General features: G+C 43.2%; 7 protein-coding genes and 1 non-coding gene across 21 annotated transcripts in view; 5 read left to right on the forward strand and 3 right to left on the reverse strand.

Moving 5' to 3' along the window:
* Positions 1–2004: 2004 nt before the first annotated feature.
* LOC100566130 (zinc finger protein 391) lies at positions 2005–15388 on the reverse strand. 3 transcript variants are annotated; one of them, XM_062973457.1, is made up of 7 exons: positions 14760–15388; positions 12024–12613; positions 10364–10422; positions 8992–9053; positions 8390–8472; positions 4978–5104; positions 2005–3878 (listed from the first exon to the last, which is right to left on the reverse strand). In XM_062973457.1, the coding sequence occupies exons 2-7, from the start codon at positions 12492–12494 to the stop codon at positions 2917–2919; spliced, it is 1764 nt and encodes a 587-aa protein (XP_062829527.1). In that variant the 5' UTR covers positions 12495–12613; positions 14760–15388; the 3' UTR covers positions 2005–2916. The 3 variants fall into 3 exon arrangements, with proteins under 3 accessions (XP_062829527.1, XP_062829526.1, XP_062829525.1); XM_062973456.1 differs by lacking the exon at positions 14760–15388 and adding an exon at positions 14118–14678; XM_062973455.1 differs by lacking the exon at positions 14760–15388 and adding an exon at positions 13903–14678.
* A 2839-nt stretch (positions 15389–18227) lies between these two features.
* Positions 18228–84755, forward strand: LOC100566328 (uncharacterized). The gene is made up of 20 exons (XM_062969297.1): positions 18228–18288; positions 20053–20573; positions 21829–21925; positions 23372–23448; positions 25076–25202; positions 27391–28241; positions 30993–31100; positions 33247–33394; positions 34150–34245; positions 35970–36898; positions 42229–42522; positions 45975–46235; positions 64098–64176; positions 65368–65411; positions 65566–66183; positions 66736–66856; positions 68215–68375; positions 77720–78502; positions 79072–79198; positions 83102–84755. Exons 2-20 carry the CDS (start codon positions 20157–20159, stop codon positions 84061–84063), a joined length of 6300 nt encoding a protein of 2099 aa, XP_062825367.1. The 5' UTR covers positions 18228–18288; positions 20053–20156; the 3' UTR covers positions 84064–84755.
* LOC103280951 (zinc finger protein 501) lies at positions 29426–36940 on the forward strand. Of its 3 annotated transcripts, XM_062973500.1 has the most exons (5): positions 29426–30287; positions 30993–31100; positions 33247–33394; positions 34150–34245; positions 35970–36940. In XM_062973500.1, exons 2-5 carry the CDS (start codon positions 31017–31019, stop codon positions 36917–36919), a joined length of 1278 nt encoding a protein of 425 aa, XP_062829570.1. In that variant the 5' UTR covers positions 29426–30287; positions 30993–31016; the 3' UTR covers positions 36920–36940. The 3 variants fall into 3 exon arrangements, with proteins under 3 accessions (XP_062829570.1, XP_062829572.1, XP_016853202.2); XM_062973502.1 differs by lacking the exon at positions 33247–33394 and having other exon boundaries at positions 29426–30588; XM_016997713.2 differs by lacking the exons at positions 29426–30287; positions 34150–34245 and having other exon boundaries at positions 30897–31100.
* LOC103280950 (zinc finger and SCAN domain-containing protein 31) lies at positions 40991–50730 on the reverse strand. Of its 5 annotated transcripts, none has more exons than XM_008121393.3 (4): positions 48720–50730; positions 45936–46717; positions 44528–44654; positions 40991–43112 (listed from the first exon to the last, which is right to left on the reverse strand). In XM_008121393.3, the coding sequence occupies exons 2-4, from the start codon at positions 46704–46706 to the stop codon at positions 42118–42120; spliced, it is 1893 nt and encodes a 630-aa protein (XP_008119600.2). In that variant the 5' UTR covers positions 46707–46717; positions 48720–50730; the 3' UTR covers positions 40991–42117. The 5 variants fall into 5 exon arrangements, with proteins under 5 accessions (XP_008119600.2, XP_008119602.2, XP_008119601.2 ...); XM_008121395.3 differs by having other exon boundaries at positions 48623–50730; XM_008121394.3 differs by having other exon boundaries at positions 48604–50730.
* On the forward strand, positions 61635–69742 carry LOC107983584 (zinc finger and SCAN domain-containing protein 22). Of its 3 annotated transcripts, none has more exons than XM_062973402.1 (4): positions 61635–61656; positions 65368–66183; positions 66736–66856; positions 68215–69742. In XM_062973402.1, exons 2-4 carry the CDS (start codon positions 65458–65460, stop codon positions 69354–69356), a joined length of 1989 nt encoding a protein of 662 aa, XP_062829472.1. In that variant the 5' UTR covers positions 61635–61656; positions 65368–65457; the 3' UTR covers positions 69357–69742. The 3 variants fall into 3 exon arrangements, with proteins under 3 accessions (XP_062829472.1, XP_016853198.2, XP_016853199.2); XM_016997709.2 differs by lacking the exon at positions 61635–61656 and adding an exon at positions 64023–64176; XM_016997710.2 differs by lacking the exon at positions 61635–61656 and adding an exon at positions 64554–65269.
* Positions 84756–89815: 5060 nt separating the features above from the next.
* LOC103280953 (zinc finger and SCAN domain-containing protein 20) lies at positions 89816–105994 on the reverse strand. 4 transcript variants are annotated; one of them, XM_008121403.3, is made up of 5 exons: positions 105860–105994; positions 96783–97691; positions 95630–95747; positions 93761–94189; positions 89816–90977 (listed from the first exon to the last, which is right to left on the reverse strand). In XM_008121403.3, the coding sequence occupies exons 2-5, from the start codon at positions 97476–97478 to the stop codon at positions 90358–90360; spliced, it is 1863 nt and encodes a 620-aa protein (XP_008119610.2). In that variant the 5' UTR covers positions 97479–97691; positions 105860–105994; the 3' UTR covers positions 89816–90357. The 4 variants fall into 4 exon arrangements, with proteins under 4 accessions (XP_008119610.2, XP_008119611.2, XP_008119612.2 ...); XM_008121404.3 differs by having other exon boundaries at positions 105911–105960; XM_008121405.3 differs by having other exon boundaries at positions 96783–97508; positions 105860–105947.
* Positions 105995–112302: 6308 nt separating this feature from the next.
* Positions 112303–142870, forward strand: part of LOC100566517 (uncharacterized) — a 39305-nt gene continuing 8737 nt past the window's right edge. The window contains exons 1-5 of the mRNA XM_062969298.1: positions 112303–112806; positions 121132–122034; positions 123605–123710; positions 126776–128900; positions 135706–135869. Of these exons, the coding sequence (XP_062825368.1) occupies positions 121276–122034; positions 123605–123710; positions 126776–128900; positions 135706–135869 (3154 nt within the window). The 5' untranslated portion in view covers positions 112303–112806; positions 121132–121275. The remainder of the gene's footprint in view (positions 112807–121131; positions 122035–123604; positions 123711–126775; positions 128901–135705; positions 135870–142870) is intronic.
* On the forward strand, positions 135992–136081 carry mir5408b (microRNA mir-5408b). The gene has a single exon (NR_130624.1). It is a non-coding gene; the product is annotated as a microRNA mir-5408b (primary transcript).

Here is a 142870-nt window from a genome sequence, read left to right on the forward strand (position 1 = left end):
CTCGCCTCTTCTCGCGTCTCGGAGCGTTCCTCCTCCCGTCTCCATCATGAATGACAGCGACGCCTCCCACGCCCTGTGTGCGCCGGCTCGTAATTCCTCCTTCCTTGTCAATCTCTCCAGACTTGGCAATTACCAGGGCAACCAAAGGCAGCGTCTCCAAGGTCAAGTCTTTGTGTCCTTATAGCGCCATTTCCCCCCTCTTCTTCCCTCTGAGGGGTTCTCCTTTTTCCCTCCTGTTTGGTTTTGGCCTTTATTATTATTATTATTTAGAAGGGGGAAAGCTTGAACTTAAAATTAGACCCAAGCCTTCGCCCTATCTATTTAGATGTTGTATATATATTGTTGTTTGCTTGCTTCCCTCTTAGTTCCGATTTTCTGGAAACAGAGGTTGATCTTAACCAAATCTAAGGCAAAGAAAAGTCAAATGAAGCACTCTTACCGCCTTCGCAGTTCCCTCTCTTGAGAGCCGTCTTGTACTTATAGTAAATTCTTGTGCTTTTTAAAAATGTGTGCGGCCGGAGAAGATGTCGGGACAAGTCCCGTCCGCCTAATCGCGACTCGCCCTACCCTATGGCACATTTCCCAGACCTTTTTAGGGGTCCCCCCTTGAGGAGGGGACCTCTCTATAGGCCGTCGGGTGGCGCCTTGGGTTACACTGTCTCCCCGCTTCTGTCCGCGGAGGAGAGGGAGCTACAGCTCTACCCAGTCGCGTAGAAGGCTGATCCGCTGGCGGAGCTTCAGCAGGTATGACTCACCGCCATCAAGCACACACCGGAAGTCAGGTCGTCCTGCCATCTTTAACTGATATTCCACTGACCGGTGAGTGGGCGGGAGCCAGCCAACCAGCCAGGCCTTCTCCAACAGCCCCTGACAGGCCCTCCCGCCATCTTTAACTGACATTCCATTGACCAGTGAGTGGGAGGGAACCAGTGTGCCAACTAGGCCTTCTCCAACAGCCCCTGACAGGCCCTCCTGCCATCTTTAACTGATATTCCACTGACCGGTGAGTGGGCGGGAGCCACTCAACCAACCAGGCCTTCTCCAACGGCCACTGAGAGGCCCTCCCACCATCTTTCAGGCTGTGATAAGGCTTTTTATCACTTTCACAGAAAACTGAAAACATGTTCTCATTTGTGAACAAAGATCAATCATTCCATTGGTCTAAGCTGGTTTTCATTGGCTGTCTCTGTCTCTAACAACCAGGAAGACAAACGTGGTATCAAATAAAGGCACAATTATGCTTTCATGTCTCTGACCCTGACTGTCTTTTTTGGGTTGTCTTATCTGCTTTTCTGTTTCAAGTACAGACTTCAAGTGGTTGGGAAACTAGGGAGTGCTAGCTAGCCAATTACACTCTGAAGAGTTTTATCCTTGAAAGTAATCACCTCTCTGTGGCAACTCTTTCTCCAAACATCAGTATTTTTCTCAAATAAAGGTCTCTGCAAATAGGACATATGGCAGTAAATCGGGATATATGGGACTTCCAGTCATTGAAAAGCATCACAAAAAATTACCTTTTAAAAGTTGGTCTCCCTCAGTCCCAAACACCTGGAGGGAGGGCCAAAGTTAGCCCATGCCTGATCTACACAGTAGAAATGATGCAGTTCAACATCAAGGTAATTGCCATGTCTTATGTACAGTGTTCACATAATAATACCTTGCTATTTGTCTCATTTGAGAGAACTTATCCCCCAGATTTCACTGTGGATACTTTGGGGGAAAAAACCAGTTCGTTGCCAGGATAATTTTTTAAAAAATGGAACATACACAATTTGCAGGCAGGCTGCTCCCAAGTGGTGGATTGTAAGCCTTAAAATGCTGTGAATCTTACACAATCAACCAAAGTGCCTTCATTTTTTATGTCTCAGTTCTTTTGTATCATACCTTTCCATTGAACTCTGCACATAAAAAACCAAATAAGGGCTGGTTCTTAATTAATGAGGAAATTTCATTCTAATCCATCAACCAAATTACTAAATAAAAGGAAAAAAAATACGCCAACACTGAATTAGAAAGTATTTAATATGCATCACATCACACAGTGACAGGAATGTATGAACGGAAGCTATTTCCATCTGATATATACATGCTTTTCTTAAAAAGGTTTTTCTATTATTCTTTTTATGAGTCAACGTCACAGAACAGAAAGAGAAATGCAATCTGTGTCCATCTAATAGCTGTGGTAGAAGAGCTGTATAATTATTCCTCCACATTTGAGGCTTTGACTTTTGTGGATTAGATTGTTTATGGGTTTGATTAACAATATTCCCTTTAGGAATCTCTAGATCTTCTAATGCACTGCCTCTTAAACTCTGGGTCCCTTTATCTCAATTTTGGAGTGACAAAAATTAGCAACAGCAAAATGTTTCTCAACACTATCCATTTATACGCATCTGTTAGCAACATGGTGCAGTGTTTACAGCGGACTCTGCAGAAAATGCTTCAGCTGTACTTCATAAAAAGGAAATCAGCCTGTTTAGCAAGCCTTGCAAATGCTGATTTATTATCAGTAAATGTTTGAATTTTATGCCTATATATATTTGGGGTCATATAAAAATTTCTCAGGTAGAAAGGGATTGTGAGTGGAAAAAATGTTTAAGAAGCCCTGCTCTAGTGTGACTTTATGGTCAGCTTCCATCAAAGGACCTAGAGATTCCTAGATATGACATTTCTTTAGACATGTGTGGGTCTTCCAATGTAATTTTAAGGTCAGGTTCAGGTAGAAATTATTCACAGTCACACCATTCCTAATAGCCTCAGCCTCAGCCACTTAAGCGGGGGAAAGGATAGGGCCTGAGGCTGTTAGGAATTGCGGGAGTTGAACTCCAAAACACCTGGAGGGCCAAAGTTTGCCCATGCCTATTCTAACCCCAGCGAATGTGGAAGGTGATTGTATTTCATCCAAAATCATCAGATTTAACAATTCACTTCTTGCTTAATCTCTGATATTATACACTGATTCTCCTGTGACAAGTCCTTTATGGGGCACAAGAGAGACACACCGTCCGAAGCCATTTCGACACTCCATGAAAGTATAGGCTTTTCAACTCCAGTGTGGATTCTCAGGTGCCGGTTGAGATCCGCTTTCCTGTAAAAGCTCTTCCCGCACTCGGGGCACCGGTAGGGTCTCTCTCCTGTGTGGACCCTCTGATGTGAGGTCAGAGTCGCCCGCTGCCTGAAATGCTTCCCGCACTCCTGGCATTTGTAGGGTTTCTCTCCTGTGTGGATTCTTTGGTGCCGGAGAAGGTTCTGCTTGTCACAAAAGCTCTTCCCACAGTCCGAGCAGTTGTAGGGCTTCTCTCCCGTGTGGATCCTTTGGTGGGAGGTGAGGTTCACCTTGTGGCTGAAGTTCTTTCCACATTCCAGGCACTTGTACGGTTTCTCCCCGGTGTGAGTTCTCTGGTGGCTAATAAGATGCGACCGGTCGTAAAAACGCTTGCCGCACTCGGAGCAACTGTACGGCTTCTCTCCTTTGTGCATCCTTTGGTGGGCCGTGAGGATGAAGCTGCGGTGGAAGCTTTTCCCACAGATCGAGCACTTGTACGGCTTCTCCCCGGTGTGAATTCTCTGATGGAGCCGGAGGTGAGGGATCTGGCTGAAGTTCTTTCCACATTCAAGGCATTTATATGGTTTCTCATCGATGTGTGCTCTCCAGTTAAGGTCTGATCTGTGGCTGAAGCTTTTCCCAAACCCTGGGCAGACATTCCTCCTTCTTACCCTCTGTTTTTCTGGCTGGATTGGGGTTTCACCCTGGGAATGGACTGATTTATTTCTCAACCTCTCTGTTTGGTTTCCTTCTTTCTCTTTTGGTCCCTTTTGGTTTATGAGAGTTTCTTCATTCTCCTGATGTGTGTTTTCCCCAGGTGATGTAACATCATCTATTCAATTGAAATAGAAAAATAAAACATTCAATGAGCCCAAATAATGAAATTAATAACACTTGCCAACACACATTTTGGTGTCTCAAATGTTAGCCCTGTTTCTAGGTATATTTGACCTGCTGATTTCAAAAATGGGACCAGTTTCCCTCTATTAGTTCTAGTTTTTGAGATATAATAATAATAATAATAATAATAATAATAATAATAATAATAATAATAATAATTTTTTATTTCTACCCCGCCACCATCTCCCCAAAGGGGCTCAGGGCAGCCAACAAAATATAGCAAAGTGCTGCACATAGATACAGTAGAGTCTCACTTATCCAACACTCGCTTATCCAACATTCTGGATTATCCAACACATTTTTGTAGTCAATGTTTTCAATATACCGTGATATTTTGGTGCTAAATTCATAAATACAGTAATTACTACATAGCATTACTGCGTGTTGAACTACTTTTTCTGCCAAATTTGTTGTTTAACATGGTGTCTTGGTGCTTCATTTGTAAAATCATAATCTAATTCGATGTTTAATAGGCTTTTCCTTAATGCCTCCTTATTATCCAACATATTTGCTTATCCAACATGCTGCCAGCCCGTTTATGTTGGATAAGTGAGACTCTACTGTAATACATAAATCTGAAACAATAAAAACCACAGAATTACAACCACACACATACATACATACATACATACATACATACAGAACATATGCCATCTACCAGTCGCCATCTGCTTGCCCATAGAAAACCATGATAACCATGGCTAAGAAACTAGAGCTGATACGGTCTATCCAATGCAATTTTCTAAATCAGTGCCCAAATAACCCCAGGAACAGGCCTGAAAACCAAGACATCAACAATTTTTGTTGAGCTGTGTAATAATTGTTGTTTATTTCTTTTCAGCTGCCCCCAAAGACTTGAAGTTGGGTACAGCAGGTATGGGCAAACTTCAGCCCTCCAGGTGTTTTGGACTTCAACTCCCACAATTCCTGGTGTCAGGCCTTAAGCAACTTGCATGGACACTGTACATGCTGTAAATTATGTTAGAAAGTTGCTTTATAGCAACCCATCAAAATGTTAACTAAATACACACCCAGAAAAGCTGCATTCTTGGAAGTTTCCTCCACAGCAGCCATGCATGAAGCTTTTTGGTCTGGATTTATAGGAGGCCCCTCTTCTTCCATGAAGCACACAGCCATCTTTTCAAAAGATGCAGGACCCTGAAAGAAAAAGAAAAAAAATTACTTATTTTGTAAGTCAGTTCAGGGATGCCATGGAAACTTCCCTCATTCATTCATAAATCTAAGAATGGAAATTTCCAATGTAAGCAAATGACATCTTCACCCAAGGGTACCAAAACAATGTTTGATGACAATGTAATCAAGTTAAACCACCTTATCAGCCTCAACTACACCAAAGAGTTAATGTAGATTGACACTACGTTAACTGTCATGGCTCAATGCTATGAGAGGGCCTTCTCTGCCCTTTGGCAGAGAAGGCTTAAAATCTTGTAAAACTACAACTCCCTGGATTATAGGCAAAGCTTACCAAAACATCTAGTTATTTTCTACAAAAAGTCAATAAATGTTTAGTAATTTCATCATATAACATTATTACCCTCATTACCCGGTTTACATGTCTGAAATTTTAGCCAAAAAAATTAATTACTATATCTTAACTCTTACCAAAAAGGAATCATCCCACTGTAAGTAGAGTGGGAAAGGCAAAAGATTAGTTTCCCTCAGAAGAACCTAAACAAAAGCAGCAGCACCTCTATTCTCTCTGCTATGTTTCTGCTTTGGGGTTTTTTGGATATCTGGATGGCCTCTGAGGAATGATTTTCCCTTTCCATTGAATGACCCTCAATGTATGAATGTGTCATATCAAAATCCATAATTTTGACCCCAAAACCTGACCTCGACTTATATATGTCAACTTATACTTGAAAACATGCGGTGATCTTTATCAGCTAACACTATTCATCAAAGGCTTATCTTGTTCTCCAAATCCATGTTTCAGGCAATACTAATACTTATACCCCACCAAAATCTCCCAAACGGGACTCAGGGCGGCTTACATATGGGACAAATGCCCATAGACACAAATACAAACAACCCACCAAAGAAAAAAAAAAGTTAAAATAAAAAATAGTAAAAAATAACAGTTAAAAACACAACTTCAATAAAACGTAAGAATATAAAACAGCCTCATAAACAATACTCAGCAAAACTAGTTGTCATATTTCAATGGGCATGGTCAGGATATACAAGGGCAGGGCAAGGGGTAGTGCATTGATAGGGCCGGGTGTTGGATAAAGTGAAGATAGCAGAATATTCTTGTGGAACCTAAGACTGGGCATTTGTGACTAGGGACTAGGCGTTATTAAAAGCAAGCTGAAACAACCAACTTTTCAGGTCCCTACAAAAGGTGGACAATGTTGGGGCTCGTCTAATTTCCCATGGGAGGGAGTTCCAAAGCTGGGGGGCCACCACCGAGAAGGCCCTCTCTCTCGTCCCCACCAACCACGCTTGTGATGGTGGCGGGAGTGAGAGGAGGGCCTCCCCAGCAGATCTTAATATTATTATTATTATTAATAATAATAATAATAATAATAATAATAATAATAATAATAATTTATTTTTATAACCCTCCTCCATCTCCCCGAAGGGACCCGGGGCAGCTTACATGGGGACCAAGCCCAAAATACAAAAAATAAAAACACATAACAGTATCATAAAAACAATTAACCACAGAATAAATGCCTCAAAAATACATCAATAAGCACTGAAGAACCAAGCAGTGGGACAAATAAAATTGTAAGGGAAAGGGCTTGTGCAAAAGGGAAAGGAGATGCGGTCTTGAAGATAAGCAGGACCCGAACTGTTTAAGGCTTTATAGGTTATAATCTGCACTTTGAATTGGTACCATAAACTTGTTGGCAGCCAGTGGAGCTGCTTTAACATCACAAATACAATAGCCCTTTCAGATCTGTGATTTCAACCAAACATGAACTATCAAATCCTGCATTAAGTTGTGGAGACACTGATAAGCTGAAGAATGCACATTCATTTCATCACAATTTATTACTCATGATCATCCAATACTTTTTGTATCCACATGGGTTCTGGAACGAACCTATGTGGATACTGCAGGCCCTTTGTGATAAATTATTTCCTTTTTATAATATACTAGCTTGGGGACCCGGCGATGCCCGGGTCATTTGAGAATGATATTATTTGTCTTTTAATGTTATGTATTGTTTTTGAAGTGGGTGAACTACAATTCCCAGAATCGTGGCTGAATCCTCCCCGAACCCTGCCAGTATGATAAGTTGGCCATTTTGGGTGTGTGTACCAGGTGTGCTGCAATACTCTCTGGATGGGGTGAACTACTGCAACTTCCAGATTCCCGGGGCAATTGCCCCAAAATATCTATCAGTATCCACAGCAGGCAATATTCAGTCTGTGTTCCAAGTTTGGTGTAGATTCGTCATTGGCTGGGTTCAGTGGTGTTTGGATGAAGGTGAACTACAACTCCCGAAATCAAGGCCCCTTCCCAGAAATACCTGCAGTATGTTCAGTAGGTCATGAGGCTTCTCTGTGTGAAGTGTGGTCCTAGTGCATTGTCAGTGGGGGTGAGTGTTTATCTGGCTGCAGGTGAACTATAACTCCCTTTTTTCCAAACTTGTCCAATATGTTGTATTGGTTATGGGGCCTCTGTGTGCCAAGTGTGATGGTCATTCATTGCAGATGAACTATAAATCCCAGTACCTACTACTCCTTAACTTCCAGTCCAGTTCCCCTCCAAACCCACCAGTAGTCAAATCTGGGCATATCGGGTATGCATGGCAAGTTTGGCCGAGAGCCATCATTATTTGGGTTCATAGCGTTCTGAGTGTAGGTGAACTACAACTCCTCTAAATTCCCCAGTAGGAGTGACAGTGCTCTGACTTGATGCAGGGCGAACTACAACTTCCACCCTGTGGAGTCAATCCCCCAAAATCCTCCAGTAAGTTTAGTTGCAGCTTAATTCTACTCTGTTTGTTATGCAGAGAGATTGAAAAGAAAAGGGCACTGGGCGGGGCCATGCAAATTCCACAGCAATGGAGAACCCTGGAATGCCTGCCTGTGGTGGAAGAAAAAGCAAAATCTAGGATGAAATGGTCCCCAAATGAAAGCATTCCTTGGGTGGTGGGCTGTAGTGTTTGGGAAGGACATTGGCAGGGACTGGGCTACATGTTCATGGTGCTCGCTGTAACCGTAATGTCAGTGGAAAAGAGTGACTTGCTAGATTCTTAACCCTGGGAACTATAGCCTATTTGTGGAGGCCGGAGGCTGTCCGTGTGAGCAGACATCCGTGCCACATACACACATACGGGTTTTCGCTTTTATTATGGATTTAGATTTAGATTAGATTAGATAGATTTAGATTTAGCTAGATTAGATTTAGATTAGATTTAGATGTGTGTCTTCTCTCTGCATGTTTCTCTCAGAGTCCTCCCCTACCTGAATTGGTTGTGCCACCGTTGTATCAGCTCCATGCCAAACAGGCGATGCTTTGGAGGGCACCTGTGTTGTCATTCCGTTGCCTGGAAGGGAGTCAAAGAAGATGAGAACAAAATATTTCACAACATTCCTTCCAGATGGTCACATGGCTGCCCTGTTCTGCCATCAATGGACACAACAGCAGTGTCTAGCTGCTCAAATAGAGCTTCATGGCCGGCTATGAGCAGCAACATGGAGGGCAAGGCAACAACTCAACCGGGCCAATCTAGGCAACTACCATGGCTTTCAGCATGTTTGCCCATGCCTGATCTAAATGTTTAGGGCAGACATTATAGGAGAAGGTGATCCTGTAGGCAACCCTGGACCCAAGAGTTAATAACCAACCAAAATGATAAAAAATAATGCTGCCAAAAACCCCCAGATAACATAAATATAATATACACATGACTCATGAGTTAAACACCTGTCAAAATAAAACATATGGATTTTAATGGGTCTACTCATTAAGTATGGCTCGGTCAGGACATAGCCCAGCAAACTGGAACCTCTCTCTGCAAAGTTTACAGTGCTTACAAACCCAGTGCAGATAAATCTTTCCCTACCGTGTGATGTGTTGGGAGCTTCATCGTCCTGGGTTGTTCCTCCAAAGAGAAGTTTATCAAAGGTGGTCTGCGAACACTTCAAAACAAATGCGGTCATTGCTAATAGTCAACACGGATTTACCAAAAACAAGTCATGCCAGACTAATCTGATCTCTTTTTTCGATAGAGTTACGAGTTGGGTCGATACAGGGAATGCTGTGGATGTAGCGTACCTGGATTTCAGTAAGGCCTTCGACAAAGTCCCCCACGACCTTCTGGCAAACAAACTAGTAAAATGTGGGCTAGACAAAACTACGGTTAGGTGGATCTGTAATTGGCTAAGCGAACGAACCCAAAGGGTGCTCACCAATGCGTCGTCTTCATCATGGAAAGAAGTGACAAGTGGAGTGCCGCAGGGCTCTGTCCTGGGCCCGGTTCTGTTCAACATCTTTATTAACGACTTAGACGAAGGGTTAGAAGGCACGATTATCAAGTTTGCAGACGACACAAAACTGGGAGGGATAGCTAACACTCCAGAAGACAGGAGCAGAATTCAAAACGATCTTGACAGACTAGAGAGATGGGCCAAAACTAACAAAATGAAGTTCAACAGGGACAAATGCAAGATACTTCACTTCGGCAGAAAAAATGGAAATCAAAGATACAGAATGGGGGACGCCTGGCTTGACAGCAGTGTGTGCGAAAAAGACCTTGGAGTCCTCGTGGACAACAAGTTAAACATGAGCCAACAATGTGATGCGGCAGCTAAAAAAGCCAATGGGATTCTGGCCTGCATCAATAGGGGAATAGCGTCTAGATCCAGGGAAGTTATGCTCCCCCTCTATTCTGCCTTGGTCAGACCACACCTGGAATACTGTGTCCAATTTTGGGCACCACAGTTGAAGGGAGATGTTGACAAGCTGGAAAGCGTCCAGAGGAGGGCGACTAAAATGATTAAGGGTCTGGAGAACAAGCCCTATGAGGAGCGGCTTAAAGAGCTGGGCATGTTTAGCCTGCAGAAGAGAAGGCTGAGAGGAGACATGATAGCCATGTACAAATATGTGAAGGGAAGTCATAGGGAGGAGGGAGCAAGCTTGTTTTCTGCTGCCCTGCAGACTAGGACACGGAACAATGGCTTCAAACTACAGGAAAGGAGATTCCACCTGAACATCAGGAAGAACTTCCTCACAGTGAGAGTTGTTCGACAGTGGAACTCTCTCCCCGGGGCCGTGGTGGAGGCTCCTTCCTTGGAGGCTTTTAAGCAGAGGCTGGATGGCCATCTGTCGGGGGTGCTTTGAATGCGATTTCCTGCTTCTTAGCAGGGGGTTGGACTAGATGGCCCATGTGGTCTCTTCCAACTCTACTATTCTATGATTCTATGATTCTATGAAAGGTGATGGATGGATCTTTCACCTGCTTAGAGAAATTAGCCATGCCTTCTGCACAGGCCTCCTGCACATAAAATAAAAACCAGGATGACTAGAAGCAAATAACATTTTTTTTAGCACTGCAACTCCCAGACTCCCCTTGTAGGTATGCTGGTGGAAACATTCTCAGAGTTGTAGAAGGGAGATAAACACATAACTATCTCCGTCCCTGCCCAAATTCTGTCTCAAAGGACACAATGCAGAGGAGTTAAGAAGGAAAGCATTTCAGAGATTAGAAGCGCCAGTCCCTGTAATGCTGTATCCCCCCTGGCACTGTTCACTCCTTACGGGGAGCCAAAATGACTTTGGGAAGCCATCTGAAGGTAATGCCTTTCCTAATTTGAATGAAGTATTATGGCCCTCCAGATCTTCTTCAACTGCAACCCCTACTAATTGTGAGGCATGCTGGAAATGGAAAGCTGAAGCTCATAGAATCACAGAGCTGGAAGAGACCACAAAGGCCATCCAATCCAACTCGCTTCTGCTATGCAGAAATACACAACCAAAGCATTCTCAACAGAGGGACATCCAGCCTCTATTTAAAAACTGCTCCACCACATGCCAAGGCAGGATATTCCACTATTCAACAGCTCTTACCATCAGGAAATCATTTCTAATATTCAGGTGGAATCTCTCCCATTGGTTTGAAATCCTTGCTCCATGTCCTTTTCTCTGGAGCAGCAGAAAACAATCTGGAGCCCACCTCATTATGGCTGCCTTTCAAATCTTTAAACAGGGCTTTCATGTCCCCTCCCAACCTAGTTTTCTCCAGGCAAACATACCAAGCTCCTTTAGCCATTCCTCACAGGGCTTGGTTTCCAGACCTCTGACCATTTCGGTCACCTTTCTTTGAATGTATTCTAGCTTGTCAACTTATCTCTTGAATTGTGGTATTCAGAACTGTACACAGCGTTATTCCAGAAGAGGTCAGACCAAAGTGGAATAAAATGGGTTTGTGACTTCTCTCGATCTTGACACTATGCTCCTATTGATGCAGCCTAGAATTGCCTTGGCCCTTTTTGCTGCATCACATTGCATGGTCTATTAAGACTCTCAGATTTATTTTACATGGACTGCTGTCAAATCAGGTGATTCCACTCCTCCTCCTCCCTTTTCCTATTGTCTGACTTCTTCCTTAATAGCAAATGTATATTAATTAGTAGTAGTAATGATAAATTTTATTTATTACCTGACTCTCCCGACAGCTCTAGGTGGGTTGCAACAAAGTCAAAAACATGTGTTGTCGAAGGCTTTAATGGCCGGAATCACTGGGTTGCTGTGAGTTTTTCAGGCAGTTTGGCCATCTTTCAGTAGCCTTTTCTACAGACATTTTGCCTGCATCTGTGGCTGGATGGCATCTTCAAACAGTTATAGTTTTTTTCTCCCACCATGGACATTATTCCACAGATATATATACACTCCACTTGCCTCACTTGCCAACAGAACCTCTGAAGATGCCAGCCACTGATACAGGCGAAATTTCAGGAGAGAATGTTACTGGAACATGGCTATACAGTCCAAAAAGCTCACAGCAATCCAAAGTCTAAAACATATTGTCCCATCAATATTGTGAGAGTTGAAGTCCAAACACCAGGAGGGGCCAAGCTGGCCCAAGCCTGCTCTTACCTGTTCCTCCTCCTGCTTGATGCTCCTTGCCTGGCTCAGGAGGAAGCCTTCGGCCAGGGCCACCGCCTGGGAACAGGTCTCTGCCCCACACTCTCGGACCCAGCTCTCCATCTCCAGGGGAAGGATGTTCAGGAACTGCTCCAGGATCACCAGGTCTAGGATCTGGCTCTTGGTGTGCTTCTCTGGCTGCAGCCACCAATGGCACAGATTGTGGAGCTGGCTGCAAATGTCTCGGGGGCCATTGGCATCTTGGTAGCTGAATTCCCTAAAGCGTTTGCGCTGGACCTCTGAGTGGGGCTTGTCTTTGGCCCAGGAACCTCCACAGCTTACCTCTTGACCAGCAAGAGAGCCATCTGTTATGCCATTCCTCTCTTCCTCCTCTTCTTGCTTTTGGGCATCTTTGTCTCCGCGGAGCTCCAGGGCAGCTTCCAAGGGGTCCAGGAAGTGCCCTTGCTCCAAAGCAATCTGCATCCCCTTCGTGTGGCGAGCCCCCAGTTTAGCTTTGGGTGCAAACTCCCTTCCAGGTTGGAAATAATCCACTGAAGCGGTGCCAAACTATACTAATTCTGCAGTGTAGAAGCACCCTTAGTCTGTAAAAGAGAGAGAGAGAGAGAGAGAGAGAGAGAGAGAGAGCTTAAGTTATATCAACTTCTGGGTTGCTGTGAGGTTTCCGGACTGTATGGCCATGTTCCGGAACCATTCTCTCCTGACGTTTCGCCCACATCTATGGCAGGCATCCTCAGACGTTGTGAGGTCTGTTGGAAACTAAGCAAGTGGGGTTTCTATATCTGTTGAAGGTCCAGGGCGGGAGAAAGAACTCTTGTCTGTTTGAGGCAAGTGTAAATGTTGCAGTTGGCCATCTTGATTAGCACTGAATAGCCTTGCAGCTTCAAAGCCTGGCTGCTTCCTGCCTAGGGAAATCTTTTGTTGGGAGGTGTTAGCTGGCCCTGATTGTTTCCTGTCTGGAATTCCCCTGTTTTCTGAGTGTTGTTCTTTATTTAATGCCCTAATTTTGGAGTTTTTTTAAATACTAGTAGCCAGATCTTGTTCATTTTCATGGTTTCTTCCTTTCTGTTGAAATTGTCCACATGCTTGTGGATTTCAACTTATTGATTTATTTGTTTATTTGCGGAATTTATATACCGCTCTTCTCAAACCCAAAGGGGACCCAGGGAGGTTCACAGTGTTGGCAACAATTCAATGCCCTCGATAAAAAAACAGGATAAAACATCAAAGTTGACCCTCCCCTAATTAAACATTAATAAACACATCACATATAATAACATCACATATCACGCGAAGACATAGCCATGTTCTGTACACAGTTCGTACTTCATTCCTGAGCCCCCGATGGCGTAGTGGACTAAAGCCTCGTGACTTGAAGGTTGGGTTGCTGACCTGAAAACTGCCAGCTTCGAATCCCACCCGGGGAGAGTGCGGATGAGCTCCCTCTATCAGCTCCAGCTCCATGCGGGGACATGAGAGAAGCCTCCCACAAGAATGGTAAAAACATCAAAAAAAACATCCGGGCGTCCCCTGGGCAACGTCCAGACGGCCAATTCTCTCACTCCAGAAGTGACTGACACGGAAAAAACAACTTCATTCCCTCAAGTTAGCCTGGCTCCATATTCATCTCTTTAAAAGAGGAGGGCAAAGACCTTGCAAAACTACAACTCCTAGGAATCCATAGCATTGAATCATGGCAGATAAAAGTGGTGTCATACTGCATTAAATTCTACAGTGTAGATGCACCCTCTGCTAGATTTCCCCCCCTAAAAGATGCATTTCAACTAGGGAATTGCAGTGCAAAGGAGCCCCATTTGGACATTTTCCCCCCCATTTTGGGGAGAATTAGAATTCAGGATCCCATTGCACTCACCTGATTCTCTCTTGGCTTCCTTTAAGGAATGGAAGGAAGACGTTTTTCCCTTGTATGTAGAGGCTTCTCCAAGATTGCAAAGCTCTCTGGCTTTAGCCCTCTGTGGTTTTAACTCTCAGCAATTTTGCAAAAAGAAATCAATAACTAGAGGATGTTTAAGGCAAGGACAATCATGCATGAGGTTATTCGAATGAGACAGGATCTATGCGACTTACTGTTAATGCAGCTCAACAGCATGGTGGGAGTCTACACTGCATTATATGGCAGTGCAGATGGGGACACAGAGAAAAGCAAAAAATCCCAAAGCCTGAAGCCACTGGCAGCAACAAAAGGAAAGGCAGCTCGCACCCATTAAAGGGTTAAGGTCAGTAGTGGGCCTGGGAATACATCACTTCCGGTCACGCCCTATTGGCTGCCAAGGAGCCAATCGCCTTCTTCCTTGAGAAGCATGCAAGTCCCACCTTGGGCTTTGGAAGACAGGTGAGAACTGCAGTCTCCATTTACTTACAGTAGAGTCTCACTTATCCGACATAAACCGGCTGGCAGAACGTTGGATAAGCAGAAATGTTGGATAATAAGGAGGGATTAAGGGAAAACCCATTAAACGTCAAATTAAGTTATGATTTTAAAAATTAAGCACCAAAACATGTTTTACAACAAATGGACAGAAAAAAGCAGTTCAATACATGGTAACGTTATGTAGTAATTATTGTATTTACAAATTTAGCACCAAAACATCACAATGTATTGAAAACATTGACTACAAAAACATTTGATGACTAAAAGGCAGACTGCATTGGATAAAACAGAACGTTGGATAAGCGAACGTTGGATAAGCGAGACTCTACTGTACTTACTTACGCGATCCCTCGTAGCTCTTGGCTGATGGTCCTCCAAGTGTAGCGTCTTGGTGGTGGATGCGTAGGAGGAAAGGAGGAAACCATGAAATTGAACACAATCTGGCTACCAGTATTTAAAAAACGACAAAATCAGAACAGTAAATAAAAAACAACACTCTGAAAACAGAGATATGAAACAGTCAGGGCCAGCTAACACCTCCAAACAAAGGATTCTCCCAGAGAGGCCACAGGGCCATCAAATGCTAATCAATGTGATTAATTACAACATTCACACGATCTGGGACAAAATATATATATAAAAGAGTGATGGCATCAGGGCAGCGGACAAAACAACAAAACTACAGGCTCCCCAACCTCGAAATTTGACAAGACAACCCATCATCCACGGCTCTAGGTTGATACAACAAAAAGAAAAGAAAAATAAAGTCCTAATTAGAGGGAAAGGAATAATTGTTTTTATCCAATTGCTGCCAGTTACAAGGCTAAGTTCCGCCCACTTGGTCTCCTAGCAACCTACTCAGCCCAGGCAACAGGCACAGTTAGGCCTCACTTAGGCCTCTTCCACAGATTATCAGATTTTAACTGGATTATATGGCAGTGTAGATTCAAGGCCCTTCCACACAGCTATATCACCCATTTATAATCTTATATTATCTGCTTGGCATTGGAATATCTTGACTCCACACTGCCATATAATCCACTTCAGTGTGCATTTTATACAGCTGTGAAGAAGGGGCCTCATATAATCCAGTTCTATGCAGATAATATAAGATTATAAATATACAGTAGAGTCTCACTTATCCAACATAAATAGGCCGGCAGAACGTTGGATAAATGAATATGTTGGATAATAAGAAGGGATTCAGAAAAAGTCTATTAAACCTATAATCATTACCTATCAAATTAGGTAATGATTATACAAATTAAGCACCAAACATCATGTTATACAACATATTGGACAGAAAAAGTAGTTCCATGCGCAGTAATGCTATGTAGTAATTACTGTATTTACAAATTTAGCACCAAAATATCACAATGGATTTAAAATATTGACTACAAAAACATTGACTACTAAAAGGCAGACTGCGTTGGATAATCCAGAACACTGGATAAGCGAATGTTGGATAAGTGAGATTCTACTGTAATATGAAATAATTACTGTGGCAATCGAGTCCAACCCAATTCTGCCATGGAGGACACAATCCAAGCACGCCCAACAGATGGCCACACAGCCTCTCAATAATAATAATAATAATAATAATAATAATAATAAGAAGAAGAAGAAGAAGAAGAAGAAGAAGAAGAAGATCATACAATCATAACGTTAGGAGACACCCCTAAGGATCATCCAGATCAACTTCCTTCTACCATGCAGGAGGACACAATCCAAGCACTCCTGACAGATGGCCATCCAGCCTCTACATAATAATGATGATGATGAAGATGATGATAATAATAATAATAATAATAATAGAAGCATAGAATCCAAGAGTTTGGAGAGACCCCTAAGGACCATCCAGCCCAACCCTTTCTACTATTCAGCAGGACACAATCCAAGCATTCACAACACATGGACAACGTATAAATACTATACAATACTACACAGGGACATAGACCCCCTCTACCCTCACCACTTTCACAGTACACAAACAACCAAATGCATACTAAACATAAAGACAACCATACAACAGACATTCAATACCACCACTACCTCAACAATTTCTCACCAACACCACCAGACAATGCCACAGCAATGCGTGGCCGGGCACAGCTAGTACTAAATAAAAAAACAATTACAAAGATGTACAAATTATTATTAGATTGGGGCACAGAAGAGGAAGAAATTAAGGAATGTATGGCTAAATGGGCTAAGAATATAGGCAGATCAATAGCGTTGGATGAATAGGAGGCAATTTGGAATAAAAAAACAGGGAAATCATCCCCAAACCCTGCCAGTATTCGTAGTCTTCCATGTTGGGTCTGTGTGCCAAATTTGGTCCAGATCTGTCGTCAGCTGGGTTCAGTGTTCTCTGGGTCAGGGTGAACTACAGCTCCCAGATCCGAGGTCAATCACCCCCAAACCAGGCTTGTATGCACAGTTGGCCATGTTGGGTCCGCTCTCACAAACCCTTGCAGTATCTTCAGTTGGCCATGGGGCTTCTCTGTGCCAAGTTTGGTCCCAGTCCATTGTCAGTGAAGGTACTGCAAGTCCCATGATCCATGGCAAGTGTGGTCAAGATCCATCGCTGGTTGGGTTAACAGTGCTCTGGATGTAGGTGAAGTAAAGCTCTTGTAAATTCTCCCCAAACCTCTTGTTCAGTTGCTGATCTATTCTTCTGTTACCTGTGTGCCATAGAAAAGGGTAGGAAAGGGTTAAGGGAGAGGCAGTGGGCGGGGTCATGCAAATTAAGGAATCCTAATGAGGGGGACGTGGTTTTAAAAGGGAATCTTTAGGGATATGTCCAATGACTATAAGTCCCATATGTCCCGATTTACTGCTATTTGACCCAATTTGCAATAGGCCCTTGTGAGGCCCATGTCTGAAAGAAAACGCTGATGTTTGGAAGAAGAGTTGCTGCAAAGAGGAAGGACAAAAGTATATCAGGACAGAACTGCTTAGCTAGTGCTCCCTAAGTTTCCCAGCTGTTTTGGAGTTATGCTTGGAACAAAAGTAGATAAGTAGATAATTGTTTTATAATTTGATATGTTATATTTATTATTTTTTGTATAATGTGGCATTGAATTTTGCCATAATCTGTAAGCCGCTCTGAGTTCCCTTCGGGGTTGAGAAGAGTGGGGTATAAATATAGTAAATAAAATAATAATAATAATAATAATAATAATAATAATAATAATAATAATAAGCCTGGCCTGCAGGTGCTGTGCTCAGGGTCAGTGACATGAAAGCACCATTGTTTAAAGAATCATATGTTGCTTTTTGCTCAATACAACAGAGAAACCAATGAAATTATATGTTAGTTAAGATGCTTGTGACGTAATTAAAGAATGACCAAATAAACAATTGATCTTTGAAGACCAATAAAAATGTTTTCAACCTTCTGTGAAAATGATAAAAAGCCATTACAACCAATTTGGAGGGCCGAAGTTTGTCCATGCCTGTTGTATCTAATTTGGAAATGATATATATATATATATATACACACACACACACACACACATATATATATATATATATATATATATATATATATATATATATGGTATATTAAAAAAATAAACATAACAAGTTTGGAAAGCTGACTTGTATCTCCTTACACTTGAGTTGTGAGAAGGAGCTTGATTCAAGAGCAAAAGGTTTGACCCCCTGCCCCTTCCTGAAACATCAACAAAAGAGAAAGCTTCTCTCATTAAGGGGTTAAAGTCAGCGAGTCTCTATTCCTAGATTGGCCCCACAATAGAGGGTCCTTGTCTAACACCGCCTCTGGTCCCACCCCATCCGTCAACCAAGGAGCCAATCGGCTTCCTCCTGGCGAAGCACCCAGGCGTTGGTATTTTTCAGATACAGGTGAGGAAAAGGGACATTGCTCCTTCAATTTCTATTATTGGGTTACCACAGTAAGAGCTGGCGAGGGTGCCTGTGCCTTTAAGGCAGGCATGGGCAAACTTGGGCCCTCCAGGTGTTTTGGACTTCAACTCCCACAATTCCTAACAGCCGGTAGGCTGTTAGGAATTGTGAGAGTTGAAGTCCAAAACACCTGGAGGGCCCAAGTTTGCCCAAGCCTGCTTTAGGGCATCTTGTCTGTCTGAGGCAAGCGTGAATGTTGCCATTGGCCACCTTGATTAGCATTGAATAGCCTTTCAGCTTTAAAGCCTGTCTGCTTCCTGCCTGGGGGAATCCTTTGCTGGGAGGTGTTAAGACTACACAGAGAAGCCATTTAAATCCACAATTATGCGAACAGTTTCAACGGAAAAGAGGAAACAATGAAAATGAACAAAATCTGGCTACCAGTATTTTTTTAAAAAAACTCTAAAATCAGGACAGTAAATAAAGAACAACACTCAGAAAACAGGGAAATTCCAGACATGAAACTATCAGGGCCAGTTAATACCTCCCAACAGGCAGGAAGCAGCCAGGGTTTGAAGCTGCAAGGCTATTCAGTACTAATCAAGGCGATTAATTCCAACATTCACACTTGCCTCAAACAGACAAGAGTTCTTTCTCCCACCCAGGACATTCCACAGATATATAAACCCCACTTGCCAAGTTTCCTACTGACCTCACAACCTCAGAGGATGCGTGCTATAGATGTGAGCAAAACATCAGGAGAGAATGCTTCTGGAACATGGCCATACAGCCCAATAAGTGTTATGATTAAATTGATGATATCTTTCATTATGTTAACCAATAATTTGACAGCAGGGCCAAACCTTTCCATCCAAACATCAAAGGAGCCATCCAAGGTGCTGAATTCTGTCTCCAAATAAAGACTTAGCTCATCACTTGCGAGTTCATACTAAAGACACAAAGTGTTCTGACTACCTTCTTTTAATGGTATCCATCATTTTTTCTTTTGTTTATTGGATGTATTTATTTATATCCTGCCTTTCTCTCACAATGAGCTCCCTTTCTGCTTCCTCCCTCTAACACAGTGTTTCTCAGTCTTCCTAATGCCGGGACACCTTAATACAGTTCCTCATGTTGTGGTGACCCCCAACCATAAAATTATTTTTGTTGCTCCCTCATAACTGTAATTTTGCTTCTGTTATGAATCATAATATAAATATCTGATATGCAGGATGTATTTTCATTCACTCGACCAAATTTGGCACAAATACCCGGTATGCCCAAATTTGAATACTGGTGAGGTTGGGGGCGGGGGGGGGGGGGGAATTGATTTTGCCATTTGGGAGTTGTAGTTGCTGGGATTTATAGTTAAATGGCTATAATCAAAGAGCATTCTGAACTCCACCAATGATGGAATTGAACCAAATTTGGCTCACAGAACTCTCGCGACCAACAGAAAATACTGGAAGGGTTTGGTGTGCATTGACCTTGAGTTTGGGAGTTGTAGTTCACCTACATCCAGAGAGCACTGTGGACTCAAACACTGATGGATCTGGACCAAACTTGTCATGAATACTGAATATGCCCAAATGTGAACACTGGTGGAGTTTGGGAAAAATAGACCCTGACATTTGGGAGTTGTAGTATTTTCTGATGGTCTTTGGCGACCTCTCTGACACCCCCTTGTGACCCCCCCCCAGGGTCCCGACCCCTAGGTTGAGAAACACTGGTCTAACAGGTCTATGTGTGTGCTCTTTCTTACAGGAAAAAGGCATCATGTTGATGTGAGTCCCTCTCTTCCTGTCCTTTTGTTGTCGAGTAAGAAACTGGCAGCAGAACTTTGACTGACAGTTATCTATAGATCCCAAATGGAGCATCACACATTTCCTGGCCCTGAAGCAGAAAGGAGAGTGAAACAGTGTGGAACAGAAATGTGCAACGAAGCATCACGGGATAGAAAAGTGCAGGGCAACCTGAGCATGGACCTTGGCATCTCAGAGATGCAGCGCCAGCACTTCAGGAAGCTCTGCTATCAAGAGACCGAGGGACCCCGAAAAGTGTGCAGCCAGCTCCACTGCCTTTGCCACCAGTGGCTGAAACCTGAAAGGCATGGCAAGAGGCAGATCTTGGACCTGCTGGTCCTGGAGCAGTTCCTGGCCGTCCTTCCCCCAGAGATGGAGAGCTGGGTCCGAGAGTGTGGGGCAGAGACCTGTTCCCAAGCGGTGTCCCTGGCAGAGGGATTCCTCCTGAGTCGGGCAGAGGAGAAGAAGCAGAAACAGATGCAGGTGAGACCTTGTATTTTGATACTTGCACAGAGCAGAAGATATTTGGAATGAGACCCTATGCGTTACCACTTCCTGCTATGTAATAAAATAATATCCCAAAGTGAACTGACCTGAAGACCTGAAGGTTGGCAGTTCAAATCCACAAGACGGGGTGAGCTCCTGTCTGTCAGCCCCAGCTTCTCATGCAGGGACATGAGAGAAGCCTCCCACAGGATGGTAACACATCTGGGTGTCCCCTGGGCAACGTCTTTGTAGACGGCCAATTCATTCACACCAGAAGTGACTTACAATATCTTCTCAATTCGATAAAAAAAAAATACCAAAGTGAATGTGCCGCCAGCCCCAAATCCCTCTTTGATCGATGACCGTCATGAATATGACGTTTTAACTATCCTTGTCTATAAAAAGTTTATACAGTTGGCTCTCCATATCCACAGATTCTGCATCCATGGATTTAACCATGCATAGCTTGAAAACATTTACTCTCTGTCAATATATATGTACGTTCCAAAATAAACATTGGTATCTAAAGGACACCATTTGCCTATGGCATTCTGAGTATATAATGTGACTTGGCTTTAATATTTACGGGAGGTCCTGAAACTTAACCCAAGTGGATACAGAGTAACCTCTCCATTAGATTCAAAAATGCTCCATGATCCCTTTGCATATTAATTCAGAATGACACAGATATAACTTTGAATATATTTGACCTTTTGAATATGCCTTTTGAATAAATTCATAACATCTTGATAATTAAGCAAAAAATGAAGAAGAGCACCTTTATGATAGCATTCGGTCATTGTTGTATCATTCTGGATGGCTTCCCTTTATGGAAGGCATGGACAAACTTGGGCCCTCCAGGTGTTTTGGACTTCAACTCCCACAATTCCTAATAGCCCACTGGCTATTAGGGATTGTGGCACTTGAAGTCCAAAACACCTGGAAGGCCCAATTTGTTCATTATGGCCCATCTGGAGTACTAATCTGGAGTGCTGGGTATATGATGCAGAATAACTTTGCAGTGAGAGGGGGCATTATGAGGTTCTCCAGGTGTTATTGAATTTCAGCTCCCAGTGTTCCTCACCACTTACTGTGTGGGCTACGACTGTTGAGAGTTGTAGTTTGGTGGCATCTGAAGGGCTAGTATTTCTGTCCTCTAGTTTAGAAGGAGCTCTGGGTACAGGAAGATCTCAAAATAGTGGTCTTTCCTAATTATCCCTTTCCTTGTCCTTAATCTCCATTCTACTTTCAGGAGCTACGTAAAGTAGCCTGGGAATTACCACAAGAAGAGGAGACTCCACAAGACACCAGATCGAAGGAGGAGTTTGGAAGAGGTGCCAACTCATTGGGTAAGGATTAATAGGGTCACAATATTGTTTAGTCACACTCTGTCTGAAGTAAGCTTCAAATCCCTGGGCTGCTTTAATGTTCCCTTTAAGCTTAACAAGTTAAGAGAGCTCAACCTAAGAAAAATCCTGGATTAAATCAAGGGCCTCTCTAGTCTACTTTTCTGTTCATACAGTGGCCCCACGTTACTTGTGGGAAGCCCAGAAGCAGGACATAAACACCGTAGTGTTTTTCTGGTCTCTTGAAACAGCTGCAAAGAGAGTTCAAGTTGAACTTTTTAAGACTTTATATTGGGCTAGCTTGGGTACTCAGTGTTGCCCAAGTTATTTGAAAAAGCCATTTTTAATTGTACAAAATGCATAAGGTTGTGGGTGAACTACAACTCACATCATGCCAGGTTAACCCTCTGACACTCCATCAGTACTTAGTTTGTCATGTTGAGCAAGTTTGCTCTCTAGATGCATAATCTGTGGGGTCTGTGGGGTCTCTGGTTGCAGGGTGAACTACAGCTCCCACCATGGTGGGTCAGTTTCCCCCAAACCCCTCCAGTATGCTCAATTGGTCATGGAGGTTCTATGTGCCAAATTTGGTCCCGATCTATTATCAGTGGTGGTCACAGTATCTCCGGAAGTAGGTGAACAGCAACTTCCAGAAATGAAGGTCAGTTCCCCCCAAACCCCTCCAGTATGTTCAGTTGTTCATGGTGGTTCTGTGTGCCATGTTTGGTCCCGGTCTATTGTCAGTGGTGATCACAGTGCTCTGTCTTGATGCAGGGTGAACTACAACTTCCATCCTGTTGAGTCAATCCCCCAAACCCTTCCAGGATGTTCAGTTGCTGATCAATTCCTCTGTTTGCTGTGCACCAGAGGAAAGGGTAGGGAAAGGTTAAGGGAGAGACAGTGGGCGTGGTCATGCAAATTCCACACCAATGGAGAGAGAAAGGAACACTGGGATGTGTTGCTCACTGTAACCTGCAACGTCCTTGGAGGGAGTGCTTTTGGTGGCTCCTCAGCACTGTGGGTTATACCTGTTTGAGGATACAGGAGCCTGTCTGTGAAAGTGGGCACCCCTGCCACATACACACATACAGATTGTCACTTTTATTATGTGTATAGATAGATAGATTGGGCAAAGGGCTCTGAAATGCTCAAAGAAGATCTCCAAAATAAGGGACAATAGTAAGTTGTTTTTAAAATGCAGTTAAACTACTAACTGAAAAGCCATTATAAGAAAGAATATACACCACCAGAACAGCAGGTATCGCTATAAGCCAATCTCGAGAAGCCCATTGAATAGGACAGATTGGATTTGCTGGTAAAAAGACAACATGGAAGGGAGACATCCTAGCCATCAAAATCCAACAGCATCTGTTCATCATGTCGGACTCTAGTTGGGAAAAGTAACTGGACTTAGAACAAATTATTTATACCTATGTTTTATCTTGACAGTCAGTGAAAGAATCCACATTCTGCCCTCCATGCAGTTACCTGTAGGAATGGAAACATCTTCAGTCCTGGTGGACCAGGTAGGCGAAGAGGAAAGGTTTGGGGATCCCCAGGGAAGGGGGGCAAACCAGATATCCTGTGTCTAAAAATATAAGGGAGTTTTTAGTAATCCTGTCAGAGGACACCAAATGCTGACAACAAAGGCACCCTTTTGACTAGGGAGAAGGAGGAGGGCAGTGGTAGCAGAGGCACCAGGCGGTGGCCAAGGTTCAATCCATCCCTTTTTACCTGACCAGGTGGACAGTGGAGTGGTTTGGATTAGAGCCAATCCAGTTGTCCAGACTAAACATAGACAGTGGGGAATTCCTCAACTTGCAAAATATGGGAAAACTGAGTTAACCAGTTTTACAATACATTACGGACAGTGTGGACACCCAGGAGTGATGTTTTATGGCAGGTGTAGACAAACCACCAGTTTGGAGAAGCAGAGGGCTAGGTGGACCTGGGAACATGCTCAGGCACTAGTAGCCCTCTCAGTTTGCAAAGCCTAGAAATTTATTTTTTTATTTCGTGTCAAAAGCATTGCATAACAAATACATTTTAAAAATGATGAAAAAAATAGAGGAAATCACAAAACAACTAAATAGTTTTAGACCAGAAGCAGGCAACAGCAACTGCATTGTCCGTAGCTTTAAGCAACTCCTCCTCTGTACATGAGGTAGGACATTGTGGGCAAGCATACATATGCGGAGTTGTTTGTTCTGCTCCACAGTCACACAAGGTGGAGGATTCCTCCAGGTAGTGCCACCTCGCCAAGTTGTCTTTAGATCTGCCCACTCCACTTCTGAGTCTGTTCAGGGACTTCCAAGTTGCCCATTCTTGGTTTGCCCCTGGAGGAAGACCCTCGTGGGGGGCCATCCAGTTAGAATTGTCAGGTTTAGCTGCCCAGAGGGACACCTTTGCTGTTGCTGGAGGAACATCAAGAGGAGTGGTGGTTCTCATGAAGCCCTTCCTTGATTTGAGTCTGGTGGGAGGAGGCTGATAGTCATGCAGTGGGTGGCTTTCACAATGTTCGACCTTATTTTTCTCACCGTTGGCAGCAACTTCCCGTCGCACGTCAGGAGGGGCAATGCCAGCTAACTTGTGGAGTTTATCAACAGGTGTAGGTTTAAGGCATCCTGTGATTATTCTGCATGTTTCATTTAGTGAGGAGATTGTGGTGGAGGCTCCTTCTTTGGAGGCCTTTAAGCAGAGGCTGGATGGCCATCTGTCAGGGGTGCTTTGAATGCAATTTCCTGCTTCTTGGCAGGAGGTTGGACTAGATGGCCCATGAGGTCTCTTCCAACTCTATTATTCTATGATTCTATGATCTATTATTCTAGAAGGAAACTAGAAGCTAGAAGTAGTGCTTTGTATTATAGTTAGCCTCCACCTTTGCTGGGACTAGGAGGAAAAGACTCCATAAAAATTAAAAATTAAAAAAAATGTTGTTTTTTAATCCAAGAAAACATCTCCATAGACATTTCTAAGTTCTCCAGAATGACCCTGTGGTCAGTCTCCACTGGAAGTTGGCCATTGACATGCACTGGAGGAGCTAAAGACTCCTAGAGAACATTTGTTTTTAATCAAATCCATGAATAGTCAAATCTGCAAACATGAAGGACTGACAGTGCTGACAAAACCATTTTCTTGTTTTTTCTTCTCCAGGGCCTGGTGACCTTTGATGAAGTCGCTGTGTGTTTTACAGAGGAGGAGTGGGCTCTGCTGGATGCAGGCCAGAGGGCTCTGCACAAGGAAGTCATGGAGGAGAACCGTGGGCTTGTGGCCTCTCTGGGTAAGGCCCCCTCTGTGTCTTCCACGTGTTTTTCACCACAATTAACTCATTGCTGTAGATAAGGGCTGAGCAACTTCAGAAGATCTGGGGCCAACATTCAGCATCATTTTCATTCATTATCAATCACATTTATATAGAAATAATATAGCCACAGGGTCCATCCCCATCCCAAGTTGCTCTCTCACAAATTGCAGCACTGTATCAATTACTTCGTGTTTACAAAACTCACTCGGTGCACTTTGCCCAGTTCATTTTTATGATTTTTATTTTGGTGTTTAAATCATGTTTTATTAAGCTTGCCATTTTATCTTTATTTGTTAATGTATGAAATTTTATCATTGCGCATGTTTTTTCTTTTGATGTGTTTTATTTTGCTTATTGTATTTACCTGGGCTTGACCCCATGTAAACCACCCCGAGTCCCTTTGGGGAGATAGAGGCGGGGTATAAAAATAAAGTTATTATAGTAGAATCTCACTTATCTAACATTTGCTTATCCAACGTTCTAGATTATCCAACTCAGTCCGCCTTTTAGTAGTCAATGTTTTTGTAGTGAATGTTTTCAATACATTGTGATATTTTGGTGCTAAATTCGTAAATGCAGTACAGTAGAGTCTCACTTATCCAAGCTTCACTTATCCAATGTTCTGTATTATCCAAGGCAGTCTGCCTTTTAGTAGTCATTGTTTTTGTAGTAAATGTTGCAATGTATTGGTGCTAAATTTGTAAATACAGTAATTACTATGTAACATTACCGTGTATTGAACTGCTTTTTCTGTCAATTTGTTGTAACATGATATTTTGGTGCTTAATTTTTAAAATCATAATGTAATTTTATGTTTTATAGGCTATTATCCAACATTTTCACTTATCCAATGTTCTGCCGGCCCGTTTATCTTGGATAAGTGAGACTCTACTGTAATTACTACATAGAATTACTGTGTATTAAACTACTTTTCCTGTCAAATTTGTTGTATAACATGATGTTTTGGTGCTTAATTTGTAAAATCATAACCTAATTTGATGTTTAATAGGCTTTTCCTTAATCCCTCCTGTAAAGATGTCATGACCATTGTGTTTTATTCATGATTGCTATGTTTAGGTTGACTGTTTAAGGTTATATATTTCAGCTATTCTTATACAGAAGCTGGGAGCCTCTAAGGCATGGCCAGGAAAAGGGGCGTGGCTTCACCTTGCTGGTGGAAGCCTTAGAATTCAAAATTTAGCAGTTGGAATTCGGCAGTTGGAGTTTGTCGGTTGAGCAGAGCAGTTGGTTCTGTTTAGTGAGAAAGGAGAGTGATTGAAAAAGAGAGATTGTGGGAGGAAGTTGAGCAGCTAGAGAGTTTTAGCGGAGAAGGGCTAAAATTAAAGTTGCTGAGCCTTTAGTAGAGATAACTAAAGAGCTGAGGCTGCATCCCTAAGTCAAGGAAGACTAGGGTTGACCAGTTAAACTCCCCAGTCCAAGTTTGATCGGGTACAGATCAACTGAGTTCAAGAAGGACAATATTCCTAACTGAAAGAAACAAGTAATATAAAGCTGATACCATACTAAGCTCAGTGAAACTATTGAGAAGTCTTGCAACACTTACTGTACAGAAGTAACATCATTCAACTTAAGATATAACATTCTTGCAACCATCAAGCTTTGTGCTATAAATAAACAAGTTACTGTTTCTTCAAATGTTGCTTATTATTTGAGCAAAGCATCTTTCAAAGGTGGTGGCAGCGACAACATTGAAAAGTAGGATACATAGAAGTAGAAGTTGAATCCTTCGCAATTTGGTGGCAGAGGTGGGATCCAAAAAGATTCCATCCCTGTCATCACATCAAGTCTTCACACCTCCTTATTATCCAACATATTCGCTTATCCAATGTTCTGCTGGTCTGTTTATGTTGGATAAGTGAGACTGTACTGTATTATTATTATTATTATTATTATTATTATTATTATTATTATTAACGGCCATGTTCTAGCAGCATTTTCTCCTGATGTTTTGCCTGTATCTGTGGCTGGATCCTGTGATGATGCCAGCCACAGATGCAGGCAAACTGTCAGGAGAAAGTGCTGCTAGAAAACAGCCATACAACCCAGAAACCACACCACACTCCAGTAATTCCGGCCATGAAATACTTTCTCCATTTAACAGATCCATTCTGCTCTGATCAGTTTCTTCTATCTATTTCTACAGTAGGTAGAAGGGAACGAAACGAAGAGGAAACACAGACGAAAACCGAAGCCAAACAAACATTGATGATAAATTCTCATAAAAGCACAGAGTTCTGTGTAACACCATCACAGGGAGAGCGTCACATAGGAAAGAAAACTTTGGTGAGGAAGAAACCATTCAAATGTTCTGAGTGCGGAAAGGGCTTCAGTCAGCGCAGCACACTTGCTGACCATCACCGAATCCACACTGGCGAGAAGCCGTACACGTGCTCAGAGTGCGGGAAGAGCTTCAGCCGTAGCCGAGCCCTTGCCGATCACGAAAGAACCCACACTGGGGAGAAGCCGTATCAATGCTCAGTATGTGGGAAGAGCTTCGCTCAGAGTAGCAACTTTGCTTACCATAAAAAGACGCACACGGGGGAGAAGCCGTTTGAATGCGCAGAATGCGGAGAAACCTTCAGCCGCAGCCGCGCTCTTATCGATCATCAGAGGATCCACACCGGAGAGAAGCCGTACAAATGCTCAGAGTGCGGGAAGAGGTTCACCCAAAGCAGCACTCTTACCTATCACCAAAGGACTCACACGGGAGAGAAGCCGTACCAGTGTCCGGAGTGCGGAAAGAGCTTCTCTCAGAGCAGCAACCTCTCGGCTCATAAGAAAACCCACGTGTACAAACCGTTGCAATGTGTAGAGTGCGGAAAGAACTTCCGTTCCAGGGAAAACTTTGCCTTTCACCTTGGGATTCACACAGCGCGGGAAAGGACGAAGGGTCCCCAGCATTTGTGGAGGGGTGGGAATATTTGGGACGCAGAGGACGTGCCGTGGGCGCAGTCTCAGAATGGGTACAACCGACCAGAAAATACCCATTTCCCAGAATAGGAAACACATGAAACTAAAAAGATGAATTGTGCAATAGCCTGGCAATAAGGACGTTGTTGAATCTAAATCAGGCACGGGCAAACTTGGGGCCTCCAGGTGGACTTCAGCTCCCACAATTCCTAACAGCTGGTAGGCAGTTGAAGGGTTTCATGGCTGAAATCACTGGGTTGCTGTGAGTTTTCTGGGCTGTATGGCCATATTCCAGAAGCATTTTCTCCTGACATTTCACCCATATCTATGGCAGGCATCCTAAGAGGTTGTGAGGTATATACCGCGCAGCCCCGATTACTGTACTGGACTCCTTCGTGTAGATTGGTACTGTAACTGTTCATTTTAGATTGAACTGTTTTTACTGCTGTTTTATGATATTGTTTTATTTTGTTTGTTCATTCATGCCATTGTATGTCTTTTGACAACTGACTGTTTTATACATGCTAGAAACCACCCTGAGTCCTCTCGAGCCGATGGAGCGGTATATAAATAAAGGTTGTTTTTATTATTATTATTATTATTATTATTATTATTATTATTATTATTATTAAATATTGGAAACTAGGCAAGTGGAGTTTATATATCTGTGGAATAATGTCCAGGGTGGGAGAAAGAACTCTTGTCTGTTTGTGGCAGGTGTGAATGTTGCAATTAATTATCTTGATTAGCATTTAATAGCCTTATAGCTTCAAAGCATAGCTGATTCCTGCCTGGGGGAATCCTTTGTTGGGAGGTGTTAGCTGGCCATGATCCTTTCATGTCTGAAATTCCCTGTCTTCTGAGTGTTGTTCTGTATTTACTGTCATGATTTTAGAGTTTTTTAATACTGGTAGCCAAATTTTGTTCATTTTCATGGTTTTCTCCTTCCTGTTGAAATTGTCCACATGCTTGTGGATTTCAACGGCTTCTCTGTGTTGTCTGACAGGATGGTTGTTAAGAGTGGTCCACCATTTCTGTGTTCTCAAACAATACGCAGTGTCCAGGTTGGTTCATCAAGTGCTCTGCTATGGCTGACTTCTCTAGTTGAGTTATTCTGAAGTGCCTTTCATGTTCTGCAGACTAACTCTGAGGATGCCTGCCATAGATGTGGGCAAAATGTCAGGAGTGAATGCTTCTGGAACATGGCCATACAGCCCAGAAAACTCATAGCAACCCAGCCGGTAGGCTGCTAGGAATTGTGGGTCCAAAACACCTGGACAGAGGGCCAAAGCTTGCCATGCCTGAGCTAAATGATGTCTTGAGTAGAGTATTTAAGGCAGGTATGTTTGAAGCCAATTGCATTTAAATCTCGGTTGCATTTGGAAATTGTTTATGTCCACCACTCTGTAAACCTAACCATGGGGACAGATTATTTGAGGACATCTTATTAAAGTCGCCGCTTTGCTCATCCTTCATCACTGCTTCCTCCATCAGCCTGATCCTAGGAGCCATGGTGGCAGTTGAACTGCTCACTTGAAAGTTGGGTTGCCGGGCTGAAAGTTGCCAGTTTGAATCCGCGAGACAGGGTGAGCTCCTGTCTGTCAGCTCTAGCTTGTGGGGACATGAGAGAAGCTTCCCAGCAAGATGGTAACACATCTGGGCGTCTCCTGGGCAACGTCTCTCTAGGTGGCCAATTCTCTCACACCGGAAATGACTTGCGGTATGTTCTCAAGTTGCTTCTAACACATTTTTTAAAAAGCCTGATCTTGCTGGAAGATGTAGTCAACAAACCTCTGCTTCTGGAAACTTGGGTTACTAGATCTCAATCTGAGGAGCCGCCGGTGGCACAGCGCTGAGCTGCTGAACTTGCAGACCGAAAGGTCGCAGGTTTGAATTTGGGGAGTGGAGTGAGCTCCTGCTGTTAGCCCCAGCTTCTGCCAACCTAGCAGTTTGAAAACATGCAAATGTGAGATCAATAGGTACCGCTCCAGCAGGAAGGTAATGGCACTCCATGCAGTCATGCCGGCCACATGACTTCGCAGGTGTCTACGGACAACGCCGGCTCTTCGGCTTAGAAATGGAGATGACAACCATCCCCCAGAGTCGGACACGACTGGACTTAATGTCAGGGTAACACCTTTACCTTTACTAGATCTCAACTTGAAGAGGGTTCCTGCACTTTTGACGGTTTTGAATTTCAGCAGGAGCCTTTTCCATTGCTGCTAATCAACCAGGCAATAGAGAGCGAATGCAAACAGATGAGCACCCATCTCAGGGTTAAAACAAGAGAGTTTGGTTAGAAGGGCCCCAAGGGCTTGCTTGCACTACTATCCATTCCAGCAGTGTTCCATGTGGAGGGAAGAGCCAGGATCTTCATTCTTCTGGTGGCTCCTCCATCAGCGCCTCCTTCCTGGGTCCTCCAAGGGGTCTGGTGAGAAGAGGGAGGAAAAGGGGGGTGCAGTAGAGGGAGAGAGCTGGGATCTGTATTAAATATGCTCCCCCACTTTTGGGGGACCAATAGCAGCCCCCTTTTCCCTCCCAATGCAATGAGCAGTGGGGTAGAAGGGGAGAGTGAGACTGAAGCTGAGATATTGTGACTTAGCAAAGGCCTCCAGACAATAGCATAGTACATGCAGTAGCAGGCATGGTCCAACTTGGGCCCTCCAGGTGTTTTGGACTTCAACTCCCACCATTCCTAACAGCCTACCGGCTGTTAGGAATTGTGGGAGTTGAAGTCCAAAACACCTGGAGGGCCCAAGTTGGACCATGCCTGCTACTTAGTAGGTGAGTGTCCTATGATGTTTTCAACATCCTATTGCCATTCTCTCGGGACAGAGACCTGGGCGAGAAAGTGGAGACATGGAGGCAAGTTCCCATCCATTGGCCATGGCAGAAGGCTTCCTCTTGAGTCCTGCAGAGGGAGAGGAGCAAGAAGGAAGGCAGGTGAGACCATACAACCAAAGCCCTCCTGACAGATGGCCATCCAGCCTCTGCTTTAAAACTTCCAGAGAAGGAGGCTCAACCACTCTTTTAGGCAGCAGTATATTATGCTGCTGAACAGCTCTTGCCATCATGAAGTTTTTCCTAATGTTTAGCTGGAATCTTTTCCTGAAGTTTGTATCTATTTTCAATGTGACATCCTTTCACATATTGAAACATGGCTCTCACGTATCTTTCTCTCAGCCTTCTTTTCTCCAAGGTAAACACACCCAACTCCCTGAGCAACTCCTCATAGGATCTTTCACAATTTTGTTTTCTTGCCCAAATGTGTTCAGAGAAGCTTTGCCTTTACATTGTCCACTGAGACTTTTTTTTGTGTCAGGAGCAACTTGAGAAACTCTCAAGTTGTTTCTGGTATGAGAGAATTGGCCATCTGCAAGGATGTTGCCCAGGGGAAGCCCAGATGTTTTGATGTTTGTACCATCCTCATTAGAGGCTTCTCTCATGTCCTGCATGGGGAGCTGGAGCTGACAGAGGGAGCTCATCTGCGCGCTTCCCGAGTTGGATTCAAACCAACAACCTTCAGGTCAGCAACCCAACCTTCAAGTCAGCAGTCCTGCTGGCACAAAGGTTTAACCCATTGCGCTACTGGGGGCTGAGAGTGTGTGACTCCTTCAATGGGTTTCCCTAGCTGAGTGGGAATTTGAACCCTGGTCTCCCTAATTCACACCAAACCAGTACATCACATGGACTTATGATTTGGTAAGCAATAATTCATTTTGGGTTGCTATGAGTTTTTTGGGCTGTATGGCTATGTTTCAGCTGCATTCTCTCCTGACGTTCTGCCTGCATTTGTAGTTAATGGCATCTTCAGAAGTCTGCTGGCAGTGAAGCAAGTGGAGTGTGTATATATATATATATATATATATATGGAATGTCCACGGTGGGAGAAAAAACCATTGTCTGTTTAAAGTAGTGGTTCCCCAACCAGTGGTCCATGGCCTCACCGTTACTACAACGTTGCAACGCCCCACAGACTATGGCTCCTTCCTCATGGTTATGCACCCATGGTGAGGAGGTGAGAGAATGCCATTAGGGACAGTTTCTTGCGTCTCACGCTCCGCCCTTTGTATTTTTTTCAACCTCAGCCCTTTCCTCTTCTTTTTTTTTTTACACGAGCGTTAACAAAAACCACAGATAGCAACACAGCCCAACCAAAAAAAATTTTGTTGGTGTCTTTGTTTTTAGACCTATTCCTGGAGTTATTTGGGGTGCTGATTCAGAAAATTGCATTGGATAGAAAACATCAGCTCTAGATTATTAAATATGATTTTCTGTGGGAGAGCAGACAGCGAGTACTGGATTGCATATGTTCTGTATCGGAAACTAGAGCTGATGTGGTCTATCCAATGCAGTTTTCTGAATCAGCACCCCAAATAACCAAACAGAATCTCAAATTGACCAAAAACTGATTTGTACCCCTTTTGGTACTAATGTTGGAGAGCAGTTCCTAGTCAAAGTCGTCCCTGGTCAAGTGGTCCCTGGTCAAAAAAGGTTGGAAACCACTGGTTTAACGCTAGTATGAATGTTGCCCCCAGGCAACGGAGGCCATACTACCTCCATACTACCATATTACCTCACTGATTGTCTTCGCAGCTTCATGGCTACTCAATGCTATTCAAGCTTTCTAATTGCAACATTCACACTTGCTTCATACAGTTATGGATTTTTTCTCCCACCCGGGACATTATTCCACAGATATGTACACACTCCACTTGCCTCACTGCCAACAGAACCTCTGAAGATGCCAGCCACAGATGCAGATGAAACGTCAGGAGATAATGCTTCTAGAACATGGCCATACACTCCGGAAAACTCACAGCAACCCAGTGATTCCCGTCATGGAAGTCTTTGACAACACTATAATTTCTTCACTAACTAGTATTCAGTCCTTTTAGTGGGTATATTGGACAGATTAAGTTCAGAAGAAGCCTACAAAGATTTCACTACCTTACCTGCCTCTAGTCTTACTCTAACAGGGGGTTGGAGTAGATGGTCCTTGTGGTTCCTCACAAGTCCTAAGACGGCAGAACACTTGCCTTTGGACTCTTCCAATCCTTTCCTAACCAGATATTTCCCCTTCCTCCAGTCCTTGCTCCTCTTCCAGGAGCCCAATGTCCTGGCCATAGTAGCAACCACTGAATTGCCTGTAGCAGAGGAAGCTTCTCTGGATGCTGAGCAGAGGACACCATTCAGGTGGATTGTGCAGGAGGGAGCAGGAGGGGCCGCTTCACTCGGTAAGGGCTAACTGGGTTCCCATTCCTTTTCTAACTTGGCCTCACTCTCTAAAACAGTGATTCCCAGCCTTATTTTTTTTTTTACCAGGGACCAGTTGACCACTTTGACCAGGGACCACTCTCCAACATTAGTACCAAAAGGGTTACGAATCAGTCTTTGGTCATGTTTAGATTCGGTTTGGTTATCTGGGGTGCTGATTCAGAAAATTGCTTTGGATAGACCACATCAGCTCTAGTTTCTGATACAGAACATGTGCCATCCAGTAGTCACCATCTGCTCGCCCACAGAAAACCATATTTCATAATCTAGAGCTAATGTTGTCTATCCAATGCAATTTTCTGAATCAGCACCCCAAATAACCCCAGGAACAGGTCTAAAAATGAAGACATCAAGGTGCCCCCACTTCCAGGCACCACATGGAAGGGCTCCGCTCAGGGGGAGGGAGGAGGAGGAGAAGCAGCAGTCAGGAGGCTTGTTGTCACACCTTTCGTGAGTAGTCAGCCTCTCCCCTCCCAACATCCCCACTGCCTCGGCACTATAAGAGGGTTTCGTGAGACCAGTTGCTCTTGTTGCAACGGTGTAGTAATGGTGAGGCAGCAGACCATATTTTAGTTCTTGGGAACCACTTGGGAATCTAGAATTCCCGAAATGTTTTAATTTACTGCAATCTAATAGAAGCTGCGGCTGCAAGAATTCATGAGCTTGCCATCCCATGCAAATTATTGAGAAGCATGGTGTGCTTTTTTGTGTGCAGAATCTCTTTTGGTTCCCAAACCTGAACCCATCCCATGGTTGGAAGAAAAAGAAGTTCCATTGATGGAGGTGTACGAGGAAGTCACAAGACCAGCAGGTGATTCCTTCGGTGTATAACACTATATAACAAATTTGAAGCATTTTCTGTTCCTGGTTTGAAAGCTTTGGAAAGGCAAGACTTGTGGATTATGTGATCAATTGTGATTGTATGGTTTTCAAATGTCTCTAATTGTTTTAATTCTGTTTTATTATTTTATTTAAATGTCCATTTTAATTTTGTATTGTTGTTAAGGCATTGAATAGCTGCCTATATCTAAAGCCACCTGGAGTCCCCTTCAGGGTAGAGAAATGGGGATAAAAATATCGTAAATAAATAAATAAGACTTTTTAAGAGACCATAATCATTTGGAAAACCAGAATCTCCATAGCCTTTTGGAAAATAATGGCATTCACAACCATTTGAAAATCATAACCTTTGTAAAAGTATTATCTTCTAGAGAAGAGCCAAAAAACTCGTTTGAGTAAAATCTTCTCTTCTCAATTACATGTACTTATGCAAGGCAATTTGGTTTTCACTTGTTAGACTGATAACCTAGCTGTCTCTGATCTGTTGGGAATGGAGATTATGCCAATGTACAAAACCAGCAGAGTTTCAGAAGTGTTCTTTTTCGGTGCCCAAAAATACATCTACTCTCCCATAAAATATCTTGTTTCTATATCATGCTCTCAAGAGATAAAAATAAAGTAGACTTTGTGAAAAATAACATATTTGGTTTACTCACAACCTTCATGGATTCAGCATACAGGTACATAATTTGTCAATCTAGTTTCAGATAGATTTGAAGTAGTTTCTCTGTGCTGATAACACAGGGTATCTTTTCTTATAATCAACAGAAACATGAGCTTGCTCTTAACACTCTAAAAATTCATGGCGTCCCTGTTTGTGCTTTAATGGAGTCTGAAGTCTAAAATGGGGTTTGAGATCTCAGCAGTCCCAGATCTGAGCACATCGTCTGCAGCCCCTCCCACAACCTCAAGAAACTTAAAGGGAAAGCTGCCTACCAAAACATAAATGTTGTTGTTGTTGTTGTTGTTGTTATATTTATATTTATTAGCTGGGCTGTGGTGCAGGCTGGTTAGTAGCTATGAAATCACTATGAAGCCAGTCCATGTCGGAGTGAGCACCTGACAATTAAAATAAACAATACCCCTGCTCATTGTTGACCTAAGCAACTCGAAAGATAGTTGCATTTATCAAGTAGGAATTTAGGTACCACTTTGCAGGGAGGCTAATTTAACTAATTTACGACACCATAAAAATCATCCAGCAGCATTTGGAATGAGGAAGTATCCAAGGACTCGGCGTCACAGTGGATAATGAAGCTGTTGCTCCCCCTGTGGCTGGAATCGAGCATCCCCTCAGGAAGCTGGAAGCTGGAGAAGGTTAAATTGCCTCTGTGTCTTTGTCTCTGTCTCTGTGTTCATATGGCATTGAATGTTTGCCATGTATGTGTACATTGTGATCCATTCTGAGTCCCCTTTGGGGTGAGAAGGGCGGAATGTAAATACTGTAAATAAATAAATAAATATTTACACCTCGCTTTATCTCTTTCAAAGGAGACTCAAAACAGCTTGGCATAAAGTATTAGCATACAATTTAAAATATACAGCTATGCAAACATTAAATTAAAGCATAATTAAGTATAAACATTTTTTAAATCACAGTTAAAACCATTAAAACATATTCGGATCACATGCATCTACTGAGTTATTTGTTATGGGAAGCAGGCAATTAATACCATTTTTCCCTGTTTCCTACAGGAGATGGGAAGGAGAAGAAAAAAGATGACAAACAGGAATCTGTAGCAAAACATAACTCGAGTAAAAACCATGTCATTTGCACAGCCCCTCTGCTTCCTCAAAGCCCCTTGCCAAATAAGCACCAAGCAGGGCAGAGAGAAGTAAGGAAATTTTCTTTTTCCAAAAGAAAGAAATCGTTCCAGTGTTCGGAGTGTGGAAAGAGTTTCAGAAAGAAGCCTACCCTTAACGCCCATAAAAAAATTCATACTGGCGGGAAACCCTATAAGTGCTCCAGATGTGGGATGGGCTTCAACCGGAGCAGCAACATGTTGGCTCACCAAAGAACCCACACCGGCGAGAAATCCTTTCGGTGCCCCAAATGCGGGATCAGCTTTAGCCGGAAGCAGGCCCTTATCGATCACGGAAGGATCCACACTGGGGAAAAGCCGTATAAATGCTCGGTTTGCGGGAAGAGCTTCAGCCGGAGAAATAACTTGGCCTCCCATCAGAAAATCCACACTGAGAAGAAGCCCTTTGAGTGCTGCGAATGTGGGGAAAGCTTCCGGCGGAGCTGTACCCTGACGAAACATTTCAGGATCCACACGGGAGAGAAGCCCTACAAGTGCTTGGAGTGCGGGAGGAGCTTCACCCAGAGCAGCACCCTCATGTATCACCAGAGGACCCACACGGGGGAGAAGCCATACCAATGCTCGGAGTGTGGAAAAAGGTTCGTGCAGAGCAGTAACCTCACTTACCATAAGGAAACCCACACATTTAAGCCGTTTGAGTGTCCAGAGTGCAGGAAGAGCTTTGCTCACAGCAGCAGCCTGGCTGACCATCAGAGGCTGGCCACCTGCAAGAAGCTGTTCAAGTGCCCGGACTGCGGGAAGCACTTCCGCTCGAGGGAAAACTTCGGCTTTCACGTCCAAATCCATATGGAAAGTGTGGCGGTTTGTGGTTATGTAAAATAAAAATAGATATGTAAACTGAAACTTTATCACCGTCTTTAAATCAAGATTAACTCTGCTGTGTAATGAGGCTTGTCACTTTAGGCTTGAGTGAAACAATAACAGTACAGTAGAATCTCACTTATCCAAGACTCGCTTATCCAAGGTTCTGGATTATTCAAGGCATTTTTGTAGTCAATGTTTTCAATTATATAATAATATAATTGTCTCAGTCTCTGTCTGATGTGTTTATGGGCATTGAATGTTTGCCCTATGTGTGTATAATGTGATGTTTTGGTGCTTTATTTTTTAAAATCATAACCTAATTTGATGTTTAATAGGCTTTTCCTTAACCCCTCCTTATTATCCAAGATATTCGCTTATCCAAGGTTCTGCCGGCCCGTTTAGCTTGGATAAGTGAGACTCTACTGTATCTTTATTCAGGTTCAAAAGTTCAAACACACACTTCTTCATTCACATGGTCATTTCCGACTCTTCGTGACCTCATGGACCAGTCCACGCCAGAGCTCCCTGTCGGCCGTCGCCACCCCCAGCTCCTTCAAGGTCAAGCTTGTCACTTCAAGGATACTATTCATCCATCTTGCCCTTGGTCGGCCTCTCTTCCTTTTCCCTTCCATTTTCCCCAGCATCGTGATCTTTTCCAAGCTTTCCTGTCTCCTCATGATGTGGCCAAAGTACTTCAGCTTTGCCTCTAATATCCTTCCCTCCAGTGAGCAGCCATTGGGCTTTATTTCCTGGAGAATGGACTAGTTGGATCGTCTCGCAGTCCAAGGCACTCTCAGGATTTTCCTCCAGCACCAAAGTTCAAAAGCATCTATCTTCCTTCGCTCAGCCTTCCTTATGGTCCAGCTCTCGCATCCATAGGTTACTATGGGGAATAAAATACTCGCTATAAGAATCAACCAAGAGCCAGCAGAGTATCAACACTACCCACTCTAGAAAAAAAGAGAAGAAGACATAAAAACACAACTAGAAAGAGGAGCATAAAGGGTATACATATGAATGTACTATTATTAATTCACTTGAAGAAGACCTAGTCGAAACCGGTCGTGATCTACTGTGACCTACTTGCTCTTCAGCACAATGAACTGATTGAATAAGTGAACAATTATATATAGAACATATATTGTTGAGCTACAGTCATTTTTGATGTATGGATTATGTTTATTACAATTGTGAATTCTGAACATATTGTATTTTATTCTGTATGAGTTTTTACGTTATACCTGTTAACTGAACATTGCTAAAGCAATTACTACATTTGTGGGTATCTATTACTTTTGTGCATAACCAGGAACCCATTTACTTAATAATACTATGGGGAATACCATTGCTTTCACTATGCGGACCTTCGTTGCCAGTGTGATGTCTCTGCTCTTCACTATTTTGTCAAGGTTGACCATTGCTCTCCTCCCAAGAAGTAAACGTCTTCTGATTTCCTGGCTGCAGTCTGCATCTGCAGTGATCTTCGCGCCTAGAAATACAAAGTCTGTCACTGCCTCCACGTTTTCTCTCTCTATTTGCCAGTTATCAATAGGTGTGGTTGCCATGATCTTGGTTTTCTTGATGTTTAACGGCAGCCGGGGTCAAACACACACACAGGGCAACAATATGTAACAGTCCTTTTAAATATATGCTTCATCTCTTTAAATAGTCAAACTTTGGAGAGCACGACAGCCATTACATTCCTGACCAAAAATTCCTGTCAGCTTCTTTTCCTCACTAACAAGAAAGCATTAATTGTCAGAGCAGGCAATACTAGCCAATTAGGTCAGACAGTCTGACTTCATCTAATTTACCGATGGCAATTTACTGATATTTTGAATAGGGTATGACTCAAGCATATTATCGTACATAGTATTCTACCAAGCCTCAGACGATCAATTAAAAGTACATCACTACCACTTTTCCACTGAATTGTGTGCTTTTGATTTATTCATGGTAAAATGTATATAACTTGAGATATAGGATCATTTAAGGAACAGTGGGAGCACCTGGGATGCAGAGCGGGTATCACAGGAGGCATCACTACACAACTGCGGAGGTGGGTGGAACAAAGCACAACACACTCATGTCACAGGGCTGCAAAACGAATAGACAAAAGACACTGTGGCTGAGGACCTGAGCACAGGGTGTTATTGGCGTCTGAAGACAAGGACATAAAGCCAATCCTTTGAATCCACTATTTTCTGCCTTTAACAGATTAACCCAGAACTCGCCAAACATTTCATGTTAGTGACACATCTTTTAGACCAGCATCATTTCACAACACAGTCATTAAGTTGCCAAAGGCTTTCATGGCCTGAATCACTGGGTTGCTGTGAGTTTTCCAGGCTGTCAAGGATGTTTCATTTTACCCATTATCTATGGCAGGCATCCTCAGAGATTGTGAGGTCTGTCGGAAATAAGGCGAGTGAGGTTTATATATCTGCGGAAGATCCAGGGTGGGAGAAATATCTCTTGTCTTTTTGAGGCAAGTGCAATTAATCACCTTGATTAGCATTGAAAACTCTTGCAGCTTCAAAGCCTGGCTGATTCCTGCCTGGGGGAATCCTTTGTTGGGAGGTGTTAGCTAGCCCTGATAAGTTTAATGTCTGGATTTCCCCTGTTTTCAGAGTGTTGCTCTTTATTTACAGCCTTGATTTTAGAGTTTTTAAATACTGGTAGACAGATTTTGTTCATTTTCATGGTTTTCTCCTTTCTGTTGAAATTGTCCACATGCTTGTGGATTTCAATGGCTTCTGTGTTGTCTGACACAGTGGTTGTTAGAGTGGTCCAGCATTTCTGTGTTCTCAAATAATATGCTGTGTCCATTGAAATATGCAGGCTTTGCATATATACTCTCTTTCAATGCTTATAAATTACAAATTCCATTAATTTGACAATTTCCTCTCCTCTTTCAATGTTCTTGCCTATGAGGCTCACTTGAGACTAGTTATGTGCCCATGATTGTCCCAAAGCTGGCTGACAGAATGACTTTTATCTGTGCATTTTGTTTATCGTGTCAGGAGCAAATTGAGGATACAGTTATAATGTATTTATAAACACAAACAAGGTTAAAAACTCGGCATTATACTAGATTTCCTTTGGCCACTTGGAGTGCCTCTGGTGTTGCTGTGAGAAGGTCCTCTATTGTGCATGTGGCAGAGCTCAGACTGTATTGTAGTAAGTGGTCTGTGGTTTGCTCTTCTCCACACTCACATGCCATGAATTCCACTTTGTAGCCCCATTTCTTATGATTGGATCTGTTCAGCACTTTCCAAGTCGCCCATCCTTCTGTGTGCCCAGGAGGGATTGCGTAGGCTTTTCTAGTTGCTTCTTGTCTATTATTATTATTATTATTATTATTATTATTATTGAGTATGTTTATTTATACCCTGCTTTTTCTCTCCACAAAAAGACTCAAAGCAGCTTACCTAGCAGCAGCCAATCCAGTGACATCACAGAGAGCCCCCTTCACCCCAGACAGACACACAAAACATACTTTTGACTTTTTATACATATAGAAAACACTATGCTTAATGCAATTTCGTTCAGATTTATTTTGCAGCCTCTGAAAACAGAGCAAGGAACTGCCTATGCAGACAGAGGCATTTCCCTCCCAAAAAAAGTCACATACAAATTCTTGAATGACAACACCCGCAAATTTTCCAGGGTAGATTAACGTGCCTCCTTCCCTGTTGACATTTGTCAGATGCAAGGCTAACATGCAGAGATCATAACGCTGGCACAAAAAGGGGTTGCAGATGCATGTCCAGACAGCAGGCATGAAAACTAGAATAGTTCAACAATTCAATAAGAAGCAGCCATTCTACACAAATAATAAATGGATTTGATATTTTTTGGATTTAGGCATCTGATTAATACAAAACATAACTTTGCTGTCTCAACATCTCTTCCAAGAATCATTCCCAAGACACATTAGCTGAATAAACTATATTTGAGTTGCAATGTTGCCTCCTTCCACTCCTTCCTTTATCCCTTTGATGAGTTTTTTTTTCTTTTTGGTCATTTGCCTGAAGGTCAAAACACTAACTATAGTCGGTCCTCTACATCTAATGGATTCTGCATCCACAGTTAGAATTTTCTTTAAAATAGAAACCCAGTTTATGCAAGGAACATTGTATATAATGGGATCTGAGTATCTACAGATGTAGGTATCCATTTTGGGTCCTGGAGATGAATTCCAGCAAATACTGGGAGCCCTCTGTACCTACATCTGGCCTCCCATGTCCATGAATTCTGGTACCTACAGATTTCAACCATCCACGTTTCAAAAATATTTTTAAAAATCCAAAAAGCAAACCTTGATTTTGTCATTTTATATAAGAGACACAATTCAACTATAAGGTAAAGGTTTTACCTGACATTAAGTCTAGTCGTGTCCGACTCTGGGGGTTGGTGCTCATCTCCATTTCTAAGCCGAAGAACTGGTATTATCTATAGACAGCTTCTAGGTCATGTGGCCGGCATGACTGCATGGAGCACCATTACCTTCCCGCAGAAGCGGTACCTATTGATCCACTCACATTTGCATGTTTTCAAACTGCTAGGTTGGCAGGAGCTGGGGCTAACAAAGAGAGCTCACCCCCTCTTCGGATTCAAACCGCTGACCTTTCGGTCAGCAAGTTCAGCAGCTCATTGGTTTAACCCGCTATGCTACCAGGGGCTCCATTAATTAAACTATATCATTAGATATAATGGGACTTGAGCATCCATGTATTTTGATATCCACAGAGACATCCTAGAACCAAACTCCAATGGATACCACGGAGCCGGTGTATACTGCGAACTAAGCTATCCATAACGGCAACAAAGGAGAGCCTCATTCTGCAAATTGCACCAACATTTGGCTCAATCTGGAATAGAGAGAGGTCATGTTTCAAGATCTCCCTCCACTCACTGTTTGGGTGTAAGTCATCCCTTGAGATATCGTTTATGCACATATGATTTGAAAACTATAATGGAAGCCGCAAGGACTAGAAGCATGCTTTAAAACAAAACAAAGAAGAAGGAGGTTCCCAAAAGGGCTGAATGCTAATCTTAATTCCAGTCCGAGCACATTGTGAAAGTTCCTAGTCTGTAGAAGAAAAAAATAAGTGGGTGGACTATGTGAATCATTTTCGATTGAAGGGAAGGAGAAACAGAGGGAGGAAGGGACACTTCCATATTGCTCCCTCCAAGCGATCAGGGAAACCACACTATAGGTAACCCCATTCTGTGTGGAGGAGGAGACACATGTGCCCCATCCGCATGTCCTTTTGGGCCATGATTTTTTGAGAAGTTTCTGCAACTTCTTCCTTCGGCGGCAGCCCGAGGTCAGTGGGGCTTTTCCTGTTCTCCGAACACTGTGTGAACGGTTTCTGCCGCGAGTGCCTCCTCTCGTGTGTGCTGCAGTGGGACCGCTGGCTGAAGCCCTTGCCACAGTCCAAGCACTTGAAGGGCTTCTCTCCCGTGTGGGTCCTGCAGTGGCGAACCAGGTCGGAGCGGTGCCGGAAGGTCTTGCCGCAATCCGCACAATTGTACGGCCGCTCTTTGGCGTGCATGCGCTGGTGCCGGTTGAGGAGCGAGGCCTCGCCAAACTTCCTCCCGCAGTCTGGGCACCGGTAGGGCTTGTCGCTCGCCGTGTGAGTCCGCTTGTGCACCACCAGGTTTGAGCTGTCGCTGAAGCCTTTGCCGCAATAGGAGCACTTGTACGGCTTCTCGCCGGTGTGGGTCCTCCGGTGGCGGACCAGGTAGGAGTTCTGGCAGAAGCACTTGCCGCAGTCCAAGCACTGGTACGGCTTCTTCTCGGCGTGGATCCTCCGGTGTGCGATCAGGTTGGAGCGGTCGCTGAAGCTCCTCCCGCAATGGAGGCACTGGTACGGCTTCTCTCCTGTGTGCGTCCGGCGGTGTTTCAGCAGGTCGGAGCTCCGGCTGAAGCCCTTCCCACATTCCAAGCACACCTTTTTCCTCTGGTCCATGTGGGTCCCATCTTGGGCAGGTTGCTCCCCATGTTTCTGGCCAACTTTCTGGCAGGCTTCCTCTCCAAAGGGGCCTTCACGCTGATTCTCTGCTTTGTGTTCATTTTCAAAGGCTTCCAGTTGCTCCTGGCACAGAAAAGCAGCTTCTCCAAAGGCCTCAGATGGTTCTGTTTTCTCAGAACATTTGAGCTGAGGTTTTTCTTCCTCGGTCTCGCTCACCCACCCATCACCTGCTGGAAGATAGAAAAGCAGAGAGTTACACATACAGAAATCATTCCCTGTCCAAATTCCAAAGTGGAAAAGTAAGAGCTCATCACAGTGGTACCTATGCCTTGGTCAGTTCCTAACTAGATTACAGCCAGGAACTCAACATTGGGCTGCCCTTGAAGGCTGTTTGGGAATTACAGCTGAGGGAAATGTGGCAGCCAAATAGATCTCCAGTGTGCTTATTTCAGACCACAAAAAAACAGATCACATAAAGGTTGTTGTATGTTTTCCAGGCTGTATGGCCATGTTCCAGAAGTATTCTCTCCTGACGTTTCGCCCACATCTATGGCAGGCATCCTCAGAGGTTGTGAGGTACCTCATAACCTCTGAGAATGTCTGTCATAGATGTAGGCGAAATGTCAGGAAATAAGTACCCACTTTGGCGGGGAGGTAAAAAGTGCCCTGAAAAACCTGCTGGCCAAAATCCAACCAGGAAAGGCATCCATGGATGATAGGCTCCTTGGCATGGAAAATGAAACATGGCTGAATCCCCATGGGCGAGTCGAGCACAGCCAGATGTCGGAGATGAAAAGAGGGAAGGCTTGCCTCTGTTCATGTACTGTCAAGTCTTTGTCAATTGTATAACAGCATTGAATGTTTGCTATATATGAACCTGTAATCTGCTCTGAGTCCCCTTGGGGAGATAGAGCGGAATATAAATAAAGTATATTATTATGATTATATTATTAGTAGAATGGCTCCTAAATCAAAAGTTTTTGATGTGTTTGTTTTTACCTATATCTACATTGAAATGCTGCCATGCCATCCCTCCCACCTTATCCCAATAAAATAATATGTGCAGTGTCATGGTTTGCAAAGGCACTGTGCTGTGTGTGTGTATGTGTGTGTGTTAATTGGAAAATGAAGTGCATGAAGCCGATTGGCTGAGCCTGCAAAAGACCTGGGATTGATTCGATACTGTTTCTGTTCTGCTGCTACAGGACAAGTTTTCGGTGCTGACTGAGTACTGCTGGTGAAGGGAGCAGTATACTCAGTCAAGCCTTGCTATTTTGAGGCCTGTTTGCTGCTGAGACAAGAGGGAGAAGAACCAGGACAGTATTCTTCTCTGAAACAGATTTATGGACTGAGAAAGGACCATTTATGACTGTGGACTTCTTTAAGTGATCAGAGGGACCATTGAAAATACTACTGGTTTTGATCTCTTGAAATCAGTAAAATTCCTGTATTTTTGTTCTTCAAACCTGCATGGCATGTTATTGTTCTGCAGGTGACTCTAGATCACAGACATCATCATCAATCTGTAACATGCAGCATCTGAACTGTTAGCAGCCTAATTTAGGCTGAGGGGTGAAGGAATCAACCAAACTGAGCAAGCTGTGCTTGTTTTATTCCTGGTTTTTCCTTGAGTTGGCTTACTCACCCAAGGAGCTGGCCTCTCCATCGCTGTCCTGCTTAGCTTCTCTGTAGAGCTGCCACTGTCCATTGTCGGATGGGCCTTGCTCTGCCTTGGCAGTGTTCCCAAGAGCTTCCTGAAAGCCCTTTGGCACCTGGAATGGCAATGAAACAAAGACTAAAATCTGGAGCAGATTTGTGGTCTGAATGCACAGAAGCCACTACCTCACTGTGATGTGTAGCCTCAGAAAGGGAGAGGGAAAGCAAGATGGTTTGACCCATTTTGTTGTTGGCCTGCTGACTGCTGTGTGTATCCACTTTCTGATCCAAATAACAGAGTCCAAATCCTAGAGTTGGAAGAGACCCCCAAGGCCACCCAGTCCAACCCCATTCTGCCAAGCAGTAAGATTGGGAATACAGGTGGACTTTAGAGTGACTGATCACCTGTATTCTGTGAGCCCTCTGAACCCCACTAATGACAATCTGGACCAAACTTGGCACACAGACCCAGCACTGCCAATTTGGGGTGATTGACCTTGGCATCAGAGAGCTATAGTTGACCTGTATTCAGAGAACACAGGTTACTGGCGCTGTTCTGAGCTTAAATTGTTGTTTTATATATTAGTGGTTTTATTTTATATTGCACTGTGTGTTTATTTTATGCATTGTTTTTGGCACCTTGTGACATATGTAAGCTGCCCCGAGTCCCTTCAGGAAGATGGAGGTGGGGTACAAAAATAAAGTTATCATTATAAAAGTTATTATGAACATTGAACCCAGCAAGTGATGGATCTGGACCAAACCTGGCACACTGACCCAACACGGCCAACTGTAAATACTGGCAGAGTTTGGGGAGGATTGATCCAAGATTTTTGGAAATCGCAGTTCACCCACATCCTTATGTATTTTCTAATGGGAGCATTCATTAAAAAACAACAGGAAAGACTGAGTTTTTCTATGACATAGAGTAACATATGATCAAACTGAGAATACCTAACATCCAAAAACAGACAAGGCCCTTTTCAAATATTCCAGGCATTGCCAGGTACCCAAGCTAGTAGTTATTATAAAACTCAGTACCAGAGTCTGTGCGTTTACTTCTTTCTCTGGAAGTGCTGATGCACTCTGTCCCACTGAAAAGGGATTAAAGAACATTTTTAAATGTTAAAAGAGTATTCATGATAACATGGACTGTTTTCAAGCCAGGTGTCACTCATCCTTTTCTGTGCATTTTACTGTTATGGCCAAAATGTAATACTGTGCATTCCTCCGTGCTGAAATTCATTTTGTTAGTTCTAGCCTAGCTCTTTAATGTGTCACTGTCATTTTTGGATTATGATCCTGTCCTCCGGGGTATGAGCTATCCCTCCCAATGTGGCGTCACCTCCAAATCTGATAGGACTCCCTGACCATGATTGGCAGAGAGGCTGCCTCACCTGCGGTTCCCACTGCGTGTTCTCTTGCTGCCTCTGCAGGAACTCCTCTGCCAAAGCCACTGCCTGGGCACAGTCTTCCACTCCTCGTTCCCGGACACAGCTTTGAATCTCCGAGGGAAGGATGGTCAGGAACTGCTCCAGGACCACCAGCTCCAGGATCTGCTCCTTGGAGAGCCTGTCGGGCTCCAGCCACTGGCGGCAAAGGGCCCGGAGGCGGAGGCAAACTTCTCGGGGGCCATCCGCTTCCAGGTAGCAGAACTGCCGGAAGCGCCGGCGCTGGGCCTCTCCATCGACAACGGGGCTCGGCTTCGGGGCCTCTGCTTTTAATTTCCTGGGGTCTCCCCGAATTGCCACCTCCGAGCCGAGGGCGGCCGGCAGAGCCTCCCCTATCAGAGGCCGGGCCGTCCACTCCCCTCGGGGCCACATCCAAGCGTCAGCAACACCTTCGAAGGGGAACGCCTTGCCATTTTCCTCCCATGGTGTGGGGAGCAGGAGCTGTGGGCTGCCCCACCCAAGGTGTGGGGCCTGCGTGGCCTTGAGGAGCTCCTGGAGAGACCCATCCCAGCCTTGAGGCAGCATTTCCCCCGGTTCCTGCTTCACCTGCTGGGGAGCCGCCCAACCCAAGAGGTCCTTCATCGTCCCACATTGAAGACTTCTTCCTGTCCGTTTGGGTTCCTTCCCTGGCTTGGATCCTTCAGGATCTTCCGGCGCTTCTTGCTCCAGAAGCGGAAGTCCTATGGATGTCGCTGCAATGTTTGCCGCAGTTGCCATCGTCTCTCAGCCTAGAAGCAGGAGGATAACTGCCATTATAATCAGTTTTAAGGACTTAGAGCAAACTTGGGCCCTCCAGGTGTTTTGGGCTTCAACGCCCACAATTCCTAACAGCCTCAGGCCCCTTCCCTTTGCCCCTCAGCCGCAATGAAGCTACAAGACTATTCAGTGCCAATCAAGGTGGCCAATTGCAATGTTCACACTGGCCTCAAGCAGATAAGAGTTCTTTCTCCCACCCTAGACATTATTCCACAGATATATAAACCCCACTTGCCTAGTTTCCAACAGACCTCACAACCTCTAAGGATGCCTGCCATAGATGAGTGCAAAAACGTCAGGCAAGAATGCTTCTGGAACATGGTCATACAGCCTGGAAAACTTATAGCAACCCATTATTATTATTATTATTATTACCCTGCTTTATCTCTCCCAAAGGAGACTCAAAGGTTAAAGCATACATTATTTAAAAATACATATTCAAACATGCACCCTTAAAAAAACCCACAAATGTGCATCACCAAAAAGCACATACTGATAAAAAGCTAAACCTTTTTCATTGAGACAGGTTTTTAAAAAGGCTTTTAAGATCAATCCTAGAGACACTGTCGTTTTTAGCTTTAAATATGTTTTAATGGATTTTAACTGGACATTTTTTCATACTGTTTATATTGAATTCTGTTTTAATGTTTGCATATTTGGTATATTTTAAATTGTATGCTAATGCTTTTATGTTAAGAAACTTTGATTCTCCTTTAAGAGAGATAAAGCGGGGTATAAATAAATATAATAATAATAGTTAGAACAAACGAAGAGGAACATGCATCACTACAAACACATACAAACATGCACAACCACACTCAGAATCATGCGCTATTAAAACACACAAACACGCATCATTAAAAATACACACACATGTGCACCATTAAAACACACATATACACACCCTTAAAAATCACAATCATGCAACTTATAAAACCATAAATATGCACCATTAAAACACATGCACACAGACACATAGGCATGCTTTAGATACACACATGCAAATACACATCATTAAAAACATTCATAAATATTGGATTATTAAGAACTCAAACATAAATACGGTAAAGGTAAAGATTTCCCCTTAAGTCTAGTTGTGTCCGACTTGGGGGGTTGGTGCTCATCTCCATTTCTAAGCCAAAGAGCTGGCATTGTCCATAGACACCTCCAAGGTCATGTGGTCGGCATGACTGCATGGAACGCCGTTGCCTATTGATATACTTACTTTTCATGTTTTCGAACTGCTAGGTTGGCAGAAGCTGGAGCTAACAGTGGGAGCTCACTCCGCTCCCCAGATTTGAACCACTGACCTTTCAGTCAGCAAGTTCAGCAGCTCAATTGTTTAACCCACTGTGCCACCGGGGGCTCCCACAAACATAAATATGTACCAATAATATACTACAAGCAAGTATCATCACACACAAACATGTATCATCCAAACACCGACATAAACATACATTATTGAAGCATTATGTACATGAAATACACATCCAGCCATGAACGATTACAACATATAAACACAATAAAAAAACCCAGAAAAATATGCATTAAGAATACACACATGCAAAAAGAGCACCATTGCAACACACACACACAAATGTGCCTGATTAAAAAAACACGAACATGAACCATCAAAACATCATTTTAAAAACACACGCACAAAGATGCATAATTAAACATGCCTCATCAAAAAATAAATCGAACCATGCATTCTTTAAACACACACACAATATGCACCATGAAAACCTACAGAAATATGAACTGTTAGGAGGCACACACAAGTATGCATGCATCATTATATTATTTTAGGAAATCACATTATTGGGGTCACATGTCCCCCATTGGAAGATGCACAGACCCAGCTTCAGACTCCTTACTCCAAGGCGAGGATCCCTATTCCCTGCATTGATGCATTTCTCAAAGGCATTATTGATCCCTTTTCCCTTTGATCTGAGCCTTGCAGAGCCCACTCACCCAGCCAAGCTGCTTCTCCCACGTGGGAGGCGGGGCCAGCAGACCGGAAGGAACGTTGGGAAAGCCAGCGTTCTATTGACAGCCTTCTGTTCGCAAGCAACTTTCCCACGCTGCCTCCCTAGGCCTGGTGGGGGGGCTCTCTATGGCCTTAACCCTTTCCCCACCTCTGTATGAGAACCATACCTGAGAGTTGGGAGAGAGGGGTCCCCAAAGGTCATCCAGTCTCACCCCATTGTGCCAGACAGGAAGGCACAATCAAAGCACCCCAGGACAGATGGCCATACCCACCTCTTCCCAAGGCCCCTTCTACACTGCCATATAAAATCCAGATTATCTGTTTTGAACTCGATAATAATAATAATAATAATAATAATAATTATAACAATAACAACAACAACTTTATTTTTCTATCCTGCCTCCATCTCCCCAAAGAGACTCAGGGCGGCTAACACAGGGCAAAGCCAGAAGACAATAAAACAAATAAAATAAAAAGTGGATGAACAAAGTCCTTGATGAATCCTGGGATTTTCTGGCAATCAGTCTCTCAGCAGGGGGTGAACTGGAAGAATCTTTTGTTTCTCAAGACAGTCATATAGTCAGGCCTGTAGCGAGGGGTGTGTGTGTGTGTGTGTTAAGGGTTCAACCCCCCCCCCCCGCCCGAAATTTTTCAGGTTATAAAAAAACCTGGTTTACTCATGAATTTTACCTGGTTAACCAAATCCCCATGCTAAATCTATGAGACGCAAAACATTAAGAGTCCCTTCAATCTCAAGCAGTCTCAAGCAGATATTGACAGGTTTGTAGCAGGGGTGGGGGGTGCTAGGGGTTCAACCACTCCCCCCGAAAAAAATTTCTGGCTACAGCCCTGCATATAGTCCAAAGACACATAAGCACTGCTATGATATTTGAGAATCTTAGGGGTAGTAGATCTTGCGCTGGTCTGCTGTCCAGCAGGGGCTCAGTTGTAGAAACAGAGTGGTAACAGGGTTGTTGTGTGTTTTCCGGGCTGTCTGGCCATGTTCCAGAAGTATTCTCTCCTGACGTTTCGCCCATATCTGTGGCAGGCATCCTCAGAGGTTGTGAGGTGGTGACATATTGGAGATGGCAGTTTGATTATGCAAAGTTTGCATTAGTGAAGAAGTTAGGAAAAAGGGAAGAGACACCCAGCAGACCTGGCAAAGAGAAACAGCCAAGACTATTTTGTTAAAGAAATGTATCACACCTATCTATCTATCTATGCATCTATCTATCTGTATATGGAGGTGTTCCTTGAGAAGACAGGATGGACTAAGCTCCTGCCTTTTGCCGCTACTCAGATATAGAGATGGGCCCTTTTTAAAAAATAAGCATTAGGGTACACTACTTACACTGACCTGTGGATATGTCAACACAGGATACATGAGTATATAGGTCAGGGGTCTCCAAACTAAGGCAAGGGGGGACATGAAGTTTTCCAAGGTTGGTTACCCAGCCCCTGCCCTAAACTGTAGTCTCAGGGCTGCCCTAAAACTGAAAGGACTTGAAGGTACACAACAACAATCCTAATTAATGTGTTGTCGAGGTTCTGAGGGTGCCTGCCATAGATGTGGGCGAAACGTCAGGAGAGAATACTTCTGGAACATGGCCACACAGCCCGAAAGACATACAACAACCCTGCAATCCTAATCAACTTCACTGTCTCATCAGCCCAAGGGAGTCCACACTTCCCATTGAAAAAATGGTAAGTTTATGTTGGTAAAAATTGTTCTTCATCTTAAAATATTGCATTGTTCTTTCAGTTTTTTCCCCTCTACAAATAAGATATATGTGCAGTGTGCAGAGGAATTGGTTCATGTTTTTTTGGGGTTTTTTTTTTTTTGCAAACTGTAAGTATGGCCTCCCAATAGTCTGAGGACCATTGACTCTTTGCTTAAAAACTTTGAGGACGCATGATATAAGGTATTTATTTTTAAGATGCCACTAGATGGTTTGTTGGATTCAGTGAAAAGACAAACACAGCCATGCTGACAGTCAGAAAATACTGATTTTTGTGCGGCAGCTTCTCTTGGCATGGATTCTCTGATGGAAAGTCAAGCTGTGACTTTGGCTGAAGCTCTTTCCGCACTCTGAACAGGTGTAAGGTTTCTCTCCAGTGTGGATTCTCTTATGTCTGACAAGGGTGGACTGGTTGCGAAAGCTCTTGCCACATTCGGAGCAGGTATGCGGCTTCTCCCCCGTGTGCACTCTTTGGTGCTTAATGAGCTTTGACTTCTCGGAGAAGCTTTTGCTGCAACTCAGGCAGTGGTGTGGTTTCTCTCCCTTGTGAATCTTCTGATGCTTAAGCAAGTAGGTGCTCAAATTGAAGCCTTTTCCACATTCGGAGCATTGGTACGTCTTCTCTCCCATGTGGGCCATTTGGTGTTTCTTGAGATGGGTCCTCTGACCAAAGCATTTCCCACACTCCAAGCACTGATATGGCTTCTCCCCGGTGTGGATTCTCTGGTGTCTCGAGAGATGGGCCCTCTGACCAAAGCGTTTCCCACACTCCAAACATTTAAACAGCTTCTCCCCCTTTTGGATCCTTAGATGCTTCATCTTACCAAGATCCGAATTCATAAACTGTCTCCTATCTGCAGAAATACTTTGATTCAGGTATATGTTAGAATCTGTCCCTTCATAAAGTGTTTCACATTCAGGTAGGTTTCCACTCTGGTTGAAAGTCTTTACAAACATTAATTCTGGTTTGTCCTCACTGGGGAAAGCAATCCCCTTTGTTCTTTCTCGCTTTCCTGTTGGACTGAGATTTCGTGAAAGTCTCCCACCTGAAATGGGAAGGATTTGGCTTCTATGTGGCTTCTGTCTTGGCCAGCTGGTGCACCTTGGTTCCAAAAATTCTCCTTCAATGCTTCACAATCTGCTCTTTCTGAGAAATCCTCACCTAGTGGACCCCCATTCTCACTTTTCCATCCATCACCTGTTGGAAACAAAGCAGAAGGCAAATTAAGACCCATTCTCACAATATCACCAGGAAACAGGAAGGTTTACGAGGAACAAGATACAGTGGTTGCTCCAAGTTTTTGGAAATTTTTCTCTGGCGAAGTTAGGATCATCCCATACTTCTTTTTTTCCCCACTGACCAAGGAAAATTGTAGAGTCTAAGAAAGTTTCTGAATTTTGAATAAGAGCCCAAAGAGAAACTGAACCATATAGTGTTTTACTAATTTTTCATTTCCTTCTCTTTCTCACACAACATCAATTTCTGTGGTTCAACAAGCTTCATGTTTATTTATTCAGGTTAATTCCCTTATACAGCTTCTTCATCAAGTATAACAACAGTCACTGACCCACACACACCCCACAGATTATGACAAGAGTACAAGACTTTGCCACAAACTAAGAAAGCAAATGTGTCTACGTATTTCCTCAGGAAATATGAAGTCTCCTACTGTGGAAATTTTTTAACACAGGTGGGACAGCCATCTGTTGGGGTGGTTTGAGTGTGTTCATTCTGGATGGTTTCTTCTAACTATGATTATACATCTTTACAGGATATACTGGTAACCACCTCACCCACAGTATTAGAAATATTTTATGTCTTCCAGATCAGCAGAATCCATATGTATGATTTCACTTACTTACGGGAAAATTATCTCTCTAGGCTTTTGCTAGATCATCCAGTGTGATTCTATGTATGTTTCCCCTGATTGTTCTTTAACTCTGATGGCCAGAACTGGACACAATAATGCAGGTGAGGATTCACCAGAGAAGATGAGAATTTCCAGACCAGAGGTCTGTCCATGCCATCTCTAAACTTGCCCCAGGGAAGGGAAATCTTTGGTCTTCCAGATACAACTTTCAATCCACTTTGGCAAAGTAGTACAGGAACTGAGAGCCCCATGTACCTTGCAGACCCTTGAGCCTAGACTATCCAAAGGACTAAGGGACAGCTTACTCAAGGGAGCATCACCAACATTCAAGGACACAAACAGCCCATTCTTCTTACCCATAGGTCCAGCATCCCTGTCGTCATCTTCCTGTTTGGTCTCCACACTAAGCTTCTTCTGCTCCATCTCAGGCAGGGCTTGGCCACCTTCAGGGGAATCCACTGTCTTCTCGTCTTCTAACAACACCTTAAATATTTATCCGTTGTTAGCCAAATGTATATCTCACATATATAGCTTTCCTCTCCCCTACATAGTCCTCAATATATTTGTGAGGTAGGTTAGGACCAGAGGAAAAAAACTGGCCCATGGTCACACAACACATTTTATGGTCCAGAAAGGACTTAAACCCAGATCTTACAAGTCACAAACCCACATTAAATCTCCTGCCTGGGCATTTGATGGGGGGTTGCATTTGTTCCTTGCAGAGGACTCTTCACCCCCACTATATTTCTTTTATCCTTCCATGGCTGTTTCAGGCACAAAATATGTCTTTTAAAAACCAAAATGTATATTGAGACTACATTATTGGGTCAAAGGGAAAGATGGGAGGTCTCAGAGGGTTCAAAAATAGACACAGACTAACCTCAGCTGAAACCTAACTACAGTGCCACTCTAGCTTAACATCTAAAGGAGATCTTTTGAAACCTCTCAATAAGTAGCCCTTTGGGAGGCCTGGAACCCAAGACTATGTAGCAATGTTTTAAAATCTCTTAGAGTTGATGCCAGACTAAAAACCCAAAATTATTCAGGCTCAACGACTATGCTAGATGTGAAAAAAGTTTTTTATAAAAGAGTTGCCTGAGTGAAATTTTTCAACTAGTCTAAACCCCAACCCATACTGAGCCTCAGGATTGATAAAGTGTGAGCTACACAGAATCAAGACAATGAACTGTTCTCACCTGGTTTGCCTGCCTCTTGGCCTCTCGCTGCTTCTGGAGGAAGTCCTCCGCCAAGGCCACTGCCTGGGAGCAAGTCTCTGGACCACATTCCTTGACCCAGGCCTCTATCTCTGGAGGCAGGACGGCCAAGAACTGCTCCAAGACCAGCAGCTCCAGGATCTGCTCCTTCGAATGCCTTTCAGCTTTCAGCCACCGGCAACACAGTTCCTGAAGCTGCCCGTAAGCCCCTCTCGGCCCCTCGGCCTCCCGGTAGTGGAAACGCCGGAAACACTGCCGCTGCTCCTCCCTCCGCATGCCGTCCCCATGCAAGATGGCGGCCTTCACTTTCCCATAATCCTCCCTGCCTTCGGCCTCCAGGCTGGTGAAGGCCCGCTTGGCCTCTCCACTCAATGCTGGCAGGAGCCGGGGCACCCACTCTTCCTTGGGCCACCGGCAGGCTTGGGCCACTTGCTCAAAGTGTGATGACCCATGGGCCTTGTAGTCCTGCTCAGGACATTGTAATTCCTGATGAAGATGAAAACTTGGGTTTTTTACCTTCCCAGTCTGAACTGGATTCCTCTCAGCCAGATCTTTCCCAGGCAGATCTGGGAACCTTGCACCTGCAAGAAAGTTGTCTCCCAGAAGTATGTCAAACAAGCCCAGAGCCTACTTCTCCCGTATTCTTGCGCCGGGAGTTTTGTAAACAACAGAGAAGTTTGGATTCAGCTTCGCGCAGGAGTGCAAGGATTGCAGCTAAGAATGTGGCCAATTAAGACTGCTTCTCGTGAGAATCTTTGGGGAGTCTCACATCTGGTCTCAGAGTTAGCTTTCGGTTCTGATTCCCAGAGAACTGCTTCGGCGGGAAAGCTAGACTCTATTTAGGTGTTTTACCCGCGTAGTAACTTCGCGGAGTCAATTCGTCAGCCTACGGAGCGGGTCGTGTCTGGACAGCGCGCTCCGATTCAAGCCTCGCTCTCGCTCAAGCCTTGCCTTGCTATCCAGCCTTCGCCTTGCTTCCCAGCCTTTGTTTACCTACGGACTTTGCCTTGTTTCCCAGGACCAATCCTTGCCTTGTACCACGGATTTTACCAAGTTATTCCACGGACCTTGTTCTTGTTCCTAGTTACCTTGTTCCACGTTCAAGCCTTGTTTCAAGTATCAAGTTATTTCCTAGCCTTGCTCAAGTTTCATGGACTAAAGGACCTTGTCATCTCCCCTCACTTTGCTTGGCAAAGTGAGTGTTTCGGTTATTGGATTACAACTTTGGACCTTAATATTTCTTATTGGACATTGCTTTCTTGGACTAATTCTGACCTTTCCTGAAAGGTCTAATTCTGGACTATTTTCTACACTTGTTTTTATTAACTTTATATATTCCTTCAATAAAGATATTAGATAGATTCTGGCCTCTGTGTATGGTTATTGGTGCTCTGCAGCCTGGGTCTTGACAGTTTGACTCCGCCACCCTAAGCACCAATTAACCTCGGCCAGAATGTCTACCGGAGTCGTACCTGGGCCGAGCGGCCAGCCGATTACCTACACCATCGACAAGGAGGAGGTGGACCGAATCCGTGATAAGCTCAATGCACAGGATGGAGAAATAAGGGGTTTGAAGGAACGCGGAATTCGTCTTCCGGCCATGGCGTTGCCAACCAAGTTTACTGGAGAAGCTTCTAAGGTTCATGTCTTCCGTCGCCAATGTCAAGCTTATCTAGAGGCCCGTGCTGCCGAGTTTCCCCAAGAAGACATCAAAGTGGCATGGGTTTACAGTCTTCTAGACGGGCCAGCGGCCAGCTGGGCGACGGCACTGTACGACCAAGCCTCTCCACACCTAAGATCAGCGCAACGCTTCTTGGACCACCTCAAGGAGACTTGGGGAATCGAGGACAATTTGGAGGCAGCCGGTCACAAACTCCGTCGCCTTTTCCAAGGAGACAGACCTATGTCTCAGTATATAGCCGAGTTCCGAGTGCTGGCCCACAACACCGGCTGGAACGATGTAGCCCTCAGGGGACAATTCCGGGAGGGTCTCAACATTGAAATGCTGGAAGAAATCTCCAAGGTGGATCCTCCCCAGACCCTCGAGGCACTCATTGATCAATGTTTACGGGCTGAAGTCATGATTGCCAACAGGAAACAGTGGGTTCGAGGCCAGGGCGGTAGAGCCGGGGCAAAACCCCCCGCTCCCGCCAGCGTTCAGCCACGTCCGGTCTGGAGACCCCCACCGCCAACCCCATACCCCAGAGGGAGCGAGGAGGTGCCGATGCAGTTGGGCAATGTGCGTCCCAGACTAGATGCCGCCGAGAAGGCCCGTCGTCAACGCTTAAACCTCTGCTGGTACTGCGGGAACGGGGGCCACTTCGCCAGAGAGTGCCCAGCCAAAGGGAAGCCTGCCGCCCGTCTTGCGGCGGCGTCCTCCACGGAGACGAAGACGTCTGAGCCGACTGGCACACAGCCGGCGGGGGAAGCCAACGACCGGGTGTAGAGAGGCTCGCCAACCCGGTCAAAAAATCCATCCAAGAGCCGCCAACCGGGGTCCTGTTCCTTCTCGTGGTCACATTATGGTCAGCAAAAAGGGGACCCGTCATGATCCACGCCATGATAGACTCTGGAGCTACCAACAATTTCATCGATAGAGAGTATGCCGACTCTCTGGGATTACAATATCATGATTTCAAGAATGCCCGTGTGGTGCAAGCCATAGACGGCCGCCCCCTCAAGACGGGCCCCGTAAGTCAGTGGTCGGAACCCACCAGGATGTGGATAAGGGAACATATGGAAGAGATTTCCTTCTTTGTTACCGAGGTTCCTCATTTCCCTGTGATTTTGGGAATTCCATGGCTGACTCTCCACGACCCTAACATCTCCTGGTCCAACAGAGAACTGCAGTTTGCTTCACCGTACTGCCAAAACCATTGCCTCGTAGCCAAGGTATGCCACGCCACGGACACCGAGCCCATCATCACCTTGCCAAAGAAGTACTCCGAGTATTGGGATGTATTCAATGAGAAAGAAGCCGAAAAATTACCCCCACATAGACCTTATGACTGTGCCATTGACTTGGTGGAGGGGGCCCCGATCCCGCGAGGGCATCTCTACTCCCTGACTGAACCAGAGCAAGAAGCTCTCAGGGAATTCCTAGAGACAAACCTTCGCAAGGGATTCATCAGACCCTCTCAATCCCCAGCCGCCTCCCCAGTGATGTTTGTGAAGAAGAAGTCAGGGGAACTACGCTTGGTGGTGGACTACAGAGCATTGAACAATATCACCAAGCGGAACAGCTATCCCCTGCCCTTAATCTCGGATCTATTGGATCGGCTTCGAGGAGCCAAGGTTTACACCAAGCTGGATCTTCGGGGGGCTTACAACTTAGTTCGCATCAGGGAAGGGGACGAGTGGAAGACCGCCTTCCAGACCAAATTCGGATTATTCGAGTCCCGAGTTATGAATTTCGGTTTATGCGGAGCCCCCGCAACGTTCCAGCATTTTGTCAACGACATTTTTCAGGACTATCTAGACAGGTTCTTGATAATCTACCTGGACGATTTTTTGGTGTTTTCTAGATCACAATCAGAACATGAGAACCACGTCAAAATGGTGTTACAACGATTGCGGGATCATGGACTTTATGCCAAGCTGGAAAAATGCGCCTTTGATCTACAAGAGGTAGATTTCCTTGGTTACCGCATCTCGCCTCTAGGGCTTTCCATGGATCCAGCCAAGGTTTCAGCAGTATTGGAATGGCGGGCGCCAACTAACAAGAAGGAGGTGCAGCGTTTCTTGGGGTTCGCGAACTATTACCGCAAGTTCATTCCAGATTTTGCCCGCTGGTCCGACCCCATCACTAGCTGCATCCGTGGAAAGCAGCCTTTCCGCTGGACTGATCAAGCAGAGAGAGGGTTCCAGCAACTAAAGAAACTATTCACCTCCCAGCCAATTCTACAGCACCCAAATCCTGGAACCCCTTTTGTGGTGCAGGCGGACGCCTCTGATGTGGCAATTGGGGCTGTACTCTTACAACCGGTGGGAGATCACCTCCATCCCTGTGCCTTTTATTCTCGTCAACTAACCACACCAGAGAGGAATTACACCATTTGGGAAAAAGAACTACTGGCCATAAAGGCAGCCTTTGAAACTTGGAGACATTGGCTAGAAGGGGCCAAATTTCCCATTGAAGTCCACACTGATCATCGTAATCTAGAACATCTAAGAACTGCCCGCAAACTAAACCAGAGGCAGCAACGTTGGGCTTTATTCTTTGAACGTTTCAACTTCCAGATCCATTATGTGACCCCAGCCCAAACCAAGCAAGCAGACGCCCTGTCACGTAAACCGGAATACGCTGCAGGACGCAAGGAGACCTTTGAATCCCAACTGCTACAACCCGAGAACTTTGCCACGCTCACGGTGGGGAACACCAAATCCATTCCCATTGGTTCAACTTCCCCTACTCCAGGACCCATCTGTGCTCAAGAAATCAGGGCTAGTCAGCAAGCAGATGCCTGGGCGCAGGACCAACTTCGCCAAGGTCTGCACTTTCCCTTTTCGCTTAAAGATGGGCTGCTCTGCTATAGAAATCATGTTTATATCCCACCCGGACCGGGCAGGGAAAAAGCGCTTCGTCTGTGTCATGACTGCAAACCAGCAGGACACTTCGGACTATTTAAAACTATGCATTTGATCCTAAGGGATTTTTGGTGGCCCAAGATCCGCAAGGATGTGGAAAAATATGTCAACACCTGCCCAGTATGCCAGCGCTCCAAGATACGAAGGGAAAAGCCCTCAGGGCTTTTACACCCCCTTCCTACCCCATCTCGCCCATGGGAAATAATTTCCGCGGATTTCATCACTGACCTACCACCTTCCTGTGGATTCACCACGATTTTGGTGGTGGTGGACCTTTTCACCAAGTTAGCCCATTTCATTCCCTGTGAAGGCCTCCCCACGGCCAAAGAAACTGCGGATCTATTTCTTCAACATGTTTTCAGACTACATGGATTGCCCAAGAGTTTAGTCACAGACCGTGGATCTCAATTCACCTCTCGTTTTTGGAAGGCACTACAAAAACTATTGGGCATAGACTCTCGCTTATCTTCAGCTCATCATCCCCAAACAGATGGGCAAACGGAGCGCACCAATGCCACTTTGGAGCAGTATCTTCGCTGTTATGTAAACTACCAACAGGACAATTGGGCTTCTCTGTTACCACTGTCTGAGTTTGCCTACAACAATGGAGTTCAAGCTTCTACAAAAGAAACGCCGTTCTTTGCAAACTACGGCTTCCATCCACGTTTCTTTCCCCCTGTCATTGGAACTTCAGAAGTTCCCGCAGCAGAGGATTGGCTGCAGGAACTCACAGCGGTGCAACAACTTTTGCTCCAGCAACTGGACCAAGCCAAGGAGGACTATAAACGCCACGCTGACAAACATCGCCAGCCGGGCCCCGAAATCAAGGTAGGAGATCGGGTTTTCCTGTCCACTCGCTTTCTGCCCTCCCACCGCCCCTGCCGGAAGTTAGATGCCCGTTTCATTGGCCCCTATCCAGTGGTGGCGCAACTTAACCCCGTGACTTTCAAACTCCAACTTCCGCGTTCAATGCGCATTCACCCAGTGTTTCACCGTTCCCTGCTCCTTCCGGCGGATGGTGTGCGACCTGATACAGACCAACCGGCCCCCCCTCCTGTTTTGATGAATGGGGAGGAGGAGTTCGAGGTTGAGGACATTTTGGATTCTCGCTTTCACCGCCGCCGCCTACAATATCTCATTGACTGGGTGGGTTTTGGCCCTGAGGAACGCTCCTGGGAAGACGCCTCCACAGTCCATGCTCCTGATCTAACCCGTCGCTTTCATCAGACCTATCCCACCAAACCACGACCTCGCGCCTCGGGGAGAGGGCCCCAGTTTGGGAGGGGCCTTGAGGAGGGGGATAGTGTGATGACCCATGGGCCTTGTAGTCCTGCTCAGGACATTGTAATTCCTGATGAAGATGAAAACTTGGGTTTTTTACCTTCCCAGTCTGAACTGGATTCCTCTCAGCCAGATCTTTCCCAGGCAGATCTGGGAACCTTGCACCTGCAAGAAAGTTGTCTCCCAGAAGTATGTCAAACAAGCCCAGAGCCTACTTCTCCCGTATTCTTGCGCCGGGAGTTTTGTAAACAACAGAGAAGTTTGGATTCAGCTTCGCGCAGGAGTGCAAGGATTGCAGCTAAGAATGTGGCCAATTAAGACTGCTTCTCGTGAGAATCTTTGGGGAGTCTCACATCTGGTCTCAGAGTTAGCTTTCGGTTCTGATTCCCAGAGAACTGCTTCGGCGGGAAAGCTAGACTCTATTTAGGTGTTTTACCCGCGTAGTAACTTCGCGGAGTCAATTCGTCAGCCTACGGAGCGGGTCGTGTCTGGACAGCGCGCTCCGATTCAAGCCTCGCTCTCGCTCAAGCCTTGCCTTGCTATCCAGCCTTCGCCTTGCTTCCCAGCCTTTGTTTACCTACGGACTTTGCCTTGTTTCCCAGGACCAATCCTTGCCTTGTACCACGGATTTTACCAAGTTATTCCACGGACCTTGTTCTTGTTCCTAGTTACCTTGTTCCACGTTCAAGCCTTGTTTCAAGTATCAAGTTATTTCCTAGCCTTGCTCAAGTTTCATGGACTAAAGGACCTTGTCATCTCCCCTCACTTTGCTTGGCAAAGTGAGTGTTTCGGTTATTGGATTACAACTTTGGACCTTAATATTTCTTATTGGACATTGCTTTCTTGGACTAATTCTGACCTTTCCTGAAAGGTCTAATTCTGGACTATTTTCTACACTTGTTTTTATTAACTTTATATATTCCTTCAATAAAGATATTAGATAGATTCTGGCCTCTGTGTATGGTTATTGGTGCTCTGCAGCCTGGGTCTTGACACAAAGGAGGCCAGGAAGGCTTTGGCGTCGTCCCACGGCTCCTCCCTCGACTGAGAGGTGCCCCAGTTTGGGTGAGGGCCTTCCACGCTCTTCAGGAACTCCTGCCATTGGGTTTCCCATAGCTGAAGCGAGTCTTTGTTGGGCTCATGTTTCACTTCCATTGGTCTTCTTTGCAGGAATGCTTCTGTCATCCCAACATGGCAGCTCCCTCTCACTTCCCGTGACACCTGCCCTGGTATAAGACTTGTAAGGTCTTCTCGGGTCTCCATTTTCATCCTTGGACAATACTAGTCTGAAATGTTCTACTGCGGCAGTCTAAACATGTGCCTGGAGCTTACCACCTGGAAAACTGAAAGAAAAAAGAAGAAGATTACACAACATTCAGATTTTAAAGAGGAAGAGTTATGAAAGCAAAGACGCAGAGCTGGAATGGAATTGGCCGTTGAAGAAGTAACCATGAAAAGATAAAAACAGAATGGTCAAGCCCATTTTAATCAAGGGCCACATCATCCTTAAAGGACAATTGAGACCATGGATGGAGAATCTGTGGATACAGAGGGTCAGCTCAGCTATTACATAGGGTCAGCTTTTACATAGTGTGTGGTACTAGTTTTTATCTAGTTTGGGTCCCCAGATGATACTGAATGACAACACCGACCACTTAATAGGAATAGCAGCCCAAGAATACTTATGGCTCTGAGGTTGGAGAAAGGTCACAAGGCATTTTAACATTGTGATATCGAGCTAGGATTTGGGGGGTCCCCTTCTTTAGGAGGGAACCCTAGCTCCTACCCCCGGCCGTAGGTCCGAGAATCCTGGCAAGGGGAGAGTCGCTAAAGGTCAAGGATTCTCGCTACAAAGATCTCACCCTCAGACGTGAAGAAAGAAGACCGAGTTGTTTATTCAGTTCAGCTGAAAAGGATGACACCCGCGATCGTTCATCAAGGAGCCATGTCATAAAATACAGAGCAACAACTTCTATAATACAGAAAATGGGGAGGCGCGATTTGAAATTCGTGCTACTCATTCCCCCACCCACCTGCGCACTGATTGGCCCCTGAGGGAGCGGCGCGAATCCCTGTCCAATCAGGGAGCTCCTGCCGTCTCGGTTCCTCCACCAATCAGAGGCAAGGAGGCGGGCTGAGCTGAGAACAATGGATTTGCTAGGGATTATGATAGTGTCATTGAGTCAATATGCAAGAAGGAAGTTCCGAGAGCCTCGATAAGCCCTCAAGGTATTTTCCAGATTGCTTCTTGGGGTGCAAATATACATATTTGTCTAGCAGGCTTGCCAAATTCTGGTGAGTCAAGGCAGACCAGATAGGCAGGATTTGTTTCTGAACGAGTCCAGTTCATTTTGACAGCTGAGGCGATCGTAGGCTTTGATCGCCCCCATTGTAAGTGGTCCGAGAACCAGATAGCCATCTTCCCATTAAATGGGCTTGCTCCGACGTTTAATGGGAGGGGAAGACCATATCTATTGTCCATGCAAGATGAGCGTCTGACAGTCTCCTGGTGTGAGGATTAATCTCCTCCGGTCAATGTTGCAACTATCTGTTCATATTGATTCCTAGGTCAGATTTCGGTCATTCTTTAATATAAAATATATTTCATGGTAATAAAGGGAAAAGGGAGCATGCAGGGTACACAGGACACATGTGGGAACATAATTCATCTTGTTTCACCCATCCCCAAAGCCCAAGTTTTAATGCAGGGAGTTCATAAAGTGATAAAAGTTCAGAAAAGGGGTGGAATCTGTGGCAATCCGGGCGAAACGGCCCTACTGGGCCAAAGGTCGGCGGGAGGTTGCACTCCGAATGTGAGGGCAGTTCACCTTCCATGCCACGCGCCCAGCATGTAGTCCGAACCTTCGTTAGTCTGTTCTTGCAAAGAAAACTGTGCCGCGGCGCGGGGAAACTCCGTTTTGACAGGTTTTGTCAGTCAGCTGATTTGCTTCTTAAAACTTTATTAATTTGAGAACGGGTGGTCTCCTTGTGACGGGGAGGCCTTTGGAGTTAGAGGTGAGGAAGATGGTCATGCCTGGGGTCCAAATAAGAAAGATATGGCTGGAAATAGAGGCTGGGGGGGGGGGGTCAATCCACGGTTCGCCCAGAGAGGGGAAGAGAGGGAGGCAGGGCTTCTAGGATAGGAAAGGAATTCATGCTATAGCGCAAGGAAGGATACAAAATAGCCACTCAAGAAGAGAAGTTGGAGCAAGGAGATTCTTTTGTTAGAGGTTTGTTACATAGTTAAAAAGCCTGAAAGGGATAGGGAAGAGGCAGAAGATATGCCTTAAGCTACTGCTGGGGCATGCACGCATGGCCAGATTGGTCTCAGCATGGTTCCTTCCGATCAGCGGAACTCACTGCTGCAGGTCAGATTAGGCTGAATGCAGATGACTGCCCTGGTTCGACCACAATTGGGCAAGCCTTCTTTCTTTTTCCTGACGAAACAGAGCAAACAACAGTCTTCCAGCTGTTGCTGTATCTCAACTCCCATCAGCTCTAGTCCTGATACCCTGTTTCCCCTAAACTAAGACATCCCCAGAAAATAAGACCTAGTAGAGGTTTTGCTGAATTGCTAAATATAAGGCCTCCCCCTAAAGTAAGACCTAGCAAAGTTTTTGTTTGGAAGCATGCCCAATGAACAGAACACCAGAGCATGCAGGATCGGTAAATGTATGTACCATAGTGTTGTACATGGAAATAATGGTACTAACAAGACATTTTTGATAGGATTCACAGTTTGTCTGGTTATGCTGGTTTGTGATGACAACTGCTGTATAGTATATAATAAATGTTCTTTTTTTTTTTGTTCAACAATAAATGCGAATTCTTCTTCATGGAAAAATAAGACATCCCCTGAAAATAAGACCTAGAGCATCTTTGGGAGCAAAAAATAATATAAGGCACTGCCATATTTTTGGGGAAACACGGTATCTAATGATGAGGAATATATTCACTTTTTGGTTGTGTATTTATTATCCCTCTTTTTCTCCCATAACTGGGACCCAGAGTGGATCACAACTTTAAAAAGCTAGGCAAGTAAAAACATGCAGGAAGTACATTTTAAAATGGAATTAAACTGGTCACAACAAACGAGGGTGCATCTACACTGGCGAATGAATGCAGTTTGGTGCCCCTTTTAACTGCTAGGGTCAATGCTATAGGGTCAGAGCAGCTGTAGTTTGGGGAGGAAAAGACCTTGTAAGACTGCAATTCCCAGCATCCCCCAGCATGGGGCCAGGGCAGGGTCAGGAGTGTGAACTGCATTCCTTCTCCATGGAGATGCATCTCAGGACACTCACTCCCCTGGCCACCCTCCTGCTCTTCCTCATCCAGCTCCCAAAGGAGGAGCTGAAACATTTCCTATCAGAACCGCCTTTCCTCCCCTTCCCTCACCTTAATTCCCCCAGTTTCCCAGACTCGGATCTTCCAGGCAGTTTTGGACTTCAGTTCCCAGAATTCCTGCTCCTTCTCCAAGGAAGCGGAGGCTTCTGGGAGGAACAAAGGTCTCTTTAAGGCAAACCTTCGAGATCTGGAACTCCAGGTGGCTAGAGAGGACTTCCTGCGGTGTTTTGTTTTGGAGGATGTGTCCTGTGTCCCCCTCTTCCTGGTCCGGCTTCTCCTCCAAAAGCGGCTTCTTGGGAAACTCGTCCCTTTTGCTTTTCTTTCAGGGAGGTTTTTTTGGAGGAAAAGGAGAAACACCTGAGGCGGAGTTCTTGGGTTTAGAGGGAAGGAACCGGAGGGAAGAAGGTGAGGGAAGGCAGGGGAAGGACAGGGAAGGTGAATCTGATGAGAAATGTTTCATCTCCTCCTTTGGAGCAGGATGAGGAAGAGCAGGAGGGTGGCCAGGGGAGTGTCCTGGGTGCATCTCCACTGGAGAAGGAATGCGGTTCACGCCCCTGATCCTGCCCTGGCCCCATGCTGGGGGATCCTGGGAATTGCAGTTTTACAAGGTCTTTCCCTTCTCTGCCTAAGAGTGCTGGTGCCTCCCCAAACTATAAAGATAAAGGTAAAGGTTTTCCCCTGGCAATAAGTCTAGTCGTGTCCGACTCTGGGAGTTGGTGCTCATCTCCATTTCTAAGCCGAAGAGCCGGCCTTATCCGTAGACACCCCCTAGGAGCATGGAGCGCCATTACCTTCCTGCAGAAGCGGTACCTATTGATCTACTCACATTTGCATGTTTTCAAACTGCTAGGTTGGCAGAAGCCTACTCCGCTCCCTGGATTTGAACTGCCAACCTTTCAGTCAGCAAGTTCAGCAGCTCAGCGGTTTAACCCACTGCGCCACTGGGGGCTCCTCCCAAACTATAGTTATCCTGAATCTATGTCATTGAGCCTGGCAGTTAAAAGGGGCACCAAACTGCATTCATTCACAGTGGAGATGTACTCACATTTATCGCGACCAGTTTAATTCCATTTTAAAATCTACTTTCTGCATGTTTTTAGTTGTCTTGTTTTTTCAAGTTGTGAGCTGCTTTAGGTCCCGATTATGGGAGGAAAAGAGGGATAATTAATGCATTCCTATGCACACTGCACATGTCTTATACTGCAAAAAAAAAACAAACAACGAAGGAACATTACAATATGTAAAATGAAGAACAATTTTAACTGAATTAAAAATACCAGTATTTCAATGGGAAGCGTGCACCTGCTTTTGGTGGATGAGATAGTGAAGCTCATTAGTATTGTTGTTGTAGTTCTTTACCTTCAAGTCATTTCAGACTCAGGGCAGCCCTGAGACTCAAGTTTAGGGCAGGGGCTGAGTAAAATGTCTTGGGGGAGCGCAACCGTCCTGCAGGTATCAGCTTGGGGACCCTTTGGCCTAGACGTTTTTCCCTTTCATGGTTAGTTATTCAACGGCCAGTTCCATTCCATTTTGCTTTCATAACTCTTCCTTTTTTAAAATGTGAATGTTGTGTAATATTCTTCTTTTTTCTTTCAGTTTTCCAGGCAGAAAAGCTCCATGCGGATGTTTTGATTGCAGAAGTAGAGTCTAGCATTTCCCACCGTTTCAGACTAGTATTGTCCAAGGATGAAAATGGAGATCCGAGAAGACCTTACAAATCTTATATTAGGGCAGGTGTCACAGGGAGTGAGAAGGAGTTGCCATATTGGGACAGCGGAGGCATTCCTGCCAAAGAGACCAACAGAGGTGAAACAGGAGCCTGACAAAGACTCGCTTCAGCGGTGGGAAACCCAATGGCAGGAGTTCCTGAAGAGCCTGGAAGGCCCTCACCCAAACTGGGGCACCTCTCAGTCGAGGGAGGAGCCGTGGGACGACGCCAAAGCCTTCCTGGCCTCCTTTGAGCAAGTGGCCCAAGCCTGCCGGTGGCCCAAGGAAGAGTGGGTACCCCGGCTCCTGCCAGCATTGAGCGGAGAGGCCAAGCGGGCCTTCACTGGCCTGGAGGCCAAAGACAGGGAGGATTATGGGAAAGTGAAGGCCACCATATTGCACAGGGATGCCATGTGGCAAGAGGAACAGCGGCAGTGTTTCCGGCATTTTCGCTACCGTGAGGCTGAGGGTCCGAGAGGGGCTTACGGGCAGCTTCAGGAACTGTGTTGTCAGTGGCTGAAACCTGAAAGGCATTCAAATGAGCAGATCCTGGAGCTGCTGGTCTTGGAGCAGTTCTTGGCCATCCTGCCTCCAGAGATAGAGGCCTGGGTCAAGGAATGTGGTCCAGAGACTTGCTCCCAGGCGGTGGCCTTGGCGGAGGACTTCCTCCAGAAGCAGCGAGAGGCCAAGAGGCAAGCAAACCAGGTGAGAACAGTTCATTGGGTTCCAGGCTTCCCAAAGGGCTACTTTGTGCAAGGTGCCAACAGACCTTCTTAATTTATCAAGACAGGGTAGCAGTGTGGTCAGATCTGCGGTAAGTACAATGTAAACTGTATGGGGCTCCCTTTGAGCCTTCTTAGGTCTCCCAGCACCACCTCTGCCCCAATAAAATCCCTCCTTTGTGCCTGAAACAGTCATGGAAGAAGAAAATTGTCTCACAAATTCCCATGAGCTCAGCTGGTGGGCATACTGAGATTTTAATTTAAGAAAAAGCTGAAATACAGTGGGGTGAGGAGTGCCCTGCAAGGAGCAAATGCAGCCCCCATCAAATGCCCAGGCAGTAAGTTTAAGGTGTGATTGTGACTTGTGAGATCTGGGTTCAAGTCCCTTCTGGACTATGAAACTCATTGTGTGACCATGGGCCAGTTATTTTCTCTGGCCCTGAACTACCTCACAAATACTTTGAGGACTGTCTAGAGCAGAGGAAAGCCATATATGTAAGATAAACATTTGGCTAAAAAGTGATAAATATTTTAGGTGCTGTCAGAGGAGATGATGGGTTCCCCTGAAGGTGTCCAAGCCTTGCCTGAGATTGAGCAGAAGAAGCTTAGTGTGAAGACCAAACAGGAAGATGACGATGGGGATGCTGGGCCCTTGGGTGAGAAAAACGGGCTGTTTGTGTCCTTGGATGTTGGTGATGCTCTCCCTAGATTAACCAAAGCACTGTGGCTGCTTCTCCCCCTAAGTAGGGCCTTCTCTTAGACTCGTGGTTCTCAACCTTTGTAATGCCGTGACCCCTTAATACAATTCCTCATGTTGAGGTGACCCCCAACCATAAAATTATTTTCATTGCTACTTCATAACTGTAATTGTGCTACTGTTATGAATTGTAATGTAAATATCTGATATGCAGAATGTATTTTCATTGTTAAAATTTGAACAGAATTAAAGCATAGTGATTAATCACAAAAACAATATGCAATTATAGATGGCTGGAGTTACACTTAAGAAATGTACCTATTCTGGTTTGCATACAAATTCAACTTAAGAACAAACCTATAAAACTTATCTTGAAAAAGAGAGGAGGAGAAAGGGAGAGAAAAAAGAGAGAGAAGGAAGGGAGAAAGAAGGAGGGGGAGGAAGAGAGAAAGAAAAAGAAATGAAAGGGATAGAACAAGAGAGAAGGAGAGGGAAGAAAGGGTGAGAAAGAAAGAGAGAGGGAAAAGGGGAGAAAGAGAGGGGAGTGCCTTCTTGCTCTGCCTCCAAGCGCCTCCCTGTGACTCCTCTCTGCCCCGCACTGCCGGAGGAAGAAGGGGAGGAGGAGAAGGAGGGGTCCCTTTTCAGACATTAAGGAGGCAAAGCTGCAACCCCTGTGCGCAGTCGTTCGACCCCCAAAGCGGCCGCGACTCACAGGTTGATAACCACTGCCTTGGACCTTTGGACAATTTAAGCCCAAGAGTCTGCCAAGTACATAGAGCTCCAAGCTCCTGAAATGCTTTGCCAGAGAAGATTGAAAGTTGTAGTATTTGGAAGGTCAAGGTTTCCCCTTTCTTGGGGAAAGTTCAGGGACTGCATGGGCCTGGCCTGGAAATCGTCATCATTGCTGGTGAATCCTCGCCTGGATTATTATATCCAGTTCTGGCCATCAAAGTTCAAAAATGTTCAGGGGAAACATATCATAGAATCACACTGGAGGATCTAGCAAATGCCTAGAGAGATAACTTTTCCTTAAGTGTAAGTAAGTGAAATCGTACATATGGGTTCTGCTGTTCTGGAGGCCATGCAATATATCTAATATTGTGAGTGATGGGGTTACCAATGGGTCCTGTGATGACATAGAATCATAAAGTTGGAAGACACTGCAAGGACTATGTAGTCCATATCCATTCTGCCATGCAGGAAAACACCCCAACAGATGGCTTTTCCACCTCTGTTTAAACTCAGTAACTTTCTCAGACTATGAAATTTTCATGGTGAAAATGGGTCTTAATTTGCCTTCTGTTCTATTTCCAACAGGTGATGAAAGGAAAAGTGAGAAAGGGGGGCCACCAGGTGAGGATTCCCCAGAAAGAACAGAGTGTGAAACATTGAAGGAGAATGTCTGGAGCCAAGATGGGTCAGTAAGCCAAGGCAGAAGCAACATGGATGAGCCAGGAGCCAAATCCTTCCCATTTCAGGTGGGAGACTCCCATGAAATCTCAATCCAGCAGGAAAGCGAGGAAGAAAAAAAGGGGATTGCTTCCTCCAGTGTTCATAGTCGAATTTTCCCTGAGTACAGATCAGATTTAATGTTTGCAAAGACTTTGAATCAGAGTGGAAACCTTACAGAATGTGAAACGCTTTATGAAGGGACGATTTCCAACATATATCTGAATCAAAGTGTTTCTGCAGATGGGAGAAAGTGTATAAATTCGGATCTCGGTAAGATGAAGCATCCAAAGATCCAGAAAGGGAAGAAGCTATTTAAATGTTTGGAGTGTGGGAAATGCTTTGGTCGGAAGACCCACCTCTTAAGACACCAGAGAGTCCACACTGGGGAGAAACCATATGAGTGCTTGGAGTGTGGGAAATGCTTTGGCCAGAGTGTCCATCTCAAGTCACACCAGATAATCCACACTGGGAAGAAACCATTTGAGTGCTTGGAGTGTGGGAAATGCTTTGGTAAGAGTGTCTGTCTCAAGTCACATCAGATAAACCACACTGGGAAGAAACCGTATCAGTGCTTGGAGTGTGGGAAATACTTTGGTAAGAATGCTTGTCTCAAGTCACACCAGAGAGTCCACACTGGGGAGAAGCCGTATCAGTGCTCGGAGTGTGGAAAATGCTTTGGTCAGAGTGCCCATCTCAAGTCACACCAGATAATCCACACTGGGAAGAAACCATATAAGTGCTTGGAGTGTGGGAAGTGCTTTGGTCGACGTTACCATCTCAAGTCACACCAGAAAATTCACACTGGGGAGAAGCCCTATAAATGTACAGAGTGTGGAAAGAGGTTCAGTGACCGGTCCACCTTTGTCAGACATAAGATAATCCACACCAGAGAGAAACCATACACCTGTTCAGATTGTGGGAAGGGCTTCAGCCGAAATAGCAGCCTGACTTTACATCAGAGAATCCATGGTGAGAGAAGATCCTTCACAAAAATCAACATTTGCTGAATGTCAGCATGGCTGTGTTAAGTCTTTTCACTGAATGCAACAAACGTCTAGTGGCATCTTAAAAAGGAATACTCTATACCAGGTGTCCTCAAACTTTTAAAGAGAGGGCCAGTTCATGGTCCCTCAGACTGTTGGGAGGCCTCACTATAGTTTGAAGAAATAATGAATAATTTTTATGCACACAGCACATATCTTATTTGAAGAGAATAGAATGAATTTACCGTATCATTGTACAACGAAATTAAATGTTTCCCCAGCACACATCACAAAAACAACACACCCATCCCTCTACTGTCCAACCACCATCGCACAGCCTCCAGTGCCACATCAATGCGAAACCATGAAGTTCAATATTGCTACAGCTTTAGGATAAAATCTGTCTCTCAGTCTGTTTGTCCTTGTTTTTGTCATCCTGTACCATCTGCCAGATGGAAATAATACAAAAAAAAAAAAAGAATATGCTGAGTTAAATGGGTCCTTCAGAATGTCCTGAGCTTTCTTAAAGCTGTGAGACTTAAGTTCTTCCAAAGAGAACAGAGAGCAACCAGTTATTCTCTGGGCAGAAGTGGTGACCCTTTGGAGCTTCCTCCTATCTGCCACTGTACAGTTACCAAACCATGGGCAGATGCAATAGGTTATGACACTCTTTATAGCACAGTGGTAGAAAGTCACCAGCAGTTGTATTGCTAAAATAAAATAAAAGCAATACAGTATTTAAAATGAAGAATGATATTAGCCAACATAAACTTACTGGTATTTTAATGAAAAGTGTGGGCCTGCTTTTAGTTGATGAGATAGTCAAGTTAATTAAGATTGTTCTTGTGTACCTTCGAAACGTTTTAGATTGAAGGTGACCCTGAAGCCAAAGTTTGGGGGCAGGGGCTGGGTAACTGACCTTGAAGGGCCTCATCCAGCCCCTGGGCCTTAATTAGGGGACCCCTGCCCTATATTGTCATGTATAAGTCTAGAAATCCTAGTCGAAAAAAATCAACCCCAAAATCCTAGGTATACTTATCCACAGGTCAATGTACGTATGTACCCTAATTCTTATTTTTTAGAAAGGACACATCTCTGTATTACTGTATCTGGAGTGGCAAAAGACGACACCGTATCTATCCTGGAAGAATGTAAAAAGAAACACCAACCCTCTCTTCTTTCAACCATGGCATTGGGTTGTTGTATGTATTCCGGGCTGTATGGCCATGTTCTAGAAGTATTCTCTCCTGATGTTTCGCCCACATCAATGGCAGGCATCCTCAGATGTTTGAGAAGAAACCCAATCAACAATTGGGCCACACAGTCTACAGAAAACCTACACAACAGATAGATACCTTCATAAAAACTCCAACCATCACCCGTCACAAAAGAAGCACAATCAAAGCCCTGACAGACCGTGCACAAAGAATCTGTGAACCTCACCTCCTCCAAGGTGAACTAAACCACCTAAACTTGGCTCTACAGGCCAGTGAAGACTCCACCACAGATATCAGAAGAGCTGCATGCCAGGAGAGTAAAGACAAAGATCCACCCAGAGAAAAGGGAACCACTGACCGCATAGGCAAACTGATGAAGAAGCACAACCTACAAACTATCTACAGACCCACAAAGAAAATCCAACAAATGCTACAGTCAGCAAAAGACAAGAGGGATCCTCTTTCCTCTGCAGGAGTCTACCGGATACCATGCAGCTGTGGACAATTCTACATAGGGACCACCAAACGCAGCATCGCCCAAACACGAGTCAAAGAACATGAAAGGCACTGCAGACTAACTCAACCAGAGAAATCAGCCATAGCAGAGCACTTGATGAACCAACCTGGACACAGTATATTATTTGAGAACACAGAAATGCTTGACCACTTCAACGATCATGTCAGACTACACAGAGAAGCCATTGAAATCCACAAGCACGTGGACAACTTCAACAGAAAGGAAGAAACCATGAAAATGAACAAAATCTGGCTACCAGTATTAAAAAACTCAAAAATCAGAACAGTAGATGGGAAGTAACACTCTGAGGGCAGAGGATCTCCAGGAATGGCTAATGACTCCGAACAAAGGATGCCCTCCAGGCAAGAGACAAACCTTTCCGATGCTAATTAGGGTGATTAACTGCAACATTCACGCTGACTTCCAACTGACAAAGAACTCTTCTCACACCCTGGACTCTCCACAGATATATATTAACCTTCATTGCCTAGTTTCTCCATGCCTCACAACCTCTGAGGATGCCTGCCATAGATGTAGGCGAAACGTCAGGAGAGAATACTTCTAGAACATGGCCATACATCCCGGAATACATACAACAACCCTGTGATCCCGGCCATGAAAGCTTTCGACAATACATTGAACTATGGCATTACTTATGCAGTTTGAATGCTTGGGTAGGATGCCACTGGGAGCCATAGAGAGGGTGTCAAAACTTGCCCACAACATATGCATGAAGTTGACTTATGGGTATATGTAGTAGCCTTCTTGGGCACATTAAATGTCTTAGGGCCCAACTACACTGGAGAGCTAATGTAGCATTAACACCATGTCTCTGTGATACAGAGCTTTTGTAGTTTGGTGAGGCACCAGACTCTGGCAGAGATGGCTAAGGACCATGCAAAACCACAGCTCCCATTATTCAACAGGCGTGAGCCAAAATGAGGTTAAACTACAGTGCCTTCAGCCTCCTGTCAGATGCTCACCTGTTTCTCTACAACTCTTTTCAAGGAACCCACTTTCTGTTATAAATGGATTGAGTGGGACCTTTCAAGTGGTTACTTCATTCTCTCCAGTACTTCTGATCTACCGTTTGCTTCCATTTTTGAAATGTGGAGTGTGAGAAAGAGCCCCAATTGAAGGGCACTCAGAAATTGAGCCAAAGAGGAGAGGCAAATAGATGTTTTAACAAAGTGCACATTTGTAAGCTTATTCCATATCTCCTCTCCCCCTGAACAGGTGCATGTTCAACCCTATTTTTGTGCTTGTTTTGTTGTCGACCGTGTTTTAGGGGATCGGGCCCTTAAGGAGAGACCCGATCCGGTCCTGAGAGAACGGACCTTGACGGAGCCAATAGGAAAATATGAGCCGCAATACAACCTGAAGCCGAAATGAAGAAGGTCCGCCAAAGTTGAAGGAAAATTCCGCCAAGGAGTCTTTATTGAGCGATTCAGCTGAAGAGGACTCTAGTAGCGATCATTCAGTCTACTAGGGTACCATATAATCAAAATAAAGCCATATTTATACAGAATTTCAGTCTGACAGCCCTTTGAATTTCCCGCCCCGCTCCCCCGCCCATCTGATCGTTGATAGGCTAGAAGGTTGAACGAGGCGGGCTTTCGTTTCCCGCCTTGCTCCGTTGGCCCAATAGGAAGCTGCCTTTTGTCTCTACTCGGGCCAATCAGGAAGGAGAAGGCGGGAGTTATTGAAACAATGAAGTGACAGGGCAGGAAATATCGGATTAATTCCTGCTAGACCGATTTCTAAAGGGATTAATGGCAGCAATCAAGGATGTTCGGGTTTCTGTCACGTATACAGATTTTAGATATGCCTTGGGGTGTCAGAGGTGGAAGTAAAGATGGGTGGTGATGAGCCATATTTACAGGCTCCGCAGGGCGCCTTCCTGAGGTGTCCTGGTTTTTCCTTTGGGTGAGATATGACAATGTTTGCCTTGGGGCGAATCACCTTTAGGTCAATACTCCGAATTCGGCGACTCAAGCCCTATATTGTCCATGCAATCTGAATTTGATTGGGTTTAGCGGTGGCAGATTATCCTTTTGTTTTTGGGAAGGGAAGCCTAGGTCATAGGAAATGGGATAGGTTCTGGGGTTCAGGTTGAGTTCAAAATATTTCCTATTTGATTTCATGACTTGACAATTATATGAAATAAAATGAAAAATAAAATAAAGTTGGAATATAAACCATGCTGGGAAAAATACATATTTTCCGGGGATCCCAAAGAGTACAAATACATATAGGCAGATAGATAGATTTCATGGAAATAAGGGAGAATCCATAAAAGTGAGTTACATTGCATAAAGGGGAATCATGAATGATATAAACAATTGAAAATATTTGATAAGAACGAAGTTCATAACATCTGGAGAACCCAACATGGAAATTCATAAAAGTGGAGTTTTAGCAGCATGATTTTACAATTCATGAAGTTGTTATCTCTTGCCTCAGAGTGCAGGGATAATCCACAGTAAACTCCAGTAAAAAGTCTCAATCACCTTCTACTATAAATATATGGAATATAGAACATAAAGTCTTGATTTTTGAACTATCTTTTACAAAGTCCTGGGGGGGAGGGTGGTCACCTCGATCACATTTTCCCAGAAGAGACATTTCCTTCACACACACACACACGCACACACACATTTAGGAGGTTATTTCTGCAAACATATTAACAGCCTTCCAATTGCAAGTTTAGCCATTGAAGGATTTGATAAATAGATTCTCTCCAAAAATCTCTAGGGCCTTCAGCACATCTCTGAGACAGTTGATGTGATCTATCTTGGAAGCTAAGCAGGGTCAGCCTTGGTTTGCACCTGGACGGGAGACTGAGAAGGAGTCCAAAGTGCTTGAGGCTTTATTGCAGAGGAAAATCACCTTCTTTGCCCAGGAAAACCCTTTGCAATTCATCATTAATCTACAGGCAATTTTAGCAGCACGCGATAAAGAACAGAGAGAAAGCTTGGAGATTGAAGGTAAAGGTTAAGTCCAGTCGTGACCGACTCTGGGGGTTGGTGCTCATCTTCATTTCTAAGCCGAAGAGCCGGCGTTGTCCGTAGACACCTCCAAGGTCATGTGGCCAGCATGACTGCATGGAGCGCCGTTACCTTCCCGCCGGAGCGGTACCTATTTATCTACTCACATTTGCATGTTGAAATGACCATGTAAAAGTCATTTTAAAACATTTTATAAACAATAAGAACGATTGATGTTAACAAACGGATGTTAACAAAAAATAAAATAATACAAAATTAATAAATACAAGTACAGTAAATAAATATAAATAAATTGAAGTTTTTTCTTATGAGTAAGCTGGAAAAATTACTTTACTAAAATTCAACTCCTTTCAATCTCAGAGGAATTTCTTCCCCGTTGCGAAAAGCATTTCCGAACAATTTTAAATAAAATGATTTATTTATTTGTATTTATTATTTAGACGCCACATGTTTCCCAGACTCCGCTCTTCCAGGCAGTTTTGGACTTCAGTTCCCAGACTTCCTGCTCCTTGTGCAATGAAGCGGAGGCTTCTGGGGGTTGAAGTCCAAAAGCCTGGAAGACCAAAGACTGCTTTGAGGCAAACCTCCGAGATCTGGAACTCCAGGTGGCTAGAGAGGACTTCCTGCGGTGTTTTGCTTTGGAGGATGTGTCCTGTGTCCTCTTCTTCCTGGTCCGGCTTCTCCTCCAAAAGCGGCTTCTTGGGAAACTCGTGCCTCTTGCTTTTATGTCTTGGAGGTTTTTGGAGGAAAAGGAGAAACGCCTGAGGCGGAGTTCTTGAGTTTAGAGGGAAGGAACCGGAGGGATGAAGGTGAGAGAAGGCAGGGGAAGGGAAGGAAAGGCAAGGCGGCTCTGATGGGAAATGTTTCAGTTCCTCCTTTGGGAGCAGGGTGAGGAAGAGCAGGAGGGTTGGGTTGTTGTATATTTTCCGGGCTGTATGGCCATGTTCCAGAAGTATTCTCTCCTGACGTTTCGCCCACATCTATGGCAGGCATCCTCAGAGGTTGTGAGGTATGGAGAAAACTAAGCAAGGAAAGGTTATATATATATCTGTGGAAAGTTCAGGGTGAGAGAAGAACTCTTGTCAGTTGGAGGCCAGTGTGAATGATGTAGGTAATCACCTTAATTAGCATTGAATAGCTTCATCTCCTGGCCTTTTCCTGCCTGGGGGCATCCTTTGTTCAGAGTCGTTAGCTGCCCCTGGTTCCCATGTCTGGAACTCATCTGTTTTCAGAGTGTTGCTTCTTATTTACTGTTCTGATTTTTGAGTTTTTAAATACTGGTAGCCAGATTTTGTTCATTTTCATGGTTTCCTCCTTTCTGTTGAAGTTGTCCACGTGCTTGTTAATTTCAATGGCTTCTCTGTGTAGTCTAACATGATAGTTATTGGAGTGGTCAAGCATTTCTGTGTTCTCAAATAATATACTGTGTCCAGGTTGGTTCATCAAGTGCTCTGCTATAGCTGATTTCTCTGGTTGAGTGAGTCTGCAGTGCCTTTCATGTTCTTTGACTCGTGTTTGGGCGCTGCATTTGGTGGTCCCTATGTAGACTTGTCCACAGCTGCATGGTATCCAGTAGACTCCTGCAGAGGAGAGATGATCCCTCTTGTCTTTTGCTGACCGTAGCATTTGTTGGATTTTCTTTGTGGGTCTGTAGATAGTTTGTAGGTTGTGCTTCTTCATCAGTTTGCCTATGCGGTCAGTGGTTCCCTTGATGTATGGTAAGAACACCTTTTCTCTGGGTGGATCTTTGTCTTTATTCTCCTGGCTTGCTCTTGGCCTTACAGCTCTTCTGATGTCCATGGTGGAGTATCCATTGGCCTGTAGAGCCCAGTTTAGGTGGTTTAGCAGGAGGGTGACAAGGGGAGTGTCCTGGGATGCATCTCCACTGGAGAAGGAATGCACTTCACACCCCTGACCCTGCCCTGGCCCCATGCTGGGGGATCCTGGGAATTGCAGTTTTACAAGTTCTTTTCCTCCCCAAACTGTAGCTGCCCTGATCCTAATGCTCTTTGACACAGGTCTGGGAATTGTTTATTCTTCTCAATCTTGTTGGACTGGAACTCTCAGCATTTCTCACCACTGACTGTACTGATGGGAGTTCCAGTCCAAACATCTGGAAGGCTGTAGGAACTCTCGATTAGCACTTTACCCACTTCCTTACCCACTCTGTACCGTAGTACCTGACACGCCTAGCATCTTATAGTTGGCCACCCCAACGCTGAATCCTGATACAGTAGAGTCTCACTTATCCAAGATAAATGGGCCGGCAGAACATTGGATAAGCGAAAACCTTGGATAATAAGGAGGGATTAAGAAAAAAGCCTATTAAACATAAAATTACATTATGATTTTACAAATTAAACACCAAAACATCATGTTTTATAAGAAATTGACTGAAAAAGCAGTTCAATACACAGTAATGTTATGTAGGAATTACTGTATTTATGAATTTAGCACCAAAACATTGCAACATTTACTACAAAAACAATGACTACTAAAAGGCAGACTGCCTTGGATAATACAGAACCTTGAATAAGTGAAGCTTGGATAAGTGAGACTCTACTGTAATTGTATCTGGGTTATTGATGGAGTTTTTGTCATTAGGTTTTTAAATTCTTGTTACTGATTATATGTCTTATTCATTTATGTTCGTTCATGTTGTATAATGTCCTAATTGCTGTATGGTTTTAACTTGTTGTATGTTTCTGTTATATTGGAAACCGCCCTGAGTCCCTTGAGGAGATAGAGCGGTATATAAATAAAGTTTTTATTATTATTATTATTATTATTATTATTATTATTATTATTATTATTATTATTATAAAATACAGCTTGACTCCTGTGTCCCTGGGACTGATATCCACTGGATCTTACCATACTAGTACTGTTTTTGCAGTAGATTCAGGATACAGGAATCAGCCTGGACCAGGGGTCCTTAAACCTTTTCAGCAGAAGGCCAGTTCACAGTCTCTCAGACTGTTGGGGGCCCAGAATATACTTTGAATAAAAACATGAACAAATTCCTATCCACACCTCACATGTCTTATTTATAGTGCAAAAAAAAAAACACACAAAAATGTACAGTATTTAAAATGAAGAACAAATTTTATCAACATAAACATTTCAATGGGAAGTGTGGGCCTGCTTTTGGCTGATGAGATAATCAAGTTAATTAGGATTGTTGTTGTGTGCCTTCAAGTTGTTTCAAACTTAAGACAGCCCTAAGTCTAAATTTTAGGGCGGTGCCAAGTGAAGGGCCTTAAAGGGGTGCAAACAAACTGCAGGTCTTAATTTGGGGAACCCTTGGCCTACTGTTTTCTTCCTTTTCAGGGTGACTTATTCAACGGCCAGTTCCATTCCAGCCCTGTATTTGTGCTTTCATAAGTCTTCCTCTTTAAAGTGGTAATGTAATATTTTTATTTTTTTTCTTCCAGTTTTCCTGGCATAAATCTCCCATGTGGATGTTTAGACTGCTGCAGTAGAGTCTATAATTTTCCAAGTTTCAGACTATAATATTAATATTTTTAAATTTTATTATCGGCCTGTCTTTCAGATTGAGGCAGGGTACAACATAGTCATGTACATCTATCACATCTCATATTAAAACATAGCTAGAATGCAAACATGAACACATTTTGAAACAAACATATATTAAAATACCTGTGGCAAAAGTTAAAACACAATAGACATTCTTGTCCAAGGATGAAAATGGAGACCCGAGAAGACCTTACAACTCATATACCAGGGCAGGTGTCACGGGAAGTGAGAGGGAGCTGCCATGTTGGGACAACTGAGGCATTCCTACAAAGGAGACCAATGGAGGTGAAACAGGAGCCCGACAAAGACTCACTTCAGCAGTGGGAAATCCAATGGCAGGAGTTCCTGAAGAGCGTGGAAGGCCCTCAGCCAAACTGGGGCACCTCTCAGTCGAGGGAGGAGCCGTGGGACGACGCCAAAGCCTTCCTGGCCTCCTTTGAGCAAGTGGCCCAAGCCTGCCGGTGGCCCAAGGAAGAGTGGGTGCCCCGGCTCCTGCCAGCATTGAGTGGAGAGGCCAAACGGGCCTTCGCTGGCCTGGAGGCCGAAGGCAGGGGGGATTATGGGAAAGTGAAGGCTGCCATCTTGCAGGGGGACGCCATGCGGAGGGAGGAGCAGCGGCAGTGTTTCCGGCGTTTCCGCTACCGTGAGGCCGAGGGGCCGAGAGGGGCTTACGGGCAGCTTCAGGAACTGTGTTGCCAGTGGCTGAAAGCTAAAAGGCATTCGAAGGAGCAGATCCTGGAGCTGCTGATCTTGGAGCAGTTCTTGGCCATTCTGCCTTCAGAGATAGAGGCCTGGGTCAAGGAATGTGGTCCAGAGACTTGCTCCCAGGCGGTGGCCTTGGCGGAGGACTTCCTCCGGAGACAGCGAGAGGCCAGGAAGCAGGCAGACCAGGTGAGGACCGTTCATTGTCTCTATCCTGTATAGCTCACTCTGTATCGATCATGTGACTCAGTACAGGTTGAGGTTTTGACCACTTGAAGTTTATCATTCTGTTAACTCTAAATGTTGTAGACTTTTTTCACATCTAATATAGTCATTGAGCCAGAATAATTGTGGGTTTTTAATCTGGCTTCAACTCTAAAAGATTCTAAACTCTCAGCTTACTTTGTGGTTTTAAAAAGGCCTCTTTTGTGCCTGAAACAGCATGAAAGGAAGAAAAAAATGATAAAATTGCCTGACAAATCCCCATGAGGAGATGAGGCATATTGAGTTTTTAATTTAGGGGAACATTGAAATACAGCGGGGGTGAGGAGTGCCCTATAAAGAGCAAATGCAGCCCCCCATCCTATGCCCAGGTAGTAGGTTTAATGTGGGATTATGTTCAGGTTCCTTATGAACCATGAAACTCAATTGTGTGATCATGGGCCAGTTATTTTCTCTGGCCCTGACCTACCTCACAAATATTTTGAGGACAGTTTAGAGCAGATATTGATTCGGCTAACATGTGATAAATATTTTAGATGCTGTTACAGGGAGAAGAGACAGTGGACTCTCCCGAAGTTGGCCAAGCCCTGCCTGAGATTGAGCAGAAGAAGCTTAGTGTGGTGACCAAACAGGAAGATGACAACGGGGATGCTGGACTCTTAGGTAAGCAGAACGGGCTGTTTGTGTCCTTTGATGTTCCTAAACTAATCAGAGCACTGTGGCTGCTTCTCTATGCCCTTCCAGACAGGCCCTATATCCCAGAATCTGATCCCAGGTTTTCTGCTTTAAACTGGATTATATGAGTCCCCACTGCCAGATAATCTGGGATAAACAGAAAACCTGAAATTGGATCCTGGGATATAAAGCCTGTCCAGGATTGAAAGTTATAGTATCTGGAAGGCCAAAGTTTCCCCTTCCCTGGGGTAATTTAAGGGACTGCATGGGCAGATCCCTGGCCTAGAAATCCTCATCATTGCTGGTCAATCCTCTCTTTGATTATTGTATCCAGTTCTGGCCATCCAAAGTTCAAAAACGTCCAGGGAAAACATACCATAAAATCACACTGGAGTATCTACCAAATACCTAGAAAGATAATTTCCCCTTAAGTGTAAGTAAGTGAAATCGTACATATGGATTCTGGAGGCCGTAAAATACTCCTAATATTGTGGGTGATGGGGTTACCAGTGGGCCCTGTGATGACGTAGAATCCATAGAAGGAGACTCCACATTTCCTGAGAAGTCACGTGGGCACAGTTGCCCTCTTAGTTTGTGGCAAATTCTTGCACCCTTGTCATAACCCGTGGTTTATGTGGGTCAAAACTGTTGTTATACCTGATAAAGGAGCTATATAAGGGAAATAATCTGAATAAATAAACATGAAGCTTGTTGAACCACAGAAAATGATGCTGTGTGAGGAACAGAAGGAAATGAAAAAATTGTTGTGCCTTTGCCTTTGTGTTATTCTGATGAGGATTTTGGGATGCAAGTGCATAATGATAGGATTCAGATTCAGGATGAGTTTCAAGATGACTCTGATGGGAATGATGGGATTCAGCTGCAGAGTGTGCTTGCCGTGGGAAATGAAGGGCAGGGAGTTTTTCCTATGGGAAGATGTTATTTCTGATGATGGAATTCAGCTGTTGGAAGCAGAAAGGGAGAGTAGCTCTGATAACACTAATTTGCTCAGTGGCCTTGACGGCCTTGACACTGGGGCTGCTGAGCTCCATCCTGCTAGCTGTCTGGAATTTCGGGGGCTGGGAAGGAGTCTTCGAATAGTAAACAAGAGGAAGGCCAAAGGGCAAAGAAATTATTTCATGCTATGCTTTTAAAAAGGGTCTGCTGAGAGGGAGATGTTTGTCAAAAGCAACTTCTTAGCTTGAGTCAAGAACCAAGTCGGCTTTCCTGTTTCAAGTCTGCATTCCTGTATTACCTTGTAGCCTGGATATATTCCTGTGTTTGGGACTTTGACTTTCTTTGGAAGGATCTTGTTTCATGCCTATGCTTCTATGGATTTGATGATTACAGCCTTGTTTTGTAACTATATTTTGGAACTGAACTTTTACCTCTTTTGAACTATTTTCCTACTTATTTCCTAATCTATATATATAAAAGAGTGATGGCATCACAGCAATTCACAAAACAACAAAAGTACAAGCCCCCCAACCTCAAAATTTGACAACACAACCCATCATCCACGCCTCAAGGTTGATACAACAAAAAGAAAAGAAAAATAAAGTCCTAATTAGAGGGAGAGCAATAATTTTTTTTATCCAATTGCTGCCAGTTTAGAGGGCTAATCTCTGCCCACTTGGTTGCCTAGCAACCAAGGGACAGCCAGGTTTCAGTTAGGGGACAGGCAGATTTAGGCCTCACTTAGGCTTCTTCCACAGATTATCAGATTTGCACTGGATTATATGGCAGTGTAGACTCAAGGCCCTTCCACACAGCTATATAACCCATTTAGAATCTTATATTATCTGCTTTGCACTGGATTATCTTGACTCCACACTGCCATATAATCCACTTCAGTGTGCATTTTATACAGCTGTGAAGAAGGGGCCTCAGATAATCCAGTTCTGAGCAGATAATATAAGATTAGAAATATACAGTAGAGTCTCACATATCCAACGTAAACAGGCCGGCAGGATAAGTGAATATGTTGGATAATAAGAAGGGATTCAGGAAAAGCCAATTAAACATCAAATTAGGTAATCGTTATACAAATTAAGCACCAAAACATCATATTATACAACAAATTTGACAGAAAAAATAGTTCCATGCGCAGTAATGCTATGTAGTATTTACAGTAGAGTCTCACTTATCCAACACTCGCTTATCCAACGTTCTGGATTATCCAATGCATTTTTGTAGTCAATGCTTTCAATATATCGTGATATTTTGGTGCTAAATTCATAAATACAGTAATTACTATATAGCATTACTGTGTACTGAACTACTTTTTCTGACAAATTTGTTGTCTAACATGATGTTTTGGTGCTTAATTTGTAAAATCATAACTTAATTTGATGTTTAATAGGGTTATCCTTAATTCCTCATTATCCAACATATTCGCTTATCCAACGTTCTGCCGGCCCGTTTATGTTGGATAAGTGAGACTCTACTGTACTGTATTTACAAATTTACCACTAAAATATCACAATGAATTTAAAACACTGACTACAAAAGCATTGATTATGAAAAGGCAGACTGCGTTGGATAATCCAGAACATTGTATAAGCGAATGTTGGATAAGTGAGATTCTTCTTTAATATGAAATAATTACTGGGATAGAATAATGCAGAACAATATAATCTCTAAAACCAGGACAGTAAATAAACAGGGGAATTCCACACAGGAAACAATCAGGGCCAGCTAACACCTCCCAACAAAGTATTCCCATCATCAAAGTCTGGCAAATCCTGTTTTCTCAGGGCCACAGACAGTAGAAGCACATAAAATATCGCAAACAACATCACTCTGAAAACAAGGGAATTCCAGACAGGAAACAATCAGGGCCAGCTAACACCTCCCAACAAAGTATTCCCATAATCAAAGTCTGGAAAATCCTCTGTTTTCTCCGGGCCACAGACAGTAGAAGCACATAAAATATTGCAAACAACACCACTCTGAAAACAAGGGAATTCCAGACAGGAAACAATCAGGGCCAGCTAACACCTCCCAACAAAAAATTCACTCAGGGAGGAAACAGCCAGGCTTTAAAGCTGCAAGGCCATTACATCCTAATCATTTTTCCTAATTGCAGCATTCATACTTGCCTCCAACAAACAAAAAAAACCAATCAGAAATATTGTATATTCACAACCTTTAGGAAATAATATCCCCTGATGGCGCAGCGTGTTAAAGCACTGAGCTGCTGAACTTCTGGACTGAAAGGCCACAGGTTTGAATTGGGGGAGCGGAGAGAGCCCCCACTGTTAGCTCCAGCTTCTGCCAACCCAGAAGTTCGAAAACATGCAAATGTGAGTGCATCAATAGGTACTGCTCCGGCGGGAAGGTAACGCCGCTCTATGTAGTCATCCCACATGACCTTGGAGGAGTCTACGGACAACGCCGGCTCTTCGGCTTAGAAATGGAGATGAGCACCAACCTCCAGAGTAAGACACGACTGGACTTAATGTCTGGGGAAAACCTTTACCCTTGACCTTAACTACCACCAATTCCTCAATACTTTATTTCCCATACCACCATACTTCGCCACAGCAACGCGTGGCCGGGCACAGCTAGTAAACTATAAAAGACTATGTCCTGTGTGCAGCCTGGTGTCTTTAGCAAGGTGAAGCTAATCTGAGGTGTGACAAAAATAAAAAAAGTATAGGGTTTAGTTTCTCTTTGAGCTGTTATTCAAAATTCAGAAACTTTCTCAGACTATACAATTTTCATTGGTCAGTGAAAAGAAAGAAAGGAGGGACAATCCTAACTTTGGCACGAAAAATTTCTAAAGACTTGGGAGCAACCACTGTGTTCTCCATAAACCTTCCTCGGGAATACTTCCTGAGGGTATAATGAGAATTGGTCTTAATTTGCTTTCTGCTTTATTTCCAACAGGTGATGAATGGAAAAGTGAGTATGAGAGGCAACTAGGTGAGGATTCCTCAGAAAGAACAGAGTGTGAAGCAGTGAAGGAGAATGTTTGGAGCCAAGATGGGCCAGCGAGCCAAGACGGAAGCCACATGAAGGAGCCGAAAGCAAATTCCTTTCCATTTCAGGTGGGAAACTCCCATGAAATCTCAGTCCAGCAGGAAAGTGAAACAGAAAAAAAGGGGATTGCTTTCCCCAGTGTTCAATGTAGAAATTACTCTGAGAACGAATCAGATTTGATGTTTGCAAAGACCTTCAGCGAGAGTGGAAACCTTATTGAATGTGAAATGCTTTATGAAGGGACAAGTTCCAACATATACCTGAATCAAAGTATTTCTGCAGATGAGAGGCAGCTTATGAATTTGGATCTTGGTAAGATGAAGCATCCAAAGATCCAAAAAGAGGAGAAGATGGAGTGTGCGAAATCCTTCTGTCGGAAGACCCATCTCTCGTCATACCAGATAATCCACACAGGAGAGAAGCCGTACCAATGCTCCGAATGTGGGAAATGCTTTGGTTGGAGTGCCCATCTCAAGGCACACCAGCTAATCCACACTGGGGAGAAGCCGTTTCAGTGCTTGGAGTGTGGCAAATGCTTTGGTCGGAGTGCTCATCTCAAGTCACACCAGATAATTCATACTGGGGAGAAGCCCTACAAATGTACAGAGTGTGGAAAGTGTTTCAGGCACAATGGAAGCCTCAGCTTCCATCAACGGATGCACACAGGGGAGAAGCCGTATACCTGCCCCGAATGTGGCAAGAGTTTCAGCGACCAGTCCACCCTTGTCAAACATAAGAGAATCCACACCGGAGAGAAACCATACACCTGCTCAGAGTGCGGGAAGGGCTTCAGTCAAAGAAACAGTCTGACTTTACATCTGAGAACCCATGCCAAGAAAAACAGCCACACGAAACTTAGCAGTGACTAAATGCTGGCATGGCTATGTTAGTCTTTTCTCCCTACCAAATGAACAGTCTAATGGCATCTGTGCTGGAACTGTACAAGTCCCAGTTCCTTTTGTTAGGCTGTCTCACCCACAGCTTGAGAGCAGCCATTTTTCTGTTAGCTTTATGAGGGTGTAACTTAAGGAAATCCTTCCTGGTTTGTATCAGTAAGTTTGCCCGCCCCTTTACCTGGGGAAAGGGAACCATTTTAGATTACAGTGAGATCCAGGCTTGGACAGGCCATTTCAAGCCAGTACTACTAACCACCACTGTCCTGCTCAGTGGCAGCCTGTGGAGTTTCCAGCGCCTTCAGCAAGGTGCCAGGCCTCAGTAGGAGAGACCTGCTCTCTCCATTTCCAACCTGATTACTTTGGGAATTGGGTGCCCCAGAAGCCCCTTTACCAGAGAAAGTGAGCAAGGGAAACTTTCATCTGTCCTTCGTCTCCAAAATCATCCACGAGCAGTGACTTCAAGAACAACCTGTTACCTATGAATGTTAAGTATGGACTTTGTTGTGGGGAAATCAAGTTAGTGTCTGTGTGGAGATAGGCCCAAGACCAATTAATAAATAGTTACCATTTCTCTAAAGCAAACAGTGCTGGTGCCTCGCCAAACCACAACTGCCCTGATTCCATAGTATTAAGCCCTGGCAATTAAAAGTGGTATCAAATTATTATTGTTATTGTTATATTTATTTATACCCCACTTTATCTCTCCTGTAGGAAACTCAGAGTGGCTTAACATAAAAACATCAGCATATGATTTGAAATATACAAATATGCAAACATTAAAAACAGGATTAAATATAAATACTATTAAAAATTCCCACTTAAAAACCATTAAAACATATTCAAAGTAAAAAAAAACAAACAAACCACAGCACCCTGTGACTTGATCTTAAAAACCATCATCTTTAAAAGCCTGCATTCCAAACTGCATTTATTCGGCGGTGGAGCTGCACCCTCAATTGTTGTGACCAGTTCAATTCCATTTTAAAATGTATTTCTGCATGTTTTTAATTGTCTTGCTTTTTAAAGTTGTGAGCTGCTTAGGGTCCTAATTATGGGAGGAAAAAGGGGTTATCAGGAGCAGAGAACCGGTTGAGAAAGTGGGAACCATAGAGTTGGCAGGGGGCACCCAGAGGCCATCCAGTCCAGCCCCTTCTCCCACTTTAGAGCCAAGTGCTGCTCGAGGATCTAAATAATCCTAGAGGGGTTTCTTTCCCAGTGATAAAGAATGGTCTTGGAATCTTTGACATGGGGCTGGGAATGGTTTCTCCCTCTTGACCCAGTTGGACTGGAACTCCCAGCATTCCTCACCACTGACTACTGATGGGAGTTCCAGTCCAAACATCTGGAAAGCTGTAGGAAGTATGAGAAGAGATGGAGAACTGTTCAACCTCGAAATGTGGAGCGGCATTTCTTCTAATGTAAAATGAATGTAACTCCTGTGTCCCTGGGACCATTCTCCACAGGTGCTTACCGTAATAGCATCATTGTCTCTGGGCATTTCCGAGGGCCTTCATGCCATTCTGTGGTGGAAACTCCTGCCTCCAGACTGAATTCTCTCTCCGGAGTGGCAGTATCCAAGGCTTTTTCCAGTTGGCCATTAAGGCCTCACCCCCTTCTCCAACTGTCTCTTCCATCTCGGACAAACTTCAAAGGCAAGGATGTTAGTAAGGATGAATAACAAGGAGAAAATGTGGAAAGACAAGCAAAAATATGTCTCCTGATAATGTGTAACTCCATTTTGAAAATAAGCTCTGAGGCGACGCCTATAAAATGGAGAAGAACGTTGCTATAACACTGATAGCCCTCCCAGGAAGCTGCAATTGTCATTTTAAAAACAGCAGCCATTTTGAAAACTGGAGCTCTGAGGCGATGCCTTCGAAATGGAAAAGAACGTTGCTATAGCACTGTTCGCTCTACCAGTAAGCTTCCACTGTCGTTTTGAAAGAAGTAGCCATTTTGAAAACTGGAGCCCTGAGGCGACGCTGATAAAATGAAGAACATTGCTATAGCCCTGTTAGCTCTCCCAAGAAGCTGTCACTGTCATTTTGAAAACGGCAGCCATTTTGAAAACTGGAGCTCTGAGGCGATGCTGATAAAATAAAGAACATTGCTATAGCCCTGTTAGCTCTCCCAGGAAGCTGTCACTGTCATTTTGAAAACGGCAGCCATTTTGAAAACTGGAGTTCTGAGGCAACGCCTCCAAAATGGAGGACAACACTGCTAGAACACTGATAGCTCTACCAGTAATCTGCAGCTGTCGTTTTGAAAATGGCTTCCATTTTGAAAACTGGAGCTCTGAGTGTTATAACTTAACAAACAACCTCTGTTGTTACTTTTGATTTTGTCTTTGACAAAAGCTGACATTGAAATCGAGCAATCTAAACAGTTGTGGATAGTGAGATCCGGACCGCAGGTAGCAGGAACAATTCATGGATATTGAGATCCGGTAGGCAGAAGACGAAACCTGGCAACGAGCCACTGCGAGTCTGTACCTGGTGAGACAAAAAGCTATGATCCAATGTTGCATTAAAAATGCTTTCTCATATAGCCGAGGTACTTCCAAACCCATTAAATCAATGCGAGAATAAAACATACTCGAGTATAAGCTGAGTTTTTCAGCCCTTTTTTAGGGCTGAAAAAGCCTCCCTTGGCTTATACTTGAGTGAGGGTCCTGGCTGGCTTATATTCAAGTCATCTTATACTTCAGTATATATCTAATCAGAGTTGGACAGTCTTATCTTATTAAAGTCTTATTATCTTAAATTACAATTTTTATGTAAATACAGTAGAGTCTCACTTATCCAAGACTCGCTTATCCAACATTCTGGATTATCCAACGCATTTTTGTAGTCAATGTTTTCAAAACATCGTGATATTTTGGTGCTAAATTCGTAAATACAGTCATTACAACATAACATTACTGCGTATTGAACTACTTTTTCTGTCAAATTTGTTGTATAACATGTTTTCGTGCTTAATTTGTAAAATCATAACCTAATTTGATGTTTAATAGGCTTTTACTTAATCCCTCCTTATTATCCAAGATATTTGCTTATCCAAGCTTCTGCCGGCCCGTTTAGCTTGGATAAGTGAGACTCTACTGTATTCAAAAACATTTAACCTAATGCCTTGAAATTGTGGCCTGTTTTTGAACTGCTAGGTTGGCAGAAGCTGGAGTTAATGTGTAGTACCATACATTTCTTCCTCTTGAAATCCATTTAGTTAGTTTTGGTTCAGTTCTCTTAGTCTGTTAAAGTCCATTTGGATTCTGATCCTGTACTCTCCAAATTGGGTGCAAATGTCCTTGCTATATCCATCTCTTACTAAAAAGCAGAGGTTGGTTCTGGATTTGGCAACCTTCTCATTACATGTGAAGCTTCCTTCCACCAGCTCGGCCTTGTCAACCTCCTGTCCAGGCACCGGTTCTCCCAGTTTGACAGGCTCAACCCAACCCAGTAAGTCCAGGGAGTGGTGGTAGCTGTAGACTAAAACTCCTTATTGAAACCAAGTAGGGTTTCCAAACTTAGTAAGGTAAGGGTTTCCCCTGACGTTAAGTCCAATCGTGTCTCACTCTGGGGGTTGGTGCTCATCTCCATTTCTAAGCTGAAGAGGGTCATGTGACCACTGGCATGACAGCATGGAGTGCCGTTACCTTGCTGCCAGAGCAGTACCTATTGATCTACTCATATGTTTTCGAACTGCTAGGCTGGCAGAAGCTGGAGCTAACAGCGGGAGCTCACTCCGCTCCCCGGATTTGAACCTGCGACCTTTTGGTCTGCAAGTTCAGCAGCTTAACGCTTTAACATGCTGCGCCACTGGCAGGACTATAATTACAGGATTATAATTCCCATCAACCCCACCACACACCCCATGCTGATGAAACCCAGATTGGCTTCTGTGCTAAAAGAAACATAGTTCAGCTTGTAAATAAAAAAAGGAATCTATTATTATTTTAGTCGCACTTTAATCTGGTGTGACAATTTCACAGAAAAGCAGATTCTAAATCTAGACGGATGGTTTCTTCATCCTACACAATCAACAAAATCGAGCCATCCATTCCAACACATCACCAAGATGCCAATCCCTGAGAAAGCCAACCACCAACACAAGGGAATTGTTTTGGGTGTTGAAAGGTTCATCTACACCAGGCATATGCTAACTCGGGCTTAAGCGGCTGAGGTGGAAAAGAAAGGGGCCTGAGGCTGTTAGGAATGGTGGGAGTTGAAGTCCAAAACACCCGCAGGGCCCAAGTTTGCCTATGCCTGATCTACATTATAGAATTAATGCAATGCGGCACCACTTGAATTGCCGTAGCTCAATGCTATGGAGTCACAGGAGTTAAACTCTGAGGCAGCTGCACTCTATTGCAGAGGAAGCAAAAGAGCTTCTAAAACTACAACTCCCATAATTAAACAGCATTGAGCCATGGCAGTTCATTTGCATTAATTCTACAGTGTCGATGCACCCATAGTCCGCCCCAAAAGAAAAGTTTTCCAAGCCGAATAAGGCCCCTTGGTGGTTGTATTTTTTTTTTTTTTACCGTATCCATTAGAAAAGTGAAATATGCCAAGTTCACCTATAACCAAAGCTTTGAGCAGTTTCTTAGAAGGACTACAAGTCCCAGAATAGCCAAGCCAGCAATTGTAATGTAAAGGTAAAGGTTTCCCCTGACATTAAGTCCAGTCATGTCTGACTCTGGGGGTTGGTGCTCATCTCCATTTCTAGGCTGAAGAGCCGGCGTTGTCTGTAGACACCTCCAAGGTCATGTGGCCGGCATGACTGCATGGAGCGCCGTTACTTTCCCGCCAGAGCGGTACCTACTGATCTACTCACATTTGCATGTTTTCGAACTGATAGGTTGGCAGCAATTGTAGGAGTCTAAAATACACACATTCTAAGGATACTTAGTGGCATGGAAGGTTATTATTATTATAATGGAGATTGAAACACAGTGTCTGGAAATCTGCTACACGGCAACGTTTTGTAACCACTTCTGGTCCCATTTTCTTCATCTGCATAAGCTTCATTTCTTGCCATTTCTTGTGTTTTTGGATACAAAACATGGGTCAGATCATATAGGTTGGGAAACCAGGGGAAACGTCTCTGCTTTAACATAGAATAAGTTAAAGAAACCATACAAAGGCCTGTGACTTCTCTGTTGATCTTCACCTTGCAGAACCTGTCTAGAGATTTAAGAGGTCCGACCAAAACTATGTGGGCAGATTCCCATATCCAAAGCATCCTTGGACACACATCTACAATGAACACTTGATGCGAAAGTGACTTGGGTCAGCTTCATCGGGGTCAAAACAACAAATGGAAATGATCCTAGGTCACCGTAACACTAATCAAAGTAGGGAAATGCTCCAAATTCTGGCCTGCAATTTCGGAACAGTGTAAACAGTTGGGCTGATCCAAAACAGAACCAGCAGTGACTCTTTTCACCGCTATCCCATGTTTCCCAGGCTCGTGTCAGTGTAGATCCATCTTTTATTTCAGCATCCATCTCAACCTTCATGTTGTCCAGGAAAAGTCCCCCAACACCCAAATACGTATATTACTTATTTCTAGCATACTAACAGTTGGAAAGGGGTCAAGGTTTTCCCAGCTTCTCATGGTAAGCTTATATTCAGAACAGCATGTGATACTAACCATGTATTTGGCAATGGGCTCTGAACAGCAATAGCTTATACTTGACAAAGAGACATAATACACACACATAGAGGCGAGTGAAAGCCAGTAGTATATTTAGTGTGACACAGGACTCTTTGAAAATACAGACACCTTCAAGTGTGTGAGACCCATTGGTCTGTCCAGAGTAATGCTGCCTGTTGTGCTCTGTTCCTTTCCGGAAGCGCCTCAGGTAAAGGCTTATCCCATCGTCCACTATCTGAACCTTTTTGCTTTGAAATGACAAGGATCAAAGTTAGGACCTTCTGCATACATGTGCAGAAGATTATCTCCAAATAAAGCATCCTTGATACACAAATATTTGTATGTATCCTGCTATGTATTCTTTTTTTAATGGAACTTTGTCAACTGATTTGAATTAAAGGGCCTCACTTTTTGCCCTTGGAACTCTTCAGGAGCCACAAAAGTCAAGAAGAGAGTCCTTTCAACCTTTTTGGGAGGCAGCAAGAAAAAGGACAGTTTGAGAAGTTGTCAAAAAGAGCAACGCTGAGCCTCATGTTCTCCACTTCTGCTTTTGGTGGCCCTTCCCCCTTGTAGTAATACAGCACAGAGTCACGGAGAGACTTTCTCCGGCCCTCAGCAGAAGCAGACCTCCTGATCTCCGTGGCTCCGCTGGTGCTTAACCAGATGTGCCATTTGGCGGAAGGTCTTCCCGCAGGCCGAGCAGAAGTACGGCTTCTCTCCCGTGTGGATCCTCATGTGCCGGAGGAGATGCGAGTGACAGCTGAAGCCCCGGTCGCAGTCCAGGCACTTGAACCTTTTTTTCCCTTTGTGGCTCCTCTTGTAGTTCCGCAGGCTCAGGTTGAGGCTGTTTCTCTCATCGCATTTGGCACAGCGACAGGGCTTCCCTCCTGCCGGTGCTGCCTGGTCTAGGCTTTTCCCGCAGTCGGTGCATTTATTCAGGCCTTCGCTTGTGTGCACAATTCTCTGGTGCCTGTTGAGGGTCGTTCTGCGGGTGAAGCTCTTCCCGCAAACGGGGCACACGTTCCTCCCCGTCCCCTCTTGGTGCCCCGTTTGCGGGATGACGAAGTCAAAGCAGGCACCGCTCTCCTGGTCCAGGACAGATTTTGATTTCCAGATCCCTGAAGGTTCTTTCAGCTTTTGTCCGCCTTGGTTCTCTTTCTCGGATGCCTCCGTCCCTTCCAGTGTCACTTGAAGGAGATCCCCTTTGTTCTGAACGGTATATTTGCCACATGCTGAAAGAAGATATAAAGGAGCCAACATTAGCACGATGCCTTCCCACTGAGAAAAAAAAATGCATCCTTTCCAGCAGTCTCCAGTGATGAATGAATTGCATGATTGGGGTCTGGCTAGGGCCTATTAAGGTCTGTCAAGACACCATCCTAAATACACAACACCCACTGAGGATGCCTGCCATAGATGTGGGCGAAACGTCAGGAGAGAATACTTCTGGAACATGACCATACAGCCCGGAAAACATACAACAACCCTGTGATCTCGGCCATGAAAGCCTTCAACAATACATAGAACCTGGAAAACCGCAAGATGGAGAACAAAGGAGATGAAAACTTTCATTTACTTTGGCATGAAAAATGCTAATGAGAAAACTGCTGAACTGACCTGAGAACTTTTGGTATAAACAACACCTGTTTACATATTCAAACACAATAAAGAAGTTAATATCTGTTCCAGGATTGATGAGACTCCAGCAAGTCTGAGCTGAATGACAGAGGTTATCTAAGCAACCAAATAAGGGATAAGCAAATCACTACATAGGTAAAGGTAAAGGTTTCCCCTGATGTTGAGTCCAGTCATGTCTGACTCTGGGGGTTGGTGCTCATCTCCATTTCTAAACCGAAGAGCCAGCATTGTCTGTAGACACCTCCAAGGTCATGTGGCCGGCATGACTGCATGCAATGAATCACTGCATAAGGAGACCCTTTTCCTTTTCGATTGTGTGGCAGATCTGTGAGGGATGCAGAATTTGTCCACCCGCCTCCCTTCTCCAGCAGCAGGCTTGACTGGGGAAGGGACGGTGAGTATGAATGCTGAATGTATGTGGAATGAATGCTAAGTAAATGTAATGTTTCCACTTTGTTTGCATAACAAATATAGTTATTATAAAAGAAGTACTTGATCTGGGTGTTTACTTCTTTCTCTGAAAGTACCTGATGTACTTTGTCCCACTGAAAACAGATTAAAGAACATTTTAAGGTTCAAAAAGTGTTCATGGCATGTCCAGTTTAGCATTTTAGGATTGAAAGGGATTCCAAAAGCCTCAGCACAAGCGAATGTCCCTCCCTCCTTTCCCACTGCCATTGCTGTGGCCTCTAAAGGGAGGGCAGACCATCCTTTTCCCACTGCCATCCCCTTTTCCTTGGGTCTACCGTCTTATTTAGATTTTTCTTTTCATTCTTCCCGACTCTCTAGACTGGCCTTTCTCTGGCCAAAGGAAGAGGAGATACAAAGCCTCCCATAGCAACAATGATCTTTATTGTTATTATTGTTGTTGTTATTACAATTATTATTGTTATTGCTATTATTGTTGTTGTTATTACTATTTTTCTCTCCACAAGAGACTCAATTCTCCTTTGAAATGGAACTTGGGAATCCCTCGATCCTAGAGCTTTCAAAACATTTCATGTTGGTGAAGCACCTTTTTTAGACAGGTGTCATTTCACGGCACAGTGATTCTGTTTTCCTAGCAAACCAGAGGTTAAACCAACCCCTTATAAGAGATACAGACATATACTTAACTGGCAGACATAAAATGTAAGGGGACACAAAATCTCATGAAACCTTTTATGAAACATTCAACATCTCATTGGATGTTTGCCAATTTTCTGTTGTAAACCAGCCTGAGTCCCCTCGGGGAGATAAGGTGGGATAAAAATAAAGTTTTATTATTATTTATATATACAGTAGAGTCTCACTTACTTATCCAAGCCTCTGGATTATCCAAGTCATTTTTGTAGTCAAATGTTTTCAATATATTATGATATTTTGGGCTAAATTCGTAAATACAGTAATTACAACATAACATTACTGCATATTGAACTACTTTTTCTGTCAAATTTGTTGTATAACATGATGTTTTGGTGCTTAATTTGTAAAATCATAACCTAATTTGATGTTTAATAGGCTTTTCCTTAATCTCTCCTTATTATCCAAGATATTCGCTTATCCAAGCTTCTGCTGGCCCGTTTAGCTTGGATAAGTGAGACTCTACTGTATATTTAAAATATATAATGTATTGCTTATTTCACACAGATGCAGAAGTTTCTCGTTCTATTTGCATGGCGCACGTACACACTGCATCCAGGATAGGAATATTTTAGAATCTTACATAGAGAGGCTAGAAATTTAAGGGTTGTCTACATATGAAGCTACAATTCCTGCCTGTGATCTTCTGCCTAAGACCTTTTAAAATAGAGATACCTGGGCCTTTTTGCAAGGAAAACAACAGCCCCTACATCAAACTGTGGGTTCTCTCTATGTATACCGTCTGTGGCGCAGACGGGAGAGCAATGAGTCATTGACCAGGAGGTCATAAGTTCGAGGCCCACTCGGAGCTATGTTGTTCGTCTTTGTCCTGTGTTAAAAAGGCATTGAATGTTTGCCTAATATGTGTAATGTGATCCGCCCTGAGTCCCCTTCGGGGTGAGAAGGGCGGAATATAAATGATGTAAATAAATAAATAAATAAATAAATAAACCAATAATAAGAAAACTGCTCCTCAATCTACCATAGGACACACGTTATATGTTTGAGATTCCCAGACATTGTGTGGATATGTGAAACCATGGCTCACAGTTAACCCTACTGAAATGAAGGACCTATGGACAAAGTATACTGTACCGTTGTGCTGGGAGAATCAGGAAATGCTTAGAGAGGACGCATTTTGTCAGTTGTGGATAAATGAAACCCTGGATATAGGGACTGTACTGTATTAAGTAATTCTGGGGATACATTGCATCCATCCTTCCTTAGCCTTTGTCCTTTACCTGCCGCTGCTCACCTTTGTGGGTCCTCAGGTGTCTCACAAGGTTTTCTCTCCGGGTGAAGCTCCGGTTGCAGACAGTACACCGGTGCAGCTTCAGCCCGGTGTGGAGCTGCTGGTGCCGAAAGAGGTTGGCTCTCCGTGTGAAGCTGTGCCCACACATGGTGCAAATGTGCAGCTTGGGCCCCGTGTGGATTAGCTGAGGTCTCTTGAGGTTGGACGTCTGGCTCAGGTTTTTCCTGATATCAGTATAGGCATCATTCGTTTGCATCTCCAGTTGCGGGAGGCTGATTTCAAGGAGTTCTTCCCAAGTCTCATCAGGCACGGTTTTATTCCAGTTTTCCATTTGGCTTGGCTCTACATGAGTTTCTGGCTCAACCGTATTCACATTGTAGACCTCCAGCTCTCCCCTTGCCGCATTATATTCAACCAGCAACTCATCACTTCCTGGAACAGAGAGAAATATTACTTTCAGAAGCAGGAGTCCTCTGTCTTTAGATGTGGGGGAAAAGGGGGATTATTAGTAGACTTTACTCCCTGTAAGAGATGGAAATATATACATATAGGTCCGGGCTGTGGCGCAAGCTGGTTAGTAGCCAGCTGCAATAAATCACTATAACCAAGAGGCCATGAGTTCAAGGCCAGCCCATGTCGGAGTGAACACCCAACCATTAAAATGAAAAATAGCCCTGCTCGTTGTTGACCTAAGCCACTCAAAAGATAGTTGTATCTATCAAGGAGGAAATTTAGACACCACTTATGTGAGGAGGATAATTTAACTAATTCACAACACCATAAAAATCGTCTAGCAGCATTTGGAATGAGGAAGTCAGCATCACAGTGGATGATGAAGCAGCTGCTCCCCCTGTGGCCAGAATCGAGCATCCCCTCAGGAAGCTGGAAGCTGAAGAAAGTTAAATTGCTTCTGTGTTTGTCTCAGTCTCAGTCTCTTATGTTCATATGGCATTGAATCTTTGCCTTGTATGTGTACAATGCGATCCGCCCTGAGTCCCCTTTGGGGTGAGAAGGGCGGAATATAAATACTGTAAATAAATAAATATGCTTGAATGCTATGTCCAGTTCTGGGCACCACAATTCAAGAAACTAGAACAAGTAGAACTAGAAACTATGGACAAACTAGAATGTATCCAAAGATTTGGAGACCATAAACCCCTCTGAGGAGTGGCTTAAAGATCTGGGTCTGTTTATCCTGCAGAAGAGAATCATAGAATAATAGCAATGGAAGAGACCACGTGAGCCATCTAGTTCAACCCCCTGCTATGCAGGAAAAGCACAATCAAAGCACCCCTGACAGATGGCCAGCCAGCCTCTGTTTAACAGCTTCCAAGGAAGGAGCTTCCTCTACACTCTTGAGGCAGAGGGTTCCACTGCTGAACAGCTCTTCTTACAATTAGGAAGTTCTTTGTAATGTTCAGGTGGAATCTCCTTTCCTGTAATTTGAACCCATGGCTCCATTGAGTCATGGTTTCCAAGGCAGCACAAAACAAGCCTGTTCCCTCTTCCTTATGTCACACTTTCACAAATTTATACATGGCTCTCATGTTTCCTCTCAACTTTCTCTTCTGTAGGCTGAACACAACCAGCTCTTTAAGCCACTCTTCATAGGGATTAATGGTCTCCAGAACTTTGATCCTTTTAGTTGCCCTCCTCTGGACACCTTCCAGCTTGTCAATATCGCTCTTAAATTGTGTTGCCCAGAACGAGACACAGGTTTATTCCAGGTGAGATCTGACCAAAGGAGAGTAGAAGGATTATCCAAAAGATTCCTTATGCTTGTGCCAACATCCCATGTGTCTCAAGTTTTCTGGCAACATGAGGATTGACACTCAAAGCTGAAATGCTGAAAACAGAAAGCTGGTTCCATACCGAGCGAGCGAGGACCGTCCCCATTATCCACCTCCTGTTTGACCTCTGTGTAGAGCTCAGAAGCAGCCTCATCTGTTGCAGAAAAGCTCACAGATACTTCGGCAGGTGCTAGCAGTTCCTAGAAGAGGGAAAAGATGCACCTTGATGGGAAGGGAAGCTTTGGGAAATGACTGGCAGTAATAATATTTAATAAGGGCCTCTAATCAGCCTTCAAAGGCTCAGAGGGAAGTAAAATTGTGCTGTAGGGAGTAATTTTGCACTAGGTGGGCAGTGTTTAACTTAACAAGTGTCCACTAATGGAATAATAACATTTTACTAAATATCATTAAACTTTGTATTACATACAATAAATGAATATAAATTTCAGATAAATGGTTACAAATGACAAATATTAATTCAAACAGTTTAGCCTATTTGGATGCAAGGGTCATCAAAGATAACATAACATATAGGACATAAAAATAGGATCAGAAATCATTCTATTGATTCTATTTTTATAAGCACTTTGAAGATTTGAACCATAACCCTGAGTCACTTCGGGTCCAGATTCTAGAAGTTGTCACTCCTTCTAAGGGTATTGATTTTCAGACCAAATTATTGCAACGTGAATCATTTTGGATTTTCACTCTCCAGACAGAATTCCTTAAAGGTTTGAATGATACCAACTCTTATGACCGTTTTTTTAATAAATCTGTTGTATTTCTTTAAATACAACTCATGAGTTAATGCTACACACTGCTTTGTAGAATACCTGTGTGAGATTCTTTGCTATTTAAACAACAGGCGGAGCCATTTAGGCTCATACTCGCAGTAGAATAAAACCTGAATGCAGAGTATCATTGATTTGAAACAAAACACTTTGTAAGTACAGTAGAGTCTCACTTATCTAAGCTAAACGGGTCCGCAGAAGCTTGGATAAGCAAATATCTTGGATAATAAGGAGGGATTAAGGAAAAGCCTATTAAACATAAAATTAGGTTATGGTTTTACAAATTAGCACCCGGAGGGCCCAAGTTTGCCCATGCCTGTTCTAGAACAAACTATTCTCAGAGAATCCTAGAGTTGGTAGAGACCACATGGACCATCCAGTTCAGCCTCTTTCTAAAATGTAGGAAAATACAATCAAAGCACCCCTGGCAGATGGCCACCTCACCTGTCCTTCCCATCGTTCGGCCTCTTGCTGCCCCCTGAGGAAGTCCTCGGCCAGGGCCACGGCTTGGTGGCAGGACTCGGGGCTGCCTTCCCTGACCCAGCTCTGCATCTCCAGCGGAAGGACTGTGAGGAACTGCTCCAGGATGAGCTGGTCCAGGATCTGCTCCTTGGTGCAGCTCTCCGGGGTGAGCCACCGGCAGCAGAGGTTGTGGAGCTGTCCGCAAACCTGTCGGGGCCCCTCTTCCTCCTTGTAGCGGAAGAGACGGAAGCACTGGCGCCGCACTTCTGTGCTGGCCACGTCCTCCGTGTTTGTCCCTTGCCCGTCTCCAGTGTCCTGTCCACGTAATACCTCTGGTGATAGTATAACGGCCGCCTCTGCTTGAGACGCCGGGCTGAAATCGGAGGCCACTTCGGAAGGCACCAAAGCGGACTTGGACACTTCCCACCGCATGGTTTTGGGCACCTTGGGGCTCTCCCACTGAGGGACGGCCTTTGGAACATCGTGCCATTGGACTTCCCAGCTCTGGGCCAACCTTTCCTCAGCATCCAGGCCCGGTTGCTCCAATGTTGTCCAATTCAGAGGCTCTCCAAGCTGGGCAAGGCACAGTGTCTGCCCTCCGTTTTGCCCCTCTTCTCCATACTCCACGGCTTCAATACAGAGACCCAGCTGGGACAACGACTCCTGCTCAACCTGCATTTTCTTGTCTGACTGCCAGGTTTATAGAGGCTGCATACCAAGAAAACTTCAGTCACTTTCTGCACACAAAACATGAAAGGTGCATAGCCAGGCTTCGACTCTGGACTGATCTTTGCTCACGTCACTCGATCCCAAGGGAAAGAAGGGATATATAATGAAAAAGGCGGCTCTGCAGGGACTCACAGATGGTGGATATGTAAGGGCAACTTATTCCTAAAATAAAAGAAACAATGATTTAACATTGTTTTGGTTGTCTTCTCTTCCTTCCCAGTAAGGACACAGCAACTGTCAAGGGCAGCTGTGGTTTTGTATGTTTTTAATCTGAAGTGCTTTTAATACTAATGATGTTTAATACTGTTTTAATATCTATATTGAACATGTTTTAAATTGTTGTTGCTGTATGTTTTATTCTGATGTATTTATTGTTGTGTCTGGATTTGTTTTTACTGTTGTATTTTATTACACTGTTGGGCTTGGTCCCCTTGTAAGCTGCCCCAAGTCCCCTCGGGGAGATGGTGCGGAATATAAGAATAAAGTATTATTATTATTATTATTATTATTATTATTATTATTATTATTATTATATTTTAATTGTATTGTCATTTTTTAATGTTAGCTGCCTTGGGTCTCCTTATGGAGAGAAAAAGGAGGATATATATAAACATAATAATAATAATAATAATAATAATAATAATAATAATAATAATACAAAGATCAGACAGTAAACAACGTACCCCAGTGATGTCCAAACTAGCTGCTTTAGTCTGAACTTTATTTAAAAAGTTTCAATGTGTTGAAACTGTTTGGAGCAGGCATGGGCAAACCTGGACACTCCAGATGTTTTGGACTTCAACTCCCACAATTCCTAACAGCCAGTAGGCTGTTAGGAATTGTGGGAGTTGAAGTCCAAAACACCTGGAGGACCCAAGTTTGCCCATGGCTGGTTTGGAGATTCAGTATTTTTTCAGCACTTTGGAGAGCTCCTTTAAACTTCAGACTAAAACCCAAAGCAGATTGTTTACTGCCGTGGAAGTTGCAGTATATACAGTAGAGTCTCACTTATCCAACATAAACGGGCCAGCAGAACGTTGGATAAGCAAATATGTTGGATAATAAGGAGGGATTAAGGAAAAGCCTATTAAACATCAAATTAGGTTATGATTTTACAAATTAAGCACCAAAATATCATGTTATACAACACATTTGACAGAAAAGGTAGTTCGATACACAGTAATGCTATGCAGTAATTACTGTATTTACGAATTTAGCACCAAAATATGATATTTTGAAATCATTGACTACAAAAATGCGTTGGATAATCCAGAACGTTGGATGAGTGTTGGATAAATGAGACTCTACTATATTGCAAAATACTTGGATCCTGTCTCATAATGTAAATGTAAAGGTTTCCCATTGACATTAAATCTAGTTGTGTCTGACTCTGGTTGTTGGTGCTCATCTCCGTTTCTAAGCCGAAGAGCCGGAGTTGTCTATAGACACCACCAAGGTCATGTGGCTGGCATTTTGTAACTGGTTTTTAATTTTTGAATTGTATGTTCTTGTTTCATGTTTATTAGTCTTTACTATGTTTATTTTGCTGCATGGTTTCTTTGCTATGCTGGAAACCGCCCTGAGTCGGTTATTATTATTATTATTAATAATAAATTATTATTATTATTATTGACACAACAACATTGTATGGCACAGCAAACAAGAAAGATATGCTGGATTTCGTATCACAAAATCACAAGTCGAACACTTCCCAAGTGTCTAGGACTGTGTGATGTTTTTTCGGATGATGCGCGCAGATCCCAGTAGGGTGCCCTTCTGCAGTTGGCAGATCGTAATTTTTTCAATGTCATCATTATTATTATTATTATGACTGCATGGAGCACCGTTACTTTCCCCCGGAGCAGTACCTATTGATCTACTCACGTTTGCATGTTTTTGAATTGCTAGGCTGGCAGAAGCTGGGGCTAACAGTGGGAGCTCACTCGCTCCCCGGATTCAAACTGCGGACTTTTCAGTTAGCAAGTCCAGCAGCTCAGCGGTTTAACCCTCTGCACCACCAGTGCACCAGTTATTCCAAAACTCAAAGCCCTTGTGGTCCCAAGCATTTCAGAGGAAGGGGTACTAAACCTTCATTTTTGGTTGCAAATCTATTTATCAATTTTAATCAGTGGTTCTCAATCTATGGGCCACAGCCCAGCAGTGGGCCACGAGAATGAAAATCTGGTCCACAAACCTCCTACCTCTTTATTTATCTATTTTGTTTATTTTATTTCCGCTACTTTCCATAGAGCTGACCATTGCACTGGACGGACCACATCAGCTCTAGATTACTGAATATAGTTTTCTGTGGGCGAGCAGATGGCGACTACTGGATGGCATGTGTTCTGTATCAGAAACCAGAGCTGATGTGGTCTATCCGATGCAATTTTCTGAATCAGCACCGCAAATAACCAAACCGAATCTAAAGTTGACCAAGAACTGACTCATAACCCTTTTGGTGCTAATGTTGGGGAGTGGTCCCTGGCCAAGTGGTCCCTGGTCAAAAAAAGGTTGGGAACCACTGATTTAAATAATAAATTGTCTTTAATTACATTCTCCCATCACGGTTCCCTCTGCTCCATTTTATCCTCATAATAACAGCATGAGCTAGGTCCGGCTGGGAGCGAAACAGTGTGAGAGAGGATACAAAAGAGACAGAGAGAGAAGGATAATCTTTTACTCTTCCTAGAGAAGATATCGCAGTGGGAAATTTTTTTGTTCCTTTAGTTTCTTCCTATATTAAAGTATAATGATACTACCCTCGTTGTCAAAGGCTTTCATGGCTGGAATCATTGGGTTGTTATGCATTTTCCAGGCTGTATGGCCATGTTCCAGAAGCATTCTCTCCTGATATTTCACCCACATTTATGGCAGGCTTGTTGGCAAAACATCAGGAGAAAATGCTTCTGGAACATGGCCATACTGCCCGGAAAATGCACAACAACCCAGATACTCCCTTCCCTCTATGTCTTCAACTATACAATAGACTCATACGTAGAACTATTTAAGGCAGTGGTTCCCAACCTTTGGGCCTCCAGGTGTTTTGGACTTCAACTTCCAGCTGTTAGGAATTGTGGGAGTTGAAGTCCAAAACACATGGAGGCCCAAGGTGGGGAACCACTGATTTAAGCGAAGGAAAGGAAAGGAAGGAGAAGGAATAGAGGATAACCAATCCAAGGTCATTGGATGAATTTCCTGAACTGGCTCTTCTGTGAGGAAGAATAATAATAATATAATAATAATTTTATTCTTATATCCCGCCCCATCTCCCCGGAGGGACTCGGGGCGGCTTACATGGGGCCATGCCCAGACACGACAGCACAAATCAGATAAAACATTAAACCGAGCAGTAAAACTTCAACATGATTAAAAACAGTCATAAAAGTCAATATACACAATAATATTAAGATCCCGATTTGGGTCAAAAGATCCAGGCCAAGGTGCAAAGTAATATCAAGTTATCAGGGAGGGATAATTATGCAGCAGGTGTAATACTTAAAGTGCTGAATGAATCCTAAAAACAATCCAGAGGGTCTACTGCTTAATAGGTAAATAACATGATCCCACAAGGATCAGTCAACGAAGGCCTTCTGGAATAGCCAAGTTTTCAGGCTCTTCCTGAATGAGAGTAGGGTAGGGGCCTGCCTAATCTCCCTGGGGAGCGAGTTCCACAGCCGGGGGGCCACGGCGGAGAAGGCCCTCTCCCTCGTCCCCACCAACCGCAACTGCGAAGTTGGTGGAAGCGAGAGGAGGGCCTCCCCCGACGAGCGAAGAGGTCGTGCGGGTTCATAGGGGGAAATGCGGTCTCGAAGGTAGGTGGGTCCCAAACCGTTAAGGGCTTTGTAGGTGATAACCTGCACCTTGAATTGGGCTCGGAAAATAAATGGCAGCCAGTGGAGCTCTTTAAACAGCGGCGTTGAGCGCGTCCTGTAATCTGCCCCAGTTAGAAACCTGGCTGCCGATCGTTGTACTAGTTGTAGTTTCCGAGCCGTCTTCAAAGGCAGCCCCACGTAGAGCGCATTGCAGTAATCCAGTCTAGAGGTAACTAAGGCGTGGACCACCATGGTCAGATCTGACTTCTCGAGGTATGGTCGCAGCTGGCGCACAAGTTTTAGTTGTGCAAAGGCCCTCCCAGCCACGGCCGACACCTGGGCCTCAAGTGTCAGCGCAGTGTCCAGGAGGACCCCCAAGCTGCGGACCTGCGCCTTCAGGGGGAGTGCAACCCCGTCAAGCACAGGTTGCCACCCAATACCCCGATCAGACGTACGACTGACCTGGAGGACCTCTGTCTTGTCAGGATTGAGCCTCAGCTTGTTCGCCCTCATCCAGGCCAATACAGCGGCCAGACACTGGTCCAGTATCCGAGGGGCTTCTTTGGACCAAAGAATGAGATTTTGGACCAAAGAGTTGTATGTTTCGGTCATCTACCTGTCCTACCTGCTCCTCAAAAATGACAGCGGTCTCCCGGAGATGCCTTTCTCGGGCTCCTTTCTCACTCTAGAGTGAGAGAACTTTAGCAGTTAAGGACCGTTGCAACTGTCATTAACTGATGCCAATGAATGCCATGATGGGTAGCAATGGGGGAGACAGGAATCTCCCTCCAGATCTCAAATCCTTGCCTTGTAAATACATAAAACATCTGTCCTATAGCAGGCCTGGGCAAACTTGGGCCCTCCAGGTGTTTTGGACTCTAACTCCCACCATTCCTAAAAGCCTACCGGCTGTTAGGAATGGTGGGAGTTGGAGTCCAAAACACCTGGAGGGCCCAAGTTTGCCCATGCCTGGTGTAGATGCCACACTTATTAATGATTTAGGCCTATGTAGGCCCACCTAAGGTTAAACACTACTGTGTCCAATTGTTCTCACTTGGGTTCATGGATCGGCAAAGCTCACATCCCTTTTCTGCAAAGCATCAACTGTATAATCCAGTTTGACGTCCCTTTAAGTGCTGTGGTTTAATTCTAGGGAAGCTTGGGAGTTGTAGTTTGATGAGGCCCCAGCACTCTTTAAATAATAATAATAATAATAATAATAATAATAATAATAATAGTGCGGTTTTCTGGCATTGTGTATTTCTGCCGCTTCTGTGACTGTTCATTTGGGTTTTGATGATTCCGTAGCCCACTTGTCGATGGATGTCCAGAATCAGCAGCATCCACCGCGGTCCTTTTTATCCTGGGCGACGACCGAGCCACTATAGACTTCGTTTGGGTTTGATAGAAAAACAAGAAAACTCATGACCTTCCATCATTCCCTGCACCCCCGCAGCGATGTTGACCGGCTATATCTGCCTAGAAGATCAGGGGGCAGAGGACTCTTACAAGTCAAACAAGCTGTCAAAGAAGAAGAACATGCCCTGGCAGAATATGTAAAGCAAAGTGAAGAACCTGCTTTGATTGAAGTCAAAAATCAGAAACTCCTCAAAGCACAGCAGACAAAAAACCAGTACAAGAAAACCACACTACAAACTAGAGCTGACAACTGGCACAACAAAACATTGCATGGAAAGTTCCTTGACAAAATTGAAGGAAAAGCTGATAAGGAGAAGACCTGGCTGTGGCTCACAAATGGGACCCTGAAGAAGGAGACAGAAGGCCCGATCCTTGCAGCCCAGGAGCAAGCCATCAGGACAAAGGCAATTAAGGCCAAGATCGAAAAATCAGCTGATGACCCAAAATGCAGACTGTGCAAGGAAACCGACGAAACCATTGATCATATCCTCAGCTGCTGTAAGAAAATCGCACAGACAGACTACAAACAGAGGCACAACTATGTGGCTCAAATGATTCATTGGAACTTATGCCTCAAGTACCACCTGCCAGCAGCAAAGAACTGGTGGGATCACAAACCTGCAAAAGTATTGGAAAATGAGCACGCAAAGATACTGTGGGACTTCCGAATTCAAACTGACAAAGTTCTGGAACACAACACACCAGACATCACAGTTGTGGAAAAGAAAAAGGTTTGGATCATTGATGTTGCCATTCCAGGTGACAGTCGCATTGACGAAAAACAACAGGAAAAACTCAGCCGCTATCAGGACCTCAAGATTGAACTGCAAAGACTCTGGCAGAAACCAGTGCAGGTGGTCCCGGTGGTGATGGGCACACTGGATGCCGTGCCGAAAGATCTCAGCCGGCATTTGGAAACAATAGACATTGACAAAATCACAATCTGCCAACTGCAAAAGGCCACCCTGCTGGGATCTGCACGCATCATCCGAAAATACATCACACAGTCCTAGACGCTTGGGAAGTGTTCGACTTGTGATTTTGTGAAACCAAACCCAGCATATCTATCTTGTTTGCTGTGTCATACAACGTCGTTGTGTCAATAATAATAATAATAATAATAATAAACAACTTATGTCACAAATTATTCATATGTGGCCCAAATGATCCATTGGAATTTATGTCACAAGCACCACCTGCCAGCAGTAAAGAACTGGTGGGATCATAAACCTGCAAAGGTAGTGGAAAGGTAGTTTGCTGTATCATACTATATAGGTCTTTGTATCAATAATAATAATAATAAATATTTATTTACATCCCACTTTTCTCTCCAACAGGACCCATAGCAGCTAGCAAAATAGTAAAATCACATAAACAACAATAAGAGTACATCAGCAATAAATAGAAGCATAATAAAATAAGCAAATTAAGAAAAACAACTACAATGTACATTCAGAATTCATGTGGCATCTTTTTATCTTTGGTAGATAAGTATAAAAACCTTGTAAAACTACAAATACTAGACTTCCATAGCATTGAGTCAGGGCAGTTCAAGTGGTGCCAAACTGCATTCATTCTACTCCAGTGGTTCTCAACCTGTGGGTCCCCAGATGTTTTGTCCTTCAACTCCAAGAAATCCTAACAGCTGGTAAACTGGCTGGGATTTCTGGGAGTTGTAGGCCAAAACACCTGGGGACTCATAGATTGAGAACCACTGGGGTACACAGTGTAGAGGTGGACCCTAAGTTCCTCCTTTCAACAACAGCACTGCAGTGTAGGCCAGGCAGCGAGCTGAAAAACCTTATCCCATGAATCCTATGAATCTCCGGTCTCAGAACTGGAATCCTTGAATTGGAAGGGACCCCAAGGGCCATTGTCCAACCCCCTTCTGATATGCAGGAAAAGCACAATCAAAGCCCTCCTGACAGATGGTCATCCAGTTTCCAAATTGCAGAATCCTAAAAATGGAAGACACCGTAAGGGCCATCCAGTCCAACCCTCTTCTGTCATGCAGGAGGACACAATCAAAGCCCTCCCAACAGATGCACATCAGGACTTTGAATCATAGAATCCAAGGAATAGGAGAGAATCCAGGGGATGGAAGGGATCCGAAGGTCCATCCAGTCCAATCCCCTTCTAATGCAGGAGGACACAATCAAAGCCCTCCTGGCAGATGGCCACCCAGTCCCTGAATCATAGCATCCAAGGGATGGAGAGGACACCAAGGAATGGAAGGGAACCCAAGGGCCATCCAGTCCAGCCCCCTTCTGACATTCAGGAGGACACAATCAAAGCCCTCCCGGCAGATGGCCACCCAGTCCCCGAAACACAGAATCCAAGGGATGCAGAGGACACCAAGGGATGGAAGGGAACCCAAAGGCCATCCAGCCCAACTCCTTTCTGACATTCAGGAGGACACAATCAAAGCCCTCCAACAGATGGCCACCCAGTCCCTGAATCATAGAATCCAGGGAATAACAGAGAATCCAAGAAATGGAAGGGACATTCAGGAGGCCGCAATCAAAGCTCTCCCAACAGATGGCCACCCAATCTCTGAATAATAGCATCCAAGGGATGGAAGGGACCCCAAGGGTCATCCAATCCAACCCCCTCTGACATGCTGGATGGAGGACACAATCAAAGCTCTCCCGACAGATGTCTTTGAATCACAGAATCCAAGGGATGGAAGGGACGCCAAGAGCCATCCAGTCCAACCTCCTTCTGACATTCAGAAGAATACAATCAAAGCCCTTCGACAGATGGCCATCCAGTCTCTGTTGGCCCTGGTCCTCTCAAGCCCCAGGGATTGTCCTTCACCACTGCATTGTCCCAATAGTCTACCACCAGCACAAATCCATATCTGAAAGGAAAGACTCAGTTCAGAAACCTGCAATGCAAAGCCATGCAATGCAATACAAAGACATCCAATGCAATGCAATGCAATGCAATGCCATCCAATGCAAAGACATCCAGTGCGATGTAATGTGATGCAACCTTGCAAATCCCCACCCCCTGCATAACTAACCCTGGCCCTGCTTCCCCTCCCCATAACCGGCTTCCCTTCCTTTAAACCCCTCCTATTCTTTGATCCCCACTCACGCATTCCCACGTGAACGCCAGGAAATGGCCCAAGATTTCAGAGATTCAAACCTTCTGTTTTCAGGGGAAGGGGAGGAGCCTGGAGAACCACCTGCCTGCGGAGACCACCCAGTCCTCCCAGCCTGGGCTGCTCTAGGAAGAGGCGCTTTCTATGGCTTTAACTCTAGAGTGCCCAAAAGAGTGTCTAGAGTGCCTATCTATCTATCTATCTATCTATCTATCTATCTATCTATCTATCTATCTATCTATCTATCTATCTATCTATCTATCTATCTATCTATCTATCTATCTATCTATCTATCTATCCATCCATCCATCCATCCATCCATCCATGCCAGTGGTTCTCAACCTTCTTAATGCCGTGACCCCTTAATACAGTTCCTCATGTTGTGGTGACCCCCAACCACAACATTATTTTTGTTGCTACTTCATAACTGTAATTTCGCTACTGTTATGAATCTTAATGTATGTATCTGATATTCAGGATGCATTTTCATTCACTGGAACAAATTTGGCACAAATACCCGATATGCCCAAATTTGAATACTGGTGGGATGGAGGGGGGTGATTTTGTCATTTGGGAGTTGTAGTTGCTGGGATTTACAGTTCACCTACGTTCAAAGAGCATTCTGAACTCCACCAACGATGGAATTGAACCAAATTTGGCACTCAGAACTCTCATGACCAACAGAAAATACTGGAAGGGTTTGGTGGGCACTGACCTTGAGTTTGGGAGTTGTAGTTCACCTATATCCAAAGAGCACTGTGGACTCAAACAATGATGGATCTGGACCAAACTTATAATAATAATAATATACAGTAGAGTCTCACTTATCCAAGCTAAATGGGCCGGCAGAAGCTTGGATAAGCAAATATCTTGGATCATAAGTGTTGTCGACCGCGTTTTAGGGGATCGGGCTCTTAAGGAGAGACCCGATCCGGTCCTGAGAGAACGGACCTTGGCGAAGCCAAAAGGAGAATTACGAGCCGCAATACAACCTGAAGCCGAAATGAAGAAGGTCCGCCAAAGTTGAAGGAAAATCCGCCAAGGAGTCTTTATTGAGCAATTCAGCTGAAGAGGACTCTAGTAGCGATCATTTGGTCTACTAGGGTACCATACAATCAAAATAAAGCCATACTTATACAAAATTTCAGTCTGACAACCCTTTGAATTTCCCGCCCTGCTTCCCCGCCCATCTGATCGTTGATAGGCTAAAAGGTTGAACGAGGCGGGCTTTCGTTTCCCGCCTTGCTCCGTTGGCCCAATAGGAAGCTGCCTTTTGTCTCTACTCGGGCCAATCAGGAAAGAGAAGGCGGGAGTTATCGAAACAATGAGGTGACGGGACAGGAACTAGCGGATTAAGTCCTGCTAGACCGATTTCTAAAGGGTGCTTAATTTATTAATGGCAGCAATCAAGGGTGTCCGGGTTTCTGTCACGTATACAGATTTTAGATATGCCTTGGGGTGTCAGAGATGGAAGCAAAGATGGGTGGTGATGAGCCATATTGACAGGCTCTGCAGGGCGCCTTCCTGAGGTGTCCTGGATTTTCCTTTGGGTGAGATATGACAATGTTTGCCTTGGGGCGAATCACCTTTAGGTCAACACTCCGAATTCGGCGACTCAAGCCCTATATTGTCCATGCAATTTGAATTTGATTGGTTTTAGCGGTGGCAGATTATCCTTTTGTTTTTGGGAAAGGAAGCCTGGGTCATAGGAAATGGGATACGTTCTGGGGTTCAGGTTGAGTTCAAAATATTTCCTATTTGATTTCATGATTTGACAATTATATGAAATAAAATGAAAAATAAAATAAAGTTGGAATATAAACCATGCTGGGAAAAATACATATTTTCCGGGATCCCAAAGAGTACAAATACATATAGGCAGATAGATAGATTTCATGGAAATAAGGGAGAATCCATAAAAGTGAGTTACATTGCATAAAGGGGAATCATGAATGATATAAGCAATTGAAAATATTTGATAAGAACGAAGTTCATAACATCTGGAGAACCCAGCATGGAAATTCATAAAAGTGGAGTTTTAGCAGCATGATTTTACAATTCATGAAGTTGTTATCTCTTGCCTCAGAGTGCAGTTTTAGTAAACCACAGTAAACTCCAGTAAAAAGTCTCAATCACCTTCTACTATAAATATATGGAATATAGAACATAAAGTCTTGATTTTTGAACTATCTTTTACAAAGTCCTGGGGGGGGGGGGGGGTCACCTCGATCACATAAGGAGGGATTAAGGAAAAGCCTATTAAACATCAAATTAGGTTATGATTTTACAAATTAAGCACCAAAACATCATGTTATACAACAAATTTGACAGTAAAAGTAGTTCAATACGCAGCAATGTTATGTTGTAATTACTGTATTTACAAATTTAGCACCAAAATATCACGATATATTGAAAACATCGACTACAAAAAATGGCTTGGATAATCCAGAAGCTTGGATAAGCGAAGCTTGGATAAGTGAGACTCTACTGTAATAATAATTTTATGTTTATACCCTATCCCATCTCCCCAAGGGGACTCAGGGCGGCTTACATGGGGCCAGGGCCAGGCAACAAACAATATAAAACTCAACCATAAAAACAAATCATAAACAGCTAAAATTATTATTATTATTATTATTATTATTATTATTATTATTATTATTATTATTATTATTATTTGGATTTCTATACCGTTTTTCTCACCCCTAGGAGGACTCAAAGTGGTTTACAACATAATAAATGGCAAAATTCAATGCCTTACATATATATAAAAATATATCACATATCTAAATAAAATACATACAACTGTAGATTAAAACCATTAAAACTATAAAAACATCAAACAAAGACATATGCATAAAACATGTGATTACAGCAATTAACATAGATCCCTTCTCTTCCCCCACCACCCCATAAAATCACATATAGCAATAAACAATAAACATGCTTTGGTAAAATCCTGGGTTGGCTCCTAAAAGGGGAAGTGGGCCAGAAAAGTGCGAATAGTTTTGTACGATGGAATTTAGGAGAGAGGTAGGTACCAGGGACTATTATCCCATTAAAGTGATGGAGAAGGCATACACCTAAAGACTATGTACGGCTAAGGAGTAAAAATGTTTGCTTACAGAAAACAGGAGTTAATAAGCAATCCTTCCTTAGTCCATGGATCTGCTTCAGTGAAGATCAGCAGCAAACAAGGCCTCAGAAATAGTCAGGCCTCTCTGAGTACAGAGCCATCTTCTTCTCAGCCAGTACTCAGAAGACTCTCACACACACAGATAGAAACCTGTTCAAACCGGCTGTCCAGCAGCAGGATAGCAACAGTTACAAATTAATTCCCAGTGATAACCGAAACCCCGGCTTTTAAATTAATTTAAAAACGCAGCGGAGAGTTCCGTAGATCACTCACCAAAGGAACGAAGCGGGACCGCAGCAGACTATTATTAAAAGACTTTTTTCTTTCTTCATTTTCCCCTTCCCTGATCTATGTAACAAAACCCTCCAATAAAAGTAGCATTCATTTTAACAATAACACTCTCTATCTGGTTATTTTGTGTCTTTCTCTGACTCCTTCCTCCGCATGCAATTTCTCTCTCTCTCTCGTCCCTTTAACTCCGGCTGAGGTTTTCTCCGCCATAGATTAACATGGCGGACAATATAAATTGGCTCATATCTCTATCAAAATTACCCCTAGAACGCTCCTCTTTTAGTCCTAACCCTTTCTAGGGCTCCTGACTCGAAGACAACCAGCGGAACCGGAATCGGTCCAGTTTTCGGCACCTCAACAGCTGACTGTCAAACGGGACCGACGGCTCCTTTCAAGCTAAACTGCTGCCTTATCCCGGACTTTCCTCTCCCCGCAGCCCGCGGAATGGTTTTAAGAGATCCCTAGCCCCTTTTCTGTGAACTGGGGATGGGGGGGGATCGCTCTCTCGCTGGGGAAACATAGTTCTCCAAGAACCCTTACCCTCTCTACAGCTGCCAGGGGGTGCCCGGACGGGTGCCCTCCACATGTCACTCATACTTTCATGATTTTATGAAGGAGAAGAACACTCTTCCCTAGACCTACCCCTGGACTTATGAAATCCTATACTTCCAAAGACTGCAACCCACATGTGCCCCTTTCCCCATGCCATCTCTACGAATTCCTCCCATCACAGATGAACTCTTTTTCCTCATGTATCCATGAATTTTCATATTCTATGTACTTGGACACTCTCATGACTCGCTGTTGTATGAACTTCTAACCATTGGGCTAACTTCATGAAGTGTGAAATCATGCTGCCAGAACTCCACTTCTCCCCAGATGTTGTATCAAATGTTTTCTATTGTTTATATCATTCATGATTCCCCTTTATGCAATGTCACCCACCTTTATGGATTCTCCTTTATTTCCTTGAAATCTATCTATCTGCCTATATGTATTTGTACTCTTTGGGATCCCCGGAAAATATGTATTCTTCCCAGCAGGGTTTATGTTCCAACTTTATTTTAATTTTCATTCTATCCCATATAATTGTCAAATCATGAAATCAAATGGGAAATATTATGACCCCAACGTGAACCTTAGCCCCATGTCCCAGACCTCCCTTCCCAAAAACAAAAGGATAATCTGCCACAGTTTAATCCAATCTCATTCCGATCGCATGGACAATATAGGGTTTGAGTCACCAGATTCCTAAAAGTGACTCGCCCCCAAGGCAAACATTGTCATATCCCAGGCCAGGACGCCTCAGGAAGGCACCTCCTGTGGAGCCCGTCAATGACGGCTCATCACCACCCTTCTTCACTTCCCGTCTGACACCCCAAGACATATCTAAAATCTGTGAACGTGACAGGACCCCGGACATCCTTGATGGGTGCCATTAATTCCTTTAGAAATCGGCCGGGCCAGGATTAATCTGATATTTCCTGTCCGGTCACCTCATTGTTTCAATAGCTCCCGCCTCCTCCTCTCTGATTGGCCCGAGTGGGGACAAAAAAACGGCTCCCCATTGGGCCAGCAGAGCAAGGCGGGAAACGAAAGCCCGCCTCGTTCAACCTCTCAGCCTATCCACGATCAGATGGGCGGGGGAGCGGGGCGGGAAATTCAAAGGGCTGTCAGACCGAAACATTGTATAAATATGGCTTTATTTGAAACATATGTTACGCTAGTAGATTGAATGATCGCTACTAGTGTCCATTCAGCTGAATCGCTCAATAAAGACTCCTTGGCGGATTTTCCTTCACCCTTGGCGGACCTTCTTCATTTCAGGCTTCAGGTTGTATTGCGGCTTATATTCTCCTTTTGGCTTCGCCAAGGTCCGTTCCCTCAGGACCGGGTCGGGTCTCTCCTTAAGGGCCCGATCCCCTAAAAGGCACTCGACAACACCAGGTCCTTACAAAATCAGCCAATTAGCTACATGCATTTGATTTTCCAGTTAACACACATATAGTATCTTTGCAAACCATGACAAAATAGACCTTGACATTTGGTAGTTGGAAATAATATTTTATATATATATAATATACAAAGTTGATAAATTGATGGGTTTGAGAAATGTGGGGATAATAAATTATTATTATTAATAATAATATATAATAATGTGGAAATAATGTAATAATACATAATCATATAGTAGTTTACAAAGTGGATAAATGGATGGATTTGAGAAATGTAGGAATTATATATATATATATATATATATATATATATATATATATATATCTCCGTGGACACCTCCAAGGTCATGGGGCCAGCATGACTGCATGGAGCGCCATTTTATATATATATATATATATATATATATATATATATATATGCGCTCCATGCGGTCATGCTGGCCCCATGACCTTGGAGGTGTCTACGGACAACGCCAGCTCTTCGGCTTAGAAAGGGAGATGAGCACCAACCCCCAGAGTCAGACATGACTAAACTTAACGTCAGGGGAAACCTTTACCTTTACCTATGTATAATGTAGGAATAATACAATAATAATATTATAATAATATATAAAGTGGATAAATGGTTTTGAGAAATGTGGGAATAATAATAATAATATATAATAATATATAACAACAAAATAATATAATAATATATAATAATATAATAATTTACAAAGTTGATGGATGGATTTGAGAAATGTAGGAATAATAATAATATATAATAATGTGGGAATAATATAATATACAAAGTGGATAAATGGATGGGACTGAGAATTGTGAGAATAATAATATAATAATATATAATATGGGAATATTATAATAATATATAATACTATAATAATAGTTTACAAAGTGGAATGGATAGATTTGAGAAATGTAGGAAATAATAGTACCATAATAATGTGAGAATGATATAGTAATATAATATATATTATACTATTTTACAAAGTGGACAAATTGATGGGTTTGAGAAATGCAGGAAGGATGGAAGATTTTTTTTTTCGTTTCAGGAACAATAGCAATGAGGTGGAGGAGAAAACAGCCTTGTAATGTTCGGAAAGCGAGGTTGTGCGAGTGCGTCCACACTACAGAATTAACGCAGTTTGGTATCGCTTGAAAAACTTCCAGGAATGGAACCCTGGGAACTGAAGTTGGGTGAAAACACCAGCACTGTTTCTTATAATTTTTAGAGTTATACGTAGCTAGCTATAGTTATAGTCATAGCACTGAGCCACAAGCAGTTCATTCCACATTGGAGACGCACAGGGTTAAAACCAGAAAGCTCTGGCTGCCTAGAGAGGCGTGGGAAATTTATAGACAGGGCGGAAGCGAGGGGGCGGGGCATCCTTGGAGGGCGGAAGAGGAAGTAGAGTAGGAGGAGGAAGAGGAAGAGGAGAAGATCCACCTTCTTCCTTTTCCTCTTATGATCCTCCATTGCAGGCCCAGTGGGGAGCTCTTCTCCAAGAGGTTGTTGAAGGTGGAGGAGGAGGAGGAGGAAGACGCCAAAGGCAAAAGGGTGAGTAAGAGAGTGAGTGAGTATCCATTGGGAGAGGAAAGAAAGGAAAGGGAGGAAAGAAGGATGAAGAAGAAGAGAAGAGGGCCATTTCCTGCTTTTGGCAGCTCCATGGAGGTTGGGCCCTGGCTCCCCTCTGAAGCTGAGAGAGTGTGACTCCTGCCCCAAGGAGGGTTTGGGTGTGTACATATATTATATACACACCCAAAGGTTAGGAATGGTGGGAGTTGTAGTCCAAAACCCCTGGAGGGCCCAAGTTAGAATCATAGAAACATAGAATAGTAGAGTTGGAAGAGACCACATGGGCCATCTAGTCCAACCCCCTGCTAAGAAGCAGGAAATCGCATTCAAAGCACCCCCGACAGATGGCCATCCAGCCTCTGCTTAAAAGCCTCCAAGGAAGGAGCCTCCACCACGGCCCCGGGGAGAGAGTTCCACTGTCGAACAGCTCTCACAGTGAGGAAGTTCTTCCTGATGTTCAGGTGGAATCTCCTTTCCTGTAGTTTAAAGCCATTGTTCCGTGTCCTAGTCTGCAGGGCAGCAGAAAACAAGCTTGCTCCCTCTTCCCTATGACTTCCCTTCACATATTTGTACATGGCTATCATGTCTCCTCTCAGCCTTCTCTTCTGCAGGCTAAACATGCCCAGCTCTTTAAGCCGCTCCTCATAGGGCTTGTTCTCCAGACCCTTAATCATTTTAGTCGCCCTCCTCTGGACGCTTTCCAGCTTGTCAACATCTCCCTTCAACTGTGGTGCCCAAAATTGGACACAGTATTCCAGGTGTGGTCTGACCAAGGCAGAATAGAGGGGGAGCATAACTTCCCTGGATCTAGACGCTATTCCCCTATTGATGCAGGCCAGAATCCCATTGGCTTTTTTAGCAGCCGCATCACATTGTTGGCTCATGTTTAACTTGTTGTCCACGAGGACTCCAAGGTCTTTTTCGCACACACTGCTGTCAAGCCAGGCGTCCCCCATTCTGTATCTTTGATTACCATTTTTTCTGCCGAAGTGAAGTATCTTGCATTTGTCCCTGTTGAACTTCATTTTGTTAGTTTTGGCCCATCTCTCTAGTCTGTCAAGATCGTTTTGAATTCTGCTCCTGTCTTCTGGAGTGTTAGCTATCCCTCCCAGTTTTGTGTCGTCTGCAAACTTGATGATCGTGCCTTCTAACCCTTCGTCTAAGTCGTTAATAAAGATGTTGAACAGAACCGGGCCCAGGACGGAGCCCTGCGGCACTCCACTTGTCACTTCTTTCCATGATGAAGACGACGCATTGGTGAGCACCCTTTGGGTTCGTTCGCTTAGCCAATTACAGATCCACCTAACCGTAGTTTTGTCTAGCCCACATTTTACTAGTTTGTTTGCCAGAAGGTCGTGGGGGACTTTGTCGAAGGCCTTACTGAAATCCAGGTACGCTACATCCACAGCATTCCCTGTATCGACCCAACTCGTAACTATCGAAAAAAGAGATCAGATTAGTCTGGCATGACTTGTTTTTGGTAAATCCGTGTTGACTATTAGCAATGACCGCATTTGTTTCTAAGTGTTCGCAGACCACTTCCTTAATGATCTTTTCCAGAATTTTGCCTGGTATTGATGTGAGGCTGACCGGACGGTAATTGTTTGCGTCGTTCTTTTTTCCCTTCTTGAAGATAGGGACCACATTCGCCCTCCTCCAATCTGCTGGGACTTCTCCCGTTCTCCAAGAACTCTCGAAGATTGGCCCAGGCCTGTATTTTATACATATTATATACACTTGGAAGCTCTAAAAGGCAGGCAATTCAATACATATATCTGTCTTGGCGTATGCTTGTGTGTGTATTATATACATATTATATACACTTGGAAGCTCTAAAAGGCAGGCACTTCAATACATATATCTGTCTTGGCGTATGCTTGTGTGTGTATTATATACATATTATATACACTTGGAAGCTCTAAAAGGCAGGCACTTCAATACATATATCTGTCTTGGCGTATGTTTGTGTGTGTATTATATACATATTATATACACTTGGAAGCTCTAAAAGGCAGGCACTTCAATACATATATCTGTCTTGGTGTATGTTTGTGTGTGTATTATATACATATTATATACACTTGGAAGCTCTAAAAGGCAGGCACTTCAATACATATATCTGTCTTGGCGTATGCTTGTGTGTGTATTACATACATATTATATACACTTGGAAGCTCTAAAAGGCAGGCACTTCAATACATATATCTGTCTTGGTGTATGTTTGTGTGTGTATTATATACATATTATATACACTTGGAAGCTCTAAAAGGCAGGCACTTCAATACATATATCTGTCTTGGCGTATGCTTGTGTGTGTATTATATACATATTATATACACTTGGAAGCTCTAAAAGGCAGGCACTTCAATACATATATCTGTCTTGGCGTATGCTTGTGTGTGTATTATATACATATTATATACACTTGGAAGCTCTAAAAGGCAGGCACTTCAATACATATATCTGTCTTGGTGTATGTTTGTGTGTATGTGTATTATATATATACATATTATATACACTTGGAAACTCTAAAAGGCAGGCACTTCAATACATATACCTGTTTTTGTGTGTATATATTTTATTTGCATATTACACGATATACACTTGGAAGCTTTAAAAGGCAGGCACTTCCATAAATACAGTACATACAGTTCCCTCAGTACTGTTTTGGTGTGTATATATATTATTTGCAATCCTGGCCTATGCTCCCTGCTATCCATTCACACTTCGCCCCTGGCTTTATGTTATTTTTTTGGCCCTTACCCTAGCTCTTACAGCTATCTTGTTCTATTTGGAAATTAAACCCAATGGATGTTAAATCACCCAATGTAGTAATCTGAAACTGTTTTTATACCTAAAGAACACATTGTTTTAAATTTTTATTACGCTTAAGCTGTTATTTTATCATTGGGCTGTTGTATGCTGTATGTTGGTATTGAATGTTTACAATGTGTAAACTGCACTGGGTTCCCATGAGAGATAGAGTGGTATATAATTAAAGTTTTGTTGTTGTTGTTGTTTGCATATTATACGGTATACACTTGGAAGCTTTAAAAGGCAGGCACTTCCAAGATATACCTGTCTTGGCGTGTACATATTATTTGCATATTATATAGTATACACTTGGAAGCTCTAAAAGGCAGGCACTTCCATACATATACCTGTCTTATATTATTTGCATATTACAGTAGAGTCTCACTTATCCAACACTCGCTTATCCAACGTTCTGGATTATCCAATGCATTTTTGTAGTCAATGTTTTCAATATATCGTGATATTTTGGTGCTAAATTCGTAAATACAGTAATTACTACATAGCACTACTGTGTATTGAACTACTTTTTCTGTCAAATTTGTTGTATAACATGATGTTTTGGTGCTTAATTTGTAAAATCATAACCTAATTTGATGTTTAATACTCTTTTTCTTAATCCCTTCTTATTATCCAACATATTCACTTATCCAACGTTCTGCTGGCCCGTTTATGTTGGATAAGTGAGACTCTACTGTATATAGTATACACTTGGAAGCTCTAAATGGCAGGCACTTCAATGCATCTACCTGTCTTAGTGTGTATATATTATTTGCATATTATATGGTATACACTTGGAAGCTTTAAAAGGCAGGCCCTTCAATATTATTATTATTATTATTAATTTATTTATTTATACCCTGCTTTATCTTCCCCAAAAGGGACTCAAAGCAGTTTAACATAAACGTTAGCACAGCATTTAAAATATACAAATATATACAAATATTAAAACAGAACTAAATATAAACAGTATTAAATGATTTTCAGTTAAAACATATATCTGTCTTGATGTGTCTGTTTGTATGCTTATATTATGTACATATTATATACACTTAAAAGCTCTAGAAGACAGGCACTTCAATACATTTATTTGTCTTAGTATTTATGTTAGTCTGTATATTGTATACGTATCATATACACTTGGAAGCTCTAAAAGGCAGACACTTCAATACATTTATATGACTTGGTGTGTATCTTTATGTGTGTATTCTATACATATTATATACACTAGAAAGCTCTAACAGACAGGCTCTTCAATACATATATCTGCCTTGGTGTGTATGTTTGTGTGTGTATTATATATGTATATATCATATGTTCATTCATAACGTTTTTATGATACAGGAGGCAAAACTTTTAGACTCACCCTCATATGTACATATTATATTATTGACACTTGAAAGCTTTAAAAGACAGGCACTGCACTACAAAACAGTATTAAACATAATTTGTATAAAAATTCAGATTAAATCCATAAAAACATATTACATACACTGGAAAGCTTTAAAAGGCAGGCACTTCAATACATAATATATCTGTTTTGGTGTGTATATTATTATTATTATTATTATTATCATCATCATCATCATCATCTTTATTTGTACCCTGTCTTTTTCCTTGTAGGATTCAAGGCAGCTAACAATCCACACTAGACAAGTTTAAAAAGTGTAGTACAAAAGTTAAAAAACAATAAATGAGTATCAGAATTAAAATACAATAAATACACTAAAATTGCCTTTAATATCTTCTCATCCCACCGAACCTCCCCAAAGCCTGCCTATAATATACATATTAGAGACACTTGAAAGCTTTAAGTGGAAGTCAATTAAATACATATTATTATTCTATTTGTTTGTTTATTTATTTATATCCCGCTTTATCCCTCCCAAAGGAGACTCAAAGCAGCTTGACATAAAAGCATCAGCATACAATTTAAAATACACAAATATGCAAACATTAAAACAGGATTAAATATAAACAGTATTTAAAAATCAATTTTAAATCAATTAAAACATATTCAAAGTTAAAAACCACAGAACCCCCTGACTTGATCCTTTAAACCTCCTTCTTTAAAAGCCTGTCTGAATAAAAACCTTTTTATTCCTGTCTTGGTGGGAATATGTGTGTGCATATATTACCGGAACTTATTTATTTATTGCACTTATATACTGCTTTTCCCACCCCTAGGGGGACTCAAAGTGGTTCCCAATACAATCAGTGGCAAAATTCAATGCCTTACATATATTAAATATCTCATATCAACAATAAAAATAGATTAAAACCATTAAAATTATAAAACAACAATCAGACACAATAAATGAAACATTTAGACTTTGCAATAATCCTGAGGTTATCTTTAACCACTTCCATATTTCCATGTTTTTGTCGTTCACCAAATGCCTTCTTAAATAACCAAATCTTAAGGTGTTTCTTGAAAACTTTAAAAGGCTGGCCCTTCAATACATATACTTGTCTTGGTATATATGTTTGTGTGCATATATTATATGCATTTTATACATTTGAAAGAAGGTAGGCCCTTCAATACATATATCTGCCTTGTGTGTGTGACTATATACATATTGTATACACTTGAAAGCTTTAAAAGTCAGGCAATTCAATACATGAAGTCCAGTACATATAGCCATGATGAGAGGCAGGTAAGAAATAAAATTATTATAATGATGACAATTACTATGTGTTTACTGTATATATTACTCATCCTGAGGAACTCCTTTCAGTGCGGAAAGTGGAAGTGGCTTCCACATTGAATTCTGATATTTTCCCAAAACCAGTAGGGGAAGAGAAGGCAACTTGGTCTCTGTCCTGCTCTGACCATAGTTTTAAGCCATCCATTAAAAATGATATCAGGCTAATGGCAGAAAGAATAACTTAACAATTTGCTGTCCTTTAGGACACCCCAGATCTGTTCCTTAAGGCGGTTGCACTATGAATGAATGAGAGATAGAGACAGACAGATAGATATATAATCTGTATTTAGTAAATTGGATTCTGGAGGCCACAGAGGTAGGTGCTTGGGCTTGGCTGGAATAGAAAAAGAGTTTGCTGCCACAGCTGGGTCTAGGTTTCAGTAATGTTTTTTTTATTACATTTTCACAATTTCACAACAAATTAAAAATAGAAAATAGAGCTACTAAAATAAAAACAAAACATAACAATCGCCATTATATTTCCACCCCATTACATCCTCCCCTTATCCCTGCCACATAAAAGTAACAAATAATATCTCACTTCTTAAGAAAGATTATAAAATAAATAAAAATAGAAAAAATGCATCTTTAGATAAAGTACTGCATTCTGGAACTCCACTGGCATTTTATAAATTGAACCTGAAACATTGCTGCGTACCAGAGCATACTGTTTTATCTCGGATGAGGAAAATGCGGATAGATTTCTTTAAAAATTCCTTTACTTGTGATTTTTTCACTTTCACAGGTAAAAGTAAGTCCCTAACCCCAGTAAATATGGGGTTTGTGATTTCTCCCTGTTTACATTGGCGAACTTAAGTCAAACCTTATTCTTATGGCTACAACATCCTTATGTGATCAGCCAGACTTGGAGAATTTTTTTAACTAAAAAAAATCTTTACTTATTTCAAAATGTTTAACACAATACCACTGTCTTGTTACGTCATCTATTCCCATATTTGTACTCCCACCTCCCATCGTTCACACAGCATTATAAAAACACAGCCGTGTCAGTTCTATTACCTCTACTTATTCTAATTGCATCAATTGCATATAATTATTATATTTTCACATTGTTCATCCACAAGCTTTCTTGGTCATTTGGTGGTTTGAATTTGCCATTAGTTTTACACATGAAGCTAATATATGGCTCCCATGTGTTACCAAATAAATCTTCTTTTATTTCTCTCCTTTTTGCTAATCTTATAGATCGATTGTTTTGATAGAGCTATTGCCCATATCCTGTTTAACTTATTCTTTATTGACAAATTCTCTAGCTTTTTCCAGGTTCTGATTATTTTTAGTCTATTATTATTATTGTATGACACAGCAAACAAGATAGATATGCTGGATTTTGTATCACAGAATCACAAGTTGAACACTTCCCAAGTGTCTAGGACTGTGTGATGTGTTTTGGATGATGCATGCAGATCACAGTAGGGTGGCTTTTTGCAGTTGGCAGATCGTAATTTTGTCAATGTCTATTGTTTCCAAATGCTGGCTGAGATCTTTTGGCACGGCACCCAATGTGCCAATTATTATTATTATTATTAATACCCCACTTTATCTCTCCCAATGGAGACTCAAAGCAGCTAGACAAAAAAGCATTAGCATACGATTTTTTTAAACCAAATCCTTATTCTTATTTTCAGATACTGAAATTATTAGAAGGGCTCTTCTGAGGTTTATTGTTTTCCCTACTATTTGGCTTATCCATGATAGCACTTCATCCTAATACTTTTTGGGCACATTAGCCACATCCAAATCCCCTATTTCTCCACACTTTCTCCAAGACAGTTTCGAAATTCCAATATTGCTGTGATGTAGTTGGAGTGGAAAATCGTGTCATCTATGCATAACTTTCAAAGTGTTTTCCTTTCAGCTGGGATGAAATTGATTTATATGCTTGGGTTTTCCAAATTAAGTCCCGTTGTTTCTCTTCTATTTTAAACTCTAGATTTGATTCCCATACCAATTTCAATCCATTTCATGCTCCAAATTTTTTACTCTATGGCGGTTATGAGAGGCCCAGGTTCTCTTGGTACGTTTTCAGGCTCAGTTTAGAATACTGAACCATGATCTCCCCAATAGTATACATGCCGCCTGAACTACCAAATTGGGAAATGTAACTCAGATTGTCTCAAATCATAGGCAGCTATATTGGTCACTGGAACATCGAGGAGTGATCTTATTACACCATTATTGTTACAGTCCAATCCATAGGTAGCCAAATCATTTGTGGGCAGGTACGCAACGTTGCCTGTTGCTTTCCAAAAACCCAAATGGTTTGGGCTCAGTCTACCTACGGGATCGCATTCCCTCATATAATTTGTCCCATACGCTCAGGTCTTTTTGATGGATGCCTACTTCAATCTGCTAAAATCAAACCTACAACTATTACCCATATGGCATTTTTCCTCCTTTGACCATCCCTAAGTTGTAGAACAGGCATGGGCAAACTTGGGCCCTCCAGTTGTTTTGGACTTTAACTCCCACAATTCCTAACAACCTATCGGCTGTTAGGAATTGTGGGAGTTGAAGTCCAAAACAACTGGAGGGCTGAAGTTTGTCCATGCCTGCTCTATAGAGCTGTAGCAGCAGGGTTGTATGGTTCCTGTAACCTGTTCCAGTTAATGGATGGTTCAGGTTGGGGAAATGGGTATGTCCTTTAACTCAGGCAACACATAATAGTGGACTGTTTTTCCTTTGGAGTGGTTTGGTTTGAAATGAAATGGTGTTAGAACTGGGATGCGTGGGGACCCTAATTTCACTTGTCTGTTTCTCTTTGAAGGAAGCCCCTTGGGTGAACAGTAGCCAGCTTCCCATGAAGCTCAGAAACATCACTTTCCCTACAAACTCTCCAAACTCATGAATGGAGAAAGAGGTGGGAATTGTGATAAGGAGGCGAGCGGATTGAGCCAAACCAGGAGGCAAAATGAATGCCGAACGAGAGGAAGTGAGCCTTTTGGCTTGCCACGAGACTGTCGCCGAGAAGGTGGTGAAAACTGAAGACCAGGAGACCGGAGGCCCTTCGCTGTTGGAGAGTCCGAAACGGTCCAGAAAGACCTCTCACCCCGTCCAAATTGGGAAGATCGGAGAACGCCTGAGCTGGGTGGCGGCAAAACGAGCCGAACACGAGCTGAACAATGGCTTGTTATCCCAGTGCCCGGATTTCCTGAAGACGATACAGGTTCCTTATTCGGGTTGGAGAAGCCCCCAAAGGTCTAGGACCCCTTTCCCATCTCCTTTGGGAACTCCGTCTGGCAAGTGTCACGGGCCAGAGAAAGAGGCGGCAAGTGGAGATCTGCAAGGAGACTCTCTGCAAAGCAGTCCAAGTACAGATTGCGGCAAACAGGCAGGCGATGACAACAGGAAGGGAGATGCCCCGCACGAAGAGGGTCTCACTGTCGAGATGCAGCGGCAACGCTTCCGGTGGTTCTGCTACCAAGACGCTGAGGAACCCCGGCAAATTTGTGCCCAGCTCCGGGAACTCTGCATCCAGTGGCTGCAGCCAGACCTTAACCCGAAGGAACAGATGGTGGACCTGATTGTCTTAGAGCAATTCCTGGCCATCTTGCCGGAGGAAATCCAGAGCTGGGTGGGAGATGCGGGACCCGAGACCTGCGCCCAAGCTGTGGATCTAGTGGAAGAGTTCCTATTACGGCAGCAAGAGACAGAGAGGTGGAAGCAGGAGGTGAGGGCATGCAATCTGAGGAATCTCATTTGTTGCTTTTGCTCTGATTAGGCTATTGGGTAGGGCTGCCCTTGCTCTGAATGAACAACCCGTTTTCACTCCTTTTCCATGATGATGATGATAATTGAATAAGGAACTAAACAGGTTCCTTATTTGGGTGGAGAAACCCCCAAACAACCACCACCACCACCACCACAGCAACATGTTGTCGAAGGCTTTAATGGCCAGAATCACTGGATTGCTGAGAGTTTTCCAGGCTATCTGGCCATGTTCCAGAAGCATTCTGTCCTGACTTTTCACCCACATCTATGTCATGCATCCTCAAAGGTTGAGAGGTATATTGGAAACTAAGCAAGGGAGGTTTATATATCTGTTTATATATCTCTTGTCTGTTTGAGGTAAGTGTGAATGTTGCAGTTGGCTAGATTGATTAGCATTGTATGGCCTGGCAGCTTCCTGCCTAGGGGATCCTTTGTTGGGAGGAGTTAGCTGGTCCTTATTGTTTCTTGTCTGGAAATCCCCTGTTTTTTTAGTGTTGCTCTGGTTTTTTTAGTGCTTACACAGATATATAAACCTCACTTGCCTAGTTTCCAACAGCAAAACATCAGGAGAGAATGCTTCTGGAACATGGCCGTACAGCCCAAAAAACTCACAGCAACCAAACAACAACAAATAAATAAATAAGTGATGATGATGATAATAAATAAATGATGATGGTGATGAATTTGTTACTCCTCGCTCTTCACAGCTTGAGGCAGGGCACAACACAGCTAAAACACGTCATAAAATACATACCATAAAATACATGCACACCATCACAAAATACATATATTAAAATACGTAGTTCAAGGATTAAAATACAAATAGAATGTGGGTACCTTAAAATTTACTATTTGAAATTGGTTCTGAGAAAGCCAGTTCCTTTACATGCACAAATGCATATGTGTGTTGATGGGGAGGATATTTTTTGTGTCTAGTAAAGGTAAAGTTTTCCCCTTGAGATTAAGTCTAGTTCCGTCCAACTTTGCGGGTTGGTGCTCATCTCCATTTCTAAGCCGAAGAGCCGGCGTTGTCCGTAGACACCTCCAAGGTCATGTGGCCGGCATGACTGCATGGAGCGCCGTTACCTTCCCGCCAGAGCGGTATCTACTGATCTACTCACATTTGCATGTTTTCGAACTGCTAGGTTGGCAGCAATTGTAGGAGTCTAAAAATACACACATTCTAAGGATACTTAGTGGCATGGAAGGTTATTATTGTAATGGAGATTGAAACACTGTGTCTGGAAGTCTGCTACATGGCAACGTTTGTAACCACTTCTGGTCTCACTTTCTTCATTGGCATGAGCTTCATTTCTTGCCAAGTGTGCCGTCTTGTGTTTTGGGATACAAGACGTGGGTCAGACCTAGGCGATGTCTACTGACAACGCCGGCTCTTCGGCTTAGAAATGGAGATGAGCCCCATGATGACACATTTGTCTTCCAGTGTGCAAAAATGTTGTTTAATAGTTCAACATCTTGTTCCACGTGTCCTTTTCTTATCTTCCATCTTCTTCCTTCTCATCTTTCAGGTACTGGGGGAATTTGAGGAAGTGGCCATGAGCTTCTCTCGAGAAGATGATGCCGGTGAGGGACAACTTTCCAGGGAGATCAAGCGGGAGACAGTGACTTTGTTGGGTAAGAGTATTCCCAATGTCTGAGTGAAATTGATCCATGGTGGCCGGTGTATTTCATGCTAGTGAGGTTGCTCTGAATTTTAGATGGAACGGTAAAGGAGCTATGCCAAACTTTATACCATAAACAAGAGAATGGCTCCTCCTGGCATTTTGTTTCTCTTAATAATAACAATAATAATATACTTCATTTATATTCCGCTCTGGCTCCCCAAGGGGACTCAGAGCGGATTACAGAGTACATATATGGCAAACATTCAGTGCTGTTATACATTTGACAACAAAGGCAGATAATACATAAACAGAGGCAAGGCTACCCTCTTTTTCCTTATCTGCCATCTGGAGGCTATGGTCGACTGGGCCATGGGGAGGTGCTGTTGTTCCATTTTTCAACACTGAGGAACTTGTTGTCCATGGACACCTTCCTGATTGAATTGCCAGCATGTCTTCAGAAGCGCCTTTTACCTTCCCGCCAAAGCAACACTATTTATCTACTTATATTACTGTTTTAGAACTGCTAAGTAAGCAGAAATTAGGGCTGATGATGGGAGCTCACCCAACCTGCAGCTTGAATTGCCAGCCTTCCAGTTGGCAAGATCTTCTGTAGCTGGTGGTTTAACCCTCTGTGCTAAGCGCGGCCTCTTCATTGGAAGAGGCATGGCATACGCTTTGGCATTCATGTCGAAAGCTTTTCGTCTGCCATGTGGGCAATGTAAACCCAGTATAGCAGTCTTCAAGTAAAAGCAGGCAAAATCTGGACAAAGTATTCAACAATAGTCCTATTATACTATGTAACAAAATTTGAAAGAAACGTTCCTGGTTGGAAAGTGTTATTTCCTGTTAAATTGTGTGGTACTTCCTTTGACAGTAGTTGTTCTATGCCAGAAACTTTGTTTTTGTGGCCTCCACAAACTAGGCTGAATTGGTGGAGACCCTGTGAAATATTAATTGAGAAGCTATAGCAAAATGTGCTGCAGGATGTCCCTCCTTCAAAAACAAAGTTTTTGCAGTTTAATAAACATTTTCTATAATTTTATGATATAACCAATTAGGAAATGACATTTATAACTCAGGAACAAAAATTGTGTTACATAGTGTTATTGCAGTCTCTTCACAGGAGGATTCAAAGGCACCTCCTCACATTCTTTTTGGTCTTTCTTTCTCCTCTTCTTCCCTTTTGATCTTATCCCAGCCCCACTTCCCACACAATAACTCAGCTGATGGTCATCAATATGTCTTGAGCCGCAGTTTGTATATCTTTCTGTTGGCTTTTAAAGGAGCATGCTTTTTTATTTTAGGGTGATCTTTCCTCACACTCACACTCTTTTAAAGTTCACACCATGAGTAGACTCACTGCCCCATTCACCCGGGAGCAAAGGATTTGTGATTTTCACATTTGCAGATTTGATTATTCACAGATTTGATTAAAAATATTCTATCTAGGAATCTCCCATGTAAGCCTATGGTCAACTTAAATTAGAGAACCTAGAGATCCTAGGGACACCTCTGTAGAAATCTTTAGACCTTCCAGTGAGAATCTATGGCCAGCTTCCAGTGGAAGTTGACCATAGGGCCATTATGGGCAAACTTGGGCCCTACAGGTGGTTTGGATTTCATCTCAGCCGATGGACTGTTAGGTATTATGGGAGCTGAAGTCCAAAACACCTGGAGGGCCCAAGTTGGCCCATGCCTGCCCTAGAGTCATGGAAGGCATAAAAATTTCAAGAAAGGTGTGTGTGCAGATTTTAAACAAAATTAATTTCTGTATTTGCAGTTTTTTCTCTCCCATGGAATCCCATGCACTGAATGTGGAGGGCTGACTATGGATGCGCTGTCTAGTTTTGGGAGAAATGTGGGTCACATATAATAATGAGGATGAAGATATTTGTCTAACTAAAACCAAAACCAAATGAATATACTGTAGTAAAAAATTAAAACTTGGTTTAATAAACCGTCCTGTTAAAAACACAACTTTAATTTAAAACATTCAGAATATAAGTGCAGAAGACACGCCACATTAAAAAAAGCTTTCTGCAGCAACCAGTTAATTCCCAAAACTTTTTCTAAGTAAGAGATTTTTGCTTGCAGAAAAAGAACAAGAACTAGCTGTTTGTGTGAGAGTGTTCCATAGACTAGAAGCAGCTACCAAGAAAGCCTTGTCCTCACTAGATGCGTCAGTTGGGGTTATTCTTATGTTCTTTTTAGTGTCATGGTGACCCCTTCTACACCGCCTTTATATACTAAGATCCGATCCTGGGTCATATGGCAGTGGAGACTCATAAAATCCAGTTCAAAGCAGATAACCTGGAATCAGATCCTGTATATAAGGGCAGTGTAGAAGGGGCCCAAGACCTAACATTTGCGGTGTATTATTTTGCCTTAGTCTTTTAAATGTACATTGAAGGTGCAGAAAAGAGATACTAAGGATATATCTACACTGTAGAATTAAAGTTTGACACCACTGGAACTGCCATGGCTCAATGCATTTGTAGTTTGGTGAGGCACCAGCACTTTTTAACAGGGAAGGCTAAAGACCTTATAAAACTGCAGCTCCCATTTTTTTCTCATGTCAGGAGTGATTTGAGAAACTGCAAGTCATTTCTGGTGTGAGAGAATTGGTCATCTGCAAGGACGTTTCCCAGGGGATGCCCGGATGTTTGATGTTTTACCATCCTGTGGGGGGCTTCTCTCATGTCCTCACATGGGAAGCTGGAGCTGACAGTCAGGAGCTCATCGTAGTTTCCAGATTTGAACTGCCAACCTTTTGTTCAGCAGTCCTGCTGGCACAAGGGTTTAACCCCTTTAACCACTGGAGGCACCATGATTCCATAGCATTAAGCTATGGCAGCTCAAGTGGTGTCAGACTGCCTTAATTCTGCAGTGTCGATACACCTTCTGTTGGAGCTGGATTTGTCTCTACCTAGAGGCCCGCTGAAGTTTATGGATCTTATGTCAGCGATGATTAATATAAGCCCTATGGATTTCAATGTTTCATTCCAACAGTAAATCTGGTATTTCCCCCGTTTTCATGTCCCTTTCTAAAAAGGCGACTCCTTTTTATTCTGGCAGACGACGAGTGGGAGACTGAGGAGGAAGGATCATCATTTGACCCATCATTAGAAAGATTCGAGCCTAGAGACCCTGGAGAAAATGTTGAGGATCAAGGTAGGCCAGGATGGGAGCAGAGAGTACATATAGACCAGAGAAGGAGTAAATCCATGGTTTACGAAAATGGTGGCTCTGATGGTACTGACCTCCAGCAAAGGATGATGTATGCAGTGAAACGGAGGCACATTTGTAATATTTGTGGCAAGGCGTTTACTCAGAAATCAAACCTCAACAGGCATCAGCGGACCCACATGGGAGAGAAAAGATTTCATTGTTTCAAATGTGGGAAAAGCTTTAACTGGGAAACGAGCTTTATTCGACACCAGCAGTTCCATACTGGCGAAAAGCCATACCCATGCTTAGACTGTGGGAAGCGCTTTAGCCGGACAGCAAACCTAATTATTCATCGGAGAATTCACACGGGGGAGAAACCACATCAGTGCTTGGACTGTGGACAGAGCTTTAGTCAGATCTCCAACCTTGTTAGACACCGCAGAGTCCACACAGGAGAGAAACCTTATAAATGCACCGAGTGTGAAAAAAGCTTCACCCAGAAGTCCAATCTTATCAAACATCAAGGCATCCACTCAAGCGACAGACCAAACACATCCTCGGATTACGCGGGAAAGCTTAATCAGAGGCCAAGCCACAATAGATTTGAGCGGATTCCTCTTGGTGAAAGCCGGTGCATATGCTTCAAATGTGGGAAAACCTTTTCCAGGAGAGGCAACCTTCTTCGTCACCAGACCATTCACACGAAAGACAAACCCCACAAATGTACTGAGTGCGGGAAACGTTTCAACCAGAGAACCAATCTGAACGCTCACCAGAGAATCCACACCGGAGAGAAGCCGTACAGGTGTCCAGATTGTAGCAAAAGTTTCAGGTGGAGGGCGCATCTCATTATCCACAAGAGGTTGCACACTGGGGAGAAACCCCACAGATGTGTCGATTGCGGCCAGAGCTTCAGTCAGAGATCCAACCTTGTCCGACATCAGCGGACCCACACCGGAGAGAAGCCCTATCAATGCTCCGACTGCGAGAAGAGCTTTGGTCAGAAATCGAACCTCATTAAGCACCAAAGGATTCACGCTGGAGAGAATGCATTTTGTCAGAGCCTCAACGGCGTGAGCCATGACCAGATTCTTCTGGAAGAGGACCCATATAAATGCTTTCGTTGCGGGAAGGTGTTTTCTCGGAGGGGGAACCTCCTCAGACACCAGAGTATCCACACCAGGGAGAAACCACACAAATGTCCTGACTGTGGCAAAAGATTCAATCAGAGGACCAACCTCATCAGCCATCAGAGGATTCACACAGGGGAGAAACCTTTCCAATGTCCAGAGTGTGGAAAGAGCTTCCGGCAGAGCCCACACCTTATTAAACATATGAAAGTTCATACAGAAGAGAAAGCATTGTATGGAAGCTTGGATTATGTGGGAAATGTCCATCCAGAGTTGAACCATGAGAGGACCAACGTGGGAGGGAAGCCATACGAATGCCTCAAGTGTGGTAAAATTTTCAATTGGCAGTCAAACTTCATCCGACACCAGAAAATCCATGCTGGTGAAGAGTCTCACGAATGCTCCGAATGTGGGGAAAAATTCAACCGGCAGAAAAGCCTCATTGCCCACCAGAGAATCCACATGACAGAGAAACCTTACACCTGTACGGAGTGCGGGCAGAACTTTGCGTGGGAGGCACACCTTGTCATCCACCAGAGGATCCACACAGGAGAGAAGCCTCATATGTGCCCAGAGTGCGGGCAGAGTTTCAGCCAGAGGTCCAACCTAATCCGACACCAGAGGATCCACACGGGTGAGAAGCCCTACAAATGCTCCGAATGCGGCCAGAGTTTCAGCCAAAGGACGCACCTGGTTGTACACGAGAGGATCCACACCGGGGAGAAACCGCACAGGTGTCAGGACTGCGGGCAAGGCTTCAGTCAGCGGGCGCACCTTATTGTGCACCAGAGAATTCACACTGGAGAAAAGCCACACAGGTGCATGGACTGTGGGCAAGGCTTCTGTCAAAGATCTAACCTTCTTAGACATCGGAGGACCCACTCCTGTGAAAAGAATAACTAGCGAGGCGGATGCTTCAGGAAGGCCCACTGATGTCTCAACCGGCCAAAGATGCCAAGATGTGTGTTTGGATGGCAGGACTTCTCTCGGTAAAAGAGTTCTACAAGGACAGGACCAATACCATTCAATATTCATGTTTGGATGGCAGAAAACATGAAAAACCCAAGATATCTTTCTGCGCAAGAATTGTACAAGGATGAGACCAAAATCGTTTGATATTCCAGAGCAGGAAAGCTACGAGTTACAAGATCTCAACGAGTTACTTTGGGAAGTAACAAGGGTGCAAGGAAGTTACAACTCAAAAGTAACATAATAACTATAAAAAAAGATTTAACTGGTGTAAATAGCTTCCAAATTCAAAACGTTGCTTTCAAAAGGCATTTTAAGAAGTGTTTTGGAAGGAAATGTTTGTGTCTTAACAGTGTTCTCTTATCAGTTCTAAGCATTTTTATTTCTCAACGTAACATACAATAATAAAAATGTAATAATGCAACAAGAAATCTGGGTTATTTTCCCAATATTTTCAGGAGGAGTGGTGGTGGTTTACTTTTCAAACAAGAAGGAATTGAAGGAAAGTTTTGTGAAAAACAGCATGCATCTACACCAGGCATGAGCAAACATCAGCCCTCCAGGTATTTTGAACTCCAACTCCCACAATTCCTAATAGCCTACCAGCTGTTGGGAATTGTGGAAGTTGAAGTCCAAACATCTGGAGGGCCAACGTTTGCCCATGCCTGATCTACACTGTAGAACAGTGGTTCGCAACCTGTGGGTCCCCAGGTGTTTTGGCCTACAACTCTCAGCAATTCCAGCCAGTTTCCCAGCTGTTGGGATTTCTGGGAGTTGAAGGCCAAAACATCTGGGGACCCACAGGTTAAGAACCATTGCTGTAGAATCAATGCAAGTTTAACACTGCCCTGGCTGCCATGGCTCAATGTTTTGGAATCATGGTGTCAAACTACATTCATTCTACATGTAAATGAACGTATAGTATTGTTTTGGTCCCTTTTTCTGGCAGCAGAGGATAGAAACCAGGGGCAAATAGCTGTGAAGGTATAGGGCAGAAGGAGATCCTTTTGTGTTGTGACCCCTTATTCACTGGAAACTGGTGCCTTCCATGCCAGTGGGTTGGTAAATCCTTTGTATCAACTTGAAGTTTAACAGAGCTATCTAAGGGTGCATCTACACACTGTAGAAAGAACGTACTTCAACAATATTAAAACTGCAGTGGCTCAAGTACTATGGAATCTTGGCAGTTGTAGTTGGGTGAGGCACCATCACTCTTGGGCAAAGAAGGTAAATACATTGTAAAACTAGAACTCCAGGATTCCATAGCACTGAGCCATGGTAGTTCAAGTAGTGTCAAACTGCATTCAATCTGTAGTGTTGATGGCATCATGGGTTATTCCTTTAAAGTTCACATTAAAGCCCAGAAGAGATTCACTGCCACACATTAGCAGAGTACACTGGCAGGGTGTGCTCTGGAAACCCTATTTGACATAGATATGGGGAGAAATAGATCCAGCAGCATTTAGAGATAGTGTGCTAGTGAATACCTTAAGTAAAGTCATTGCGGATCCTTGATTGGCATTCTTCTCAGTTAGATATTTCCACTGTATCCTCCTTGTTTCCAGTTTCTTGTTCTGGACATTATTCCGCTGGCACTAAACCACCAAAGTCTTAACATGTCCCCTTCAGCTTCATTCTGGTTTCCTTCCAATAGTTGGAAAAGGCCTATTTTATGGAGGTGCAAAACTTGTGGCCCTCCAGATGTTTGAGCCTCCAACTCCCAAAAGCCCTAGACACCTTGTCCAAGGAATTCTGTGAGCTGAAGCCCAAAACACCTGGAGGGCCACCAGTTTGATGCTACTGAAGCATATTTCACCCTATTCTTGTTCCACCTGCCACCGCCATCCAGCGACTTCACTGCCCAATGCTTTGTTTCTCAGACTGAATGCTCCCTTTACAGACCTGGGGAAAGTGACTTTTGTTGGACAACGTTCCCAGAATTAAGCAAAAATAGCTCTGTGCCTTTCCCTTCCCACTTGGCTGCTTTCAACATGTTCTTTTACAAGACTTTAAGCCTGCGGGCAAAGGGCTTTCATCTTTCTTGTTACGGTTGTAACACAGCACCTAACACATAAACACAATAAATGAATCTGAAACGCTTAAAAGGCTTTTCAACTAGCATTGGTTTGAATTGGGAGTTTCTGGTTGGATGACAGCTGGTTCGATGGCAACTCAAAGAATCCCTCATATATGACCACGTTGTTGGGACTGAGGTGGATTTCAATAATATTTGAGGCCAACAAATTTCCCACCTAGAACTGAGGAATTAAGGACCTAACAAGACTGTACAGTCAACTCTACACATTCACTGGGATTAGAGATGCAGGAGCACCGAAAAGTTTAAAAAGCTGCAAATAAAACAACACTTTTTAAAAACCTGAGGTAACACCTCTCTAGGTCCTCCAGAGTGACCGTTTGGCACATGTATCAAGCTCAAGGCCTGTGGTCTGAATCCAGCCGCCATGTCATTTTATGTAGCCCAGATGCTGGATTACAACTCATGTATCATTAGACATCATGACTAGCACTGATGGGAGTTGAGATACAGGAACATCTGGAAGGCTGCAGTTTGTTCTGTTTAGTCAAGAGAGTTGGTTTTGAAATTAGGTACAAGGTTTGTGGATGTAATGTCTGACTTTATAATGTCTTTCAACCTTTCCCCAACCTTGGGTTGCAATTCCCATTATCCCCAGTCCTCACAGCAGATAATCAAAAGTGATAGGAGTTGTCATTCAGTAACATCTGGGGACCCAAACTGGGTATAGACTAAAGAGCACCGACCATTATGTAAATAAATTATAGCTGGCCCTCTGTGTCCATGGATTCTCTGTCCATGGAGTTAATGGCCCTTTGAAGGCAACCATCAGGCTGATGTGGCCATTGATGGATATGAGTTAGACACTTCTGCTCTACGGCTCAGCTTCGGCCAGAAGATTACCATAGAATTACATTGGAGGACTAGACATTTTAATCTGCAAATAATCAAACCTGCAGATGTGGGTAGCAGGCTATACTGCAAATGTACATTTGCCACTGAAAACCACAGGGTGAAATATATCACCATGTTCTCTTTCTGAAATGAATAATGTGACATTTTCATGATTTTGCTGTCGGGCTTTGCCTATTCCAGCGGGAGCTAGTAATCAGCCTTGAGAAAGGCAAGTAAAATTTTCAAAATTATGTTTCTGTTTTCACATATGTTCAAGCTTTTGACTAGTTTCATTAGGATTTTTAGTTCCTATATATACAGTAGTGGTCTCTTGGTATCTGCTGGAGTTTGGTTCAACATCTGTGGATGCTGAAGTGCCAATATATTAGTGGTTCTCAACCTGTGGGTCTCCAGATGTTTTGACCTTCAACTCCCAGAAATCCTAACAACTGGTAAACTGGCAGGGATTTCTGGGAGTTGTAGGCCAAAACACCTGGGGACCCACACATTGAGAACCACTGCAATATATATATACAGTGGTGTAGCAAAATGATATCCCACATAAAAAATGTCAGAATCAGGGGGTTTTGGAATTAAAAAAAATTGTCAAGCCATGGATGGTTGAAATTGTTGATGTAGAATCTATGAATACGGAGGGTGAACTGTATACCTAAAATAGGAGCCTAGAAAGATGATTGTTTTGGGCTGCAACTCCCATAATACTGGCCAAGACACCTTTTGGTACCTCAAATGTTAGCCCTGTTTCTGGGTAGGGTTGACCCACTGATTCCAAAAATGGCACCGGTTTTCCTCTATCAGGTCTAGTTTTTGAGATACAGAACATCTACGTACTAATGGTCCATAGAGAACCATGAAAAACCTATCTAAGAAATTAGAACTGATGTGGTCTATCCAATGCAATTTTCTCAATCAAAGCCTAAAAACCAAGATACCATGTATTTCCTTGTTTGGTATTCTGTTTCATAACAATGCTGGCTGGAGGCTTCTGAATATTATGGTCCAAGCTTTGGCCAAAGCACACTTATTCCTCTCTACAAAAATCAATGGCTGTCATAACCTTCTCTGGGTTTTTTGTGTGTTGACTTCTTGTTGCTGTTATGTACCTTTGAGTTGTTTCCATATTAGGGATGGCCCTTAGACAAGCTTCTCACTAGGTTTTCTAGGGAAGGTTTGTTCAAAGTGGCTTTATCTTTGCCTCCCTCTGAGGCTGAAAGGACCCAAGATCATAGCATTGTCATAAATCAATGCTATGTAATCCTGGGATTTGTAGTTTAATGGGGCATCTGCATTCTTTGGAGGAGAACACTCTATAGCATTGAACCAAGGCAGTTAAATGGGATTCATTCTAGAGCATAGATGCACCCAAGGTTTTCTTTTCTATTGCCTGAAAGCTTTGGTGTCCTAACACTTTTGTTTTTAAAGAAGGAATTCCAGCGCGGCAGGAATTATATTGGCCATATTACAAAGAAGGCACCTTTTGCTGCTGTGCATTACATTTGTCAGTAAATACTTTTTTTGGTTTCAGTGTTTTGAAAATTAGATTTGATGGCGCATTAGACTCAAGTAAATACAGATATTTTTTTCCTCTCACTAGTTTTTTTTGTTTGTCTTCATTGGTTTATCCTTGGAACTGGACTCCCTTCTATTTTCAGTTGCTTCTAACTGAAAATAGACATATAGTGTGCAGAGCTGAATCTGACCGGATGCATAGTCTGGAACAGTGGTTTTCAACCTGGCCTTCAACTCCCAGAAATCCTAACAGCTGGTAAACTGGCTGGGATTTCTGGGAATTGTAGGCCAAAACACCCGGGGACCCATAGGTTGAGAATGACTGTTCTAGAATGAATGCCGTCTGGCACCATTTTAACTGCCGTGGCTCAATGCTATAGACTCATAGAAGTTGTAGTATTGCAAGATATTTTCCTTCGCTGTCAAAAAGTGTGTCAAGCTGCAGGAATTTGACTTCATAGGTGCACACCCTTGGTTTCCCAGTCTGGCACTTTCTCCTTGGTGATTTTCCACCTTTTTTCCTCTTTAGAAAAGCGGAAATGTTTTTCTTCTTCTTCTTCTTCTTAATGCCTCAGGCCCTTTCACATGACACAAACCACTGGATCCTAAAGTGCAGTTAAAGGGACTGCATAGTGTGGGTGGGACCCTGAGGAGGACTCCTTTTGTTGCCATACAATCTTTGGAAACGTAATAAATAATCAACTCTAATTACTCTGAATACAGCTGTTGCTCTGGCACAGGCCTCCTCAAACTGCAGCCCTCCAGATGTTTGCGCCTCCAACTCCCAAAAGCCCCTATTGCGAGCTTGTTCAATGGTCAGGAAACTGGGACTCAATGGAGCAATGGGTTCAAATGACAGGAAAGGAGATTCCACCTGAATATAGGCAGAACTTCATGACTGTAAGAAGAGCTGTTTGGTGGAAGCTCCTTCCTTGAAGGCTTTTACACAGAGGCTGAATGGACCTCTGGGGAGGGGGCTTTGATTGTGCTTTTCTTGCATGGCAGAAGGGGGTTGACTGGATGGCCCTTGGGTTGTCTTCCAACTCTGTAATTTAATATGTTATGTATCATATATATTACAAAATAATATAGAGTGTGTGTGTGTGTGTGTGTGTGTATATATATATATATATATATATATATATATATATATATATATCTCAATATTATAAATCTATGTATAATATATATTACAATAATTACAATACCTATATATTACAATATTATAATTCATGCATAATATATATTACAATATAATATTTATAGTGTATGAATGTGTGTGTGTATATATATAACAATATTATAAATCTATCCATAATTATTACAATATAATATATACAATACCTATATATTACAGTATTATAATTCTGTGCATAATATATATTATAATATAAGGTATACAATACCTATATATTACAATATTGTAATTCTGTGCATAATATATATTACAATATAATATATTCAATACCTATATATTACAATATTATAATTCTGTGCATAATATATATTACAATATAATATATACAATACCTATATATTACAATATTATAAATCTGTGCATTATATATATATATATATATATATATATATATATATATATATAACAGTATAATATATACAATACCTTCACTTCACTTCACTTTATTTCTTAATTAGTCGCTCTCCACCAGAGTGCTCCGAGCGACTTACAATTTAAAATATCATTCCACAATATAAAAAACATTTATCATAAAAACATTCAACATAAAAACATTCAACATAAAAACATTCAACCTAAAAACATTCAACAGTGACTATTTGGCAAATTAGATCTGATTTACTTAAATGCACAACCAAACCTATATATTACAATATTGTAATTCTGTGCATAATATATATAATACCTATATATTACAGTATTATACATCTATGCATAATATATATTACAGTATAATATTGACAGTGTATGTATATGTTACAATATTATATATCTGTGTATAATATATTACAGTACAATATATATATATATATACAGTATATAAAGGTGTATGTATATATCCATGTTTACAATATAATGTGTATATGTATTATAACATGTAAAATATGTATACATTGTAATTGCATTTGCTTAGCCTTCAAACAATGTTGTTATTATTACTGTTATAGTAATCACCACAGCTTCTGTGAAGTGTTTAAAAAGTAAATATACATTTTATATTGGGAAACAATACACTGTATCTCAACTGCAGTAAAGGAAAGACTGGGCAGCCCTACTTCGCCTGGGGCGGAAGGGGTTAAAGCCACCGAGTTCAGCAAGCCCTTCCTAGAGGGGCACCGAAGAAAGGGACCCAACGGCCGCGAACGGCCTCTTCGGCCGGCGGTTTCATTCCAGCTCTCGCGAGACTGCCGGGCGTAGCTCCTCCCCTTCCTCGGAAAGCCTGTTTTGAATTTCTCCGCAGAGAAAGTGAGTGTGTGAGAAGGATTGCGGGGAAGGAGGAGAAGGAGGAGGAGCGGAAGGCCGGGTGAGCCGGGTCTCGAGAACATGGCCCTCAAACCGGGAATGGCGGGCACGGCGGCCCTTACAACTCCGGGCCTTTCGGACCACAACTCCCACAATCCTTTGTCATAGGCTCGACTGGCTGGGGATTCTGGGAGTTGGAGTCCCAGGGGCCTCAAAGGCCAGAAGGGCGGCCTAGTGGTTTCCGAGGGAAGAAAACGAGGAGGAGGAGAAAGAAAGGCAGGCAGGCAGGCAGGCCGAGGAGGAGGAGCCCTTCTTCTTCGGGAAGCGGGGCCTTGCTTAGCGTGCGGGTATTCTTCGAGGTTTAGGAGTATTTGCATTAACATCATGGGGTTTCTTGGAGGGGAAACACTGACAGAATGGAGGACCCGCCTCCACCCAGTGACTTTTAAACTATCAATTTCAGTTATGGTTCTTCTTCTTACTATTATTATTCCATAGACAGAATGAAGGCTATATCTCTACTCAGTTACTTCCAAACTATAGATTTCTATTATTGTTACTATTCCGTTTACAGAATGAAGGACCTATCTATACCCAGTGACTTTTAAACTGTGGATTTCTATTATTATTACTATAATTATTATTCCATATACAGAATCAAGGATCTGTTTCTACTTAGTTCCTGTAAACCTATAGATTTCAGTTATTATTTTATTGTATGACACAGCAAACAAGATAGATATGATAGATATGAAAGCGAAATAACTAGCACTTTAGCCCTGTTTCTTACAGATTTTATCCATGATTTTATCACTATGTATTGTATGTGTTTTTAACTTGTTTTATTCTGTTTGATTTGTTTTATTGTTTGTTTTATACTGTTGATGACTGGGTTTGGCCCCATGTAAGCCGCCCCGAGTCCCTTCGGGGAGATGGGGCGGGGTATAAGAATAAAATTATTATTATTATTATTATTATTATTATTATATGCTGGATTTTGTTTCACAAAATCACAAGTCGAACACTTCCCAAGTGTCTAGGACTGTGTGATGTTGTTGTTGTTATTATTATTAAATGTAGTGTTCATGCGGCCCGCTCTTGTTATATTGCTGTTTCGATCTTATGTTGTACTGTTTATTTTATGTAATGTATTATTTAATTGTATTATGTTATGGTTATATTGTATTGTCTTGGGCATGGCCCCATGTAAGCCACCCCGAGTCCCCATTGGGGAGATGGTGGCGGGGTATAAATAAAGTTTTATTATTATTATTATTATTATTAGTCAATGGACAGAATTGAAGACCTATTGCTACTCAGTTACTTTTAAACTATGGATTTCTGGGCCCTTCCAACACAGCCATATAACCCAGAATATCAAGGCAGAAAATCCCACAATATCTGTTTTGAACTGGGTTACCTGAATCCACACTGCCATATATTTCAGTTCAAAGCAGATAATGTGGGATTTTATTTAGCTGTGTGGAAGGGGTCTCTGTTGTTGTTGTTGTTGTTGTTATTTGATTGACAGAATGGAAGACCTATCTCTACTCGGTTACTTTTAAACTATGGATTTCTGTTGTTGTTGTTGTTGTATATACAGAATGAAGGATGTGTCTCTACTCAGTTACTTTCAAACTATGGACTTCCATTATCATTCCTTTTAGTATTATTCCATATACAGAATCAAGGATCTATCTCTACACAGTTAATTTTAAACTATAGGTTTCGGTTATTAATCAATTGACAGAATGAAAGACCTAGCTCTACTCGGTTACTTTTAAACTATGGATGATGATGATTATTATTATTCCATTGGCAGAATGAAGAACCTATCTCTACTCAGTTACTTTTAAGCTATGGATTTCAGTTGTTATTGTTATGTTATTGTTTTATTTACAGAATGAAGGATCTATCTCTACCCACTGGATTCCAAAATATGGATTCCTATTATTATTACTATTCCATTTACAGAATGAAGGACCTGTCTTTACTCAGTTACTTTTAAATCTAACTCAGTTAGATTTCTGTTGTTGTTGTTAATCGATTGACAGAATGAAGGACCTATTTCTACCCTGTTACTTTCAAACTATGGATTTCAATTATGTTATTTATTTATTATTATTGTTCCATATACAAATAATACAAATAATAATATATACAAATATATACATTATTATTATTATTATTATTTGTATAATATATACAAATAATAATAATAATAATAATAGTTTCAATCAGACCAAAGACGGTTCTACCAGAGTCTGAACCAAACAACAGACACAGTAACCATAAAGCCAGAGAAAACTGCAACAACAAAGTTCTGGAAAGAACTTTGGGAAAATAATAAAAACTACAACAGAAACGCTGGGTGGATAAAGGAGTTTGAAGGAAAATTCTCACAGAACAAAATGGAACTGATGGAAATAACAACTGAAATGATCAGCAAACGAGTGCAAAAAGTCAAGAACTGGACATCGCCTGGTAGTGATCAACTTCATGGATTTTGGCTCAAACATCTGATTAGTTTACATGGAAAAATGGCCCAACAATTCAATGAGATGATGCAGAAAGGAAGTATCAGTGAATGGCTAACAACTGGAGGAACATACCTGATACAAAAGGATCCAGCAAAAGGAGCAGCACCAGGAAACTACAGACCAATAACATGTCTGGCCACTATGTTTAAACTACTGACTGGCATCATAGCTGACAGAATTCAAGACTATCTTGAAGAAAAAAACATCTTGCCAGATGAACAGAAAGGCAACAAACGGAAAAGCAGGGGCACAAAAGACCAGTTATTGATTGACAAAATGATTCTGGAGAACTGTAAGAGCCAAAAAGCTAATCTTCACATGACGTGGATTGACTACAAAAAGGCCTTTGACTCACTCCCACACAGCTGGATCATCAAGTGCCTGGATGCCATCGGGATTTGTAAAACCGTTGGCACCTTCATTGAAAACATGATGGAGCACTGGAAAACTGAACTGTTTGTTGGAAATAAAAGCTATGGACTTGTCAACATCAGGAGAGGAATTTTCCAGGGAGATTCATTGTCCCCTCTGCTTTTCATTATCGCCATGATCCCTCTGTCAACAATCTTACAAAAAACAAATCTCGGCTATCAAACATCTAAGAATTCTCACAAAATTTCACATTTGATGTACATGGATGACCTGAAGCTATATGGGAAAACGGAAACTGAAATCCAGTCTCTGACCAACACTGTCCGAATTTTTAGCACTGATATCAACATGGAGTTTGGTTTGGACAAATGTTCGACAGTGGCATTGAAGAAGGGAAAAATCATTGAAAGTGAGGGCATAAATATGCCCAATGGCCAAACAATAAAGTGTCACCAGCCAGAGGCCTATAAATATCTGGGCATACTACAGCTGGACAACATCAAGCATGAACATGTGAAAACTGGTCAGCAAAGAATACACACAAAGGGTCAGAAAAATTCTCAAAAGCAAGCTCAATGGAGGCAACACCATCAAGGCCATGAACACCTGTGCCATACCTGTCATAAGATATACTGCTGGCATTATAAATTGGACACAGGTGGAACTGGACAATTTGGACAGAAAAACAAGAAAACTCATGACCATTCATCATTCCCTGCACCCTCGCAGTGATGTTGACCGGCTCTATCTGCCTAGAAGATCAGGGGGCAGAGGACTCTTACAAGTAAAACAAGCAGTCAAAGAAGAAGAACATGCCCTGGCAGAATATGTCAAGCAAAGTGAAGAACCTGCTTTGATTGAAGTCAAAAATCAGAAACTCCTCAAAACACAGCAGACAAAACACCAGTACAAGAAAACCGCACTACAAACTAGAGCTGACAGCTGGCACAACAAAACACTGCATGGAAAGTTCCTTGACAAAATTGAAGGAAAAGCTGATAAGGAGAAGACCTGGCTCTGGCTCACGAATGGGACCCTGAAGAAGGAGACAGAAGGCCTGATCCTTGCAGCCCAGGAGCAAGCCATCAGAACAAATGCAATTAAGGCCAAGATTGAAAAATCAGCTGATGACCCAAAATGCAGACTGTGCAAGGAAACCGACGAAACCATTGATCATATCCTCAGCTGCTGTAAGAAAATCGCACAGACAGACTACAAACAGAGGCACAACTATGTGGCCCAAATGATTCATTGGAACTTATACCTCAAGTACCACCTCTCAGCAGCAAAGAACTGGTGGGATCACAAATCTGCAAAAGTATTGGAAAATGAGCATGCAAAGATACTGTGGGACTTCCGAATCCAGACTGACAAAGTTCTGGAACACAACACACCAGACATCACAGTTGTGGAAAAGAACAAGGTTTGGATCATTGATGTTGCCATCCCAGGTGACAGTCGCATTGACGAAAAACAACAGGAAAATCTCAGCCGCTATCAGGACCTCAAGATTGAACTTCAAAGACTCTGGCAGAAACCAGTGCAGGTGGTCCCGGTGGTGATGGGCACACTGGGTGCCGTGCCAAAAGATCTCAGCCGACATTTGGAAACAATAGGCATTGACAAAATCACCATCTGCCAACTGCAAAAGGCCACCCTACTGGGATCTGCACACATCATCAGAAAATACATCACACAGTCCTAGACACTTGGGAAGTGTTCGACTTGTGGTTTTGCGAAACGAAATCCAGCATATCTATCTTGTTTGTTGTGCCATACAACGTCGTTGTGTTGATAATAATAATAATAATGGGTTTAGAAAAGGCAGAGAAATTAGAGACCAAATTGCCAATATCCGTTGGATAATGGAGGAAGGTAGGGAGTTTCAGAAAAACATCTGTTTCTGTTTTATTGACTATTCTAAAGCCTTTGACTGTGTGGATCATAATAAATTGTGACAAGTATGGTATGGAAATACCAAGTCACCTTGTCTGTCTCCTGAGAAATCTGTATAACGACCAAGTAGCAGCAGTAAGAACAGACCACAGAACAACAGACTGGTTCAAGATTGGGAAAGGAGTACAGCAGGGCTGTATACTTTCACCCTACCTATTCAACTTGTATGCAGAACACATCATGCAGCGTTCAGGGCTTGACCAATCCAAGGCTGGAGTTAAAATTGCTCAAAGAAACATCAACAACCTTAGATATGCAGATGACACTACTTTGATGGCTGAAAGTGAGGAGGAGCTGAGGAGCCTTATCACCAAGGTAAAAGAAGAAAGTGCAAAAGCCAGGCTGCACTTAAACATCAAGAAAACCAAGATTATGGCAACCAGACTGATTGATCACTGGCAAACAGAGGGAGAAAATGTGGAGGCAGTGACAGACTTTGTATTTCTAGGCGCAAAGATTACTGTATACGCAGACTGCAGCCAGGAAATCAGAAGATTACTTCTGGGAGAAGAGCAATGACCAACCTTGATAAAATAATGAAGAGTAGAGACATCACACGGGCAACGAAGGTCCGCATAGTTAAAGCAATGCTATTCCTCGTAGTAACCTATGGATGCGAGAGCTGGACCATAAGGAAGGCTGAGCGAAGGAAGATAGACACTTTTGAACTGTGGTGTGGGAGGAAAATTCTGAGAGTGCCTTGGACCACAAGAAGATCAAACCAGTCCATATTCCAGGAAATAAAGCCCAACTGCTCACTGGAGGGAAGGATATTCAAGGCAAAGATGAAATACTTTGGCCACATCAAGATAAGACAGGAAAGCTTGGAGAAGAGAATGAGGCTGGGGGAAAAGGAAGGAAAAAGGAAGAGGGGCCGACCAAGGGCAAGATGGATGGATGGTATCCTTGAAGTGACTGGCTTGACCTTGAAGGAGCTAGGGGTGGCCACAGCTGATGGAGCTCTGGAGTGGGCTGGTCCATGAGGTCACAAAGAATCGGAAGTGACTGTACGAATAAACAATAACAAATACAGAATGAAGGACCTTTCTCTACCCAGTTACTTTGAAACTATAGATTTATGTTATCATCATCATCATTGTTATCATTATTGGTAATCCATTGACAGAGTAAAAGACCTATCTCTACCCAGTTACTACTACTACTTCCTATGTATACGGAATGAAGGATCTATCTCTACCCAGTTACTTTTAAACTATCTATTATTATTATTATTATCATCATCATCAGTATTGCCCCATAGACTCAATGAAAGATCTATCTCTACTCAGTTACTTCCAAACTATGGATTCCTATTATTATTACTAATCCATTTAGAGAATGAAGGGCTTATCTCCACCCAGTTACTTTCAAACTATGGACTTCTATTATTATTATTACTATTCTGTTCCATAAACAGAATCAAGGATCTACCTCTACCCAGTTACTTTTAAGCTATAGATTTCCGTTGTTGTTGTTGTTGTTGTTGTTTATACACAGTATCAAAGATCTATCTCTACACAGTTACTTTTAAACTATAAGTTTCAGGTATTATTATTATTATCAATTGACAGAATAGAAGACCTGTCACTACCCAGTTACTGTACTTTTAAACTATGGATTTCTGTTGTTGTTATTATTATTATTATTATTATTATTATTTCACAGAATGAAAGACCTTTCTCTACTCAGTTACTTTTAAACTATGGATTTCTATTATTATTATTATTATTATTATTATTATTATTATTATTATTATTATTACTTTTGAACAATGGATTTCAGTTATTTTTATTACTCTATATACAGAATGGACCTATCTTCATTTTGCATATGCACGATCTCTACCTAGTTACGTTTAAACTGCTACTTTATCTTTACCCAGTTATGTTTAAACTACTATTGTTATATTTATATCCCACTTTCCTTGCTTAACAAGACCCGCCACACTAAAAACAGTACATATTACTATTTTAAAAGCTACAATATATAAAACTTTAAAATAGAATTAGACAGAGAATTGCTAAAGCTAATAGTTAAAATCACCGAAAAACCAGTACAAACTGTTGAAATAACTAAAACATTGCCCAGCAACCTGTGAGTTGTTCTTGAAATTAATGTAGATCATTGTATTAATGT

This window comes from Anolis carolinensis, chromosome 2, assembly GCF_035594765.1.
Source record: "Anolis carolinensis isolate JA03-04 chromosome 2, rAnoCar3.1.pri, whole genome shotgun sequence".
In the NCBI taxonomy this organism is placed as follows: Eukaryota; Metazoa; Chordata; class Lepidosauria; order Squamata; family Dactyloidae; genus Anolis; species Anolis carolinensis.

Coding starts and splice junctions, on each gene's coding strand:
- LOC103280950 (XM_008121393.3), bottom strand. CDS start 46,706: ATGGCAACTGCGGCAAACATTGCAGCGACATCCATAGGACTTCCGCTT. Junction 44,655..45,935: donor ACACGCAGTGGGAACCGCAG/GTGAGGCAGCCT, acceptor TTGCCATTCCAG/GTGCCAAAGGGCTTTCAGGA. Junction 43,113..44,527: donor TGGAGAGGCCAGCTCCTTGG/GTGAGTAAGCCA, acceptor TCTATCTTCCAG/CAGGTGATGGGTGGGTGAGC.
- LOC107983584 (XM_062973402.1), top strand. CDS start 65,458: ATGAAAATGGAGATCCGAGAAGACCTTACAAATCTTATATTAGGGCAG. Junction 66,184..66,735: donor CCAAGAGGCAAGCAAACCAG/GTGAGAACAGTT, acceptor TAAATATTTTAG/GTGCTGTCAGAGGAGATGAT. Junction 66,857..68,214: donor TGGGGATGCTGGGCCCTTGG/GTGAGAAAAACG, acceptor TATTTCCAACAG/GTGATGAAAGGAAAAGTGAG.
- LOC103280953 (XM_008121403.3), bottom strand. CDS start 97,478: ATGCAGGTTGAGCAGGAGTCGTTGTCCCAGCTGGGTCTCTGTATTGAA. Junction 95,748..96,782: donor CCGAACGATGGGAAGGACAG/GTGAGGTGGCCA, acceptor TCCCTCTTCTAG/GAACTGCTAGCACCTGCCGA. Junction 90,978..93,760: donor ACACCTGAGGACCCACAAAG/GTGAGCAGCGGC, acceptor ATCTTCTTTCAG/CATGTGGCAAATATACCGTT.
- LOC103280951 (XM_062973500.1), top strand. CDS start 31,017: ATGGAGGCAAGTTCCCATCCATTGGCCATGGCAGAAGGCTTCCTCTTG. Junction 31,101..33,246: donor AGGAGCAAGAAGGAAGGCAG/GTGAGACCATAC, acceptor CCCTTCCTCCAG/TCCTTGCTCCTCTTCCAGGA. Junction 33,395..34,149: donor AGGAGGGGCCGCTTCACTCG/GTAAGGGCTAAC, acceptor TTTTGTGTGCAG/AATCTCTTTTGGTTCCCAAA.
- LOC100566328 (XM_062969297.1), top strand. CDS start 20,157: ATGGAGCATCACACATTTCCTGGCCCTGAAGCAGAAAGGAGAGTGAAA. Junction 25,203..27,390: donor TGGGCTTGTGGCCTCTCTGG/GTAAGGCCCCCT, acceptor CTATTTCTACAG/TAGGTAGAAGGGAACGAAAC. Junction 65,412..65,565: donor CGGATGTTTTGATTGCAGAA/GTAGAGTCTAGC, acceptor TTCCTGCCAAAG/AGACCAACAGAGGTGAAACA.
- LOC100566130 (XM_062973457.1), bottom strand. CDS start 12,494: ATGCAGATTGCTTTGGAGCAAGGGCACTTCCTGGACCCCTTGGAAGCT. Junction 5,105..8,389: donor CGGTGGCACAACCAATTCAG/GTAGGGGAGGAC, acceptor TTTTTCTTTCAG/GGTCCTGCATCTTTTGAAAA. Junction 3,879..4,977: donor CAAGAATGCAGCTTTTCTGG/GTGTGTATTTAG, acceptor TCAATTGAATAG/ATGATGTTACATCACCTGGG.